At 45.6% G+C, this 142,044-nt stretch overlaps 7 protein-coding genes and 1 long non-coding RNA gene across 20 annotated transcripts; 4 read left to right on the top strand and 4 right to left on the bottom strand.

Moving 5' to 3' along the window:
• Positions 1–11,190: 11,190 nt before the first annotated feature.
• On the bottom strand, positions 11,191–22,030 carry LOC111834108 (CD276 antigen homolog). 5 transcript variants are annotated; one of them, XM_023793057.2, is made up of 11 exons: positions 21,561–22,030; positions 21,410–21,467; positions 20,924–21,011; positions 20,743–20,821; positions 20,520–20,572; positions 16,265–16,654; positions 15,047–15,337; positions 13,902–14,000; positions 13,729–13,764; positions 13,552–13,626; positions 11,191–12,935 (listed from the first exon to the last, which is right to left on the bottom strand). In XM_023793057.2, the coding sequence occupies exons 5-10, from the start codon at positions 20,554–20,556 to the stop codon at positions 13,553–13,555; spliced, it is 927 nt and encodes a 308-aa protein (XP_023648825.1). In that variant the 5' UTR covers positions 20,557–20,572; positions 20,743–20,821; positions 20,924–21,011; positions 21,410–21,467; positions 21,561–22,030; the 3' UTR covers positions 11,191–12,935; position 13,552. The 5 variants fall into 5 exon arrangements, with proteins under 5 accessions (XP_023648825.1, XP_023648828.1, XP_023648827.1 ...); XM_023793060.2 differs by lacking the exon at positions 20,924–21,011; XM_023793059.2 differs by lacking the exons at positions 20,924–21,011; positions 21,410–21,467 and having other exon boundaries at positions 20,743–20,878.
• Positions 22,031–29,140: 7,110 nt separating this feature from the next.
• On the top strand, positions 29,141–35,803 carry LOC111834107 (exosomal polycystin-1-interacting protein). Of its 3 annotated transcripts, none has more exons than XM_023793055.2 (2): positions 29,141–29,310; positions 32,092–35,803. In XM_023793055.2, the coding sequence occupies exon 2, from the start codon at positions 32,141–32,143 to the stop codon at positions 32,861–32,863; it is 723 nt and encodes a 240-aa protein (XP_023648823.2). In that variant the 5' UTR covers positions 29,141–29,310; positions 32,092–32,140; the 3' UTR covers positions 32,864–35,803. The 3 variants fall into 3 exon arrangements, with proteins under 3 accessions (XP_023648823.2, XP_023648822.2, XP_023648824.2); XM_023793054.2 differs by having other exon boundaries at positions 29,141–29,333; XM_023793056.2 differs by lacking the exon at positions 29,141–29,310 and adding an exon at positions 29,358–31,578.
• An 11,188-nt stretch (positions 35,804–46,991) lies between these two features.
• On the top strand, positions 46,992–54,949 carry LOC111834132 (interleukin-10 receptor subunit beta-like). The gene is made up of 7 exons (XM_023793086.2): positions 46,992–47,128; positions 49,364–49,487; positions 50,178–50,347; positions 50,906–51,057; positions 51,749–51,902; positions 52,264–52,418; positions 53,698–54,949. The coding sequence occupies exons 1-7, from the start codon at positions 47,071–47,073 to the stop codon at positions 53,902–53,904; spliced, it is 1,020 nt and encodes a 339-aa protein (XP_023648854.1). The 5' UTR covers positions 46,992–47,070; the 3' UTR covers positions 53,905–54,949.
• A 3,339-nt stretch (positions 54,950–58,288) lies between these two features.
• LOC111834154 (uncharacterized) lies at positions 58,289–85,039 on the top strand. Its single transcript, XM_072700500.1, has 15 exons — positions 58,289–58,458; positions 62,609–62,738; positions 62,830–63,014; positions 64,381–64,541; positions 66,316–66,463; positions 66,750–66,907; positions 69,155–69,502; positions 72,177–72,324; positions 76,417–76,543; positions 77,213–77,382; positions 77,471–77,631; positions 79,013–79,189; positions 81,562–81,697; positions 82,485–82,615; positions 82,933–85,039. Exons 1-15 carry the CDS (start codon positions 58,401–58,403, stop codon positions 83,110–83,112), a joined length of 2,418 nt encoding a protein of 805 aa, XP_072556601.1. The 5' UTR covers positions 58,289–58,400; the 3' UTR covers positions 83,113–85,039.
• Positions 85,040–85,846: 807 nt separating this feature from the next.
• LOC140578649 (uncharacterized) lies at positions 85,847–88,671 on the bottom strand. Its single transcript, XR_011982918.1, has 2 exons — positions 88,544–88,671; positions 85,847–86,195 (listed from the first exon to the last, which is right to left on the bottom strand). It is a non-coding gene; the product is annotated as an uncharacterized lncRNA (long non-coding RNA).
• Positions 88,672–88,708: 37 nt separating this feature from the next.
• On the top strand, positions 88,709–94,144 carry LOC111834133 (uncharacterized). 2 transcript variants are annotated; one of them, XM_023793087.2, is made up of 6 exons: positions 88,709–88,917; positions 89,490–89,721; positions 91,529–91,746; positions 91,920–92,070; positions 92,291–92,448; positions 93,183–94,144. In XM_023793087.2, exons 2-6 carry the CDS (start codon positions 89,613–89,615, stop codon positions 93,447–93,449), a joined length of 903 nt encoding a protein of 300 aa, XP_023648855.1. In that variant the 5' UTR covers positions 88,709–88,917; positions 89,490–89,612; the 3' UTR covers positions 93,450–94,144. The 2 variants fall into 2 exon arrangements, with proteins under 2 accessions (XP_023648855.1, XP_072556436.1); XM_072700335.1 differs by lacking the exon at positions 89,490–89,721.
• LOC111834134 (transmembrane protein 50B) lies at positions 94,133–102,278 on the bottom strand. Of its 6 annotated transcripts, none has more exons than XR_011982917.1 (8): positions 102,127–102,278; positions 100,922–101,113; positions 98,275–98,387; positions 98,074–98,141; positions 97,863–97,955; positions 97,223–97,378; positions 96,027–96,084; positions 94,133–95,764 (listed from the first exon to the last, which is right to left on the bottom strand). XR_011982917.1 is itself a non-coding variant. In XM_072700336.1 (8 exons), exons 2-7 carry the CDS (start codon positions 101,018–101,020, stop codon positions 95,719–95,721), a joined length of 477 nt encoding a protein of 158 aa, XP_072556437.1. In that variant the 5' UTR covers positions 101,021–101,113; positions 102,127–102,278; the 3' UTR covers positions 94,133–95,622; positions 95,703–95,718. The 6 variants fall into 6 exon arrangements, 4 of the variants coding, with proteins under 4 accessions (XP_072556437.1, XP_023648857.1, XP_023648856.1 ...); XR_002835924.2 differs by lacking the exon at positions 97,223–97,378 and having other exon boundaries at positions 94,133–95,538; positions 95,623–95,764; XM_072700336.1 differs by lacking the exon at positions 97,223–97,378 and having other exon boundaries at positions 94,133–95,622; positions 95,703–95,764.
• A 2,620-nt stretch (positions 102,279–104,898) lies between these two features.
• Positions 104,899–117,901, bottom strand: kpnb3 (karyopherin (importin) beta 3). Its single transcript, XM_023793119.2, has 26 exons — positions 117,694–117,901; positions 116,084–116,164; positions 115,115–115,307; positions 114,739–114,841; positions 114,395–114,491; positions 113,749–113,853; positions 113,490–113,612; positions 113,219–113,339; positions 111,940–112,027; positions 111,651–111,757; positions 111,381–111,505; positions 111,188–111,277; positions 110,940–111,113; positions 110,531–110,749; positions 108,786–108,869; positions 108,576–108,708; positions 108,309–108,430; positions 108,012–108,108; positions 107,630–107,802; positions 107,104–107,215; positions 106,974–107,029; positions 106,670–106,792; positions 106,338–106,557; positions 105,958–106,186; positions 105,728–105,869; positions 104,899–105,646 (listed from the first exon to the last, which is right to left on the bottom strand). The coding sequence occupies exons 1-26, from the start codon at positions 117,769–117,771 to the stop codon at positions 105,560–105,562; spliced, it is 3,282 nt and encodes a 1,093-aa protein (XP_023648887.2). The 5' UTR covers positions 117,772–117,901; the 3' UTR covers positions 104,899–105,559.
• Positions 117,902–142,044: the final 24,143 nt, after the last annotated feature.

Genomic DNA, 142,044 nt, shown 5'->3' with positions numbered 1-142,044 from the left:
ACATCGTCTCCATGTGGCCCCCACTGATCTATGCAGTATTTTCTTACTAAGCATCCGGGACGCTCTTTCGGCCCCCAACCACGTCAACTCTACCTGAGAGTCCCCAAGGAAGGACCCCTAACATCCTCATCGATGGACTGCAGCAAGTCATGGGGGGGGGGGGGGGTACCCCAGTGCGATGCGAGAAAGATCCAGGCGCATGGCCGTGCGGTGTGTTTATAAATCCTAAAAAAAGGCATCAGGAGAAGGATTTCTCAGGGAGGGGTGAGAGTTCACCCCCCGCAAACAAAACCGCCCTCTGAGAGGTCATCTGTATCGATCTCATCGGCCGCGACACCCCCCCAGGGAAGCGAGGGAGGACACTTCATTGACACTGTGGCCAGTTTAATCTGCTCCGCTGTTGTTTGCTTACAGGCCAGGGGGGTGGAGGGGGGGGGGGTTCCTTTATTCAAACAGATCTCCTGTTAGCCTCAGCCTCAGTTAATTCCGTGTTCATGAACTGCCTGTTCAGATGAAGCACGTCCATATCTTGAGGGACCCTGGGGCAGGGGAGCGGGGGGGGGGGGGGGGCTAGTCAGGGATAGAAATGAACAGAGAGCAAAGCTGAAAGAGCCCCATGGAAATCAATATAAGGGGAGGGGGCCGTCTTTGAAATGCAGAGACAAAACACTTCTCAGCATGGGCCGGGGGGGTCATGATCCACCGGCGAGACGCAGCTCTGTGACCTCACAGGCGATAAGGTGGACCTCAAGGTATTGTGGGTAATCTTCCCAAAAACGTTTTGCCCTTGACTAACAGTATGATCTCATGTAATTGCTGTTAGGGAACAGAGTCAGGGGCCTCTTTTCTTGTTGGACAATTTATCCCCCCCCCACCATCCTATAACCAATAACAAAGTAAAGGATGCTTGTCACCATTTATTCATGCCCCCCCCAGCCTCATTTTCCCACAGAATTCCCCACATCCTGTTCACTAATGGGTACCACACAATGCTATTGTGTACATAGGGCCTGAAATGGACCTTGTTTTAAAGCTCGACACACAATTGCGGCAGTGCATAGCTTTGGGGAGGGCGACAGGTGTGAAAGGCAAGCTCATATGTGTGTCGGGGGAGGGAACGCACACACACACACACACACCATGCAAGGAATTGCGTTGTGGATGACTTCATCACCCAGGCTCTTGTCTACACAAAGCTGAAATTAAATCAATATTCAGTTCAGGGCCATTTGATCCCAGTCCAAATTCCTTTAACGGCCTTAATTCCCCAACAGTTCCATTTTTTGAGCCGTGACCTTTAAATCTTAGGGCTTTACTATGGGATGCGAAAATAGGCCATAGAGGTGCTGCCCTCTACTGGTCAACATAATTATACCATCTCAATGACAGGTTTATTTCGAATCAGGCAGTTATATGGCCAGGCAAATAAACACATGGGGGGGGGGGTGACATTTTGAAACGATATGGAGTGGCACTAAAGTGGAGCAGGAAAACTGCAGAGCAAATGGCGAGGCACACTGACATACTGACACGCTGCAGATTGTTGATAAGCTGCGTGTGATTGTGTGCGTGTGACATACAGAGACACAGGGAGCAAAAGCCTCATTGTTCTGATACAAACAATGCAAAATAAAGGGAAGAGAATGAACCATATTCATTTTAACTGCTGGGGGGGGGGGAGCTTTATAGGCATCTGTCTCATTGCCCCCCCCCCACCCAGTGAGTTAACAGGAATCACCACTATTTCCCCCTGCAGCTGGGCCATGCAGCCTGGCCCTCGTCTTCATCGCCTTCATCCACCTCATGGTCTCGCTTGTCGCCTCTGTCCCCTCCATCCCCCTGGTGGTTTTGGCGTAGAGATCCAACCAAAGTTCAGGGTGATGAGCAACTGTAGCCAAGACACGGTAAGCTGACAAGCAGAGCATGCGGCCCATGACCCGTGATCCGGACTGTGAGCATTCTGCCGCATGTTCACTGTGCTGCCCCCTGGAGGGAGGAACAAACACTACAGAATCCATTTGAAAGAGCCAAGATTAACATAAACAAAGGAGTTTTTCATCCAGGGGGATTTGAAGTTAAAAGGCTTTATCTCTAAGAAAAAGTCAATTTGCTCCAGCTGAGGTAATAACTTAAGTACACATTTATACAAACAAATTTTTAGCTAGAAACTAATTAAACGATTAGTATTTCCAACCAGCGAGTCCTACACAATTTATGTGCACTTTGTTTTACTTATACATGTATTATGGATTTAACCTGTTTTATCAGCTTCGGAGGGATCGCTGGAATGGAAAGGGATTCATCGCAAATCACATTGTGGAAGCTGTTTGGAAGTCACCGTTTACGACGTTCATCCTCGTCTGGAGATAATAATTAATGGCCACGTTGCTGACGAGGAGCCCCCCCGATCGTTTAACGTGGGAGTTTCTCACATCGGCCCCCCCCCCCAGGCTTTGTGCTGGCACGGCTTCCTGGAATTGAAATAGGCGCGCACACCCCTCCCTCCCCACATCCCAGCCCCCCTTCCTGCACTCCTGGCCAGCCTCCTTGAGACTCCCGGGCGGGAGCCTTGACGCCTCAGGAGCCGCCCCCCCCCCCCCTCGGAACAATGGCGTCTCCTTCCCTGCGCTCGACTCGGCAGTGAGAAAGGGAGCGGGAGAGGATCCCACACAGGCTGCAGGAAGCTGACCTAAGCGATCCCTCCTGCTTCTTCACCTCCTTCTGTGTGGCCGTCACACAATCCACTCACGGACCTAAACTCTCCACCAGAAGCTCTCATTGCTGGTAACCGCCTCACGTAAAGTATCCACCAAGAAACGGCCCCAAATCGCGACAGTGACCTGGCTGACTTGGTGCCTCGCGGAGAAAAAGGCAGATTTTTTTGCCCGCAATCAGCGAGAAGAGCGGCCTGCCCTGATCGCCCCTCCTTTCCGGCAGACTCCGCCAGGTTGGCGGCCCCTCCTCTCCTCTGCCCCACCCTGACTGCTCCCAGCTGTCTGCACATTCCATCATACCTTGAACACTTTCCGCCGCGACCACGTTACGTCCCCCACGACGAGTGTGTACTTTAGAAATGAGTGCTTGTGTACTTTACGCCATAACAAGGTCTAAATGATAACGAGTCCGAATCAGAGCGCTGTCAGAACATCCAGGGGTCACATATACAAAACTCTGATTTTTAAGGACAGTAATGTTGGGTCGTCCAGGGGGCTTAAGCCCTCGTGGCTGTTAAGCATGTGATCAAAGAGGTCGGGGGTCTGGTCCTGTCAGGCTGCAGTCAGCAGCTCCTCGCTGTTTGGTATTATCACACCTGTGGTTCGGAGAGTAATCCCTGGGAATCATGGGAACAGGGAATGGGGGGGTAGCCCCTCCCCCATCCAAACAGCACCCCAGCTCAGCCTTCAGGTGTGTGTGTAAGGGGGCATTCCTGATCCCCTCCATCATTGGATAACCATCTCCCTAGGACCACAGAATGAGTGTTACATATGTATAGGGAAATATACATTAAATCAATGAAGGGATGAGCTACACACACACACAGACACACACACAGAGACACCCACACACACACATACGCACAGAGATACACTCACACAAAAGCACTGTCTCAAAACTGTGAATAGAAGAAACATTAAGTAAAAAAAGGGATTCTTCGTCACTGTGACAGTGGTGCCATCCCTGTCTGTCAGAAGCAGACCATCTCGGACCTGAGAGAGCGTAAATGGCTTCTGTTTAGGAAATAAGTAGCTTAGGAGAGAAGCAGTGAAGTGTAACCAGAGACCAGCGAGCCGGGCTGCCTGTGTGCCGTTCCGCATGTAAACTGACACATTCCCAGCAGCGGGGGGATTATTCCAAACGGCCGGGATCTGCTTCCTCTTCGTCTCTGTTTTCTTTTCTGTCTCCGTGGAGCCTGCTGCATCCTCCCTCTTAAAAAGTCCCAAAGGTTCCTCTCGAGAGGGTAATTTTCTGAGGCCCAGGGGGCTGGGGGCGACGGGGCAGGGCATGGGTGCGCGACTGGGGGGGTTTGGCACCTGTCACTCAGGCTTACCCCCGGCGCCAACACACCGGGAAGCAGGCTGCATGCCTGAGGGCGGGGCATGTCCAAGCGGCGCGTCGCACAGACGCACCTGTGAGAAGCGACATCCCACCCCAGCGCGGGCGGCTTGCTCTAAAGGCAAAATAACCCCCCCCCCACCCCCAGGTTTTATCCCATTGCGGACCTTTGTGCCCCCCCTTTATTGCTAGAAGCCAGACGACGGAGCAAACAGGTCCTCTGGCTAACCCACCCCCACACAACCTGCTTTTAACCTGACAGCCCCTGGTTCGGGTGTGGGAGGGGGGTGTTTGAGCTCGCCGGCCCGCTGCTGTGCCTCTGACGGCCGACGTGGCGACGGTGGTGTGTTATAATGGCCAGCAGGTGCTGCGCCTGTGTGACGGGCGGCACTGCTGTTGGACCGATGTACCCTTAGAGGCCATTACATTTCTGCCTTCATCATGATGATGATGATGATGAAAACCTTTATTGCTGTTGTAATACACCATGTCACTAGTCACAAGTACCAGCGAAAAACTGGCCATCAACCCGACCAAACATATACAAACATCACATTATAGGGGGTAGACAGGTCAGGAAGGCGGGGGCATAGGAAGAACAGAGAAAACAGAATTACATGAGGAGAGAGGAGGAGAATAAAGAAACAGCCCCCAGACTGTACTCCAGTAGGGAGTACAATGTAGGAACAGAAAAAACACCTCAGCAACATAAGCACATAGTCACTACACCTTACAACATAAAAAGTCGTGACTTGCAACAGGGGAGGGGAATGGGGAGGTGGAGGTAGTCCAGCATAGACAAACAGCCATCCAGTCCTGCAGCCAGAGGCGCTGGTCACAGACCCGCCTGGTCACAGACCCGCCTGTTCACAGACCCGCCTGGTCACAGACCCGCCTGGTCACAGACCCGCCTGGTCACAGACCCGCCTGTTCACAGACCCGCCTGGTCACAGACCCGCCTGGTCACAGACCCGCCTGTTCACAGACCCGCCTGGTCACAGACCCGCCTGGTCACAGACCCGCCTGTTCACAGACCCGCCTGGTCACAGACCCGCCTGTTCACAGACCCGCCTGGTCACAGACCCGCCTGTTCACAGACCCACCTGTTCACGCTGGGGGTATGAAGCGGTGAAGGCCATGTTTGCGGGATGCGGTGAGTCACACCCATAATCTAAGAAATAAGTGCAGAATTGCAGTCTCTTTATTTCTGGGTCAAACTATCTGGTAAAACATCACAAGAATTATCGCAAATTATAACTGGGGGAGGGACCAAGTCCTAATGGGGGCTTTGTCCAGCTTAATCAGCTCTGCATTCCTGAGGAGTGGGGGGGGGGTGGGGGGTAGCATGGGTGACCTTACAGTATCTGAGGCTCCTAGGCCCACCTTGACCGCAGGCTGGCAGCCCCTGGGGGGGTGGAGGTGGCTGAGGGTCAGGGGTCAGCATGGGAGGGGGGCATTCCTCCTCTGTACACACTTCCGTGTCCCCATAGACCCTTTCCTGGTTGTTAACTGCGCTCTCCGTCACTCTCATTTTCTCTCTCTCTCTCCCCGTCAGACTGTCCCCCCCCCACAACGAAGCCACCACAGGTCAATCTGCAGGTGTGTTGACACTAACTTCCCCCCTTGCTTTGAGTCTCATTCCTGGCTCCTGACTTTTCAATAACGAATGGAGATAACATGCATTAGCATAAGATAACCGTCACCTCACCTGTGCCAAGCATCGATTTTCCTGAAGTTTGCCTTTCCGTCGGTGTCTGCCAGGGGAGCGGCCAAGCACACTACTGTCTGACTAGACAAGAGACGGAAAACACCTGATCTGTCATTAACCAGGAGCCAAACCCACAAAGTCTGAGAGAAGAAAGAGGCAAATCTGCTGCCTCACCATGTGGCTGGTGGTCAAAGGTCAGAATGGACTGGGTCTCTAACCTTGTTCTCTGATGGGATGGAATCCACCTTCCAGCAGTGGCAAACAGAGGGACTGGACATGACCACTGAGTAACATTTAATTTATTTAGCAGACGCTTTTATTCAAAGCACCATTCAGTTGTGAAAGCAGAGTGAGACCATTTCTATAGCGACTGGCCCTTGTTCTGCGACTCAACACCTAAATCACTTTTTCAGCAACCTTCCGATCAGAGTTATAGCCTCCTAACCTGTCAGAAATGAGCATTAACCTGTAAAATACAGACATACACTCTCCCTGCTCACTGGGTTTTGGGTTTTCCCAGCAGGCTACTGGGAGCCTCCACATGACGCCGGGTTCTGCCTGCCTTTGTGATTAACTAGGAGAAGCCTTCACATTGACATTTAAGATTAAGGTGGGGGGGATGTTACTAGTGTCTCTGATTGTACTCTGTAAGATCCACCTTAAAATAATGTTGGTGTTGCGTTAGGCAGAGCAAATACATTTCTTATGTGCATCCAGCAGAGGGCACCACCAAAACCAGATAAATGCATTTCTTATGTGCATCCAGCAGAGGGCACCACCAAAACCAGATAAATGCAAGGTGGGTAGAGGGAACTCATTTGCTGTTGAACACCAAGGCGTCTGGGCTGGCAGGACGTCCCAAACAGCCCTTTACGTGGTACCAGCTGGGGTCCGGTCTTGCTTTATTTTTTTGCTTATAAAATCATATTGCAGAAAAAATCGGGAAAGAATAAACTTAGAGACCTACAGTAACTATGACAAGTATTCCATCTAGCCCCAATCAGCAATGTGACATTTGCATGTACAATGAGTATAGATAAGAATCCTCTCCCCCTTTAAAATATTCACATTTTGTTGCTTCGCAGCTTGAAATGAAGACACACACACAAAAAAATATTTTTCCAGCTGTATTTATGTAATGCAACTTATAACAGGTGGAAGATCTAACATTAACAGTTCAGGAAAAAATGAACTTTTCAGAACCCCCTGTGATTACAGCCATGGGTGTGTTAGGATACTTCTCTACTAACTTTGCACACCTAGTCTGTGTAATATTTGCCTGCTCTCCTTTAAGAACTGCTCAACCGCAGTCAAATCGGACGGTGACCATGGTGTTAATTTAATCTATTGACATTATCGTCATAGATCAGCGTTTACTTATGGAGAAAAATTTACCGCAAGTGCCAGAAAACATATAAATCTTTCTCCTGTGTGGGGTCTCTACAGTAGGGGCAGGTGGGGTCAGGCCCCACTAGATGTCGCTGTTGAGCTAATAGTGTGCGTTTGTTACCAATGGTAGCGTTGTCTTGCATTCCAAAATGTCTTGTTATATCTGTTGCATCTATGTCAGGACTGCCCCTAACAGTCTGCCTTTGGTGCCCATGGGGCTGTCCTGTCAGCGTCTGTTTAAGCAAGTGAGCAGCTGAAATCAGTGCGAGCATGTTCAATGCGCTTTCAGTTATGAGCTGTAGGGCATAATCAGGATGGACCGTGCTGACGGCAGCCAATGAAATGTAACGCTAATCGATTTGACATCCGCCCGGTCGTTGTCATTGGTCTTTTCAACCAACAACTAGTAGTTATGTTAGCCACCAGTATCGGGTTAATAAACTCTGAAAAGGTTTTAGACATTTATACGCAACACCACGGGAGAGTTGTAGTTAAATGCACTTGCCGTGCTATCAACTGAAAACGAATTCATTCAAAGGATTGATGCAGAATGAATGACAGAAAAATGAATGACAAGTTTGCCCAGATGAAAGATCTTCGTGCTTCTTTTCTTTTCATACAGTCAACGTCACAGGTGAGTCTATTTTGCATTATTGCAAGGTTGTTTTGACTGTACGTTAAGGATTTTAATGCAGTGGGTTTCCCTACTCTGAAATGTTGCTTTGGATGTGTTATAACAGTGATCATTTACTGCTTTAAGTTTGTATTTGTAATTTGATGCAGTATAACAGGGTAATTTTTATACCAGTTCTGTGAGCTGAAATGCTGTTATTGACAAAGCCACTCATATCTCTGTCTCCACCTCCATTTACTCCTGCCCCTGTTACATTAATGCAGGCTTGTGATTTAATCGATGAGGTGCATTTGTATTAGGATTCACTGAGCCAGTACTTTGCATGTTAGCATTTCTTGTGTCCCACCAGGCTGTCTGTGCCAGAGTCACCACTGCCCCTGTGACTGTCTGTGCCAGAGTCACCACTGCTCCTGCGACTGACTGTGCCAGAGACGCCACTGCTCCTGCGACTGTCTGTGCCAGAGACACCACTGCCCCTGTGACTGACTGTGCCAGAGACACCACTGCTCCTGTGACTGTCTGTGCCAGAGACACCACTGCCCCTGTGACTGTCTGTGCCAGAGTCACCACTGCCCCTGCGACTGTCTGTGCCAGAGACACCACTGCCCCTGTGACTGTCTGTGCCAGAGACACCACTGCCCCTGTGACTGTCTGTGCCAGAGTCACCACTGCTCCTGTGACTGTCTGTGCCAGAGACACCACTGCCCCTGTGACTGTCTGTGCCAGAGACACCACTGCCCCTGTGACTGACTGTGCCAGAGACACCACTGCTCCTGCGACTGTCTGTGCCAGAGACACCACTGCTCCTGTGACTGTCTGTGCCAGAGAAACCACTGCCCCTGTGACTGACTGTGCCAGAGTCACCACTGCTCCTGTGACTGTCTGTGCCAGAGTCACCACTGCCCCTGTGACTGTCTGTGCCAGAGACACCACTGCCCCTGTGACTGTCTGTGCCAGAGACACCACTGCTCCTGTGACTGACTGTGCCAGAGTCACCACTGCCCCTGTGACTGTCTGTGCCAGAGTCACCACTGCTCCTGCGACTGTCTGTGCCAGAGTCACCACTGCTCCTGCGACTGTCTGTGCCAGAGACACCACTGCTCCTGCGACTTACTGTACCAGAGACTCCACTGCTCCTGCGACTGTCTGTGCCAGAGACACCACTGCTTCTGTGACTGTCTGTGCCAGAGACACCACTGCTCCTGTGACTGTCTGTGCCAGAGACACCACTGCCCCTGCGACTGTCTGTGCCAGAGTCACCACTGCTCCTGCGACTGTCTGTGCCAGAGTCACCACTGCTCCTGCGACTGTCTGTGCCAGAGACACCACTGCTCCTGCGACTGACTGTGCCAGAGACACCACTGCTCCTGCGACTGTCTGTGCCAGAGACACCACTGCTCCTGTGACTGTCTGTGCCAGAGACACCACTGCTCCTGTGACTGTCTGTGCCAGAGACACCACTGCCCCTGTGACTGACTGTGCCAGAGTCACCACTGCTCCTGTGACTGTCTGTGCCAGAGTCACCACTGCCCCTGTGACTGTCTGTGCCAGAGTCACCACTGCTCCTGTGACTGTCTGTGCCAGAGTCACCACTGCCCCTGTGACTGTCTGTGCCAGAGACACCACTGCCCCTGTGACTGTCTGTGCCAGAGTCACCACTGCTCCTGCGACTGTCTGTGCCAGAGACGACACTGCTCCTGCGACTGTCTGTGCCAGAGTCACCACTGCCCCTGTGACTGTCTGTGCCAGAGACACCACTGCCCCTGCGACTGTCTGTGCCAGAGTCACCACCGCCCCTGCGACTGTCTGTGCCAGAGACACCACTGCCCCTGTGACTGACTGTGCCAGAGACACCACCGCCCCTGTGACTGTCTGTGCCAGAGTCACCACTGCTCCTGCAACTGTCTGTGCCAGAGACGACACTGCTCCTGTGACTGACTGTGTCAGAGACACCACTGCCCCTGTGACTGACTGTGCCAGAGACATCACTGCCCCTGTGACTGTCTGTGCCAGAGTCACCACTGCTCCTGTGACTGTCTGTGCCAGAGTCACCACTGCCCCTGTGACTGTCTGTGCCAGAGTCACCACTGCCCCTGTGACTGTCTGTGCCAGAGTCACCACTGCTCCTGCAACTGTCTGTGCCAGAGACGACACTGCTCCTGTGACTGTCTGTGCCAGAGTCACCACTGCCCCTGTGACTGACTGTGCCAGAGACATCACTGCCCCTGTGACTGACATTGACATTGACTGACATTGTTGCCTAGATGGCAGCACCTCCTGGATTGGATCATTACTCTGTAAATTTCGATGTTTTCCATCGTGTTCCAGCTAAGCCCACCCTCACCTCATATAACCCCAGCAGCAGCAACAGCCCACATGAGCTCAATTTGGCTAAATGCGCATTTTGCATGCTTGCAGTTGCATATTTGTGTAACTCAGCACCTTTGGGATCTTTGGCCCTTGTCCAGAAGGTTGTGTGTTTGAGTCCTAAACCCTGTAGAGCCCCCAGCCACTTCAGGGATGCTGGTTGACCTTGTTCTCTGTCCCTAGACTCTCCTTGCTTTTTTTGTTCGACTGCAAATGTCACTATAGTTCATTCAAGTGTTAAATGTGTCTGTATCTACTGACATTAAAACTCTGAAAATATGAAACATCCATAGAGGGGCGCTGCACCTCTAGGACCAGGGTTTGAGTCTCTGCGCTGGCACAGCATATGTGGAGTTTGCATGTTCTCCCCGTGTCATCGCGGGGTTGACTCTGGGTTCCATCCACAGCCCAAAAACGGGCTCAAATTGAGAACTGAGGTGCCACAGTCCCTGAGTATGAACGCTGCGATGGGTTAGTGCTCCATCTTGGGTTTTTGCCCTTGCATCCATAGCTTCCGGGATAGGCTCCGGACCCCCCACAACCATGCATAGGACAGGGAAATATTGAAAATGGATGGAATATTTTTTTGTCTTTCTTATCTTTTTTTTGTTTTATTTCAAGAACTGTACTGTCACCCCGCCTACTGTTGCAAAACCGATGAACCAGTTGCATTTCCTGTATTTCATAGCAACAGACAAAAAATAGAAGCTCTAAACAAATGTCTTCCAGGAAGAGTACAGCTTGATGTCTATTGACGCCTATTCCTGTTATTTAAAAATTGCTATTTTTAACTTCTTTTTAATTTTGGTGCACAAACAACAGGTCTTGTCTTAATATTTTATTGGCAAACAATATTTGCCCGTCTTTGTCGTGGCTGCACGTGTTAGCATTTCCCCTACAGCTTATTACTGCTGTCAGGAATCTTCTTCTGTGGCACAGCGCGCGAAAGCCGCACACTGAACTACGTGTAGAAAATTTTAACAAGCTGACGTGCATCATTTTCATTTGACATTTCATAACTGTCCGATAGAGGGCGATGTTAGACAACAAAACTCATTTATTGTAAATAACACATTTGACATCCCATGATTGCGAGTACTTGATGTATATAGTTTATATATGTCTTGCTTCATATTTACAGCTTTAGTTGCTGGCAAGATATAGCTATAATTCACGGTGGTATACAAATTGCTTGTACGATATTTATAACACGTCTTTACATGTTGTCTGATAAGTGACATCCATATATAAATGCAAAAATATATATCAAAAGAGTTATTTTAAATTCCGTTCATTTCGTGCAGAAAGTGAGGCATTACATCAGATCGCTACGTCAGCATCTTTAAATAATATAACGTTTATTTTTTCGTTTCCTCTTTACATAAAGTTAAATACGAATGTTTCAATCTACTGACATGTTATAAAATACATTTGTTCCTGGGAAATTGCAGGAACGCAAGCCCAGCAGAATCAGGCTGCGGTTTAGCAGCAGACAGGCGACGCATAAATCATTGCAGCTGTGTGCAGTGAGTAGGACTCATTTCTCAGACATCAGTGCATGTAGATATAACACCCATGTAGGTATCTTCCTTCTGGGAAGTATGGCATGAAACGCACCCTGACAAAGTCATGATGCAGATACGTCCGTCCGTCACAACACAGCATTGTCTGTACGTACAAGAAACAGCAGTTTCTCGCGTGTTTTAATCGTTTCATTCATTGCAAATAAAATTGCTTTTTTATGTCACCCTGAATGTTTAATAAGTCCAACTCGTACAGTCAAGTTTAGAATGGACTCTGTAAATACAGAACACAACGGTAGTTAAAATTAACAATATAATTCCTACTCTAAGGATACAAGAGAACATTATATTTTAAAAGTGCCATGTGTCTCTCTGTTAGCTGATTTTCAGTATTTTAAAGCAGAGTCACCCAGTGAGTACCGTTCACATTCTCGTCGTGTTGGCTGGTCTCATTTTACAGCGATTAGACTGATTGAGATGGATGTAATTGTCACTTAACAAAATGACAAATATGCTTCGATCTTCCATCCACCCGCCTATCCACGTTGTAAGCCCTTGGCAGTCGTGGATTCCCCGAGAAAGAGTAAACCAGTCAACTTGTGTCTCCCATCGCTGTGTTTAGGACTGACATGTCTAAAAAAAAAGGGTTACCTTTACTTTCACCTTTTTAAACAAAATGCCTCCTTTGGATCACTTTAAAAATGAGAAATTCTGAGATGTTTTCAGTAGCAGCGAGAGTTCAGTAACACCTCGACGTCATTAAGATCCAGCACAAAAAAAAATCGGCCGTAAAGCACTCAATGCCCGCATCAGGAGGGAAATAATACAATATGCTGAGGCCAAAAGGACAACACGGATTAGTAGGGTTAGGTATAACAGTGTAAGAGACAGTAATAAATTATACACATGAAGAGGTAGTTGGTGAACAGCGTCACAGTAAGTCACAATGAGACCAGACCATGGTGATCTTCAGTGCTCGCTGCTTCATGAAGAAGCAGCACAAAGTGATCTCCCTGTCGCCGGCCTGAGTGCTCATTCCTCCAGGAAGACCATGTCAATACAATCCAGCTGCCATTTCAGTGACAATGCCTCCCCCTCCTCAGTGTGGAAACTCGCCGACTTTCCTTGGGATGTCCCTGACCTTTTAGAAGATCAGTGGTTCATCGGTGGCTGTGATGGAGGTACCAAAGTCACCCTAGCTGTGTCTGGGGGATCCACTCGATCTGTGGGCAGAGCAAGGAAGCTTCCATACAGCTGCATTCTGGGACAGAAGAAGAGAATACAGAGAGATTGTATGATGCAACGTATTATGGTTTATTCTTAGCATTGTTCGTTATTTTCCAAAACTCCCAGTATGACTCAAACGCCTGAAGCATTAAACTTCATGACTTTTCAGGCAGAGGTTTCTGCTGAAAAACACCAAGCACCTTCTGGATGTAAAGTTCTGAACAACTACCCACTGTGGGATGTACTTTTAATCATATATTCTAACCAGTATGTCGTTGCGCTACTTGTACGTGTTCGGCGCCCTGCTCTCCTTCCTCGTGGGGACGCTTTGTGCCCTTTCCCTGGGACTGACAGGGACTGAGTTTTTTTTAATGTGGTGCCATCAGGTTTGTTAGACTGATTTTTTCAGGAGAAACATGGGTGCGTGTCCTCGCCTGTAGGAGCTGAGGGGTCCTAATCTTTGTGGAGGCCTCACATGGGCTGCGACACACACACACACACACACACACATTTCTCACAGATCCAAGCACATGCATATTCTCATTTCCTTTTGTTTCAGAGTTGTACTGTTTCATCTATCGTGCATTAAACCACAGATCTGAACCAGCAAAATCCCACACCATGCAACCCGCCCCCCCCAAATATCTTACCTTACTCTAAGAGATGTATGGTAACATTAGCGTTGTCCTGTGATCCCTGCCCACCAGGGGGTGCAGTAGTGCTCTCTGCGGGACAAAAAAGGGATCTCAGATCAGGGCTGTGGAAAAGTGTCAGATCGGAGCTTTAAATAAAGACGAGCGGCTATACAGACACATGCTGCTCCGCACCTTCTGCTTGCTCCTGGGTCGATCGACAGGCAGATTCTAAAACAGGGAAGAAGAAGCAGTGAGGTAAACCAACATCAGACTGTGTGGGGTCAGCATAATTTACAAAAGCAAGAGAAAAGCAAGTTCGTCAATTTAGCCAAAAGAAAAATGTATAAGAAAATAGCTATATGTACTTTTTTTGGAGAAGCAAAAGAGATAAACAAGAATCGGCTGGATGAGCAGAATCGGCACCAGAACCAGGAGTCCGTACAAATTGACAGCAGGATCCTCACCTGCAGAAGAGGAGAGAGGATAGCATAGATTGAGCTGCTGTGACGTTGTGGTAGAAAAATTATCAACCTCTCTGATAATAAGACCCTGAGTAGTTGGTGAGTAAAGTGATCTCTTTTATTTGGGCAATCCAGCAAAGCGCTCCCCTCACACTCTGGCACTCAGTACCAAGTCACCCCGAGCACAAAGAGCAACCAGTTGATAGCTGATGGTGGTCACAAAACACCAACAAACCGAGCTTAAACGAATAACAAACACAATTCTCCTGCTCTATTGGTTCACCTTGGTAGCAAGGTAAAATCCACCCATCTTGTTCAATTTACCGGAATCTGTCTCGACTTCTAGACTCTACTTGAGATATGTATATAGATATTGATTATATGACATTGAATCACTGTTAATGTTTGGGTGTTCCATTGATTAATGATTAACACATTGACGTATTGTCATCGAGTCACTGCAAATACATGGTAAACATATGATTAGTATGATTAATATAACTATTACGTATACATTTGCACTACCGGGTAACATATTGTATATTGTCTACTGCGACTATTCTATAACTATAACTATAACTCTTTGTGCACCAGTTGGGGCAGCTTCGAGTCTCCCCCCCTGCTCCGCTGTCTGCCTCTCTAAGGTCCGATCTCTCTTCAGGGTCTGCGGAACTAACCGCAGGCAGCTATCATGAAGTGAGGTCACACAGTATTCAGAACAATCTCTTCTTGCCTAAGGCCTAAGACATAACAGACCCAATATGCCTCCCCTCCCACGCCTACCAATGTCCAATTTTCCTTCCACAACGTGTATTTCCACAGGCTGAGAAATGGCCAGCAGGTGGCCTAGCAGTGGGGGCACTGGGTTTGCATAAAACCACTTTTCAGACCACATTTTGGGCAAAAAATGGTACAAAATAACAAAGTGAGTACACAGATTTGGGAAAAAAACTCTGGCTTCATAGTATTTATTTTAATAACACATGTATTTATTTAAGTATTTCTTTGCTGCGTGCTGTTTTATAATAAGGGAAAAAGGACATGCTTACAGTGATGGATTGTCTGTGTGCTGCTTTCATTTGTGCGTAGAATTGGGTTTTCCACAATGCAGGTAACCGGAATTTCTTCCTGAGACCAGAGGTGCAGTATGCTCGTCACAGAGATGCTTCCGTTGGTGGTGCTGCTATTGGTCTTCACTTGGTCTGAGTCGATTGCCTGAGTCCCCACAATCCAGTGGATGAGAGGCTCTGGGAATCCGCCCCAAGTCTCGCAGCGGATCTCCGAGGGCCACGTGGACTCCGTACAGACTTCCACGGTCACTCGAGGCTTGCTGAAGGGGGCTGAAAGACCAGCAGACAGGCAGTGGAAATCAGTGGGGGGGGGGGGGGGGGGGCTATGCATAAAATGTTCCAGGAAACTGTCTGGAGATTTCGCTAGAATACACTTTCAGCTAATAAGTTCACATAAGCCGTCTAAAGGTGTTTTCCAGGGAAGGAACTACAGAAAAGGCCAACAGTCTTCCTATCAGGGGAGGAATTAAATAAACAAAAATTTGGGAAGGAACCGTAACCTAATTCTGGTTCATTACCCCACTGATCTGATTTCTCAGGGAGAGGTTAAACCCAAATGAGAAGCGTGGGATGGCTTAGATGCTGATGATTATGGAACAACAGATATGTAGCTGAAGTCGTGTCCTTAAGGGTTTCCTGAATAACATAAATTTTGCAGAAAAAAAATGTACATTTCTATAACCAAAGTGAAAGATCATTATGTGTACATTCCTAGTGCTGAAACCGAAACTGCTGTCTTTCGGTCCCTGATCTGTGTCGGCCCACGTTGTTCCTTAATCCCATCAGCCATGTTGCATGGTTACTTCCGTGGCCTGACTTAAAAGTGCAGCTACTTTTCTGATGCCAAACGCATCGCAAATCCCCCCAGGACCGACTGCTCTGGAAAGTACATTTCCAGCCATATTAAGGCTGTGAGATATGCAAGAAATTTCCATGTATGTAGTGGACCTATATTTTTAAATGCACTTTGCATTTTAAATATGATTTTATTGTCGTTTATAATTTGCTATCAGTGTTCGGAATGCGCAGTGGTGCTCCTCTGACAGCAGGCTAATGAACGCAGATTTTGTATCATTTGAATGTAAGAAAATTTTACAGTCAGAGTTTGAATTGAAAGAATTCTATTGGCTTTGACAGCACAGGGATCTATGTGGTTCTCGCTTATGCACAAAGCGGTAGCAATTCTGCTGATCTCACCTCCAACATTGAGCTGAGTCCTGCAGCGAGGTCTGTTGCTGTTTTTTTCAGGCACGATAATTGTTTCGTACTGGCCGACGTCCGCAGGCCGCACCGATTTCAGTAACAGACTGAAGTTCCCCCTGGTCAGTTCATTGGGAAAGACTTCTACTCGACCACGGAAGCTGTCCTTTTGGTTCATTTCAGTGATTATGCCCTGTTTGAAAGTCAACACCACGTCTGAAGAGGACCTTCCTTGTGACTGCTCTCGCTGCCAGAAGACGCGCAGGTCCTTCTCCTGATAGGTGGCTGAGGTAGAGCAGGCCAACATGATGTTGTCACCGACTTGCACAGTGACCGTTGCATTGTAAATGTAGTTTTCTTCACTTTGGACCAGCAGAATCATGCATCCTGCATGTGATCAAGAGACAGGTGGTGAGGACCCAAAAAAGAGGAATGCAAAAACACTGTTTTACCTTATTCAGCTGCTCAACAGCATTTGGTTGGTTGATGGTTAGTAATGAAGGAAAGAAAAAAACTTTTTTTTTGTTTTGTTTTTTTGATCCCACTAGATGGCGCCCTTGGTTTGCTTTGGGGCATGCTTTGTGCCCGTTTTTGAACATAGAGCACCACCTAGTGGAGTAAAAAATATACAGCAAATGGTTTACGAAGCATCATTTTGTCCATCACTAAAGGTTAGATATAGCTGACCTTGTTGAATTATAGAATATAACTGAAGGCAGACCACTGTCTAACAGGGACAATTGGGAGGGCCAGGTGAGGACCCAGGTAGGAGGGGTTGCATGTTATGGAGGCCCGAATTATAGTTATGGCCTGATTGAAGGTATAACATATGCAACAAAATGCATGTTATGTACAGCTGGTGTGTGCATGAAAAAGCTTTGTTCTGTCTTCTGTCTGTTCTGTTCTTTCTGGCAACATGAGGATGTTGTTTTGCATCTACATATAAAGTAAGAGCCCTAAAAAATCAGAAGCCCGAACTCCAACAAGAACAAACATCCTTAGCCCAATCCGTAAACATTACCAAACAAGTCAACAAAAGGCTGGGGTACACCCTGGACGGGATGCCAGTCTATCGCAGGGCACAGGGCTGGGGTACACCCTGGACGGGATGCCAGTCTATCGCAGGGCACAGGGCTGGGGTACACCCTGGACGGGATGCCAGTCCATCACAGGACACAGCCAGTTGATCATTTTGGTTTTTGTTTTTTACTTTTTTCTGGATAGATTTTGGCACTGACACGGATAGTTTAATTCCTTCATAAATTAAGGGATTTTCCTGAGATTTCTTGTTCTGCTTGGCATTTCAAAAAAGGGTTTTCCTAAACTGAATGTTTTTCTGGTGCTAAAACTTACACTTAAATGTCGAAGGATAAAAAATACCAGTCTTTCGGAAATGAGTCACTGGAAAATCAGGGGCCCTTCCAACTGAAAAAAAAAATCAGTCTTATACATTCTGACCGTTGTTCAGCCGCCCACACAAGTGTCCAGAGAGACACACTGGGGCTTAAAGGCTCTGATCGGGGTAAAAGCAGAAGTCCATGCGGAGCTTGACGCAAGTAAAAACAAGAACAGAGAGTGACGGGCTTCTGTCACTGTAATGATGACACGCAGAAGGCGGCCACACCGCACCCAATGAGTTCCATGACGCCCACTGTCGCTATTCCTATCTGCTCGAAAGAGGCGTCAAGAGGCTACAATGGAAGCGGCCCACGGGGTGTTCCGGGCATGTGTTTCAGATCCCGTTTTGCTGAAAAAAAAGGCTTTATTTTGCTTACGATCATGGGAGATAGGCTGCTCGGAGTTGCCAGTCAAGATGGCAACCTGAAAACAAACAGCCGATTGTTTGCATTGCTCCTATCATTTGAGGCATTTCCCTAGTTAATTTGTAGTTATTTAATTATGTCCATTTAGTTCATTCATTTATAGTTTTCATATTTCTTATTATTATATTTCTTTCTGTCCTTGCTACTCGCTCATCGTGTTCTTTGCCTCTCATACAACTTACTCTCCCCAAGGCCGTCTGACCCCCCTGGCTCCGGGAGTCTGTATGAAGACCATAGATAAAGGGCCTGCTTCCCTCAGGGGGGGGCAGAGACAGAGACAGATGCAGACAGACACTGAACCGGCCGTGTGAATCATCTTTCTGTAACACCTTCATTCTGTCTTAATAAACTGCTTAAGCTTAAGGAACCTGCCTCACCATTCGACTAAAAGAACTGGACGTTTCACTGAAGAAATCTGCCACCCTGCAGAGACTGACACACTTCTGCACTTTAAAACTTCACACTTGGGGTGTCGAGATGGGGGCTCAGTGGTGCTGCTTACTCCATGCGCCAAAAAGTACATGATTTCCCAGCGAAAAGCCCCCAGCTGTCCAGTCTATGGGCCACACCGGCATCCCTGAATCCCGACACCTTTGTCGACTGGCTGTTCTTGGTCGTCTCTGATGGCTACCCAACTCACGGGCTACTATTACATTTGCACCCACATCAGTTAATCCTAAATTTCAGTAACCGCTTTGCAACTAGAGATCATTCAACAAGAAAAGGGAATAATAATAATAATAATAACAATAATAATAATACGTTTCATTTGAATAATGCTTTTCAGGGACCCAAAGAAGCTTACGACTGTCACGTAGCAACAAAAAAAAAAGGAAAGACTAAGAATGTCGAACACAGCTAGAAAGTAATAAACATAATAATATATATAGACAAGAGTTCAAACTTATGTACGGTTACATTTATTTTGCAGATTAAAAGAGGCCTTTGTCTAAAGTGGCATCCAAGTAAGGATCATCAGAAAACTTTTGTTATTCCTGGGGAAATTGTTGGTGATTACAGACTGCAGTAAACAACAGCACTGAAAGGCAAAAACAGAGGATGCACAGCACTGCATACAACAATTGCTGTATCAAATCAAAGTAAGTATAATATATAGAATATGTAACAGGTGGTGCTCATTGAGCAGGGTCAGGTATTGTAGCTCACAGAAATGGGTATATCACCAGGGTACGCATCGGAATTCCCCCAGCATGAGTCATCTTAGTCACATTTTACCTTATGATAAGAACTATTTATTTTGGCCTAGGTCACAGTCCACCCATGTCGTCACACCCCCCCCCCCATTCTCGGAATTGTCTGGGGGACAGAATCTTCCCAGGTTACTTTGCCTGATAATAGGGGGGTACAGGGGTAGCTGGGGGTGCCGGAGCGCTTTCCCTTTTTGATGTTTACTGGGGGAGACCCCCCCCCCCCCCAAGGTCAGTAAATTTGATCACAGATGATCATGCAAATTTTACAGCCTACTTTCCTGCCCCTACTGCAGAGACACAGGGGGCCTTCACACTTGGTCTGCATTTATCCCTGGTAGCCCGTCCAGCTTTACATATTACTGGTAATAGCCACACTAAACATTACACTCAAGTAGTAATCTTGCAGATATTTCGGAGACGTGCAGTTGATTCATAGTTAACATCTCCGGGTCCCACATGGAGGCCGTAACGAGCTTGTAGACAACTTAAAGTAAGAGCCTAAACCAGCAGTAGTGGACTATATTACTGACTCTGTTGCTCTGATAAAAACACACGATTCAGTGGCGTGACTCGGTTCATTAACACTTTTGCTGTAAAAACTCATCAAAAATGATATAGCTATGAAATCGCACACAGACAAACACATGTGCCGTCCTTACAAGTTAACAAGTGAAACATGTATTTGGTTACTATGGGAAGTGTTAAGAGTGGGCCAGTCATATATGAAGCTCAGAGAGTCACAGCACTTAATGAAATGAATGATAGGTGCTTTTTGATATGTCACTATTCTGCTGCGGCTGGGGCTCAAACCAGCAACCTTCCGATCACAGGGACAGAGCCACTGCCCCAAATAAAGCTCATTAACAAAATCAATACAGACGCTCCTCTACCTACGACCTTTCAACTTACGAACACACGAAAGAAGAGGACTGTAAGTCCAAATTGTGTTCGTCAGGCTCCCGTTTCCTGTCCGCAACATAATTTTTTTTCTTTTCTGTGCGCCAGTTCCGCCTAGTACGACATCTGGCCGCTACTCCCGCCGTGCAGCAGCGTAGCGTCCGTACTCACAGCATCCTAGTTCTTTGTACTTACGTATACCCTTAAAATGATGTTGAATAACAACTTACAAACATTTCGAGTTACGAGCGGCCGTTCGGAACGTATCTCAGTCGTAAGTAGAGAAGCGTCTGTACTAACCGTAATAAAAAAAAGACTTACCAATTAGTTGAATCCATCTCCATTTTACCCAGGCCATGGTGAAGAGAATTTTTCTTTACGTGAAATAAAAAAATAAGGGTTAAAACACAAATCTATACAATAAGTTATTTCTTCGTAATATGTCTCTAAATCAAGCAGAATAAATAAATGGGAGTGTGAGGTGGAAGATTCCGCGCCTGTGGCAGTGCCCTCCGTACCGCTTATGTGCGCCTAGACCACTGACCTGTCAAAATAATCTAGTGCTGTTATTTCCGGAGCGTGTCATTCGGCGTATGGGTGACTGGCAGCCCTCAAGCTGCGGTCTGAAACGGAGAAAAGCGTTTTTCTCAGTTATCGACTTACTTTGTACGCGTGCTTTTCTGAAAAGAGAAAAAGAGAGACAGCTGTTGGTGGCTGAGACGTACCGCAGTGTCCTTTCAGTCTCTGTTTTCTGTGGTGTCTTTAATAAAGCTATTTATATGCCGAATACACCCAGATGTTCGGACTTGAATCCTCCGGGACAGATAAACTTAACTACAACACTCATACCAGCACGACGGGCACTTATTTAAACAAGGAAGCAAAACCTCAGCGTTTAGCCTATCCGCAAGACAGACACTTTGTAAAAACCTAGAAAATCAGGACTCCAGATATGCACTGCACATATCCCGCCGTTATTTTGATTATTCGTGATCGCGGCGCTATCGGAGCCCGCAGCCGCTCTGCAGGCGCAACTACATGGTCCTGAAAGTGCGGCTCTAATGCGCGCTGGAGCCGCTCCGGAGAACCTCTGCCCGGTATAAGAACAGAAGAAGCGAAATTCTCCTAATATAAACGCTTCGTGTTAATATGTAAGCAGCGCATGGCAGACGCAAGAACTTATAAACTGAAAGAGGAAGAACGATAAGTACTGTACACGATGCGAGGTAAATGACCGGGAATCTGGTGGCTTTCGAGTAGATGGCATTCCTGCATAGAAAACAGAAACTAACACTTAGATTGCTGTAAAAAGCTCAACTGAGGTAGGCCTATTTAAGTCGGGGAAAAGGCAGTACATCTTACCTTAGTGTTACATTCTTCTCCTATTAGACCACTAAGCGGAGTAAAGTACTTCAGACATCCACTGGCCGAAATGTGCTGGAAGTTCTAGCGGCTTACCGTTTTTCTGTCTGGTTTCCTTTTTGCGGGGATTTTACCCTGGAACTTCCCCGCTATGTCCAGCATGTCCCTCGGACATGGTACGGCATTACCAATGCCAGTCAGTTATCATGGTAGATCGCACAAATCTGGTCACATTACAAATATCGCAATCGGATTTTATTATAGCCAAAGCTAAATAATTACGTGCAATCATCTCTTCATATTGAAACAAGCCATACGATTAATTCCGACAAACTTAAGCATTTCCACGCAAGATTTCATTTCTGTTTGGGCTCCATATTCGGGAATATGTGGGGGGGGTAGGGAAATTTTAAAATCCCTGCCGTTAATTAAGTACCGGAGTTTTACTTGAGGTATTTCCCAGAATTCCCTGAATCTCTTGTTAGGGCTTCCCGCCTTTCTACTCATATTTCAGTTTGGTGGTGCGATGTACTGGCAAATCTTTCATTGGGAACATATGACTTCTGGCCGTTTCCTGTCTGGTCTATCATCGATCCATCCATTCATGTAGGATTTGTGACTAGAGTATAGCGTATAAAGAGTATAGCGTCTCCATACGTTTGTAAGGCATCAAACATTTGATTTTATGGCCACGCACATCACAATAGTCTAATAAAAATTAAATATGAATAATTTTATTTTCTAAGTGGAGCCGTAGAATAGATAAAGTTCAGTGAAGTCACCCTCAAAAATATTACTGGCCCCTGATGACTACCGCAATCAAAATTTTCTGCTGACACCCCTAGACGGCCGTTGTTCATTTGCACTTCTGTGATTCAACAACGAAAATCTTGAGACATGAAATGGCTTCATTAAAATGACAAAAAAATATTTTTTGTCATTATTGTTTTTCAAATTAGCTTACCCATTTGGGACACCTATTACCTTGACCTGGGGGGTGGTAATTACTTTAATGCTGCATAGAATTAATTTGCTCCACGTTAGCTGTGGAGTCCGTTTTGAAGTAACCCGGTAAAGGTTTGTGGTGCTGAGCTCCTTCATTCATGAAATCGGTCCATCCAGTCTGTAGCACCTTCCCGGTCAGGGCTGCCTGGATCCTCTTCCAGACAGCATAGGATACCAGACACCAGTTAGCAGAATGTATTGTAAATTTGTATGTGTGTCACAAATACAAATGGACCCAGTGGAGGTTGTGAGTGACAGGAGAATGGTGGCTAAGCTGTCATCCCTGTTGGATAACATCTACCACCCCATGCAGGAGACTCTGACAGCACTGGGCAGCTCCTTCAGTGGCAGGCTTCTGCATCTATGATGTGGGAAGAAGAGATTCAGAAGGTCTTTCCTTCCATACGCTGTCAGACTCTATATAAGTCCTTGCAGCTGACCACACACACAGACACACACACATCGACTAACAAAACACACACATACAATACACCAGGATGTTTTTCTTATGTGCAATATTTCTTGAGTGCAATTCCACTGTGTTGTACATATATTTATATTTATATATTTCCACTTGTACATATATATAGTTTTTATCCTGTTATTTTTTTAATTTGTGCTGCTCTGTTTTTTGCCGTTGCATTGCCGTGACAATGCAAATTTCCCACTCGTGGGACTAATAAAGGATTATCTTATCTTAAATAGAACACACTTGAGATTTGATTCTTTAGAATGCCATAATTAAACAGTTATAATAATAATAATAATAATACATTTTATTTATAAAGCGCTTTTCAAGACACTCAAAGACGCTTCACAACACAATAGAATAAAATAGCACACAATTTATAACATAAAATCAAACATTAAAAGCAATTTTAAACAGGTGAGTTTTGAGTTCTTTCTTAAAAGTAGGGAGATCAGAGCAGTCGCGGAGGGATTTGGGCAGTGAGTTCCAAAGGGTGGGGGCAGCGATGGAGAAGGCTCTGTCCCCCCAGGTTCGGAGCTTGGTCCTGGGACAGGAGGTTCAAGCTGGATGAGCGTAGGGAGCGAGATGGAGTGTGGTGATGGAGCAGGTCTGTGAGGTAAGAAGGGGCCAGGTTGTGGAGTGCTTTGAATGTGATGAGAAGTTACACCCAATGTTTTTATCCATCATCCATTTTCTGAAACCGCTTGTCCTATTCAGGGTCACAGGGGGGTCTGGAGCCTAAGGGTGTAAGGCAGGGGTGGGGTGCCCAGGATGGGGCACCAATCCATCACAAGGCGCACTCACACACCTATGAGCAATATGGTAACTCCAATTAGCGTTAGCATGTTTTTGGGACTGTGGGGGGAAACCAGAGTACCTGGAGGAAACCACACGACAGCACAGAAAGAACATACAAACTCCACACACATGGAACCCTGGCGGAGACTCAAACCCGGGTTCCAGAGATGGGAGGTGACAGTGCTGACCACTGCACCACACTGCCGCCCCCAGTGTTTTTGTTTGGCGTTACTGGACTTGGACTGACTTAGCAAGTTGATTTTAAACTGAAAGTAACATAACATAACAACATGTCCTGCAGGGCGGGCAGTTCTCTCCTGGTGATTCACGCTGCACTCCGTATCGCCCTCTACAGGGCGGGTAGTTCTGTTCAGGTGATTCATTCTGCACTCCGTATCGCCCTCTGCAGGGCGGGTAGTTCTGATCTGGTGGTTCATTCTGCACTCCGTATCGCCCTCTGCAGGGTGGGCAGTTCTGTCCTAGTGAATCATTCTGTGCTCCATATCGCCCTCTGCAGGGCGGGTAGTTCTGTTCTGGTGATTCACTCTGCAAGGCTCTGCGGTCCTTGGAGATGCAGCTGCCATACCAGACAGTGATGCTCCCAGATCCCACAGCAACACTGCAGAAGGTTGTTTTTTTTTTTTTTTTGCAGCACAGAAGAGACCCTGAATTTCCTCAGCTGCCTCAGGCGATACAGTCACTGCCTAGCTATCTGTACCAGGATGGACATCTGGGTTGTCCCTGTCACATCCTCGGGAACATGTACTCCGAGGTACAAGTAGCTGCTGACCCTCTCCATTGGGTCACGTGCTCTGCTGCTCCTTCCTGACGTCCATGACCATCTCCTTCATTTGTGCTGGCCAACTGTCCCCAGAGCTGGGGGCGTATGACAGGGTGGCCCAAAACATAGCCAATCTATGCCAAAAAGCGTAGTATTCACTGCACACCTTAGAGTATGCACTGGGGCCTGTTTTTTCTTGGTGTACCTTTTACATCGGTATGGTGTGTTGGCAGGCAGACATGCAGCTCTTTATCCCTTTCAGCCAGTAGATGGCGTAACACAGGACAGCTGGGTAAGTCTGCAGGGACACATGACGAGAGTGACTGTGAGGAGTGACACCTTTGTCATTCTCTTGCGAATAGATACATTTTTTATCTCTCTGGGGAAACTGGGAATTTTTCTTCCATCTTGGTGTCCTTGACAAACACAGACACACAGGGTTACGACGAGGTTACATTCCGACAAACCTGTCGTGAGGCAAAAATGCATTTTAATACAGTACAACTAACCCTAACAAACCTCATAGCCTAGCCTAGCCTACCTTAAACATGCTTAGAACACTTACATTAGCCGACAGATGGGCAAACACATTAACACGAAGCCTATTTTATAATAAAGTGTCGAATATCTCATGTAATTTACTGAATAATGTAATGAAAGTGAAAAACTGGAACTGGAATCCCCGTCGTAAAGTCGAAATATCATAACATGGACCATCGCAACCTGTGGAGCATCTGTACAGGTGAGAGCAAGTTTTTTGGGATAAGAGCAGAGTCTCAGCCAGCCTCCAGCTGCCCTTCCCCAAGGGCCCAAAGGCGAGATTGTTACCCAGCCAGCAAATGGATTTGTACCCTGGCTAGTTAGCAAACAGCTAACCTAAACCTGATGTAATACACACCATCAAACCACATTTGGCTTTCATTTTAAATGGTACAGTGACTCATTAAAATTGTTCTTATATAGGCCCCATGTCTTACTATTGCAGTGACTCAACAGAATTCGAATATACTAGGAGCTTTATTGTGGGAAAAATCTCTTCAGTCTCTTCTCATGGAGATGTCACACAGAAAGTGAGGTTTGGAACAAAGCGCTCTGTTAGTGCCGAATCACAAGGGCACAGATGAGTCAGAGTACCAATGCTCATTCTCTGTGAATACCGTTGTTGAAGCAGCACAGGAGGGCCGTGAATTGAAGCAGCATTTCACTGTAACACTGCCATTCTCAAGAATCACGATGATTACAGCATTAGGTATTTCACATAGGCGGACATTCCAGAGCAGGACAAAGTCAGTTGACCTTTCGTGATTCTGTTTGTTTCTCAGACCCCAAGATTAAGCTTCTGGAGGTGAATGTTTGATCCCACACCCCCCTGAAGACCAAATAACAGGCTTGTTTTCATGCCTGCTTATCTCCTGTTGATTCCCTTATTTTCATTCCTCTTCATCCCTGGCTAATAATCCCCCCCCCCCCCCCCCCCCCCACCACCCAATTTTATCTCCCTGTGCCTGCATCACGTGGATCTGTTCAGCATCATGGCAACAAAAATCTTAAGGAATGGAAGTTGGGAACAGGCTCACTTATAGAAACACAGAAACCCCCAGAACATTCGCTAGAAAGAAGATGGGCGTTTGATGTGACTCCCTATTATTACAACATTGAAGATCCCCGAATTTCCACTGAAAGATTTCTTGCACACAACTGCGGATGTGACAGTGAAGGTTACCATTTAGGACTTGAGCCTGGAAGTACCAGGGACGGAGGTTGTATTGTGACAGTGGTGGCCTTTGCTATGTTGTGTTTTGTGTGTCCCATGGTTGGCTACCCTGTATAACTTATGTGAATCTTCCTTTAATCAATCAATCAATCAAATTTTAGGTTCTTTTTTCCTGTTTTTAATGTGTGTGTCTCTCTCCTAGTTCCTGGTTCTCCAGAGTCCCATCTCCTGGACAGTTTCAGCATCTTTTTATCTATCAGTTATGTCTCCAGTGCCTGTTTCCTGGTACCAGTCTCATTGTCCCCATCGTTCTGGCCAGTCCCCCCCCCCCCCTTTCTGGAACTGTCACCCCCAATGCCTGGCAGTTGGCTCATCAGTTCAGATCAGATACCTGTCTGGTGTGTGCTTAATGTTGGATATTTCATCTGTTCTCTTCTTCCTATCACCTTTCCTGGTGAAGATTACAGTGACAGCATGCTAAGCAGGTCAGGCTAGATGCCTTTCTCCATGGATAAGGAGTCTGGCTCCTTCTGGTGTGGGGATCCCTAGAATTTCCAAAGCCAGCTGGCAGATATAATCCCTCCTGCATGTCCTGTGTCGTCCCTGAAGCCTCAGTCCAGTATCCCATGTCCTACAGGCCAGTCACCAGGCTTCACGGCCAGAACAATTGCCTTGGGAGCACAGGGGATTCTGCAGGCAGTGAGATTCCACCCCCATTGGTCTGATTTTTGAACATTAAGATTAAGATTTACTTAATTGTTCCCAGAAGGAAATTTTGGTGCCCAGACAAACATAGTGTCAGTCAGACTAGGTGCAAAGACAATACACATAGTGTGAACAAAGTAAATGTAGTGTAAACAGATTTAAAAAGTACATTACACTGATAAAATATCCTGAAAAAGTATTGTGACACTAGAAATAAATACAGACGCTCCTCTACTTACAAACTTTCAACTTACGAACTTTCAGACATATGAACAAATTGTGTTTATTGGACTCCCGTTTCCTGTCTGCAACATCAAAGTTTTTTCTCTGCGCGCCAATTCCTAGTACGACTTCGGGCTGCTACTCCCGCCGTGCAGCAGCGCAGCGTCCGTACTCCCAGCATCCTAGTTCTTTGTACATGCGTCTACCCTTAAAATGATGCTGAATAACGGCTAACGAACATTTCGAGTTACGAACGGCCGTTTGGAACGTATCTCGTTCGCAAGTAGAGGAGCGTCTGTATTTCAAGAATCAAGAGAGAGACTCGAACCCAGATCCGAGGTGTGAGGCAAGTGCTAATCACTGCACCAACGCATTTGAAAATGTGGCTTGTGTTAGTCATATCAACATGTACAAATTATTTATTGTAGATGTATTTACATTTTTATATGTAGCTCAATGTTGCCTAATGTGACCTGTAATGACCACCTGACCCCCTGGGAGAAAAGCCTATGGTCGCCTTTGCTTAGGGGTCGTCCAGGTGGCATCCTTAGAAGACGGCCGCACCCCCACGGCTGACTCCTCCTGATCTGAAGGAGCATCGGCTCGATTTTGAGGTCCCTCTCCATCTCTGAACTCTGACTCCGGCACAGAGAGGAAGAGACGCTGTGGAGGAACCTCAGTTTGGCGCTGGGATTGAGCAAAAATGTGGACTGTCTGAGGATCCCCGAGGGCCGGCTTGGGAAACACCGGCATAGATCAGCCAAGTGATATGTGTCCGTCAGTGGCAGACAGCGAGCTACACCTGCTTTTAGAATAGTCCAAAGCCAGACCCATTCCTCTGACATTTCATTTTGTGGAAAGTATGATCAAAGCAACTTAATGCAAAGTGGAAGATGTTCTTCTCAAACACCCATAAAAAAGCTAAATCGGCATATTCTGATTCATATTCGCCTCAGTGAAAAACCACCCTCCTCTATCCCCGGGGAGACCTAATGAGAAACAAAATGAATAGACCCGTCTTATCGGTGTAACTGACACAGGCACACTCTCTCTTCCTTGAAAAATAGTGCTTCTTGAAGGTTGATTTACAAGAGCTGTTGCCCCCTGACCTCATTGCTATGGAGGAGTATATAAATCTTTTGTGAAACTGCCGGCCCCCGAAAAAGGAATTCGCCAAGAGCAAACACGATAGATCACCTGCTGGAGCGTTTAATACGGTAAGCTAAACATGCCTGTGAAAAGCCGCCTCTAGCTTCAGCCGGGCTCGGCCAAGGGGCTCCTCACAGGTCGAAGTGCCCGATTTGGCTGTGAGGTGACCCCCCCACCTCCCCCCGCCCCACTAGGCATTCCCAGAGGAGAAAAATACTCCCCAGTGCATTTTTGCTCCAGTAAACCGTAACGTTTCGTGGCTGAATTTACAGCCAAATAATAAACTTAGCAATTTGGTTTAGAAACCCAACAGGTTCTATATATAATTGCATTTGATGCAATCGATGCAGGGGGCATCTGCAGAACTTATATAACACACATTTGGAGAACCTCTCCATACTCGCATCATTTTATATGATGATAAATATTCAGTCCAAGTGGAGCTTTGTGTTTGTTTAAATGAGACAGATCGTCGTGGGCTCCAGCGCCCTCGCTGCCCCCTGTTTGAGGGATGGGGGCGATTTACAGTTTCACCTCACGGTCACCAGTTAGCTGCGCTTTGCTGGGCGCTCTCACGCACTTCACACGTACGCTGGAAAAAGCTGCGGCAAATCTAATTACCGCTTTCTGCAGGGGAGTGAGTGCACAAAGACCCCTTGTCCCGCGGCGTTAATAATGAACCCGGCAGCTGTTGCTATGGATACCACCCCCCCCCCCCCCGGATGGGGGGCTGGAAGTTGGAGGGAGGAGATGTGTGTGTGTGTGTAGTGGGGAGTAAGGCTAGTTACGGGAACACTGGAATAAAAAACAGGAGTGGAACCAACGACTGGACCTCGGCGTCCCCGCATTTGCAGCCGGAGTCCTGCCGAGTCGGACGCAGCGTGAACGCGCCTGACGGACCGCGCAGGTAAAGCAGACGGAGGCGAGCAGGTGGGCAGGGCGCGCGCACACGCACTTTCTGCAGCGTTTCACTGCTGCGGCGGAGATTCCTTAATTTGTTCTCTGGGTTATTTTCGGAATGCTTTTTTTTCCCCTTCTAATCTTCTAACCAAAAGCTGGCCGATGTGACATTCCCGTCACGCATGAAGTCCTTTAACCGGCCATTTTCGGGAGCAGATTCTTCTCGAAGCCACTTGACTGTATCACGTTTCACCGATTTAAATGCCTCGCTCGTTTGAAAACGGTTGAGAAACAGGGAAACAAAAAAGAGAAGGTGTATGTTTCCTCTTGCTTACTAGCTAGACTAATGACACGAAATCAAGGCAGGCTGATTTAATCTGAATGAGTCTTTCCGGATTTCTCAGGTAGCGAAAACCTTTATGCGCTTTGACGTCTTTACTGTACTTCCCGGTGCGCCTTTATCAGATCTGGACCTGATGTATCGCTGGACTTCTTGGTTTGGCATGGCTTGTGTCTGGACCTGGCACTTTCCACGGAAGAGTACAATGAGCATGTCTGTCCTTTGTGAATTCCCTAGTGTCTGTGGGTGTCTGAGAAAGTAAACATTTTAGGAATACAATGACTGGAAGTGACAAGTAACCAATATGTGACTTAGTAAACATGTAATCTCAATCGCCTGCCATATCAGGTGCTATGAGGCAGACACATGGGTCAAATTTGTAAAGGTGACTAAGACACTTGCTCAACATTTTCCTCAGAAGCACAGGAATAATGCGTGGGAGCTGGGGGTGTGTGTAGATCCCCCATCCCGCTCTGGGGGAGATAGACGGAGAGCATAAAGGGAGGGGGCAGCGTGGCAGAAGCAGCCTTCATCTTTATTCATGCACTTTGTTTGAGTGTCTTAAGAAACAAGGACCCAAGGGGGTCGGCAGTAGGCTGTGTGTGGAGAGTCCAGTGTTTGCGGGCTGAGTTCAGAGCTACTGCTGTGTTAGCGCACATGCGTCACTCCCCCGACACAGACAATAGTAGGGTGGAGATTCTGTACCCCATGTCCCATACACGCCGCCCCCTGTGTGGGAGGACGTGTCATCACAACAATGGCTTTGTCAGGAATTTTTACTCTCTTGCCACCTGTTTTGCCATCGTCCTGTGTTCAGGTCTTCGGCAGGACTTGATGAAGTGTCTCACACACACTGAGAAGCACTCTATCACACACACTGAGAAGCACTCTATCACACACTGAGAAGCACTGTATCACACACACATTACGCATCTGCTGTGGCAGGAATGATCAGCCAAAGACAGATTCAGTGACAGAGGGTCTAGATCTCTTATGCTGGATTTCTGCTGCTCTGCAATACCACCTGGGGACATGTGGAGGCAGTACAGAGGCAACACTTTCTGGCTGCAAGAATGCCAGAGAGGGAGGGAGGAAGAGAGAGAAAGAGGGAAAGGGAGAGACTGACGGGTAAAAAATAGCGTGTCTGGGCTTCGGGTGCCTGCACTGAAACGTCGCAAGGAGAGATGCAGCGAGGTGGAGAAAGGGGTGAGGCAGCACTCTGCGTCTGCAGCTTGGTTCTCACTCTTGAGCAGATGCAGGAGGAGCAGGGGGTGTCCGCCGGGTAGCGGGAAGAATGACAACGGCGTGGCTCAGTGCAGAGGCAGTAAAAAGTGAATCCGGGGGCGTTTGGGGAGCCTGCCGCTGGGCCAGCCTGGCCCTGCCCCGTATATGGATGCGTTGTTTTTTCCACGCGCCGGGTGGGGAGCCTGCTGCCGCTGGCTGTGATGTCAGAGGAATGCCACTCCGTCGGACCTGATCCCCGGTAGCCGGGACCATAAATCGGGAACCAGACGGTGCGACGGACGTGTGGGGGAGGCACGGCCGAGCCCGAGCTCAAGGAGCAGAACCAGGAGCCGAGGAGGGGCAGGGAGCAGCGCCTGGGAGTCAGGGAGGGACTGAAAAGAGACTGAGGCCGCTAGACGCAGAGAGGATTCTAAGAGGACAGACTGGCTGCCACAGCTGAGCTGGTTCCTAAGCAGCCGGTCTCAGAGCACAAGACAGCCGGCGTGACAGTAACCGAGGAGTTAAAGCATCGTTTGGACGAGGACGGCACATCACATCAACGCCACATCAACGCCACATCACAGCTCAGCCTGTCATGTGAAAAGGAAGCAGAAAGGATTCTTTGTTACCAAGTTTTTTTTTTCTTTTTCCAGACACGGTCTTAGACGACCGGGTCCATTACATCCGACGTCAGTGCCAATTACAACAACGGCAAGTTTTCCAACGCCGCGGTGCTGCTGGGCGCCGGGACCACAGGCTGCTGTTGCTATCCTGATTTTTCCTAAATCGGAAAGCGGGGCTGTGAGGTTTTCTTCCCCCCCCCCCTTTCTTTCCTCCCTCTTTCTTTCCTCCCTCTTTCTTTCCTCCCTCCTTCCCAGCCGGCCTGCCAGCGGAACCGCAGAACTGAGCGGGTTTTATGGATGCCCACGTGCCATCTGCGGAAAAGCTTTTTCCACCAGGAAAAAAATGTTATATAAATATATAGTTTAAAACTCTGTCTGTGAGAAATGAGTAGGAAGGTCTGGAAGTTACAGAGCCAGCCTGGGGGGGGGTCAGCTGGGTGTCGTGGTGGTGGCGATGGCTGGCAGGGGCATAAGTCTGAGGAGCGGAGGTGGCACCTCAACTCCGTTCCTGCAGTACTCGCCACACCCATCTGGGCACCCAGGCAGGGGGCTCCATCCCTGACGATAGCCTAAGCTCTCTGTATTCTCTCCTCCTGGTCAGGTCTCTGGGGAAGGCGGGTTGGTGATGTAGACGCAGTACTGCCTTGGAGATGTGTCGGCCCAGGAACACGTCGCTGATCCACACCAGTGTCCTCTTCCTGGCCCTCGTCGCCATGGTGGGAATGACCCCACCACCTCCCCGCCCCCTCCCCCCCACCCCCCCCAACAGCACGCTGCTCTTCGACAGCGCGCTCCATGGCAACAGCCTGCGCAACTGCAGCTGCGCCTCGGAGATCCAAGACTGCAGCGACACGCTGGCCAACCTGCTGTGCAGCTGCCGCACAGTGCCGCGCTCCTCGCTGCCCCCTGCTGGCCTCCGTATGCAGGGCGGCCTGACAGTGTGGGTGCACGATGGCTGGCTGCTGCGCGAGCTGCTGAACGGCAGCACGGTGCAGGACCTGCGGCTGTCAGCCTGCGGCCGAGCCGCCCTGTCTCCTCCGTTCCCGCCCCGATACCTTGCACTGTTCGGCCTACGCAGCCTACGCGTGTTCAGCTCTGCCCCCGGCGCCGCTCACCCTGAACAGGCCCTCACCATCTCTCCAGGCCCAACTTGGGACGTGTCTGGGGCACAGGTCGGGATGCCCCCAGCGCCCTTCCACGTCTCCTTCCTGGATGTATCCGTCCTCAATGGCCGCTCGTCCCTGAAGGCCTACAGCGTGAACAGCTCCTCCGCAGCCAACCTCACCCAGCATTTCCCCCACCTGCCCCTGCCGCACGCACCCCCTCAGCACGGCCACCCCCAGCAGGCCTGCCTCCTCACCTTTATCTACTAGACCTGGAGTGTGGGGGGGTTCCTGGAATAAATTAACAAAGGTGTTTGCATTTACAGCACTAAAGCTTAATACTGTCTGTTGAGAAGAAGGAATGGACACACCAAGCAGGACTACAGCACAGGCGAGTCACGGGTCGAGCTAAGAGGATCCAGCTGAGCTCTGTGTTTTCATGCACTGGATCTCCACTGGATCTCTACTGGTCACTGACATGCTAAGAGTGAATGCTGGGGAAATTCCGATGGACCCCCCCCTAGGGAAGGACATTTTCAAGCTGGGGTGTTTGACGTGCACTACATGGTTGTCAGTTATGACAATCACCAACTGTTAATCAGGTTAACTCACCATGAGAAGAGAGGAAGAGAGATCCAGACACAGTGGGGGTCACTGGGTGGGAATCCAGATCATCGTTTTGGTGAATCGTGCAGTGAGATAAGTCTCACCGCATGTGTTGGGCATAGCCCACGCTGCTGCAGTCCACACTGTGTGTATGTATAGATGCATGTCTGAGAAAAGGCAGCGTGTTCTTGAGTAACCGAGAGCACGTTTGGTTGCGTGTGTCTGCAAGCTTGCCGCATCTTACTGACCTTTAGCTTCATCCCTGCTGGGTACTCTAACGTTACTCCGCAGTTACAACGACACATCTGCTCATGACTGTTGAATTATGGGACCTAATACACGCCTCGTGTAGCTTGTAAGAGCACAGGAGGAATCGGCTTGCAGCGGCGACTTCGGCTGCTCGTTTTGGCAGGTTAAGAAGCTACAGTAAGCTAATCTTTTCAGTAGTTCTAATGCCGCTCAGCCCATTACCATGGAGCCACATCTCCTCTTGGAATATGCCTCAAATTGGTTTGATTATGTAGCTAAACCAATGTTGGCTACATCTGCTGTTGCTTTTACAGGGTTGTATGATGGCCTGGTGGTTTTTCAGCAAGGCTTCAGTTAAAAGTACAAATGTGGTTTTTACTAAATCAAATCAGTTAAATCCATTTATCCATCTTGTTACCCATTTTTCCAACAGCTTATTGAGTTTAGTGGTGCTGCTGTCTTTAAATGCGACATAAAATCTGTGTAGAAGATGAGAAAGATAAAGGGTTGGACAAAATTACTGTGAGCTGTCAGTCAGGCTGTAATATAAGCAGCGGTGGACTTACCATAAGGCAAGTGTAGGCAGCCGTCTGGGACCCAGAAACTAGGGACCCCATGAAGACAGAATTTCCAGAAGTTACATTTAAGGATATAACATAATATTATCAATTAAATTATAGAAACGTCTGTTATTTACATCTTTAACGACAGTTTTCCAGATAGACAAAGTTGCCTCCCATCCAGTGGTAAACTTTGTTGTTTCACTGCCAAGCAAACCGCCACGAAGTAGCCTAACAGGAGAAGGAAACAGCACAAAGAAACCTGACTAACATGACATCATCTCCTGTGTCTTTGAAACTGTTCCACTTGCGTGGTAGACAAACTGAGGTCAGACGTGGAGGGAAAATAATTAAATGAACTTATGCAGATATTTAAGAGTAACCGGAGTACGGCATAGGCTAGCCTAGGCTACAGCCAAGGGCCCCAGCCAGAGAAGAAAGGGTTAAGCTTCTTAAATTTGGCAGATCGATCTGCCGGCTCGATACCCCCCCCCCCGATCTGTGAATTTTGCTGACAGCACTCCTGCCCCCACCCTGATCGGTAAGCTTTACCACTGACATCTTGTACTTTGATTAACATATTATTTATGCCCCATCGTTTTTAATTCCCTGTTGTTTCTTTTTGGCTCCAAATGCCCCACTTGGGGGCCCCTCACTTATGTCAGCCTAGGGCCCCCAGAGAAATTGTTGGCTCAGGGCTGGACAGGGCCCTAAAGAAACCATTAAAACAACCAGCACTGCTGCATATAAACTGCTTTTCCCTATATGTTATTAAACCAGGAACATGAGAACTATTAGGCAAGCCTAAGTATTCGTTTCACAAAGCGAAATACAAATGAATAACAGTCGTTATAAATTGCGCTTGAATAACGTGGTTAAGACACAGGTGCATGGAATTTAGAGTTAGAAAATGCTCTATGCGGCTGGGATTTAGAACTAATCGACCTTCTATCTTGCATGAGGCGACATAACGGAGAGTGTCAAAGGAGGTGTCTGTTCCGACCCCATCAGGTACGGCCAGTCTAGGTTCTCTCTCGCTTTAAGGTGGTCATAACCGTGTTTGGACAAAATGAAATGTTTTCGATTAATAAATACACACATTGTGGCGAGTGTTTAATAACAGAAGTGGCAGAGACAGAAAGCCAATGATTTACACAACCACAACTCTCAAGGGTAGAGTCATTCCATGGCAATGATTACACGGCAATGACATTTACTATTTACAGAAATATAATCATACTGTTGAAAGTTCGGCACAATGGAAAGCAGTCCTGCTGACTAACTCCGCGATGTCACATTTATGTCAACCAATCGTGGACAGGGGGCGGGACCAGAGCAAGCGAGAAAGTCCCCCGCAAGGGGCAGTGTGCCAAAACGGTGATTACCGCAGTGACTGTGCATCGTGTTGCCAGAATGACGTCGATTCGTCTGAAGTACAAGGCTAAAGGTCCCCAGGTTCCCAGGTCCCCCAAAACTAAGGATTGTTTCTAAACACCCAACGGGCATTAAACGTGGCATGAATCGTAAGGGAATTAAAGATGCTTAATAATGAATGATGTGCTGTGTAGTTAAGGTGCATTGACTGGTAAGAGTGAGCTGTGTTTTGCGTGTGCTCAATGATGAAACCGGATAGAAATGCTTTCCAGTGCTATTTGTATATAATTGTGCTGTACTTACCTTAAGAATTATATTGAACGTCAGAATAATATTCAAACATTTTTTACTTTTTATATATTAACGTTTAATTCTAATGTCTGTATCGATGTGATTAAAAATAAATGATGATTCAAAAACACGATTTTGTCTGTTGGAAGGTTTCTCGCACATGAAGGGCTTGCTGTCATAATGCCTGGCCACAGCCGAAACATCAGGCGCTTCTTGTAGTTGAATAAAAGCTTAAGTTTAGTCAGATGTTTATGTAGGCTTATACTTAACCTAAAGTTTATCATGTGATTGTTGGTGGGAATTAAAAGTACTTTTCAAAGAATGTTATTTTAAAAGTTAAAAGTTAATTTTGATTTAGTTTCTTAGAAATAAGCTATAAGTGACATTTTTAATTGGGGGAATTTTCTGCCTTTTTGTGAGGGTGTACCCCACTGGGGAACAGATCCATGTTCTGCTAAGTATGGGGGACTTTACTGTGAACTGAAGTCAAAACAACAGGAAACAAACTGAATACAAAGTGTCTAAGACAACCAAAAGTCTAGAAGTAACGCAAAAGGAAAAGCAGGGGAGTTTCAGGGGTTAGAAAGAGGATAAAGAGCAGGGCCGGTATGCATAAAACTTCCTAAGAATGGTCTTAAGAATGGTCGTACACTTGGACTTAAAAGTTAAAGAAATCTTAGCAAAAAGTAGGACCTAAGAGCATTGTATAAAGCTGCTAAAACTAACTTTCAGCAAAGTGTAAGCCCAATTCCTAAGTGCTGACGGAGCCAGCATTTAAGTGTCGTGAAATGAGGACTACAAATAAAATCCCGCCCCAAATACTGAGTTCAACCAATAGAGGAGCTGCACGGTGAATATATTAGTGACATTAAACCGTTAATGTAGAGCAGGGGTCTCCAACTCCGGTCCTGGAGAGCTACCATCCAGTAGGTTTTCTATCCTACCTGGCTTCTGGTGAGCCACACTTGGCCCTGGTATTTACCTGAGAACAGGTGTGGCTCATCAGAAGCCAGATAGGATAGAAAACCTACTGGACGGTAGCTCTCCAGGACTGGAGTTGGAGACCCCTGATGTAGAGCTTTATACAACATACCTTTCTGTGATCATACCTTTAATTTGTTGTACGAAAATCTACCTAGCACATCACCAATCAATTTCCACCAATAGATGCACATGTTGTATAAATTATGGGTCAAACGCAAAACTCATAGGAAGACATTGGATTCTAAAAGAAAACCAAACTGGAAAACAAACAAAACGGTTCTTTTGGCACAGTTGGTGCTTAAATGGAAGGAGGTAGTGCGAGGAAAGTTTGGCCCAGCTGTTACAAGCAAGGACAAAAAAAGCTTAGGAGCTAGCTATTGCAAGCTCCGTAAATGCTGCGTCACCTCGGACAAGGCATTCAGCAGAGGAATGTGAAAAAAGGTGGTATAATGTTTTATCGACCTAGCGAAAGGAAATCAGAGTTTATAAAGCAATCATGCAAGCTACAGGTTTGTGTCATTACTTATATTGCTCTTATGACCCTCGTTATAATAGATGATGATGATTATTATTATTATATTTTTCCAGTTGCCAAAAACGTAGCATCATTATCACCTTCAGTTCAACTGTAAGTGCATTTTAGGTGACGTAGGAGATTGTATCCGGTTCCTAATTAGGTCGGTAACAAAAAGAATGCCGTCATGATCGAGCCTGTACCTTTTTATCGATTCATTATTGTCGTACGTCTGCAGGACGTCCTTTCTTTGACGGAAAGAGCGCGGTCTCCGTCTGGGTGCGCGTGGTGCAGCTGCCATCATTCAACTCCTAACTGGCTTAAGAGTCCTCTCCAGCTCTCTTAAATAATTTAGGAGCTGAGACCAAGTCTTAACACTTAAGAATGTTTATGCATGCCACTTATTCTTAAGTCTGGGAGCAGGAGCAAAATCACGTCACTCTTAGAATTGTGACGCATTTAAGAGTGAAACTTTACTCTGAGAAGTTTTACTATTTTGATCCCTATGAGGAAATTCTCGACCAACTCCCCAAAGTTGCTCTTTGTAAGTGAGAGCAAGATGGTCATGAAGGGCAGCCACTTGTTGCGGCCCCCCAGGGAGCTGGGGGTTAACGGCCTTGCTCAAGGACCCATAGATGTGTCAAGGCCGGACTTGAACTGGTGACCTTCTGACCACAGGCACAGAGGCTTAGCCCACTAAACTACAAGCCCATGCTTGCATTGACACCACTTTGGACCTGAGGTCCAGTGACCATGCAGCTGGCAAATGCAAATTCAGTGCTTGGAATCAACTCCAGATCATCTAAGTGCTTAATTTGTCATGGAGTAATGAAGAAACAGGCCACGCCTGGCCATGAAACTCACTTATCTAATAACTCTTGGGCCTATAAAAATGGAAGGACTACATGTAAATTCTACAGCTCCATCACATCTTGATTGCTTCATTTCAAAGCCATTGTAGTGGTGTGCAGAGGCATGCAACTTATGGACTTAGCTGTACGACAAGGGCTAGACGAGAGATGGGCGAAGACCATGCCGATAAGCCAAACACTGGGGATAACAGGCAGGGGTGTAGGAACCAGGCGGATGGGGGACACCCCCCCCCATGCCATTGAGAACAGGTGAGGGTAATTAGCATGCAATCACAAAACATTAAGGATTCAATCACCTGGATAATAGGAACACAGGAGATACAAGAAGTAGAAGACAACGACAAAAGTGGACAAAGGCAGGGAAAACCAGGAACTAACACAAAACAGGAACCAATACTAAAATGTATAAACGTAATAAATGTGGCACTTGCAAAAATGTCACAAGTTGGTGAGGATGCCCTCCAACAAGCCTCAAACTCACGATGGTATGGGATGCACAGTAGTAGCTGTAAGTACGGTGACCACCTAATCCATGTCAGGAGGGACACTATGAGCTACTTCAGCTTTTACGAACTACTTTAAAGCTGAAAGGGTTCTGTGCTCTGCTAAAATGTTTGGTTAGTTCCTAGATTGAAAGACTCATCCAGCTGTTTCGCATTAACATTACTGACACACATGCATGATTATAGGAGACTGACCAATCAGCACACGGCAAGAACCCAGTGCTTAAGTGAAATCCTGCTCCTTTTAATTGAAATGTATGAAATGGTGGTTTACAAATCCTGTTGTAGCTCATAGTGTCCCTCCTGACATGGATTAGGTGGTCACCCTAGCTGTACGCTCAGCCCATTCAGTCATGCAGCAGTACATGGAACCAGGGAAACAGTGGGGGACACATAGAGAAGAACGCGATGGCCAGCGTCACCTGCTGGCCAAATGGGGAAATGATGGACTGAATAGTTCAAGGCAGGGGCCAAGCAGGAAGGGGTGACTGTAATGATCTGTCAGCCCCGGAATAACATCATAGTTAAATCATGGGTGTGTTCCTCTAAATGTCTCTTGTCTCATTTCTCATAATGTTACCAAATCCAATTTTCACATACTGTACGTGATTTGATGTATTCTTCTCATTTTTTCCTGGAACCATTAAGCAAAATTTTACAAAAATAAGTCGTAGCCATGTCGTTGCAGTTATAATTAATCATTTTTAATTTGTTAGAAATTGAGTCATTTTTGTGCCATTGGTGCTACATTAATGTTATTTGTACCTTGGGGAACCAAAGCTGTACCAGCTCTGTGCCATTTTTTCTGTCAGCCCAGTAAACGTTCCTTATGGAAAGCACAGGTCGACTTTACTTAAAAACTTGATGTACTAATCCGCATCTATTTTCTTATCATTTGAACCGCAAGTCTACAACGCAAAAAGGAAGTGATGATCGCTCATGCACCCACAAGTATGCATAATTTTTCACAATTGGATTCTTGGTACTGTAACAAGTTGACCCATAATCAACATTGCTCACACAAAACCACAAAGCTATCGGGAAGAAACATCTCGTAAAAACAGCCTCAACGGGAAGTATTATACTAAATGCCATAACTGCACCTTCCCTATTCCTCTGTCTTACCGCATTGGTTTGAGAAGATTCAACAAAAACTGCGTTTCCCTAAATGAGGTGCGATGCATCCTTGTGAGGCTAACATGTGAGACGTAGATCTTTCGCGCCCTCTGCTGTACAGAGATATACTATGACTCCAGATAGCTAATGCATCCGGGCGTGGTATGCCAACTATGATTAACTCCTAAAATTCCGTTGAAAAATTAATTTACGCAAATTATTTTCCGTGAAAGCAATTGGAAATCGTATGAACATTGCCTTTACACGAATGAATCACATTGTCCGTTTTCTTGTGTGGGCTCTGCATACCAGATGTTTTGCCGAAACTTGCCAAGTTTGCGTGGCCCTCACCTGTTTCCTCCTCAATCATACTATGGAATTTTGTTTTGTTCGTTGATTTCTGGCTTTTATTCATCACTGATTTTACCGTTGTTAGGACGACTCGGTGTGTCCAAATTTATTATTTGTTGTATTATTGTGTTTTTGAGTGACTATATGTCTGTATTTTAGAAAAGAAACATTTTGCAAAATACTGACTTTCAATATATGCTAGAATAATATAAAAAAAAATAAGTAACTTGTCAATATCCAGCACACTTTGAAACAGAGCATTGTCGGCATAAAGCTTAGCGATGTATGTATTAAAGTCATCCACAAATTAAGTTCAGGTTAATAAATAGAGAGCTATTACTTCAATTATTCTAAACTGTCTTTCGTTGAGCGATCGTTTTTCATAAATATACTGCAGAAAGTCGTCTTTATACTGGCCGGAGTGTTATTTCGTATGCTTTTATGCTGATATATGGTGAGTTCAACAAAAGTGGGATATCGGGTAAAGTGGAACATTTAAGCTTTTCCCTACACTATATTAAAACAAATCAACAACCAGTGACAACCAGCAGCGCTACAATCATGCTACTGCAGGGCTTGGTCTTTATACCAGCTGTCATTGGTGTGACATGTTTATGGCGGGTGTTTTCAGAATTTCCAAGGAATGTTTCATGGAAATTTAAAGACAAGTCATGAAGTGAAAAAGAAAACAATTACTCATTTGAAGTAGTTGGATCTTGTGAACAAAATATTACAATGGATTTATTTATGGTTTGTTTTCTTGGTCAATAAAATGTTGCTTTGCCTATATACAAAAAAACGCTGTCTTTACCCGAACAAGCTCATCAAGAAAGGAGAGGGGCCTCTCTATGTTTTATCTCATTTAACTCTTAAATATTACATTGGTTGTTTAAATGTCCACGCAATTTTTTAAAGAGACATGCAGCTAATATAAAATATATTAGTTTGAGCAAATGGCTTTTGTGAGATTTTTCTAAATCATTTACCAAAAAGTGTCCCACTTTTGCATAGTTCACCCTAATTATACTATATTTTGAAAACAGTGGCAGGGAACCACCAACGGCAAAACAATGTTATTTGCATTGCAAACTGTAATCCGGTAGTTTCCAAATCAGATTGTGATTTAAATCAAATGAGCTCTTATACAGTATGTAGATGCTCCCTCAAATAAACGGCTGTTCACTTTGGTATAATAAGTTGTCATAGGTGTTTTGGCAGGTATGAAAAGCCGTAGGCAAATTGCACCCCTCCGCCATCAATCATTAAAGGAAAATAGGTACTTTTTTTTTAAAATTGAGCAACACCAAAGGGGCTCCACCTCTGCAATATCACTGTCATATTCATTTTTTCCAGCATTCAATACTGAAAATGGGATTACACTTCGAACAATGTAATAAAATAAAAATACAGAAATGAGTGCAACTCTTTCTTTGCGATTTTCATATTGATTCACTTATTTCAAGTTGTGCACTTTTCAAGATACACATGTCCCTGCATATATTTAAACATGGGTAGCTAAGTGGCCAGGCTGGTGGTTCAAATGTTGCCCCCCCCCCCCCCCCCTTCCATTTCAAAGACACGCAGTTAGGCTAATCGTTGTCTCTGTATTGTACTGTGTGTGTGTGTGCGTGTGTGTATGTGGCCGGCGATAGACTGACATCCCATCCTGCGTGCACCCCCGACCTATGCTGCTTAAGATAAACACCAGCCCCCACCGCACACCTAACCAAAATGAATGGTTGGAAGTTGGATGGATGTGTTTAAACATTCCTTCTATATGTCTTTAATCTTGCTTTTAAATTACTTCACAAATTAGTACAGCTTGTTTGAGGTTACTTATGTCAGTTGTTATAATGTGTATGGCATAATATGGGCGTCATTAGGTCCGATCACTCGGGGCTGGTTCCCCGAGTATTTTAAGCCTAACCTTGAGTATTTTAGTCCCGATGCCAATCTTCCTTTAAGAAAAAAAGTCAAGACCCAGGTAAATTTCTCTTAGCCCCCAATCTTTTCAGTAGCTAGTAACTCTTCTTTGTGCACATGTACTGTATGCCAGGGTCAGCACCTGTTTTGTCCCAGTCTTTTGTCTTCTCCTTGTTTGGCCAGCAGGTGTCGCTGGCCATCCTGTCCTCCCTATTGTTAGTCTTTAGTGTTTCCCCTATTTCCTTCACCACTGCATAGCTGAATGAGCTGAGCATGTGGCTACCTATCAACCCCTCATTCTCTTGTTCAAATCCTGTCTCCTCTGTTTTTTTTATTGTAGATTTTTTTCCCCCTAGTGTTTCATTTGTGTCAGTTTTCTAGTTCCTGTGATTTGTATTCAGTTTTGGTTTCTTGCTTTGTGCCTTGGTTGTGTTTTACCTGTCTTTGTTACGGTGGCCCCTAGAGACAAAACACACACAAAAGAAAAAGCAGAAACAAAATGAAAATGCGCAGCAAATTAAAAAAACACACGCAAAAGAAAAAGCAGAAACAAAATGAAAACGCGCAGCAAATTAAAAAAACACACACAAAAGAAAAAGCAGAAACAAAATGAAAATGCGCAGCAAATTAAAAAAACACACGCAAAAGAAAAAGCAGAAACAAAATGAAAATGCGCAGCAAGTTAAAAAAACACACGCAAAAGAAAAAGCAGAAACAAAATGAAAATGCGCTGCAAATTAAAAAACACACACAAAAGAAAAAGCAGAAACAAAATGAAAATGCGCAGCAAGTTAAAAAAAACACACGCAAAAGAAAAAGCAGAAACAAAATGAAAATGCGCAGCAAGTTAAAAAAACACACGCAAAAGAAAAAGCAGAAACAAAATGAAAATGCGCAGCAAGTAGACAATCCCAAACCGGAAGTGCTCCACCACGCTAGGGGGCGCGGTGAGCTCATGTGGCACAGTCGCTACACAGTAGTGATGGGAAGTTCGACTGAATTAACTGATTTGATTCTTTCGAGCTGTCCGTTGTAATGAATCGATTCTAAAATCGATTCTGTGATTCACTTTTTTTTCCGTCTTTTTTGCGCCTGACCGTATGAGTCAACGAATCATGGGATCGGATAATAAATCAAACGGTGTCTCAAGGTTACGTTATTTGACTGAAAGATGGGGCTGGTGTTCAACAAAAATGTTTAGCTTGACTATTCACAATAAAAAAAACAATATATAAAAAGCAGAAAGGGTGTCGATGCTGAATAAACACGCGTGTATATATAGTTCTTATTTTCTTGACTTTAGCCAAATTCATGTGCATGAGTATCAAGGACTACATCACAGTTAACAACTGCAATATTACCAATACAATCACACACACATACAATGAGCATGAGTAAACTTGCATACGTTGTTGTGTAAACGTCAAAGTTAATAAATATCTTTGGTTTTTGATGAAAGACATGGTTTTATTATGCAGAAATGCAATAATTTACTGTTGTGAACGCCGCAATGGCTCTTGGGATCGGTTCGCAAACCATCCGTTTGAGTCGCCGACGGAGTGTCCGAGAGTCCGTTCGATGAACAAATCGAACTTACGGTTTTCGGACACTCGGTCGGTGACTAAAACGAATGGTTTGCGAACCGAACCCAAGAGCCCTCGCCGCCTCGCGGCATTTGCTGCGGAAATGCAGTTACGCTGTTGAAAGGAATAAAATTAACGCAGCTGTTCACAGGGCTGTCAACTTTGGTCAGCCGGTTGGCCAGAGATTTTCCATTTCAGACAAGTCCGCACACGCATTTACACCTTTGTGACAGTTTTATTCCCTTGTAAATGGTCTGTAGGGTTTGCAAACTACCCCAACGCTTTTGCTGCAGCTAATTTTAGGTTTATAATGTAATAATATAAATTTGCAGTAAGATTTCTTGCACGAGCGTGAGAATCCGAAAGCGTGAGTGTCACGCCAGATGCGTGAGAGTTGGCAGCCCTGTGTTCATTTATCACAACAGTAAATTATTGCATTTCTGCATAATAAAACCATATGTCTTTCATCAAAAACCAAAGATATTTATTAACTTTGACGTTTACACAACAACGTATGCAAGTTTACTCATGCTCATTGTATGTGTGTGTGATTGTATTGGTAATATTGCAGTTGTTAACTGTGATGTAGTCCTTGATACTCATGCACATGAATTTGGCTAAAGTCAAGAAAATAAGAACTATATATACACGCGTGTTTATTCAGCATCGACACCCTTTCTGCTTTTTATATATTGTTTTTTTTATTGTGAATAGTCAAGCTAAACATTTTTGTTGAACACCAGCCCCATCTTTCAGTCAAATAACGTAACCTTGAGACACCGTTTGATTTATTATCCGATCCCATGATTCGTTGACTCATACGGTCAGGCGCAAAAAAGACGGAAAAAAAAGTGAATCACAGAATCGATTTTAGAATCGATTCATTACAACCGACAGCTCGAAAGAATCAAATCAGTTAATTCAGTCGAACTTCCCATCACTACTGTGTAGCGACTGTGCCACATGAGCTCACCGCGCCCCCTAGCGTGGTGGAGCACTTCCGGTTTGGGATTGTCTACTTGCTGCGCATTTTCATTTTGTTTCTGCTTTTTCTTTTGCGTGTGTTTTTTTAACTTGCTGCGCATTTTCATTTTGTTTCTGCTTTTTCTTTTGCGTGTGTTTTTTTTAACTTGCTGCGCATTTTCATTTTGTTTCTGCTTTTTCTTTTGCGTGTGTTTTTTTAATTTGCTGCGCATTTTCATTTTGTTTCTGCTTTTTCTTTTGTGTGTGTTTTTTAATTTGCAGCGCATTTTCATTTTGTTTCTGCTTTTTCTTTTGCGTGTGTTTTTTTAACTTGCTGCGCATTTTCATTTTGTTTCTGCTTTTTCTTTTGCGTGTGTTTTTTTAATTTGCTGCGCATTTTCATTTTGTTTCTGCTTTTTCTTTTGCGTGTGTTTTTTTAATTTGCTGCGCATTTTCATTTTGTTTCTGCTTTTTCTTTTGTGTGTGTTTTTTTAATTTGCTGCGCATTTTCATTTTGTTTCTGCTTTTTCTTTTGCGTGTGTTTTTTAATTTGCTGCGCATTTTCATTTTGTTTCTGCTTTTTCTTTTGCGTGTGTTTTTTTAATTTGCTGCGCATTTTCATTTTGTTTCTGCTTTTTCTTTTGTGTGTTTTTTTAATTTGCTGCGCATTTTCATTTTGTTTCTGCTTTTTCTTTTGTGTGTGTTTTGTCTCTAGGGGCCACCGTACTTTGTTATTCCCCAGCGTTAGATTCTGTTTTCCGTGTTTCTTTGTCAGTTCTTAGCTTCCCTGTTTAGTTTCTGAGTTCCTTGAGTTTAATTATTAGTTTCAATTGCTTCCCGTTTTCTTGTGCCAGGCCTTGTGTCCCACCCCCTTCCTGATTGGTTAATTGTTTCATGTCTCACTCCTCCTGTGTTGTTACCTGGTTCAATTGTGTATTTAGGTTCCTTCCTTAGTTCAGTTCCTGAGTGGGTCATTGTTGTTGCATGTCAGTTGTGCAGCTCTATTGTGTATTCCAGAGTGTTGTGTATTTTGTACGTTGCCTGCCAACCTGCTCCTTGTTGCCATAACCCTTTTGTAGTTTGTCTTTGTTATCCCCTTTTTAGTTTTGACCCCTCTTGGTCCGTTTTTGTTCAGTAGTGTTTCTAGTGTTTTCAGCTTTGATAATAAATCCCTGTCGTGTCCTGTGAGCCCCCAGTTGGTCGTCCAACTTCCTGCCTGCACCACACCTCGCCCCCGTGCCAGAACCTCCCGAGTCCTTGACAATGTATCATTATTGGTGCGATAACAGGAATCTTGAATCTAGTAATAATAAAAATCGACGAAATGTTTACGACATGAAATGTTCGCATGTAATAGCTAGTTAAATGGTGTACCTTTCAGAGTACAATTACGTGCCAATAACCTTAAGGGTCTGCCAAGTGTACCCTATAACTTTAGGGAAATGTACCTTTTAAGGTACAGAAATTAACTACCATTGGTGGTACATTAATGTTGTTTGTAAATTTGGGAACAGAACTGCAGCAGGGTTGTTCCCTTTTGTCCCAGTCGCCTGTACCCATATCTGCGTCATTGTGTCATAGCAACCCGATCTCACGAATTTTCGTGCAGCCATCACGACATAAAATCTATTTAAACGTGCTGTGATCACGTTTTTTACGTGCTGGGGTAACGTTTCCCCTCCCTATGTGTTTTAATGGGCAGTGCCTAACACCGCCACTATGAGCCCTAACTGGTGACTAAGGGACGGGAAAGTCATGCATGCCCAGAATCATATTTTGTTTTTTGTGATCTGATAACGCTTTCCATAACGTGTGACGCGACCTTGCAAAACAGCGCTTGGATTTTACTTCTGTTAATAATTGCTTTTGAATAATGTCCGGGATTTCCCTCCATACACTAACTCATTCATGCAACAGAAGTAAAATCCAAGCGCTGTTTTGCAAGGTCGCGTCACACGTTATGGAAATACGAAACTACAATAAAATCCTTCCCTACCCATTAACTAAGCTATTTGTAGGTTACCCATTTCCAGTATGGCTTTTGCATCTGTCTCTATGTAAGCAAGGTATTAAACAAATCGTTAGATGGTTTGATCGTTTCCTTTTAATGTTGTTTTTTTGTCATTAAATGTGGGCGTTTAAGTTTGTAGCCGCAACGAGAAAATCATTATAAACACCGATTTCTTTGAATCTCCATAAATAATTGACTGATGTTTAGCGGTAATTACGGGAATAACTGAACTGTGTATGCAAGTTAAGACTGAGTAACTAGCGAACCCTAAGTGATGGAGAACTGGTATTCGGTAGGCTATAATGTAAATCAAGAAATAACCCTAGTAATTATCAATCTGCGTATGTGTAACATCTGAACTATAAGTTATCATTATCCTGTCATAGCTATATATAGACCTGCTAATATAAAGTGCCGGGTCTTTTTATTGAGCAGGAGATGAACAGTAAATCGGTTTCGTTTTCTCCTGTAAACCCCGCCTATATACCGCCTCAGCGTCGCTCCACCAACTCGACGAGGAAATAAGTTAGTTTCTGACTATCGCAGCGAACCCCAGCGCCTTCAGTATAGGGGCAAAATGCGCTCGATCCTTTCCTCTCAAGGCTGCTTTTTCTCAGTCCTGTACATTTTTTCAGGTCGGTGTATATTTATACTTTTTCCAATAAAATACCTGATGTAATCGTACTGTGCTATTATACAGGATGTATTAAGAAGTCGACATTTACCTTAAGTTTCGACATGCGATTTATAGATGACTTGGTTTTGTATAGCTATACTACATAGGACAGCCCTACAATTTTAATGTAAATGTTAAATCGGATACTGGAAACAAATCTAATGAAATCTACAAGTTACACATATACCTATATGGCCAAATTCGCATATAGGCCTATACATATATCTGTTTTATATACGTCGTGTATGTGCGTGTGTGTAAGTATGTATAACGAAACGAAAGCTGTCACAACTGGGAAATTCAGATGTATTCTCGTAATAGTGTCACTTTGAATCTCAGAATGGTGTCGTGGTAAATGAATATTACGGGGAAGTGAACAGTTTAAACGCGTTTTTTCCTTCTCTCCCCGCAAGTTTCTCTCGCCCGGTTTGAGACGTGAAAACCCCGACATTTGGTTTAAATTAATTGCCTTAGTGCGGAGGCTGACCGGCGCGCGGGGTCTGCGCTCGACTTACGGCAGATCTCAGCCTCCAATTTAGGCTGTTCTATTAATGTTGAATAATACGGTCAAAAATAATACCATGTCTGGATACGGTATGGTAAGGAAATGTATTTCAGTGTGCACTAGTATTTCTCTGCCTTTCATTTAGTTCTTGTGAACTGAAAGCCTATATTACAGTCCTTGTTCAAATCTGTTCAAATGTAAATTGGCATTGATTGATGCCATGGGGAATTGGTCAGTTCTTCTACAGTTAGTAATAATTGTGGTTCTTCTGTAGTCTTTATTTCTAATCGAAGCAAGTCACGGTTTTGTCAGAAATTAGCCGTTTGTTTGTGCTGCACGGGTATTTCCCAGAGGAACATCTTTCAAATCTGAAAACCTGATTAACCAATTTAGGACAAACTGAGCGTAACTGTCATGATTGTCCTTTAAATACACATTTGCCATCGAAAGCAGCGTTGGTAGCCGTCTGGTTTTGATGTTGCTTAAGACGCATTTCTCTGTAAGGTGAGTTTTTATAGGCAGGGAATGACAACTGGTATGCAAGTATAAGCCAAGCATTCGCGGTATGTATGTTAAAATGTGTCGCAATATCTTGTCATCACAACACAATGTGCATAAAATAACTTTTAACCAACAGTACCAGTCAAAAGTTTGGACAAACCTACGCATAGAAAGCTTTATTTGTACTATTCTCTACATTTTACCATAATTATAAAGAGATCACAACTATAAAATAACATATGTGGAATTATACACTGACCAAAAAAAAGTAATAATCTGCTTGGGGTGGAGGCAGCTCTGTGAGTTGGGACTCACAGAAGGTTGCTGGTTCACATCCCTGGGTCAGTAGAGTGATCCCACCATTGGGCCCCAAAATAAGGCCCTTAACCCCAGTTGCTCCAGGGACTGGCTGACCCTGCCGTCTCCTCTACACCAGTGCCATGAGGTGGCCTCCTGGGATGCTTTTCCAGCTCTCCTGAAGGAGGTCCCACATAAATGCTGAGCACTGATTGGCCGCTTTCCCTTCACTCTCTGGTCAAACTTCTTCAAAGCCATTTGTCCTGTGTTTAGTTCAGGTGGCCAGGTCATGTGATGTGACACTGTCGCTCTCCTTTATAGGCAGCTTGGCGTGTCCAAACTTTTGACGGGTGTACTTGGCTGCCAGTTAGGTCAAACCCTGCTTATAGGAGTTTTTTTAAATGATGCTTTAATAATGGTACAGTGGAATATTTTATTGAAGTAATTCAAGTTTATTACATTGCTAAAGCAGAAGACCATTACGGTTCTCCCTGGTTCCGTGAAGCTCTATGCTATCAGATGCGGTGTGCAAAGATACCAGCTGTATTATGGACAGATTAGATCAGGGCTGCTCGTTCCTGCTCCTGGAGATCTGCCACCTCACAGAGTTTAGATGCAGTGAAAACACACACCTGATAGAGGTAACCAGGCCCTTAAGTAGCATCTCAGTATTAGTCAGCTTAGCTTCAACATTGCTGATTCTATTCATTCCTTATTGGTCATGGCTTAGAACATGTAATAAATGTAAATAAGTAAAACGTAAACACAAGACATGAGAAAAGAATACAGTCAAACACACGATTAGGTGGGAAGGACTGTAAAAATGAACAATGGAATGAACAGAAGGGACATATATATATATATAAATCAGAATGCACCTGTGTTCCACAGTGGCTCTGGCTGCAGTTCCCGAACCTGAGAATGTGACGGTGGTGTCATACAACATGGGTGCCGTTCTGGAGTGGGACTACCCTCACAACGCATCAGAGGGAGTCCGGTACACAGCTCAGTTCAGGTAAGTCATGGATGCCCGTGCAGATATATCCCCTGGTGGAGGAGACACTTCAACCTTCACAGTAGTCTTAGCTGCAACTTATGCAAACTGTTCAGTAGTTTAAATTTACTTTAAGGTGCAGCCACAGGTCTGTCACCGTAGGCGCCGTACGAAGGTTTTTTTTTGTTTGTTTTTTTTTTTTTGCTTTTGCGACAAGGATTTAAAAACACTTTTCTTTTTTTTAAGTGAGTGTTTATTTTGACATTTTCCATTCCCATTAAATGTCAGCCAGCCAGTTGTCATCGCCTTGTCTCGCAATGATTAAGTGGGGACGGGGGCCGGAGGGGGCGGAACAGAAAGGAAAGAAAAAGACAATAAGAGGGTTGGTCTCCATGCTGGGAAACAACAGGAAGTTTCTTCTGCACTAGCAGCATGAAGATCCAACCACAAAGTACATACACACAGGTGCAGATAGAACAGATAAAAACACACTCATGGAACGAGTTGCTATAGCTACGATGCAGCACTGTTCTTCATCTAGTAGGCAGGTGACTTCCTTTGTTTTAAAACTGTCTTTCTCATGGCATTTCCTCAGTGTGGAATCACTGGTGGTGTTTAACCTCTTTGTTGCACACAGGGTCCATCTATGGCTTCAGTCATTCATTGACCCCCCTCCCCCCAATCAACCCACTGTCCTGTTGTGATTCGCAGAAGTCATACTCCGAAATATGATCCAGTCTGCCAGAGTCAGCAGGACAGGAAGTGTGATTTCACCTATAAGATTCATCATTTTGGAGTTTACACTTTTCGAGTGCAAGCAGAGCTCCAGGGCAACGTGTCCGCCTGGGTAAACACCACGGAATTCACCCCTGATCGACAGAGTAAGCACACCATCATTCTGATCAGTACTAGTTTTTTTTTTATTATTATTACTGAAGAAATTTTACATTTAAAATTTAAGGAATAACTGGAATCCTCCTGGGGTTCCTCTTTTCCCACAATGCCCCCTGCTGCCCATGGAATAAGCTGACACTAGTGATGGCCAATTGAAGCTTCACAAACCGTTTCGTGTATTTTCTGACCCCACTAGATGGTGCTCTCTGTTCAAAAAAGGGGCTCGGAGCATGCCCCAAAATTACCAAGAGCACCATCTAGTGGAGCCGAAAAATACATCAAATAGTTCATGAAGCACCATTTGGCCATCACTAGCTGACGCATGTGACTGTTCCCTGGAGGGGCCACAGGGGATGGTGCTTGGGTGTAATCAATGTAGTCAGCCCCCCTCCATGAAGTTGAGCCTAATGTCAATATAGTCTGCTTCTCCAAATGGGTCACAGAATTAGCTGAGTAAAGGGGTGGAACCTGAAAAGCAGTGGCAAATTGAATCCTTTATTGACTCTTAACCCCCTGCCCATTGGCCAAACTGTTTTTCTCTTCAGCCATCATTGGTCCACCTGCCGTGAGCCTGCACTCTAAGGCAGGGGACATGGAAGTCAGTCTCCAGGACCCTGTGCTGATGGGATCCATGTTAAAGGACGTGTACACCAACATCATTTACAATCTCTCTTACTGGAAGGAAGGTCAGGAGAAGGTACGGCAAATGTCGTAATCATCAGCATCTTTTTATAGAGGCAGGAAAGACCATTTAGCGTAGCAAACGTGAATTCTGCTCTTCATCCTTTTCAACCACTTATAACATGAAAAAGCATTACTGCATCCTTTTACGTTTCCAACAAATTAACATTTTACCACAAATGTACTGAGTCCCTCCTGTTCTCCAAAGGGAAGTCCCGATCCATTATACTTTTTTGGTACCCCGACCCCAATCCACTTTGCTATAATACCATATATTAGCAATTTAGTAGCGAGGAAATTTCACGAATGGACTTGCACAGGCAGCATCCTATCACGGTACCACACTTGAATCCACTGAGCTCCTGAGAGCGACCCATTCTTTCCCAAATGTTTGTATAAGCAGTCTGCATGGCTAGCTGCTTGATTTTATACACATGTGACTATGGAAGTGATTGGAACACCTGAAATCAATGATTTGGAGGGGTGCCCCAATACTTTTGGCAATATAGTGTACATATACAATAGCAATTGAAATATAAAAAAATTAAACAGCTTAGGGAGAAAATTCAGTCTTCCATGGTCAACATACAGACAAACAGAACACCACATTCACAGGCCAATCACCAGAACAATACCTGTGGATGGTGTCCTGTCTGCTATGAAGCTCTTTATACCACAACCTCAACAAGCCTCTCTCCCCCAAACAGACAAAGAAACAGAAGCAAACAAAGCAGAAGCTGCTGTTGCTGAGCGACCTGCTGCCCTGGACGCGGTACTGCGTGCAGGCGAACATCGACTTCCAGGTCTCCAACAAACCCAGTCAGCAGAGCGCGCCGGTGTGCGAAACAACCACATCAAATGGTGAGCTCCCGTTCAGAGAGACCGGGGCTTTTTCAGTGTCACATATTTGTAATCTTCCCCGTTAAGGAAAACGTTTTATCCAAGGGCACTAGCCTTGGGCCTCGAATTTGAATCTCCTCAGTTCATTCTGTTCGATTTCATTTTATTTACGTAGCGGCTGATTTTGATGGTACTGAGAATATTATGTACCCCAGCTTTGTGCACTGTGTAGCCTGGGATATACTGCAGGCTTGGAGAGACAGAAGAAGATATTTTAATGGCTTAATATGTCGTTACATTTTTCACAGAACTGTTTGCATTGCTTACTGAGTGCTTTACAAAAGTGTCAGATAGATGAATGTGTGTGCGTGTGTCACGGCAGGGACAGTGGAGCCTTGGGTGGTGGCCGTGGCGCTTATATCAAGCTTCCTGGTGGTCATTGTGTCTCTGCCGCTCTTGTTCCTGCTGGGCTGGTATTGCTATAAGGGCCTGAGGTTCCTCTATCCCAGCGCCAAACTCCCAGAGCATTTCAAGCAGGTGGGTACTAGAGCTAATTCATCCTGACCTCGGTGATCTGCGTGAATTTATACCTTGCAATATGTCATATGGCCACTACGTGTCGCAAAGGATCTTCCAGCAAAATGGACATTTATGAATGACAATGCTTGCGGTGCTTTCAAACACTGTTGGACCGGTGTTCTGACAAAACGTCCTACTTTATCAAAACATCCTACCGAAGTGCTAATCTAAAGCCCTAACCATAACTCTTACCCTAACCCTAACCCCTAAAACCTAATCCCAAGACGGTGGAACTGCACATGCGCAGAAAGGCTCGATAGCACATCTCGATAGGTAGGATGTTTTCTCAGAACGCCGGCTGCTTAAAAATGTGCTAAGCTAAGCTACTAGTTATTCTAAATACAAAATATAAATATATACAAAATATAGCTGAGCTGCATGAAAGTTATACATCAGAGAAATGTAGCAAGTTACACTACAAACACCTATAAACACCTCCAATATTATGAGCACCAGCTCCAAACAGTATTTAAATTGTTTGTATGTGAATAAGTCTCTGTAACAATGTAGGCAAGCAGCGTCCTGAATGTCCTGAATGAAAAACGGAAAAAACTCCAGCAACATAAATGATTCAGTCTGCTCGTTTGCGCAGCAGTACACAGTGACTGTTTTGAATGCATACACATTTCAGTTGTGTTAATTTCATAATCTTAACCAGGCATGACCACCGTTGCTTCCTCAGAAAATAGGAATGGCGATTTATTGAGAATGGTGTTTCTAAAAATAGAGCTTGCTTTGTGCAGGTTGTGGGTGTGGCGTTACATCGTAATCGGGGTGGAGATATCCATTGAACTAGCACCAGTACAACATAGACGATTTGGGTCAGTGTGGGGAGATGTAATGCTGTCAGAGCTACCAGCTACCTCACTAAATAGAGAGCTTCGCTAGACAGCTATTTGGTTTCAAAAGTAACAAATTACGACCTCACTACTGGAAAATGTACTTTTTTCCCTTTAGTACATTGGAAAATGTACTTAATCTAATAGTTTAACTATTTGTAGTGACACTACTGCCCAACATTGCTTATAAAGGAAATTGTACAGAACTATCCTTGTACATACATCAAATAATAATTGAGTGTAAAGATTAAATATACTGAGAAAATATATAAATGCAACACTTTGGGATTTGCTCCGAAGTTTGATCTGATCGAGGAGAGATGTCACGCTGTCAGGCGAAAATGGGGTTCGAGCCGGTGTGATCTCATCACTGTTCTTTTGACTCTCTCCCTCCACAGTACTTGATAGAGCCATACCGGTCCTATATCTTCCTGGCTATGCAGAACAGCGGCGAGGAGAATGAGCCATACCACGCCGTGGTCATCGTTTCAGATAGCTCAGACGAGCAGGCCGACCCCCCCTCAGAGCCCTCAGAGAAGCTGCAGGTCCACAGCAAAGAGGACGAAGATGAGAAGGACAAGGATCAATTTCTGCAGCCATTATAAAGACATAATGAGATTTCAATGAGAAAACTGAGAAAAAGACTCAGGCTGCTGCTTTATACCTTCTGTTGTTATTCAGATGGACCATTGATGTGGGACAAAACTGACAGCAGGGGTCAGTTGTAACTGTACTTTTTGTTATAATATTTATCTGTTCAAGTCTCTTCCTATTGGGGAGGGAACTTCATTGCTTCTATTTAAATCTATCCCCTGCTGCTTAGAGCCGTACGGGGGTCGCTCTGTGTCTCCGTCAGAGACATGCCGTCCCGCATTACCCATGTGCGACTCTAGGCTTTTCTCCCCAGGGGGGCAAGATGAGAGCCCAGCCTAATGAATACATTTGTAAACAAAAAAATGAAAACAGATGCATCTACCATAATTTATTTTTTACACATTGATAATCCCTTGTGTTTGTGTGAACATCATTTATAAGGGAATATCTTAAGGATAAATTTCTATGCATTAATAGGTCTGTAAAATGGTACATAGAAGCAACTGACTGAAGGTTTCTTGTAAAAGAAAAGAAATATGGTCCATCCGTCCATCATCCATCCATCCATCTATCTATCTATCTGTTTCACCTGGTCTCTGTGAAACTGATGGGGCCACATCTTCCTTGCCCTATAATATCATGACTCAATGGTTCCCTTATGAATGATGTTCACACAAACACAAAAGATTAAGCAGGGACCCATTCTTGGGTTCTAGTTTTTAATAGGTTGGGGAAATGGAAGTGAAATGTGAATGGGCTCCAGCTGAGGTTATGCTCTGTCATAGGGTTTGTTTTCTGGCAGCAACTTGAGTTTCATACAGTGAAACGACAGCCCTGGAAGAACCACTTCTGCAGTAGAGTGTGACTCAAGCGTTATTGGATAATGGCATACGAATTGCTTAGAATATGAAGCAGAAAAAAGCTGAAAAATGTGAAATGTCACATTGAATGCTTTAAAAATCATAATATAGCGCATTTTAAAAAAGTATTCATAGTGCTTTCATTTCCATGTTTTGTTTTGTAGCAGCTGAACTCTAATAAAATAATTGAATTAAATCATCTTTATAATCATAAATCTATACAAAACGCACCATAATGAAAGTCACAGACCCTTTATGCTTTGTTGAAGCTCCCTTGGCAGCAATTCCAGCCACAAAGTCACTCGGATCTGATGTGACAAGTTTAGCAAACATGGACACGTTGATGGCAGAGGTCAGAGAAAAATGGCCAGGCTGCTTCAAGCTGACAGAAAGGCAACAGTAACTCAAATAACTACTCATAACCAAGGTATGGAGAAGACCATCTCTGAACACACAACATGTCGAACCTTGAAGCAGATGGGCTACAGCTGCAGAAGATGACACCCGCTGCAACTTCTATTGTTGTGCTTTTTTCTTACCTGCCAATCAGGAGTCAGGAGCCGCCTGTGTAGGTCTTCAGATTCAGTCTTTATTGTAACAGCGAGGTTACAGCCAAGGCTGGAAACCCTGCAGGAGTCTGTCCAACACTGTTTTACACTAATTGTTATACATTTTCTTATCGCGTAACAATATCTCAGACAGAGATGGTCTTCTCCATACCTTGGTTATGAGTAGTTATTTGAGTTACTGTTGCCTTTCTGTCAGCTTGAAGTAGGGTCACCCAAGGCAAACAGGTCCTGGGTGAGGAACCAGACAAAGTGCGGCTCATTAGACCCCTTATGATGCATAAAATAATGGAGCCACGATTTCCCTTGCCCGGACGCGGGTCACCGGGGACCCCCCCTGGAGCCAGGCCTGGCAGTGGGGCTCAATGGCGAGCGCCTGGTGGCCAGGCCTGCACCCATAGGGCATGGTCGGGTACAGCCCAAAGGAGGCAAGTGGGTCCCCCCTCCAATGGGCTCACCACCCATAGGAGGAGCCATAGGGGTCGGGTGCAGTGTGAGTTGGGCAGTGGCCGAAGGTGGGGACCTTTGCGGTCCGATCCTCAGCTGCAGAAGCTAGCTCTAGGGACATCGAATGTCACATCTCTGATGGGGAAGGAGCCTGAGCTGGTGCGCAAGGTGGTGAAGTTCTGGCTAGACATAGTCGGGCTCACCTCGACGCATGGCTTGGGCTCTGGAATCAGTCTCCTCCAGGGGGGTTGGACCCTGTTACATTCTGTAGTTGCTCGCGGGGAGAGGCACTGGGCAGGGGTGGGCATACTTATTGCCCCCTGGCTGGGTGCCTGTACATTGGGGTTTACCGCAGTGGATGAGAGGGTAGCCTCCCTTCACCTTCGGGTGGGGGAACGGGTCCTGACTGTTGTTTGCGCTTATGCGCCAAGCGGCAGTTCAGAATAACTAATAACTATCTTGTTCTACTGGGGGACTTCAATGCCCACATGGGCAATGACAGTGAGACCTGGAGTGGCGTGATTGGGAGGAACGCCCCCCCCCGATCTGAACCCGAGCAGTGTTTTGTTGTTGGACTTCTGTGCTCGTCACGGATTGTCCATAATGAACACCATGTTCAGGCATAAGGGTGTCCATATGTGCACTTGGCACCAGGACACCCTAGGCCGCAGTTCGATGATTGACTTTGTAGTCGTGTCATCAGACTTGCGGCCGCATGTCTTGGACACTCTGGTGAAGAGAGGGGCGGAGCTGTCAACTGATCACTACCTGGTGGTGGGTTGGCTCCGCTGGTCCAAGGTCACACTCTACATGGTTTACATCAGCTTCTTTACGAATGTATCTTTACCATATTTAATTTTATTAAATATGTTCAATAGCAGTTTCATCTGACCAGTAGGGGGTGCTAATGATTACATTCTGTGTGCGTTCTGAAGTGCAAAATAATATTCCGCATTGTCAGCTAAGAACAGGAAACTGAGGCTACAGTAGCACAGGCTCACCAAAATCAGACAATGGAAGATTAGAAAAACGTTGCCTGGTCAAATGAGTCTCAATTTCTGCTGTGACATTCAGAGGGTTAGGGTCAGAATTTGATGTAAACAACATGAAAGCATGGGTCCATCCTGCCTTGTATCAGTAATTCAGACTGCAGGTGGTAATGTAATGAAATTTTGTTGGCACACTTTGGGCCCCTTAGTGCCAATTGAGCATCATTTAAATGCCACGGCCTACCTGAGTTTTATTTTTCACCATGTCCATATCTTTATGACCACAGTGCACCCAGCATCTAATGGTTACTTCCAAGAGGATAACGCACCATGTCACAAAGCTCATATCATCTCAGACTGCTTCCTTGAACACGACAATGAGTTGCCTCCACAGTCACCAGATCTCAATCCAACAGAGCATCTATGGAATCTGCCAGAACAGGAAATTTGACAAATCTGCAGCAACTGCGTGACGCTCTCATGACAACATGGACCAAAGGTCTCTGAGGAATGTTTCATGCACCTTGTTGAATCTGTACCATGAATAGGGAGTCCAACCCACTACTACCAAAGTTTACACAATAAAGTAGCCACTGAGTGCATTTAGAATAGTAGGAGCAAAGATTTCAAATCAGAACCTAATAAATACTATTACATTCTGTTCTCCCACTTTGGATGTATGCATTAACATGACAAATTTCCCAGCCACTCTGTTGGCTGAAATCCTTGAAGACGTGGCCACGTTATGAAAAATGATGCCTAAATGTGGTCATTTTTATCATGTCTAGAGGGGAAAAAATGTCATGCTGTGACATATTTTGTCTCACGTTTCCCTCTGGGACGACCTTCCATATGTCATCTACCTGTATCTGCTACATAAGTATTCTTGCCCTTGCTTGGTACTTTGGTGACAATGAAACAAATCGTTGATTAACTTCTCAAAAGAAAAGGGGCGATGAAGGTGAAGGGTGTGTGTGTGTGGGGGGGGCATATAAGAGGCAGGTCCTTGTTTACTTGTTTCGTTGTGGTTGTTGTGCTGTAATGACAGCAATATACTGACCGCATAGGCCTACCTTATGCTTACCATTGTAAATTTATTTTGTGGTGTTCATGGTTAAAAAACCACCATATAATATTTTTTCTCTTAAAGCACTACTTCACTTCGACACTTTTTCTTTTAAAATAAAACATCACATTGTTATTTCCGTAAATTGTATACTTGTTACTAAAGCATGTAGCAGTAATATAGTTAAGATTTTCGATATGAATGTATTGTGTTGTTGTGGTGCACTTAAATTTTGCCCTGTTGCTCCCAAAGTTAGGCTGGAGCTCTGTATGTAATTTTATTTATTTTTCTAATTAACTTATTCAAACTACTTTACATTTGCAGCAAAGGTTAATATCTAATATCGTATGGAAAGACAGAAATACTTCTCCGCTGACAAGTAATTCAACAAGTGGTTGTGCCTGAAATGTCCATCCCATTCCTAACCCTACCCGTCTGCTCACGAACGGCCCCGAGCTGCGCAGCGCCTGCGCTCGCGCCTGCGCAGAAGCCTTCGGTGCGCCTTAGGCGTTCTCGTTCTCGAGGGGTCACAAGGAAAATGCTGTAATCAAACAACACTGGAAGTCCGCAAGGATTACAATGAAGTCCGTATACTGTGCCGTCGCCCTTTTGTTGTTATTTTGTGGCGTATTGAAAGGTGAGGTTTTTCCTGAATTACTGACAAAATGGATGGGATTTGGTCACGGTAGTCATGCTCCTGCGGTCACGTTTCTGTGTCAGATATCTTTAGAGTAAAGAGAATTATGTAAATATTGGAGAGGCTGAGAAGGACAACATGTGTCCTGTATTATATATTCCGTATTAGACGTGTTTCAGGCTCTCGGGAAAAATGTGGAATCGACGTTGTTTTGGGAAGAACCGAGGAGTATCTAAAGCCGGAGACCTTTCTTACCAGAAAATGGGCATTAGTTACACATTACACCAGCTACATTGATTTATTGTATCTCGTTTGAATAACTGTGTTTTTCTTAACACCCTTAATAAACATCATCGGTCCACAGGCAGCTTTAGGCAGTTGGCGTCATTAAATGTAAAAAAGCAGGTAAATAGGGTCGGGAAGCTGTTTTTTGTTTTGGTTTCGGTAAAACATTTTAGATCGCGATCACAGTCTCAGTGCAATATATATATATATATATATATAGCTACAGATATATTTGAGGCTGATTTAAATTGATGTCGTTCGCTACGAAGTGTGTCCGTTGACAATTTCAGCTGACCGAATGAACCGCGTGTATGTCTGCGATTTTCGGCCCTTTCACCCAGTGTTACGGTGGCAGTGGCGCTGAATTTATTGATAGGGGGTTGTATTCTGCCGCAGGTGTGGGAGCGTAAAGCTACTGTAACGATGGCACGACTCGGCATAATAAATGTAACATAGCCAACTTGCAATAGTCATGAATCAAGGAGGCAAATGAGGTCAGATCACCGGGGCAGAAGGCATTTTGTGAGGCAGGTGGCATTTAGCAGGAAGGACCCCCCTGTATATGTGGAACAATTGATAGCAACACTAACAGTAATAGCAAAATAAGACTTTGTGTAGATGTATAATATAAAATTGTCTGTAGACGTTTTTCTGAAGAGATACTAATTCAAAAATGCTGAACGGTGTATCTTGCATTATGAAACGAAACGTCAATATTTAGCGCACCAGGAAAAAAATAAAAGTGAAAAGTTGGTTTATGACAAAATGAGATATTCAGAGTTGCCAGATTTGGTCAGCTGGTGAAGTTTTGATTGGCATAAGTCTGCACAAATTTACATGTTTATTTACATTGTAAATAGTTTGTAGGGTTTGCAAACTGCCCCAACGCTTTGAATGTGGCTAATTTTAGGTTTATAAAAATATAGGGTGTTTCTCAATATACGTACGTCACTGTACTTCTCTGTTCACTGTTCTCGTGGTTGCCTCATGTTCCATTTGTGAATACTGGGTCCAATACTAAGAACAGAAGTACAGAGGACGGTAAAAATCCCCAGAAGTCGTTCTTGCCCCGCCCCAGATATCAAGGATACATCGGTTGCATCCCACCTCGGGTTGCCACCCGTCCCTTACAAAACGAGATCCCGTGTAATAGGAGACGCAGTGGTGTAATATAAGAGACGGGAGGCAGCTCTAATCCCAGCTGCGTCTGGCCGTAGACTTCAGCTCTCAGTCCATCTCCAAACTGAAACCCACCTCCATCCCGAGTCCGGGAAACGACACCATATTGTACTGAAATCACATGTCTGAATGGGGACAAAGTTAGCGACTTGTTGCGGTGCTTATTCAGATCGATACACGGCGATTCGGAGCGCTGTCTGTTTCGTATTTCCGTATGTGAAGAACACAATAAGAAACCATATTCAACTCACGTTGCTACCTAGGCTGTGCTTGAAAATCTGTAGTTCGCTAAATGATGACAGAGCCCTACAAATGACACGCATATAGACAAGGTTTTTAAGTGATGGGTTTAAGTCAGTGAGGTGGTCAGTTTGTCTAAACCGCTGCTTCACCAACATTGTAAGAAAGAGACAATGTCTCAGTGTACCAGGCCTTTGTCTTTATGCAAATCTGACACTGTGATGCTCAGTTCTTTAATGCATAGTAAACTCGATTCATGTTAATTCTTTATTAATTAATATAGAGCTTGAATAAGAAACTTATTAATATTTTTGTAAGATCCTCATGCTTCACCACAAATACTATATATTTGGTCAATGTATGAATATCATGCGTCATAATTTAATCTCAGCAATAATAATAGTAGTAGTAATAATAATAATAATAAGGATAACTTCATTTGCATATTAAATATATCGGTGTCCAATCCCCAAGTGGTCGGGAACCCATAATGTTGGGAACCAAAACGGTCAACTCAGTTTGTCTAAATGTCCATTTGTAGCAAGTGTTCGTGAAGGCAGTACTGGCAGTGAAGATGCGTCGATTTGTTGCTACAGGTTGCAAAATGACGTGTTGATGTTTTTTTTTAAATAATAATCAAGACGAAAAATAATATGGACCCATCAGCTCTCACTGCTTGGACCCCTAATAAATAAATAAATGATAATAATAGATTTCATTTGTTATTTTCTTCATTAACATTCAGATTTCAATTATCCAATGATCACATGGTTCAAAAAAACTCATTCTGCTGAAACCCTCCAGGTTCCTCAGTAGAAGGATGGTGATCTCGTATAAAGACAGAAGAAAGAGAATAATAATTGAAAATAAAGAAATAGAGAATAATCACCTTGGACATCCCAGTGTCAATTTCTTGATGCGTGTGAGATTTTTCTTGCAGTACCACCCCAGTACAGTAGAAAGCGGTAATGGTTACAATGTCACATCTTCCCTGGCTTCTCAACCAGGTGTCACAGGAGAGGTAGCCTCACAGACGAGATCTGTGCCCAGACACTTCTCCTGCATCCTCGCCAAATGAGAACAATCCCATGATTCATTGTGCTCCAAGTTCATTCTTGGGAGGCAAGTTAGAAAGACGGGTCTTAACAAGACTATGAGTACTATCTTTGCGCTCTTGGTTTTGAGAAATACGCATAGATTTGCCATAAGATTTCTTGCGTGAGCATTAGAGCCTGAAAGCGTGACTGTCACGCCAGATGCGTGAGCGTTGGCAACCCTGGATGTTAGTGGAAATAGCGTGTGCAAAATAACAAGTATCGTAATGTCAGTGTTTCTGGTAACACCTGGGGCAGTGGTTACCCTGAGTATTTCTGCTGGTGGGAATAAACTTTCCCCTAGAGTTGACTTTCTCTTTATTCGAAACAAATTCATATATGTCAAAACTTGTTGTTTTGCTGTTCTCAGACCAGTAAGACGACATCTACACTCACCTGTGGGGAAATAGTTCCCATTTTGTGTGTAACCACTAAACCGTACATAGTGGTCGGGTTTTCCTGTGGCCCAAATCTGATTCCCTTTTATAGTTTCATGGTCCTTTTCTGTCAGCCACCTGCACACTAGTAAGTAATCTGGGTCCTATTTACAATGAGTACTGTTAAGTCTATAAAAGAGGAAAATGAGATACTCGGTGATGAAATGATATATTGAATAAATAAGCATAAAAACATGTGATATGCAAACGTGTAGCAGCCTCTGAAACTAGAGCCCAGCACCCTGGTGCCTTAAACAGGGGAAGTTAAAGTGACTCCAACCCAGGGGCCCAAAAAATTTGGAACATAATTGGATTAGTCTGGGTTGGGGCCCCAATATGATATGCATTATAGGGCCCAAAATCCTTAGCGGCGCCCCTGACCAACACCTTGCTCATCTGTAGAAGGCCTGGGTATTCTGGCTACGATTCAGAATTGCTGCAATGTAAAGGGTTATCAACAAAGCACATCGAGAATCCACTTTTTCAACCGGTCGACACTGATTTGTTCATATCCACTGCATGTTCCAGGTGTTGTACATTCTGAGCAATTCTGTGTGTCCGGCTTCCTCCTGGGGGCCACGGGGGAATAAGCCTAACTTGGTACTAAACCAAGTGCTGCGTTATTGTTATGGACATGCTCCTGGCACTGGTGGTGTGTCGGGCAGCATTCATGGACAACTGAACACCCCAGCTAAGGGTCCTCGACTTTGCTACTTTGCTGCAGGACTCTGCTGGGGGACAAAGTGCTTGGAGTTGGGTCCTATGTGGGGCATTAAGTGCGTGTCAAGTATCATATATATAATGTACATATGTATGCATACACACATACACACACATACACACATGTGTGTGTGCCCACAGGAACATCGCTTGGATGCTTGGGGTGAACTTTCTTTCTGTCTTTTTTCTTTTCAGTGACTGCAGTGCTGCCTAGTCCCGCGAACCTCACCCTCGACACTCTGAACACACAGTATGTCTTGAGGTGGACCTGTCCCCACGATACCTTGGAGAACTGGAGTGTCACGTTCACGGCTCAGTACATCTCGTAAGAGGCCGATGTTTCTGCCTGTAGGACGCTCGCTCACTGTCTTTCATCATGTACTCTACTCCTTTCGTAATTCCCTCCTCCTCCACAGGAAATATAAATTGCCCCAGAAGTCTCCCACCTGGCTCACGGCATGTGAGAATACCACAGACACTTGGTGTGACTTCACCGGCCGTAACCTGCATTACCATGGGATGTATGTGCTCCGGGTCAGAACCAACAGCGGCACAGAGAGATCCCAGTGGGAAGTGAAGGATTTCTGCCCTGATAAAGATGGTAAGAGAGAGGTCACACGTGGACCCCACACCCATATGCATTTAGGGGTCGAATCTCCAATGCACTTAAGTCCAAAAAGCACGTAGCTGAGATTACATCAAAGAAATTACATACTTGTAACATACCTAATAAGTTAAACTAATGTCAGTTGCTCAGCACGAAATTGTATTTCATTGTGACGTTTTGTTTTTTGTTGACGGATTCTCATGTTCATGACAATGACCGAATATAAGTACAGTACGCTACCTCCATGCTTTCATAATAAAATAAAAGGGTTTCTGCAGATTTCAACTGGGTTCAAAATATAAATGAAACAGTCCATGTTCCATGTTTTGCTTGTTGACTGAATCATCGGGGGCGTAACTCCCTTTTCTGTCTTGATTAATTAATTATACGTCTTATATGGCCACGCCTTCTTTTCCGTTAGGTGGGGTTGGCATATCAACGCTGATAAGGGGAGAATACGCTTAACTTAAACACGCATAACTTTTGAAGTGCTTTTTTTTTTTAACTTACGCGCTTGTTGTGAGAATCGACCTCTCACCCAGTAGCACAGAAAATTCGAACACAGACCTTTGTCTCATCGCCCGTACTTCCCTCTGCTTGGAACATGAGTAAATGTAATTAACATTCTTGATGAGCCCTAGTCTTCTGAGCTGCATTTTGTTCTGTCCTCTAATCCAGGTGTTAATACACTCAAAAGGCACCGGCAGTTAAGGATCATGTTACACAGTGTGTTCGTTTCTGTCATGTGAAACTGAATTTGTCAAGAAAAACTTGCAGCAGTCAATGGTTTGGAAAGCGGATAGAGTTGTGCAAGACTGGGTTCAAATGTCATCGTTTATGAAAGTTGGAGACTGTGATCCATGGAGGGTCGGTGGGGGTTTTTGAGATGACCTTCGCAATCAGTGAATAATGAAGCATTGGTTCTCAATTCCAGTGCTAGGGACCCACTGTTATTGGCTGATTGAGAGGTCATCGCAAAAACCTACACCCCCCCCCAGCCCTCTATGGAACAGGGGCCCACGCCTGGTTTAGACTACACTTCACTCAGAATGTCATAGTTGAACGTGTTTGCTAATTATTCATCCACAATAGTATAATCTTTTTATGATTACATTAAGCCTATTTCCAGGTTACAAAAAAAAATTCACAATCGTACATCCTCCAGCAATGCAGTCAAATTCACCTGATCTGTCATGTAATTTGTCGTGTTTGCATCTAAACTGCTTTAGAGCTGAGATGTGGCTCTGAACCAGCATGCCTCTAAAATGTGACTTTTAACAGAAAGAAAGTGCTGGACCCCGTCCTAGAGAAGGGTGCTGTGCCCCGCGATAAGAGTCTGACGCTAACTGCTTCCCTTCAGCTGCCTTGGGCCCACCCTCCAGAGTGGAGTTGGCGGTGGAGAGCTCTGTCCTGACAGTGATGATCTATGACCCCATGACGAGCAGGAACGCTTCAATGAAGGATGATGTCTACGGCCTGTACTTCAGCATACAGTACTGGAAAGACTCTGACCAGAAAAAGGTGGGTCCTCGTTCTCCTCGGGCTACAGTTAACTACGTTCTATGCTGTCAGGGTTCCCCTTTTGCCTGTTTTTGGAACAGGATTGAAAACCAGGAATAGGATTGAGAGCTACAGGCATAAACTAATATTATCAGTCAAATGCTGTAGAAACTCCAGCTTTATTTCTCATACTGCCTAGGTTGCTGTTTGTTGGACTTTGCTTAGGTGCCAGCGTGTTTTATGTAATGGAGCTTTACATTTCCTCCCCGATTGATGTGATTTGGTTTTGCAACCTCTTGAATTCTGACATAGTTATAGATGTAGTGCAGCATTTCATTGTCACTTTGATCTCGAAGAACGGAAGAATCGCGGGCTTGGTGAGTCTTTGCGTGCAAAGCAATCTGCCAAGCTCGCCTCACTTCCTCCGGAGACGTTTGCACCTGGCAGCCCCTATCATCGTGTTTCCGCTGCAGTGCCCGGTTTGGCGAGCTCCTCCAGACGCCGTCACTGCCGTTTCCGCTCTGTCGCACGCATGCCGATCAGCAGCGCTGTTCTTGCTGAAATATCACCATGTGCGTGTTTGAACGGCTTAATGACAAGACCATGGTACAGGGGGAACTGCTTCGGAATACAATGATGCCTGCGGTTCACGAACACAATCCGTTCCAAGAAAGTGGTCACAAACCAATTTGTACGCTAATCAAGGCAATTTTTCCCATAAGCATTGAAATTCCCTTAATTCATTTACAAGCCTACCAAATAATAATTTTTGGTAGTTAATTTTCTGGTTTTTATAGTAAAAACTTTAAAGAAAAACACAATATAGTGTGGTGACGGGCAGCGAGAGAGGCAGCGAGAGAGGCAGAGAGAGAGGCAGAGAGAGAGGCAGAGAGAGACATGGAGACTTGCTTGCCGGGGAAAACATGCTCTTTATTAACAGTCCTTAAAGCCCTTGTATTGTTGTTGTTGTTGTTGTTAATGTTAATAGTTGCATTTCCCTATTGTTGCGCGTGTGGTTGCCCGTGTCTTGTGTGTAGTACCCGGTCCGATCCTCATGTGTATTTAGTGTGTGTAAATCTTCCACCATGTGTGCATCTTGCAGTTCAATGTCTGACAGTCTTGTTTCTCCCATCTGTGTATTTGGGTTCGGTGGTCGTTGAGTGCCTGTTGTGGTCCTTCTATTTACAATTGCACACGTGGCATGCTGGGACATGTGCCCCGCCAGTGCTACGCTGGTATAAAAAAAAGAAATCTGGTCGAGGAATCTGTTCGTCACTGTAGCTAGATTAACACACGGTCAGCAGTGGGCTGGCACACTGGAACCTATACCCACAGCCGGAAAAGTCCTCAGCAGCTGACCAATCAGTGTTAATGTAACATAACATACTGTGTTTTTGACATCACATTTCCCATTGATGCAGTGGCATGTCTTTGGCAGAAATGAAGAATGTTATAAAATGTTGTGTGTGTGTGTTTGTAATTATTTAATGGTAGGGACCAGATTTCCCCATAAAAACCTTATGGGGTCATTTTTTCAGGCCCCACATGGAGAACCTCACTTTCATAGAAGTCTTTGGATGCAATCAAAACAAACGAAACAAACAAAAAAATAAAAGTGCCAAAAGTCTTGTTTTGCTTGGTTATTTATGGTTAAAGTTGAGGCTGGGTAGGGGTTAGGGTTGTCATTTTTTGGATTAGGCTTTTGCCCATAGAAATGAGTAGAGAATCCCCACAAACACGTGAATATTAATACTTTATGTGTGTCTGTGTTTGTTCCTCACATGGCGCATTGCAGGACTACAAATACCAAAATGCAACGCTGAACTTGGTGTCCCTCTCAGACCTGGAGCCCTGGACCATGTATTGTTTGAGAGTTCAGTCACGTGAGGGCTACAGCAACAAAGCCAGCGTCTTCAGCGCCACCCAGTGCCGGCAAACCAGCGGTAGGGGGTGTCAGAACTGACCTCCAGCTTGCTTCCACCTCTTTCTTTCCTTCGCCAGCAAATGTGCCACATTTTTCCATGGTCTCAGCGTTTTATTATTCAGAATAATAAGAATTTAACATGGAAAAACACACCTTTAATTTCCCTGCTCATTCTCTGAGGAGATGCATGTCAATGACATACAGCTGCACTGCAGTTCCCAGAATTCAGTTTCTGTTGACATGACAGCCCAACCCCAGCTGACCCACGATCACCTGACTCTTCATGTTTGTGCCTTTGTGTCCAGGTCAGTCGACAGTCTGGCACTTCATGCTGCCTTTCCTGGTCTCCATGCTGGTCTGCTTTCTCACTGTGCTGCTGATTGCCTTTGTAATCCTGAAGTCCTACTGGGTGGTGAAGAGGACATTCTTCCCCTCCTGCCAGGTCCCATCCAGCCTACTAGAGGTACAGAGCAGTTGCAGCACCAAACAGGGATGTGTTGCCATGCTAGCCTCATGGCTGGTGATCTAGCATTACCTAATCATCTACATGAAATTCTAGGTGCTACTGACAGGGACAGAAGTAAAGCAACACAACACTGATGTTTATTCTTGCTGCAAACAAATTTGACCAGAATTTAAACTGCAGTGACTTTATGGTTCATCTGACTTTAAAACTGCCCCATTATGCTTTTCCGGTTTTTCCCTTTCCTTTAGTGCATGGGTGTCAAACTCCAGTCCTGGGGGGCCGGAGCCTTGTGTAGCTTAGTTCTTTCCCTGTTCCACCATAAATTAGGGTGACCAGATAATCCATGTCATCCCGGACACCTTGAGCTACTTCAGGTTTTACAAACTACCTTAAAACCGAAAGGCTCCTGTGCTTGGTTAAATAGTTCGGTTCTTCTTGTGCTTTGACTGGTTTGTTTCTTTGACTGAAAGACTCATCCAGCTGTTTCACATTAACATTAGTGACACGTGCATGATTATAGGAGACTGACCAATCAGCACACAGCAAGAACTCGGTACTTAAGTGAAATCCAGGTCCTTTTAATTGAAATGGTAGGTTACAAATCCTGTCCTAGCTCAAAGTGTCCGGGATGACATGGATTATCTGGTCACCCTACCATAAATGATTCAGCTCAAGAGCTGTGTGGTAATTAGCACAAGAAGTTGAATCAGGTGTGTTAAATGAGGGTAAACCAAAAACTGTGCAGGGCTCCGGCCCCCCAGGACTGGAGTCTGACACCTGTGATGTAAACAGTCTGTGCATAGGGAGTAACTCTCACCACAGAAACCACTCTTCTCTCACCTACCTGAAACGCCTCGTTAGAATTCCAGCCCTTACTTCCGAGGCATGGTGAGGTCACCTCGTAACACAATCTTTGGGGGCAGCATGTGGTTCAGTGGGCTAAGCCTCTGTGCCTGTGATCGGAAAGTCATTGGTTCTAGCCTGGCCTCGGCACATCTTAAGCCCCAGCTCCCTGGGTGCTGCTATGGGTGGCTGCCCTTCACAGCCAATGTATTCTAACCTACCGAGAAAAATTTGACGAAGTTGGGGGAGGCGTAAAGAGAATTTCCCCACAGGGATCAATACAGGATTGTATTATTATTATTATTATTATTATTATTATTATTATTATTATTATTTTATTATTATTATTATTATTATTGGTCACCTACCTGCAAGGATCTGTCTACAGACTGCAAGACAGGAGTGGAACATGTAGGACAAACTGACCAATCAGAGCACACTGGGTTCATTGGAGGTGGGACTTAAAGGTCTTACTGAGCATTTCAGAGTTATAAACAGAATAAATAGAGATGTACAATATGAGAAAAATTATGTTTTTGGAACATCAAAGCATGTAAATATTTTCTAGTAGACCCCAAAAATAAAATTATGATCAGTTGATAGGGCCCCTTTAAAATATGGAAACTTAAAATAGCATTATTCAAATTAGTAGGTGATCAAAGGAATCATTACCTGCATAGTTGTGCTATTGTTTTTCTAGTTGTTCCTAGTTTAAGTGTTACTAGGAAGGGCAGTTAGGATTAGGCACTTTGACGTCTGAGAAGCCAGAGAGTGAATGGCGGAGTTCCTGTCTATGTTCCTGTCCATGTTCCGAGAGGTAAAGCCTGACCTCTGCGGGGCACAAACACAAATGAATGAGTTAGCTTAGCTGCATGCCTTTGGACTGCTGGAGGAACCCAGCAAAACCCCATGTGACATGGGGAGATCATGCAGCCGCCACACAGAGTCCAGGCATAAATCGAACCCCTAACCTGGAGGTGTAAGAGAACAGGGATTCCGCTTTTCAGCTTTCACTGAAAATAAAATTCAAGTTATATTGGATAAGAACTGTGCTGAACACACACCTGTTCTACAAAGAGATTTTATCTGAGCCGTCCGCTGATCTTCCTGTAAAACGAAACACACTGCAGGTAATTCAGGTATAATATGTTATAAATTAACCAGTGATACTGAAGTCGTGTGGTTTACTGAGCCACTGAGTCGCCTATGCTGAACTTATCTAAATAAAATTAGGGCTGGGTGCACAGTAGGGGATGAGGGTGGTGACTCATCTTTGCTGGTTGAGAAGTTGATCCCACATGAACCTCCTGCAATCTCAGGGAACACACTGAGGGACAGAATTCGGCAACAGGTGCCTGTCTGTTAATTCTCTCCTTCCTTCTCCCTGTTTTCTTCACATAGTACCTGCACGACTCCCCCTCCAGCTCCGGGCAGCCCTCCCTGCTGACTTTAGAATCTGAAGAGATCTGCCTGAGAAAGCTGGAGGTATCTCCAGTGATGGCATCTTTGGAGGTCCACGCCGACATGGAGCCCACCACTTTGCAGGCCGACGTGTCTTGGCATGGACGTCAGGACAGCGGGGACAGCGGCCTTTACTCCGTAGAAGAGCATCTGGCCATGCTGCCGGAGGCACAGGAAGCTGGGATGATGGTGAACATGGGGGCAGACTTGGAGGATGAGATGTCAGCGGCGCCCCCTGGAATACAATGTTGGAACACCACTGGAACACTGGATTCACTGGATAAAAGCTGAAGGATATTAGAAGTAGGCATTTAAATTGTCAGATACCTTCTACGTACCTTCAATATCTTTTAAATGAAGTTTCCCATAAGAGACAATGAATCTAAAAAGTTCACTGAGAGAGCCAGTATTAGTATATGATGTGCATTATGGCAAAAGGTGCCATAAGTGCAGAAGAGTTTAAACTAGTGTGTGACTCTGGGCCAGGACACCTGCCTATTATCAGAAGTTCACCAGTTCAAATCCCATAATAAGCAGAGTGATCTTACCATTGGGCTCTTGGGCGAGGCCCTTAAGCCCCAGCGTGCTCCAGAGACTAGCTGACCTTGCCTTCTCAAAAATGTACGTCACTTTGGATAACGCTTTTGCTAAATGTAATGTAAAATGACAACCTCAGTGAAGTTTTGTATGTGTGGCATTGTATGTACAGGTACAGTGAGATTCAGATTGTATGTACAGGTACAGTGAGATTCAGATTGTATGTACAGGTACAGTGAGATTCAGATTGTATGTACAGGTACAGTGAGATTCAGTAGGACAACACAGAGGCCTTTAGCCTTTCTTAAAGTGAATTTCATTGTTATATCTATGATACTTGTCAGTATTAGAAAAAAACGGTGCAAAGTGTTTTACCCTCTTCCCCCCCCCCCCCCGATAGTTGCTTGCATGCTTTACCAATCATCTCGTGTGTGTGTGTGTATACACATTGTCACACACACACACACTTAAGATTATTGGTAAAATATCTAAGTATCCTGTGTGTGTGTGTATGTATGTATGTATGTATGTATGTATGTATATATATATATATATATATATATATATATATATATAAAATGTATGTTTGTTCTTTGCTGGACAGTGTTTGTGTTTGGCTGAATTTGATTCTTATAGAATCCTGAAATGTTTTTTTTCTTTCAAATTTGTTCACACAGCAGGGAAAATAAGTATTGAACCCATCGACATTTTTGACGTGTGTATGTGTACACACACACACACGCACACACACACACACACACATTTATATATATATATTGTAAAATAAGATTTTGCCAAAATTCCAAGCAAGGAATATTTTGTAAATCAGTTTTGTACAGAAGGGGCTAACCTACACTTTTTGCTTCAGTAAATGTGCAGTTAAGCAGTAAGGACAAATCTACTGAAATAAAATTTACGGAAATGAAAATGACGTAGCGAGTACTGGTAAATCATGATTTCGTAATTTTGGCAGCATGCTGACGGGACGGGGTGGGGCTTGGCAGATGTCTCCAGGATACTATGGTTACTGCGATGCCTGGGTGTGCGGAAAGCGGAATTGGCCATCCTTGCTATTACGCTTTTAGTCTCAGGATACCATAATCTAGCACCCTATTATTAAAATCACGGTCCTTGAGGTCCAAGCACTGCTGGTTTTCCACCTTCCTTTACCTGTGAGCCAGATGTGAAGCCTCTGACCAATCAGAATCAGAAATTATTAAACTAACTACCTGGGAGAACTGAAAACAAGGCCTGGATTTGGAATCAAGGTCCAGATTTGAAGAGCCCTGACCCTCCCAGCTCACAGCCAATCAGGAACACCGAATACCTGGTACAGGCGCACAAGGAGCTGAGTGGAAGCAAAAACGTGGACCGGCCGGGGTTCCCTGAGGACTGAGTTGGGAAACACAGGCGTAAGATACACCGCTAAAAGGACTTGCAGCTCATGTACAGTGTACATTGCTATTTAAGGGTTGCTCTCTATGTCTGCCATTGTGTAGAAGGAACAATTTCAAGCATAACACATTCACTTAATGGAATAACTCGCAAAGATTCAGACTGTTTCAATGCACACCTTAAGTAACACTCTCCATTAGCGACACACTATATGTGTATCGTTCCTTATGTATCCTTTAAATGAGGGGGCACAAATACTTAACTCACTAATTAAGTAAAAATCATTAACTAATACGTATAGGCATTGTTTGGGATAAATGATGCACGGACGTGAGGTAAGTGTGTAACTAAGTTTGTGGTTAATTTATACATAAGCAATAGCATAATACTAAATTATTTGTGCCCCCTCCAGTAGTGTTACCTATCCTTGTAATTATTTAGAGACAATTATGCCATTATCTCGAGAAAACGACACTTGTTATCATGGGCGTAAATTTCGGGGGGGTACGGGGGGTTGTAGCCCCCCCAATAAATCAAAACCAGCTAACACAACCCCCCAAATAACCATGTTTCCCTCGTAATGGGTGGAGACCTCAACCCCCCCAATGTTCCACCCAAAGTTACGCCCTTGCTTGTTATATCGAGACAACGAGGAAATAATTTCTTATCCTGAAGACAATTGCAGTAAATAAATAATTGCAAGCGCTGCCGTTGTGGGATTCCGGTTGGGCGGGTATTATTACAGTATTACGGCATGTTATAAACGGGATGGTTCCGGGAAGCGGAATCCGGTTAGTTGTTAAATGCCATTGCCGACGGCGGTATAAGCGCGGATTAGGGCTATGGCGAGACGGAAACTTACTGATAGGCATCCAAATTATTTCATTCGATCAAACTTACGCATGTTATAATACATTTTCTGTTGTTGATTTGTTTGTCTTTTAAAAGCACATCGCTAACCGTACGGGACCGGAAGTCGCAAAATGAAAGCAAAAACACTTCTACTCTTCCATTGCCTCTAAATGCTTAACTGGTCAGATACATTTTGGAGATAAGACGATGGTGGCGGCAGTCATGGCTAATAAAAATGAATGAAAAGAAAAACAAGTTTCTTGGCAGGAATGTCGACATGCTGGCAAACCTCCTCCTTTGTCCGGTTTTCTTCTCCGCCTGCACCGGTGAGTCGTGATTTAAATTCTGAAGATATTTAATTAGTCTGATCGCGTTTTAATTTTAGTGCATATGTAAATGTACGGTTTACGATTTGAAGAATACAACGGCTGGGCGGTACGGTGGCGTACTGGTTGCCTCACACCTCTGGGACCAGGGTTCGAATGTCCGCCGTGGCTCCGCGTGTGGAGTTTGCATGTTCTCCTTGTGCTGTCATGGTGTTTCCTCCGGGTGGATGGGATGGATGAGGACAGGGGCCGGTGTTATGCAGAACTCGGCATAACAACGGCCCTAATTGTACTCATGTCTGCTGAGAAGTGCATGCACCCCCCAGTATGTATCATAATTACGGCCTTGGTCCCCCCCCCCGTGTTGACTCCATGGCTACAGCCTTTTTTGCATTTATGGACTCATACAGATTTTATAGACAGGGTATATATCGTTCCCCTATTTCTTGAGTTTAGAATTGGCAATCCTACGGGGACTAGGGTCAACAGATAATCCATGTCAGAGAGGACACTTTGAGCTAGGGAAGGATTTGTAACTATTTCAATTGGACCTGGATTTCACATAAGCATCAAGTTCTTGCTGTGTGTTGATTGGTCTCCTATAATCATGCATGTGTCATTAATGTTAATATGAAACAGCTGGATGAGTCTTTCAATCAAGGAAACAAACCAGTCAAAGCACATGAAGGACTGAACTATTTAGCCAAACACAGGAGCCTTTCAGTTTGAAAGTAGTCTGTAAAACCTGAAGTGGCTCCAGTGTCCTTGATATGGATTATCTGGTCACCCTAACTGGTACCGGTAAGGTATGGTGGCCTTAGATCCTCTTTTTTTGGGGACCTAAAATCAAATGTCCAAGATTTTCCTCTGTTTTGTGTTTAATTTGCTTTCTACCATCAGAATACTTTGAATGTGAATATTTGCATTGCTTTAAAGGCTGTCTTTACGTCTGGAGCCCAGTGTCCTCTATTCTGAAAGCTAAAATATTGGCACCTTAACTAAGGCTTCATTCACATTAAATATCACATTAAATTCACATTCTCATTGTCCAATTCAGATTTTTTGCTCAGATCGGATATCTTGCCTATCTTTATACCTAACTCTGATGTGAATGCATCTGTGCTCTGAAACGATTCGCATATGCACGTTGATATGTTTTTTCATGAGTTATCTGCTTCACCAACAACAAAGAAATGCTCAGCGTATGTGTATAGGCAAAAAAAAAATTATATGAATTGTGATCTGATTGTTCACATTCATGTCACAAGGCCACAAATCAGATACGTACCTGATCTAGGACCATATGTGAAAGTGACTCAAATCTGATTTGAAAATATCAGACGTGTGTCCACACAGCCCTGAAAAAATCAGGTCTGTGTCACATTCAGGCAAAAAATCGTATTTGAGTCCCTTCAGCTTGGTGTTGTGAACGTAGTCAAAAAGGGTCAAATCCTGGAATCTCCCCTTGTATGTGGTCGTACCTCAGTCATATTGAAGCCAAAACTTAATTCCTCAGCACCCAACGCCCTGCTGCGGACCTCCATACTGGTAAACAACATGATGGATTCACCACCAATAAAAAGCATGCACTTGATTTACATCCGAATATGGATCCTGGGGATTCTGATTATGTTTAATGTCTGAATTGATTGGCTAAATCAGGCGGTGGGTCGATGTGTGACACATCTTGACATTTCTGTCACTGAATTTAACACAAGCATAGTTTCAGTGTTGGATTGCTTACAACTTTTTTTGATATTCATTAATAGACACCATTCTGAGCTTCAACTGTCCCAAACAGCCCTGGAAGATTAGCTAACTGATTAAGTATTGGGTATCCCGCTGGAAGATAAATGGATGTATGTATGTAGAGAGTTTACTTTCATTTCCGAATAAAGATGCTTCTGTCACAATCAAAAGATATGAAGTGTTCAGCTAGCCTTTGTTCAGTGACCAAATGGCGCCTGTGTAAAATGTATGACTGTGTAAACAGATGAGTTTGTGCGACAGAAACCAAGATGGAGAAAATGAGCAAATTCCAAAGAGACCGAAATGAAGCTGAATTAAAACCCACTTTCAGTGCTACCCTGCTTGGTGCTGCCACATAAAGGCCAAATAAAGCCAAGACTGGGCACAGAAAAGCTAAGGGAGATCAGCACTGATTAGCTCAGCGACAGCTCTATGGACAAGAGGCGTCCTTTAAGAAGTACCTTTCACTGCAGGCCAGGCCTAGAGACGAATGTCTGTTCATGAGCAAGCAGATTATGGCATGAATTCCGACCTCCATATGACAGAGAGCTCTGCTCCCTTTTCCACTTTGATCAAGCAGGATAAGCATCTTTTGTTGTAAGTACAAGGACTTTAATGCAAGGGTGGAGTAGACCCTTGAAATACAATAGGGAAAGTTAATAAAGGTCTTTCAATGGTGAGAAGTAGTGTTTTACATTATAGTGTGAACTGAACAGGTACATAGCTAAGTACCCAGCTCATATGCTACTTATAGTGCAAAGCTGCAGAACAATGCAATCTGACCCAGGTGGGATTTCATAGATTAAAGTCAGTTTTCTGCAAATTTTCTGCATAAACATTTTAAGTCTTCTGGTACTTTTTGGCGGCTTCTAATTTTTCCTACCATCATCCTGTGCAACACGATACTGTGGAATATGATATTTTCAAAAGTAACGCTGTACTGGTATTTTAAACCCAGTGACTAATGTCAAGATTTGTTATGCATCGACTTTGATTGCTACTTTCAATGATGAGGAAATAAGGGATGTCCCCCCCTCCCTTATGAGGAATTTTGTTGAAGATTTCAAAGTATATCCTACTGCTTTAATACCACCCAAACTCAGCTCCTGACCCCTACGGGAACATGTGACCCTGGACTTCTTTGGTCACGTCTCGTCTGATTTCAAGGTAAACTGTTAAATTGGACTCCCACGTTCATTCTGGCATATCTGTCAGACCGACCCAGTGCAGCCCCCATTGACCTGATAAGTGCCTCCCCAGGCTGCAATTCTATCCTCCTTCCCTCCTAGACCCAGGTCACATACTCGTAATGCTTTGATATGGGAAACATTGTTAAATGTGACTGTTAGTGGCACACAAACTTGTATGTTGTCCCATTTGATTTGTATCTTGCTTAAAAGTGTATCATTTAAAAAAATATAGAAAGTTAAGGAAATTTGAATGCCTTTGTCCCGTGCAGTGCAAAATACTTAATGTGACCTAACTACCCCTCATTTAATCTTCCAACTGGCTGCCCGGCTGCTTATAAGCAAGGAGCAGCTGGATTCTACAGCTCTGCTGCCATATCACTTACAAATTTTGGTAGTACTTTACTTGATGGGGCACAAACACGTAGGAGAAACTCACTCACTACTGAAGTACAAATCATGAACAAATATTGTAGCTACTTGAGATTAAAAGATGCATCATGATTCATTAATGACGCACAAACAAGAGAACAGTATTTGTCGTGTTATTCATTACTTCTTCCTTCAGTAGTTCACTAAGACGTAACACATTAACAGATATAGTAACTGTTTGGGATAAAATGTGTCACAATTAATGTATTTTGCATGTTTTTCGTTATTTGTTCCTTCAGTAGTTCAAAGAGGGTTACAGAATTAACAGATATAATAAGAAATATAGTAATTGCTTGAGATAAAAGATGCCTCATGATTCATTAATGTGAATGAACATTAGATCCGTATGTAACTAAGACTAAGTTTGTGATTAATATGTAAGTAACAGCATAATACTACTCATGAACGCGATGGCATTTTTTGTAAATAAATAAAATAATAAGGATAAAAATTGTTTAATTCCTGGAAAAGGTCACTGGATCACTATGCCCCTGCATGCGACACAACACTGCAGATTTATTTTTGCCAGTTTTCCCCAGAAAATCAAAAGTTTTTCCTTGTGACTCTATTAGTCTGTCTGACAGTAAAATGCTTCAATGACTAACCAGTGCAGAACTTGTTATGGAAAGTCAGCTCTGCCAGTGGTTGCCACCCTCAAAACAACTGACCACTAGATGCAAACTGCACTGTCTCTCCCCCCCCCCCCCCCCCCCCCCCACCCCAGTTGCGATGGCAGTCCCCATGCCCCAGAATGTGAGGGTGGAGGCTGTGAATGACCGCTACATGCTTAAGTGGGAGTGGGACGACATGTGGACCAGAGGCTCCTCCAAGTTCACCACAGATTACTCCCTGTAAGTGACTGCCCCCGTCCCTGCCGTGTGATTGGCTGTGTGGATGCTTCTGAACTCTCAATGTTGTGCCCAGACAATAGCTGATGTCTTCAGGATTGTGGCCTCAGAGCAGCTGAAGAATAAGGAGTAACATCACCAATAGACACTCTCGTATTTTTGCATCACATGATTAATTGAGGTTGTTTATCACCAAGAAGGCAAAGATCATACTTGTGGTCTGGGTGAGACCAGTCTTACTAACTTGCCTCCCAAGAACGAACTTGGGGTGCAATAAATCATGGGATTGGTCCCGTTCGGTGAGGATGCAACCGGTGTATCCTTGATATTTGAGGCGGGACAAGAACGACATCCGGGGATTGTTACCGTCCTTCGTACTTTTACTGTTGAGTATTGGAACTGGTCTTCGGCAACGGAAGATGTAGAATGGAGAATGTAGCCTTTTATTTACACTACAACGTTTACATATGATGAGAATATTGCAATATACTGTGTCATCCATAGCAGTGGAAAATAACTATTTTATTGGAGCTAAATGCTGGATGTTAGCTAAAGTTTTTTTTTTTTAAAGCAGCAGCAAGTTTTCATATTTGAGTGTTGGATACCATGGACTGTACGGCTTTGTCACCTAAATGTCACCTGGTGTCATCTCCCTGCTTCCTGGGCCCCCAGCTCCACCAAATCAGACTACACTGTGGTGTGCAACCAGACCACAGAGCACCTCTGTGACTACACCCCCATCAAGCTGCATTACTTTGCGTATTACTTGCTACGGGTACGCGCAGAGGGACCAGCAGGGATCTCCAACTGGTCCCAGTGTCTCTTCAGCCCCGAAGAGAACGGTGAGTGACCGTCGTTGCCGTCAGAGTGCCTCTGGCGGAGGGCCGGTGCTGGTCTGGGGGGGCTGAGGAGAGTGATGCTGTGTTGCAGCCTCATTGGGACCCCCCTCCCGCGTGGACGTCATAAGTGGCAACTCCAGCCTGACGGTTCAAATCACGGAGTCACTGACCACCCAGAATAAATCCATGAGCTCCATTCTACAGGCCATATGCTTTGAAGTTAAGTACTGGGAAGAACAGGCACCAAAGCAGGTGAGTAAGAGATTAAATTGTTTGCTTAATTCAGTAAAAAATATTGCAAGTTTATAGGATTTTACAACAAAAATCATTACTTCATTCATTCATTTACAAAACATATTTGTCACATTAGAAACATCAGTAATTTTAGTAAAACATTAATTTCAAGTAGTGATAAATTGAAACCCAAATTATAGTTTTACAGGAGCTATTCTAAGTTAAAAAGTTCATTGACAAGCAGTCTCATTGGGTGCATTTTAATTAGTAACACCTTTGCAATAAAATAAAACACCAAACATTTGTGTTTAGTATCACTTAGGGAGCCAGTGACTACAATTGCAATTAATAGCAAAATGGCAAGAACAGAACTGAATGACATTATGACACATACTGTATGTACAGATATGTTAGGCATTGTGTAAAACAGGTAAACGGTGTATGCAGGTATGCAGTGCCAATGGATATTGCACACATTTCTGTATTATAATAATCGTCTTTACAATTCTAGGTGCAAAGTGGTCAGTGCATTAGCAGCAGTTTGTGGGGGGGGGGAGGAAGGTGTGTGTGTGTGTGTGAGTGAGAGAGAGAGGTCTTCCACTGTCTGATGCCTGTCAGCGATTCTACGGATTCTTGCACTGGAACAACTGCAATATCTGACTTTGGGAATGCAGTAAGGAGAGTAGTCAGGCATTGCAAGGGTCCTCACAGCTGGACAGGTGTGGAAGGAAAAGTGGACATTGGTAGGCCTGGGAGGGGAGGCATATTGGGTCTGTTATGTCTTAGGCTTTATAGCTACCTGCAGTTAATTGTGTAGACCCTGAAGAAAGATCAGACCTTGGAGAGACAGACAGCGGAGCAGGGGGGGGGGACCACCTGCAGGAAGAGACTCTAGGCTGCCCCTACTGGTGCACAATGACTTATAGTTATAAAATAGTCGCAGTAGACAATATACAATATGTTATACACACAAGTGATTGAATCACAAATGATTCAATGTCATATAATCAATATCTATATACATATCTCAAGTAGAGTCTAGATGTCGAGACAGATTCCGGTAAATTGAGCGAGATGGGTGGATTTTTCCTCGCTACCAAGGTGAATCAATGGAGCAGGAGAATTGTGTTTGTTATACGTTTAAGCTTGGTTTGTTGGTGTTTTGTGACCAATCAGGACTTAGAAGTCCTTTATAGGGAATTGGGAATTATGGTTTATCAACTGGTTACTCTTTGTGCTCGGGGTACGTGGTACCTGGTGTCAGAGTATGAGGGGAGCGCTTTGCTGGATTGCTCGAATAAAAGAGATCACTCACCAAACTGAGAGGTCCAGAGTTTTATTCTATGTGGCTCAACTAGAATTATCAGAGAGGGTGATGTATAATTTCTCTACCACACAGGGAGTGGGGCGAGGGTCCTCGCAGATGGGGGAGACCGGGAGTGCGGTGAGGATCCCTGCGGCTGGGGGAGACGGGGAGTGCGGCAAGGATCCCTGCGGCTGTAGGAGTGCAGTGAGGGTCCCCGCGGCTGGGGGAGACGGGGAGTGCGGCCAGGATCCCTGCGGCTGGGAGAGCACAGTAAGGGTCCCCGCGGCTGGGGGAGACCGGGAGCGTGGCGAAGATTCTGGAATATGGGGTTGTTTCAGGCAGTAATTGCTGATGCAGATGGTTGAGGCCTGGGAAGTTTCCAAGAGAAGTCCTTCTCGCGAGAGCGTAACCTTGTGGTAGATGCATTCTGTTAATATCATTTACCTCTTCAGACTGGAAACGTGTCAATTGGAGATGCTCATATTCATCGGTCATTAAGAGGAGACCGTTCCTGCCCATTAAAGTGATTGGCTGGTGTTATCGGAGAACTGAGAAACCCATCTGTGAGTGACCAGCAAGCAGACTCAGGGGCACAGAATTTGTTACTAACCAAAACTTTACTGAAAATCCAAAAATCATCTAAATACAAAAGAATATCCAACAAAGGAAAATCCAGGGCCCAATAAAATGAGGTCAACCAAACAGAATGAAACCAAAATTAAAGCAAAGCATAACCCAACCTACACTGAACATAACTGACCTAACAAATAACACACTGGGGAAACATATATACTGGGTGATCAATCCAGCAACACACACAAGGGGGGAACACTACCATAACATTTATACCTACATGCCAATAACGCCATAAACCCCATAACATATTGAGCCCATAAGATTATACAAACAATTTTATAAAGAAAAACCTAAATCAAAAAATGTTAACAAAAATATAACAAACAACTATGCCACAACCCAGCTCCTCATCCCCCTACTGTGGGCACCTGTTGGTACTGCCAATGGAAATTAAAAGGGAACCATGACCATCCAGGCCGTTTGCCCGTCGGACCAAAAAAATGTATGCACCACTTCCAGTTTCACTCCAGATAACTGCAACATGTTGTGGCCATCACACCATCCTTGCTCACCAGTTACTCCCGGAAGTACAGTGTCCATTAGATGTTGCCAACATGTCACACATTTCTAAGCCTTTTTTGAAATGAAGCCAAAATTGTGCCCAACACAGGACCAAACACTACATGGCTAGAGCACACCATTTCCTGTACCCACAATTCTCTGCTTTTTCAGTTACCCAATCACGGCCCTTCATACTGTATATGTGCCATGTGTGGCCCTCCATATTGGTGATGTGAGTGGGTTGTGCTTATGAAGCCATTTTAAGTGTAATGGGGAAGTGGGCTCTTGTGACCTATGCTCCCTATTTCTTTGTGTGAATCGTGGGCGGTTTGGCGAAGCAGCATCTGTCAAGCTGGCCGTATCCACGGTGACAGCGGGCTGAGCCTCCGCAGAGCCTGGGCTATTCAAAGGTCACCAGCCCAAAGAGGCGTCTGCATTCTCCCAGTTGCCATTATGCCTGATGTAATGCAGGGCTCCTCTTCCCAAATAGTGCCTGGATGCTCATTAATTTTTTTGTACTGATCTGTAAACTTCCCACACAGACGTCCGGGACACTTTAAACCATAAGGGTGGAATTTATCAGGTCATTCCTACTGTTAAAACTACTGCACTGCACTAGTTTAGTATATCTTCCTTTTCATTTTTAGTTGAATTATCATTTTGCTATTCTTGTAAGTTTAATGGTTGGGATTTTGATAATGGAATGACCATTATCTTCACAAACACTGCCCAGTCACACCTTCCGTGAAGATGTCATATTGTGTTGCACTTTACAGTTTGTCTGGGCCAAGTCCACTGCAGAGGCATTTTGATTTTGAGGTCTGGCAGTTCATGTATAGTATTCAGTTCATTTACAGTAATGCCGGTAATTTCCCTTGTTTTCTGTGGACTTTTTTTAACGGCTTTGTTCTGTGATTAGATGTGTTTAGATAATGGGTGTGACTGATTCACACAAAAATCCCAAAGATTCAAAAGCTGAATACAATACCGCAAAAATATACAAATGGAAAATGAAATATCCGGTACATTTTGAATGCTGTTATTGTGCTGGTGGCGTGCTGTCTCAAGCAATAACAGGAAGCGGAGACATCTGTGAGTTTCTTCACAGTGTTTGAAGAACAGCTTTTGTCTTTTGCCGTCTTCTCATCCTTCTGTCGACCACCAGGCAGAGAATAATATCTGATAATATTAGAGCAATCACACAATGTGATAGTGATATGACACTAAGCATTTAAATCCAGTTCCACTAAAACAGAACTGGTTTTGTACATGTTTATATGCAGAGCTAGAAAGTTCAGGTCCAGAAAGTACAAATCTAGACCAAGGTTTTGTTTCAACCAACCAGCTGAGTTCTATGTGACTGTGACTAATTATACTCAACTGGTTGACTGAAATAAAACTTGTCTATATACCTACCTTTGGGTACAGTTCCAGCATGGCTCATTATTTCCTTCCTTCTAAGCTCTGCGCTGCTACTCTGCTGTCATCTGCTGTCTCCCTGGCAGGTTTACAGCAAGCATCCTATTATTCTGCTGTCTCCGCTGAAACCCTGGACGATGTACTGCTTGCAGGTCCGTGCATTCAACGATCGTTTTGTGAAGACCAGTCCCTTAACGGCTACACAGTGTGTGCTCACTCAAGGTAAGGCTCAGGAATATGTATACTGTGAAATGCCATACCAAGGACTATAAAAGTAGAACAGGGTCATGAGGTCTATTCCAGGAAACGCAGGGCACCCGGGATGGGATGCCAGTCCAGGACAGGGCACAGACTACTGGAAATTTAGAGATGCTAAATCTGAATTGCAAATCTGAAATCATATTTGCAAATCTAACTTGACCTAGTGGTTCGTAAATGTAGTGATTAGTAAATGTAGCACAAGTCGTAGATGCAAAGACTGTAATTCGTAATCACAACCTGAGCATTGTGAAGTCGTAACCAAGGATTCGTAATGGTAGTATCGAAGTTGTAAATGCATAAGCTGCAATTGGTTCGTAATTGTAAAATGAGGATTGTACTTCTGAAACGTAGGCACAGGTACAGACTCACAGCTGGGAATGTGGTTTTGCATTTCATCAAATTGCAATTATCGTTGTGACATTTAAGTACAATTACTTTACTTTAGATGTAAATTTGTCTCCATATAAATCATGTAATTGCTAGGAAGAATGTGTGAACTGCATATGCCCAGTACGGGGGACAGCATTTGAACTCCTACCGTGGAGGTGTCAGGTATTCAGGCACAGGAGTGGAGACGGGTTGAAATAAGAGCCATCGGGAGTAATGGAGAAAAAGATGCCCGTTTCCACATTCGTACCTGCTTTACACTCACTCCAGTGACATATCTGCAGTTCAGTTTCACTTGCTGCTTAAGGTTAGCGGTATAGTCGTGATCTTGAGTGATGGGTGTACTGTTTGTCCCTTCCAGGCCACAGTCGTCTCTGGCTTGTCTTTCTCATCCTCATTATCTGTGTCCTGCTGCTCATGGCGCTGCTCTACTGGAACCGAAGAGATTTGAAAGAACTTTGTTCAGGCTATTATATTCCCATGAGCTTGCAGGTGAGGCTGGAAGACACAGAGAAAAGAGACAGTCATCCATTTTCTTTGCATGCCTGAAATATGGAAAAATGTCCAGTGTTACAGTATTGTATTAGGCCTGTTGTTTTGGTCCAATCAGGCAGTTTTCTAGGTTATCTGGCTATTCTAATGGCTCCCTCTGCCACTGGTCCCCGTCTAAGAGCCCCTTTCGCTTTCTGTGGACCTGATGCTTTGTACCCAGTGCTTTTTGAGACCTGTGGCTGATCAAGATGAGGAAGCATGCCTTCCTGTTTCTTGTTTCATGTCTACAATGTGCCATTTCTCATGTTCGTTCCCAGGGTCCCCATCTGCCCCCCCTACCCATTTTACAGCTGTCCAATGAGAGCTGCGGCACCCTGGACTCGGTGGAGACGGTCTGCCTGTGCCACCCAGAAGAGGAGTCCCAGGAATCGCATTCTCTCATCTGGCAGCAGAGCGGGAGGAACGATTCGGGCATCTCCTCAATGGCGTCCACCTGAAGGAGTAGCAGGGAGACCGGCTAGGGGCAGCCAGTTCCCCCAGGCAGACTGTCCCATGGATCTTTATTTATAGTGAGGAGCAGCACAATCCCATCTTGACTGCACTGCCAGCTGATTGGCCAGAGCGGTCCACAGCACCGTGATGTCACCACACTCTGCAGTCATGTCAGGCCGCTCACCCCTGCCAGATTTCTGCAGAACTGGTCTCTGACCGTCTAGAAAGTTCTTCCACATTACTGTAATTGTTTTTCAAGGCCGTCCCAACTTGCTATGATCAGGTTCAGATGACAGTGCAGTAGACTTGGTGAGTCCTGAATGCCAAAAAAACAGCTTGTAGCCGGCGGCAGGTGGCAGTCAAGAGGCGAACCTGAGATACTTGAGGATAGAAAGTGTTGTGAACTGAGTAAATGACTCCATCCATCCATCTTCCAATCACTTTTCCAGGATAGGGTTCCAGTGATTCCTGAACCTATCCCAGGTGCCATAGTGAACAAATTAGGGGACATCAGGGGGCAGGATGCCGCTCCAAACGGCAGAGCACACACACGTGCGTCAGTCACAAACTATAGACGATCTGGAGAAAACATTCCCACCTCTGTTATAGGCTCCAGCCCCACCTGTGGTTGGGATATGAATGAAAGCTGAACTGACAATAGGTTAACAAAGTTTGATTTTTATCCTTTTTAACAAGCCATTAATATTTTGAGGAGGTAAAGCGTCCCAAGTCGCTGTCGTTATACTAACCACTGTTTTCTTATTTCTGCGCTATATTCGTCTTTCCAGCATTCTCCTTTTTCGTACACTGTAACGTGACTCACGGGCCCCAGCGCGACTTCAAAGATCCCGTGTGACCACAGAGGTGAAAGGAGTCACGGTAACGCAGCTGCATGTGCAGAGGACATGCGGGAAGCTTACTCCCGCAACGCCCCGCGTGTTAGCTTAAAAACAGAAGGATAGCATTTTCAAAAATAAAAAAATCAAGCTGTGAAGCTTGATTCTCATTCTAGAAAACAGCTGTCAAAGACAGCAGAGTCACATCACTGAGGGGCCCTTGGTCAAGGCCCTTAACCCCAAAAATGGCTTTGGGAGGCCAGTACAGTATTCAGTCTTTCAGTCTCACCTGTGAAAATTGAGCATTTCAGTTTGTACAAATAAAGTCTCATCATACTGTGATGCATAACTGTTGTGCTATCATCTGATTGGCTGGTTGCACATCCATTATTTTACATGTGTGGCCTGCATTGTGTTCTGTGTGTTTCACTTGTGTGTGTCGGTATTTTATTCTCTTCCATAAACATGTCTAATGTAAAACTTTCCAAACGTGCTTTTACATCAATTACATTTCAATGGCAACATGTTCATAAATTAAAGCTGGTGTTTAGAACTGCATATTACATTTGCATGATTTTACAAGCTGAAAATTGATTTTCCATGTCAGCAGACGTGGTAGTATATGTAGTATACTGTTATGCACAGTGCCTATATTTCAAAATACAGCAGTATTTACGGTGCATTCAGAAAATATTCAGACCCCTTTTATGTTGCAGCATTATGCTAAAATTATTTAAATTTATTTGCATTTGTCAATCTACATTCTGCAATCTATACTGACAAGGAAAATAAGATTTTAGAATTTTTTGCAAATGTATTAATTAAAAAAACTGATACATCACACTGACATACTGTAGGTATTTAGACCTTTTACTCGGGACAGTTGAAGCACCTTTACAGTATTGCAGCCTTCTTGGGTATGACATGACAATTGGACTAGGCGATATGACCTGAAAACAATATCACGATTAACTGAACCTCGATTACGTTTAATGAACAATTGTTTTTGTTTGTTTTTTTGCCTTCATATTTCGTTGACAATGTTTGTACTGTAAATATGCTCATCTATTAAAGCTGGGATATTTTTCTAATGAAAGACTGTATATCTTTATGAATTAAAAATAATTGAAGGAAACACACACAGATGAACCATTTATAGTTACTCATTGAATATTTCAAGCAACTGAAATCAAAGCACAAATGAAAACATCTTCTAAAAAGGTCACATTTTAGCATTAATTTAAAAAGCAAGTTCCCCAAAAAAATATATATATTTTTTCATTTCTTGCAAACAAAATAAACCATTTATAGTGATCATGTTTGTCTGGGTGAATTTCATCACTATAAGCGGATAATCATTATAGCTGATTATTTTTCTTTTTATGTCTCAGGCAGGGGGCAGCGCGATGGGAACCGGGTTCGAGTCTCTGCCTGGATTAAATGTATGTGGAGTTTGCATATTCTCCCCATGTCGTCGTGGGGTTTCCTCCGGGTACTCCGGTTTCCCCCCACAGTCCAAAGACAAGCTGAGGCTCATTGGAGTTACTAAATTGCCCATAGGTGTGCATATGTGATTGCCCTGCGATGGGCTGGCCCCCAGTCCTGGGTTGTTCCCTGTCTTGTGCCCCTAGCTTCCGGCCATTGGAAAATAGATGGATGTCTTATAATTGACATTTGTGTATTTTTTGTGAGATCTCACATAAGTGCATGCTTTTTTTCAACCGCTGATTTTTTTTTCCCTCCATGTCCCTTCCAGGGCTCCATACTCAAGCTGCTCAGTGGGCTCGTGACTCCTCCTCCATGCTGCTTCCATGTCGTAGACTGGACGGCCGGGGCAGAGTCACATGACAGCACATGCGGTAGTATGTTTTTAAGGGGACAGTACATGAACACACACTGGGGAAAGTATTAACAGATGATTTTAAGTAGGAACAGAATTTTAAAAAGCCGAAGTAACCGATATGGGCAAGATTGCATCGATTAGAGATTCTGAATGTCAGTTTTGATTAATTTCAATTAATTCCCCAGCCCTACGTGACAAACTCTATTTGGGGAATTCCTGCTATTCTTTCAGCAGATCCTCTCAGGCTCTGTCTGGCTGCGTGGGACACGTCCGTGGACAGTTCCTTTCAGGTCTCTGGAGATGTTCCCTTGCGTCCAAGTCTGGGCTCTCGCTGGGCCACTCAAGGACATTCACAGAGTCGTCCTTCAGTCACTCCTGTGTTCTTTGTTTTGAGCTTAGGATCATTGTCCTGTTGAAAGGTGAACCGTCAGCCCAGTCTGTGGTCCAGAGCACTCTGGAGCAGGTTTTCATGTAGGATGCCTCTCTACTTTCACCCATTCAGCTCTCTCTCGGCTCTGAATAGTCTCCCAGTTCCTGCCACTGAACAGCATCCCCACAGCATGATGCTGACACCACAGCGCCTTATCAATCAGTCTCTCAAAATCAGTACTGAAGCTATCTAGCACCCTCTACAGTTCACCTATAGATCTGTCAGTGATCCCATCAACACCATCCTGCTCCACATCCTACAAAACCTGGACTTCCCTCAGACTTATACCTGGATTATACTAATGCATTTCAGAGGCTCTGCCTGCTATCTCACTATCAACCCTGATTTACTATTTGAGAAACTTATGCCTCTCAATGTCCAACCATCTCTCTGCTACTGGATTCATCACTTCCTGTGAAGATGGCAGGCAAGTTTCACATCCCATCTTCCTCAGGACTGATGCCCAACGAGGATGTGTGTTCTCCCTCTCCCTTGTTCACATCACGACACAACTCCCTGAAACTCTTCAGGTTTGAAGATGGCCTGCCATCTTTATAATCATGATAGATACTTTTATTGATTCCCGTGAGGAAATTGTCTTTATGTGTCCTTCAACTTGCTCTTTGTAGAGCAAGCTGTCTGCGAAGGGCCATCTGTTGGGGTGCAGAAGGAGCTGGGGGTTGCTCAAGGACCCACCAATATGCTGAGGTTCCGTTTGAACCAGCAACCTTCTGATTATAGGCACACAGGCCTAGCCCACTGAGCCACTTGTTTGCTGATGGTACAGGAAGTCATGGACCCAGTAGCACAGAGATGGTTGGAAAAGAAGGGCACATTCCTAGACCTATTTGAAGGAGCCTTCGAAATGGGACAGCCTTGTCGCATCACTGTGATGCATTCGACCTTTGAATGCAGCCTTCTAAGATTGCAGCCCCTAAATTCAGACACATCTATTGATTCTGTTACATGTTGGGACACAGAAGCTTTTTGTTGCAACCCAGAGTGACAGTTTATTTCATGCCACCAGTGTTTGTAAATATTCTAAATTCATAAAGTCATCATTCAGTTTTGAGCATAGCTGTCAAGTCTCCCGTTTTGGCCGGGAAACTACCGTATTTTACCCCTCTTTCCCGCCGTCCTACCGTATTAGTATTTTCCCGTAAACTGCCACCTGCAGTAGTCTGCAGGTCATTTACAACATTAACCAGGTCATAAATGCAGAGGTTAAAATGGCAATACTGTGTGCCAAAAACAACGTTACTTTCACCTTCTGTGACGACTTCAACAAGGATACAAAGTCTGCAACAAATCTGTATAATAAGTCATTAGTGAATGCCAGAGAGTCACATGAGTGAACATGAGAAATTAAAAGAAAATGTGTAATGAAAATAAAATGTAAATGACAAGTGGTTATTTTAGATTTCTTGTATACATGTCTTAAAATGTAAGGGATACTGGAGCTTGGTGGGGTGGTGGGGTGGCTCGCGGTGGGTGCCGGAAAATTTCCTTTATTTTCAAATCCAAAACTTGACAGGTATGGTTTGATCATTTGTTCAATTTTCAGTGAAAGCTCAGTGATTTTTTAGTAGACTGCTGCAGTGGATCCGTTGTAAGCTACTACTACTAGTTGCTAATTAAGATGTGTGTTCAAAATGGTCAAATCCCTTGTGAAGGTGCCATGCTTGTGTGCATGCAGGGAAACAGATCATGCTACAATATGTGGAACTTTACTGTGAAATATCATTTGAATCACATTCTGTGCATTCTGTAAAATGATATTTCGTAATCAGGGGCGCCGTAAGGGGGAGGAAAGCTAGGACGATTCCAAGCCCCTGAGCGACAGGGGCCCTAAAAAATTAGGAAAATAACTGGATTGGTTTGGACTGGGGGGCCTAATATGATATGCTTTCATGGGGCCCAAAATCTCTAGCAACGCCCCTGTTCGTAATACTGACTGTCATACAAATCACGTTATTGCGAAATACAATTTCATACGTAGAAGAAATTAAGAATTAAGTTAATTGTTATGAAATATACATTTTATACCTTGGATTATTTTAAAAAGTAAAAGATACATTTAATTATTGAAAGAGCAAATGTATTCATTTACTTTATTATTTAATTAATGAGTAACTATATAGCTATATATTAACTATATAGTAGAACTATATTGTATACGTTGTATTTTTAACGTCGTAAATTTGTGCGGCTGCTACATCGACCAGCTCCCTTCAGATTTTTAATCTGAATGGCACTTCCTGGTAAAATGAAGGTAAAATAATTATATGACATAATACTTATAATAATTAAAAACATGTGAACCATACCATCCATTTTCTGTAGGCGCATGTCTTATTCAGAGTCGTTTTTTGGTCTTGTATTAGCATGATAGAAGTTTGACGTTCTTGCGTTTGCACGTTATCTCTTCACCCGTATTAGAAAGAGATTATCTCCGTATTTAATCACTAGATATGAGTGTACCAGCTCACTCCGACTAGGGCGCCTTCGGCTTCCGCATGTCGGACCTGGACATATGAGAGGGGGTGGTGTTTTGTATATCAATCTGCTTCCTTGTTTGGTAGTGAGACCCGTGGAAAGGCGACAAACGCGCTGGAAAGACACCGAAAAAAAGCGAACAAGAGCTGGCGATTGCAACTAACTTAATGGCGAATGCTGCTGATCTGACACTCCAGGAATAATGGTAAGAAACCACTAACGGATAGTCTTGAATTCTTAAATCTAATTATTTAAGTCGGCACATGGGACCTGTTACGTTGTATTAATGGTGTAAGGCATGTTTTCCAAACGGACAGTTGATTGCGGCTTCTCCGTGTACGTCGACAGGGCATTTTGGTGTTTTCAGTGGCCGGCGAAAGGCTGTTTTTTCGGGTTTCAGATGTTTGGTTTTACGAGTGAAACTTTCAGCGTGTTTGCGTGAGCTAGGCGTCCCGGAAAGCGCGTCGCAATCGCGGAGACTCGGCACGGCTTATCAGTACGGATTTATACCGCACAGTAACTAACAGTCAGATTCTATGTCTGTTTAATTTGGCAGTGGCGTCCTATGAGCGGAATTAAAGGATTAACTGGCATGTGTCACACACGCATTATATTGTTGGATATTATGAGATCAAATATTGATTTTTAAGTGGTCTGTTAACACCGAAGACGAGTTGTCCAGTGCGTCCCCCATGTTAACTATAACCCGGAAAAACAAGAAGACTAGAGTGTATGTGTATGAAGTTATTTTTCTGAACCTAAATATGTGTTAAACAGGTATTTCCATGGAGGGAAGAGTGGCGGAACCCCCACGCCGTCTGGGCGATGAAACATCTGTATCAGTGTATGGAGCTCTTTCTAGTTGAGGTGCCTTGAAAGTGCGTATATTAATTAAAGTGGATGATTCCGCTGGATGGCGCGATGAAAGAAACACGGGGTGGCCCGCTGAAGACCATGATTTTTGGAGCTACTTTACATATTTTGTGCTTTATTTGCGCCATACACGGAGGTAAGAGGACGTCGACGTATGTGTGTGCGATTTTTTTTTTTTTTGTTAGCAAAAGTTGTGAGCTGCGGGTAGCGCTGCGGCCTCACACCTCGAGGTTTGCGGGATCGATCCACGCCCCCGGATTGATGCGCGTGCGTGTGACGTATGGGTATTCCGGGTACCTCCCACAGGTGTGTGTGCGCGAGCCCTATGCCTAACTACGGAGCGCCTTATTTCTTCTTGTCCTAATGATTAGCGCTGTTAACGAAGCCTATACGCCAGGGCATCCCAGCCAAACTGTTCTTGTGAAAATAGTACTGAGATTTAGGGCTGCGGCGATTATTCGACATCAGTAGGCCTATTTAAAATCGATGCATGTCTTTTTAATTTTAATGAAATTACCTTTTTGATTTCTGATTCATTATTATAACTATTGTTTTCCTTCAGCAGCACTATGTAATTATGGGAGTAGATAAAACTATCACAAAACAAGAAAGTAGTTTGTACACTGTGCAAGGTTTGATGGTATACCACAGCAGCACTAGCACTACGGATGAGCACCTGAAGAGAAAATATACATGCGGTATTATAGACCGCGAAACAGGCGAAAGTGTTGTCAGTTCATGTTTAATTGTCATTAATACGGAGAGCTTTTTAATTGTAGCTGCTAAATACACTTATTATTAAAGCCATAAACTTGTCTACCTGCCACTTTAGAATTTCAATTGAATTAGGCCTACTGTTTGAGAAAATGTTTAGGCTAAAATCTGGGCTTATTCTACGTTGATTGGCGGTGCCTGTGCCTGTGTGTCTTCGGGCGCGTTGGGTTTTCTATCACTAAATAAAAGGTTCGTGAACTCAAAAATGAAAACTATATTTACAAAAAAAACATGTAGGACTTTAAACTGCAAAAAGTATCGCCACACTACCTACGTCTTTTTAATCTTGTTTAACCACGATATCTTCTCTTTTAAAAGATGTCATTACTGCTAAGCTGTACATTTCACCGCGATTTGATCAGTGCTTATCGCTTCAGTGGTATAACAAAACAGTCGCAAGTGGCCCTCCACTAAAGTATAAAAAAGTATAAGGATACGTCAGATTGCTAACTTATGGACATCACAGTACGCCTCATCAGTATTTAAAATTTACTACTTATCGATTTGTGGGCGTAAGTAGCGTCAGTATAGCGCCGAAAAGCCGGTGTCCGTTATCGAAAGCCCTGCAATGACATACAGTTTGTTGTCCACAAAATACAATTAGCTAAAATATAGGTAAATTAATCATTTGGATGAATAGACCAATCTGTAAAATAGTTGATAGATTAATTAAAAATGGTCGTTAGTGGCAGCCTTGCTGAGATTATATGGAGTTTTTAGCGAGTTCTAAGGATTTTTTACTCTTGTTACACTGAAATAACTGCTGTACATGTTATTTCAGTAATGTTTCTTTAGCTATACATATGCCTCGCTAATTGTTCATTTTTGTGTCAATTTTCACGTTTGGTAAATCCACTGTTAATTATTTAACATTTAACCTAATTAAATATTCTCCTTCCTCAGATTTGAAAGACTGCAAAAACGAGTATTTAACGACATTAGCAGAGTCGCAGAACATTCGTGTTTAAATAAGTGCTTAACCATGTGAAATATGCTGAAACAAGATGTTTATGTTTAAAACAACTTCCATGAATTTTAATTGATACAATGTATATTTCATTTGCACAACAACTTCCTCGGGTTACTGGGTTAATACTGAAGAGCTCTGTATCACTGAAATACACCAGTTTGGTGGTGTTTCATTGGAATGTCTGTTTAACTGTTCACAGGCAAACAAATGCAAGGCGCTTATACAGGAAAGAAAGAAGAAGCCCATCTTCCTGACTACCTAGATCCAACTACCATCAAGCCCCCTATCATTTCAGTGGTGTCCCAGCCTCACACGCTTATAGTTGACGTGGTGCCTGACAGAAATCTTGGGAAGGAGATAGGTGGCCATTTAGAGTACAGAGTCATTTATAAGAAGGAAGAGGAGGAGATGTTCGAGGTAGGTCTCCATCTCCAGTGATGTGCAGGAAGTAGAGCCTTTGGTACTTTGCAGGCTAGGTATCGACCTGATACCCTATTAGTGTGGAGGCTGCTGTTTTGAATTCATTGCTGAAATTAATATATATATGCTTGTGAACACTGCAGCTATTTGTTCATATTATTTATTCACAGAAATATAGAGACTTCAATCACCTTTCCACCCATCTGACTATTGAAGGCCTGGATGCAGGGGTGAAATATTGTGTGCAGGTGATCTATTTAGCTTACAAAAGACTCCTCAATGAACCGAGCAACCTTGAGTGTGCCATCGTCACGGAGCCGGGTAAGAGTCCCACCCACAGATTGAATTGGCACATTGGTATGGATACTCTACCTTAAACATGTCTTGTACATTTAGAAATAATATACGATGTTCAACTGCACTCAGTCTCTCGAGTTAAGAATTATAAGTACGGGTCATTTGTCCGACTGTGCTGTTACGGAAATCAGCATTGCTTTGTTGAAGCTGTTCATCTGTGTTTGTGTTTTTCGGACTTTTGTAGAAGATGCCAAGCACACGCGAAACGCAGTGGGCATTGCGGTCGCTGTGATTCTGCTGTGCATCCTGGTTCCAAGTTGCTTGTGGATGGTTGGCAAAAACCAGAAGAGGTTGAAGCAGGCTTTGAAACCCCCACTCAGTGTGCCCCAGCACTTCCAAGAGGTATGCAGCAGTCCTGCCCCCCCCCCGTCCTCATCTAAAATAGGTACATAGTTAATTGGCACGTGGGACATGTTCTCTCTGTGCCATGTTGAAATGTTTTTAATTTTGGCTATAATGGAAACTACAGCCGAGACTTGAAAGGTTAAGGGGAGTCTCATGAAGGCAAGTCACTAAGGGGTTTAGACATGCTTTTAGTCATTCTGGTAAAATGTCAGTAAAAGTGTGAAGGGGAAAAAAACGGCCTTCAATTAAGACAAAATACCTCCTGAAAGTATGTTGTCAAGTAGAAAGAGAAAGTGTGATGACTGTATTTCCTGGCGTTGTTGAAGCTCTTGGAAATCCCCAGACTCCTCCCATTCCCTGTCGACCCCCCCCCCAAATGTACACTTCTGCAAAGTGAGAACATAAGTGTTTGTGTTCTGTCTTTTCCTGGTTTCGTGTTTTGGGAAGCATGTAGATTCCTTTCATCACCAACTTCTCTCTTGAGTAGAATAACCCTCCCCCCCACCCCCTTTGCTGCATACCTCATAAAAAGCAAATCACAGCTGCTGTTTTGCCCCACGATTCTGCTCTTTCTTCCTGAGAGATGCTCTGACCTTCGGCGGCTGTGTGTTTGCGACCAGCAGTCTGTCCGCACCACGCTCACAAACACATTACTGGCATCCCGTTAACGCCACACTTTTGCTGTCTGTTTGCTGGAGTCCTCTGACTCTCTTCTCCTCTTTGTGCCCCAGTTCCTCATGGAGGACTTTGACCTGTCCCAGCCGTCGGTTGACACCAAGCACTGTGGCTCCAGTGCTGAGGAAGTCTGGGACACTGTCTCGGTGGTCTGTCTACAGGCAACTGATGAGATCGAGGACTCTGCTCCTCCAAAGATTCACTTTGTTGTGGGTGGTGTGTTGTGGCCAGAAGGTCCAGGGGACCAGCAGCAACCCAAGCCCCTCAGAGTACCAGGCCAGGCCGGAGATGAAGAGACCAGTATGAACAATGGCTCCTCATGACCAGGACCTGCGTATGCAATCTGCCGTTTGCCGCTGTGTTGAGCCGGAAACATGCAACTTGCTGGTCTCTCCACTGAGTGGTCCAAAACTCAGGGACACGACTCCCGTCCCAAGCCTGACTGTCCAAGCCATGATGGAAACTCCTCGCCTGTGCATTTGTAGAAGGTGGTGCCAGCCTTGGCCTCACGTGCCACACCGAGCATCTGTTAATCACGGCCATGCAGCAGGCGTGGCATCCAGCGGCAGGCCCTGTCTTCCGGTCAACGCGTCCGTGTCCTCACTCCTGGCAACTCCATTTCGACGTCATGTCCGGAGATATCGCATCTGTGGCAGGAAGCCTCTTGGTGACGGAACACTTTGTTGAAGATATCAATTTCCAAGAAGTATTATATCTGGTGCTTTTGTTGGAACCATGTTACTACTGAGCAGAACTGTTTTCTATGCATCTTCCCTTACTGCAGCATTCGGGATGCCTATCTCTTCAGGTTTTTTTTTTTTTTTTTTAAAGCTCAGGGTACCTACAAGGATATAGAAACTTTTGGGCTGGAGGATGTTGTCCATCTCCTCTGCTCACATCCCTTTGCACAGAGAGAGCAGATGGAGGGCAGGCTGCCCAAACCAATACTAGTAACAAAGTGGGATGTAACTCTTCCAGGAACTGTGCAGGAAATAAAAGCCATCACTCATTTAGTTTATTTTTATTGATCTGATGTAATTTTCTAAAGCATTACACAGAGAGCTAGCTCATGCTGGCCTTTGTGTTGGGAGTTATGCCATCCACTTGTCATCTGTAATGCTATCAGGCTAACATCCACAGAATGTTACATCCCCCATTCAGGTCAATTCTAGGAAAAACCCAAGCTGAAGTGCAATACACAGAAACTTTGATTTGTAATCAATCAGCAGAGCTGCTAAATTAATGTGGGTTTAATAGTTGAAGACTGAGCTACTGTTGTCCTGCATTAACTGGAGACTGGACGATAAACAGCAGCAGCAGCCTTTGATTTTGCTACTGTGCTGAATTCTGCCCCCACCTACGCAGAAGCTGGGTCATTATGGTCATTATCAGTGAAAATTCCAGTCCCTTTGTGTGACCGTTTGTCTCACCCAAGGGGAACTACTGCTCATTGTGAATAATCAAATAAAAATGCGTATGTGTGCATCTTTGCCTGAGAAAGACAGAAAGAACTTACAGGAAGTGTTTTTTTTTTTTTTTTTTTAATGGAGTGCAAAGCAATTGGCTGTTTCTGCCAGATGATCAGATGTGCAGTGGCAGGCTTAACAAAGGGCTGTTTGTCCAATCTGGACATTGTTCTCACCATACAGATCAGGGGCCTGTTGCACGTGGCAGGATTTCTTGCTTGTTGGATTTAAGGCAAACGTACGTTTAGCCCCGACTACCTTAAATCCAACAACTTATCTGATTAAGCAGGAAATCCTGCTTCGTGATACAAGCCGCAGGCTACATATCAACATGGGAAGCAGTTTTGACTTTACAAAATTCTTATAACTTAACATTTTAAACACTAAGAGCACTGACTTTTTTCCCAGTGTATATTTGTGTTGAAGCACACAGACTAAGAACATAACCTGGTAAACCTTTCTAGCCAGGAAACATTGTTTTCCCTAAAAACAACAATAATGTTTATGGTCTGAACATAATGATACACACATTTAACCTAGAAAAACAATTACAGCCAAAACAAGGTCACTGTGGTTCACTGGCGGCCATGACACTTTGTGTAAAGAAGGGGTTGTGGCGATGAATGCACAGCAGCCACGACCTGTCAGGCTCAACCTAAAAGTTCAGGTGTCCCTTGCAACAGATTTCATCAACACAAGACGACGAGAAGAACAGCTAACTGCACGCGGCCATTAATATAAATCACCAGGGACAATCCGTGTCCCTGTCAGACCAACAAATGGCTGACAAAGTCCTCCTCAGGAAGCAGGGGTGGTTTCAGGGGTATCCTGCACGGCACCGATCCGAGGCCGTCGCCTAGACCCGCTCCACTGCTGCTTCTGCTTAAGGAAACGATGACCGGAGAGGGGGTGGCGTGGCGGACCGTCAGCTGACAGGGCACCAAGCCTGGGTGAGGTACCAGGGTGAAGAGAATGTCACTGTTTGTGGGGGGGGGCGGTCCGCGTTCATAGGGCCCCCAGCTGTGTCTACCTGGGCATGGATGCAGAAAGAAGCTGGGGATGGGTGGGGAGCTGAGGTGGGGGATGGGGAGTGCAGGGAGGTTGACCTACGTGGGCAAAAAGCCATCTAAGCCCACAGATCTTCCGTTCTGCCGAACTTGTAGATGAGAGTGCTGAAAAACACCGTGAGACAACACAAGTCACCGGCTTGCATCAAACCCAACAAGGTTTTTTGTTACAAAACTTGTACAATAATTGGTTGTTGGCTTCCTTCAGATTCAAGATAAGCAGAACAGCATTGGAGACAAATACTCAGCAAATGCACAGAAAAATGACATACTAGAGTCATTTGCGGGAATGAAAATAGTCATTCGGTACATAATTAACAGCAGCAGCTTAACTGGATTTCCACATGGTTAACAGCGTCAGGCTCACCTGAAAAATATCAGGGTATTCTGAAAGAACACAGCCAGTCCAGGGTACACTTCTTTCTCTGGAAGACAGAAAAGTCTCCGCTTACAGCAAGCTCAGTACATAGTGCGGATTCTTTTATTCAGACCCAGCCACCTCACCTGTTTCAGAATAACGAGATTATCGGCTGCTACTGACAAGAGACTAGAACGATAATTATATTTAGCTAGAAAATATTTTTGTTTTAAGTAATGAGTGAGGGTTAGCGATCAGGGTCAGTCAGTCTCAAGAGCAGTTGGAGATAAGGGCCCAATGGTGACATCACTACGGGATTTAAACCAGCAACCTTCTAAGCACATCCTTACTCTTAGAAACATAAACCACTCCTAATGTAGGATATGCCTGTAAAGTTGGGTAATGAAGCGACAGACAGGTCATCCTGTGCTCAAAACCCAGGTTCACGGTCTTGAGGACAGCGGCAGCTCATTGCCCATCGTGCCCTAAGCACCCATATCCTCTCATGTAATTAGTCACACACACTCCCACAATCTATCTCTCTCCCCCCACAGTGACATTTCAGGCCTGCGAGTATCATATCATGATTACATGACGCCTGTGCCACAATCACCAGGGCTTCAGATGACGGGCGTAGATACTACAAATAGCATGGACTCCAGTATTTGTCTGGATGCTGGCGTTTTGGTACCACACAGACATTTATTTACACCCACAATTTGGTAAGCAGATTAGCAGTACGCCTGAAATATTAATGAGAGGCTATTGTGACACCATAAAGTTTCAGCATATCCTTTTGGTGTAGGTGAAATTCGGTAAATAGTGGGTGGAGTGGTAGCTCTGAGGCTAGGGATGTGGTTCAGCAATTGGAAGGTTGCCGGTTTGAATCCCAGGAGAGATCCTACTCCATTGGGCCCTTGAGTAAGGCCCCTAACCTACATCCAGCCCTGCAAGCAGGAACGCCAACTTTCAGGGAAAATTTGAGGGTCAGTGGCAGGATTGGCACTCCAGCCACCAGAAAAAACTTGACTGTTCCTCCCATTCAAACTAATGTGGTGCCGAGGTATCATCTGCCCCAGGCTGCACTCAGGTTCTCCTCCCTGAGGTGGTTTGTGGTGTGGTGGGTGCAGCAACATGCTTACCTCCTCATTTGGTAAATAAACATGTTGGACATTAAACTGCAAAAAAAATAAAAAATACCACACCTCTCCACCAAGTGTGTGGCTCAGTGGGCTAAACCTCTGTGCCTGTAATCAGAAGGTCGCTGGTTCGAGCTTGACCTCGACACATCTGAGGGTCCTTGAGCAAGGCCTTTAACCCCCATCTCCCTGAGCACTGTTATGCAGCCAGCTTGCTCTCACCTATGGAGAGCAAGTTGGGGGGGGGGGGGGCATAAAGAAAATTTTCCCCAGGAGGATCAATAAAAGAATCAATTACTTTATATATATATATATATATATATATATATATATATATATATATATATATATATATATATATATATATATATATAACATTTTTAAATATATATATTTAAAAACCCCAGCCACCTGAAAGACAGTAGAAAAATACAAAGGTTTAATATTTTGAAGGCTTAATGAATCGTAGATGTTCTGAAAATGTTTTTCATGTTGTGATAATTCTAAAAACGGAACAGCCAGGGGTGACGAGTGGCCGTTACTGAATGTTAGCAAACTAGAGTATCGTTTTCCCACAACTACAAAATCACGCGGAAAAGGACTGGGCTAAATTCCAGCCCAACAGCGAAAATTTTTCAATCGGGGGCAGAAATGTGCCGGAATGGCCCAAACCCCGGCAGGGCCGGTGTGAGAGCTGGAGACTCACTGGGGACGACGTAGGCGCCGAACAGGATCCACATGGAGGCGATGAGGGAGCCAAACATCATCATGAAGCCAACAAAGAGCCAGAGTCGAGCCCCTGTGAGGACACACACACACACACACACACACACACACACACACCGAACAGTAAGGCTGACGGTAACCACACTGATCTCCAAACAGGCCATGTTTCAGTCGGCCCTGCTGCACCTCACCTGTTCGGCCTAAGCAGCCTTCCCCGTAGGTGTCACCCCTCACCTGGCCATTAGAGACGGCGTTGATCCTGAAACCAGAGAGAAAAATAAAATGGTCAAATGGTCAAAAATGGTTAAAGGGTCAACCGCCTGCAACAGGACCACACGGTTATTGACAAACTTCCCACCCATGTGCTAGGGATGTATCGGGACCGAACTCACATGAAGAAAGCCAGCGTAGAGAACACGCCACATGTGTGGAAGGCATGATTCAGCTTATCCTGGGTGGGGTACATCACCGCCGCGTCGATCATGATCCACCAGCCAGTGAAGAACTGATGGGTGTCACAGTGGGGGAAGGAATGGATTGTGGAAAGAATAAGTGTTAGGATGTACAGTTTACATGGTGTTTCGCAACTGACTGAAGCCACAACATAGAAATAATATCTAGATCAACTAGCCAGAGAGTGAGACTCCACATTAGTCACACAGCCTCGGCAGGTTCATTATGACAGCTAATCTGACCTGGCATTACCCGAGGGGACCTCCACCCCTCGCTATGGTACACAGGGTGTTAGTCACCGCTGGGAGTAGGGTGACAAGCGAAACCTCAATTCAAGAACAAGGATGGCATTGTTGAAATAGGTAGGAATGGGGTTCAAATCCAAGCCCAAATACTCAACAGCTGCAGGCTCAGAGTGGTGTACTTAGGGAATTTACAGCAATTGGTGCATCACAGCCCTGAGACAGAGACACAAAGGAGGACATACTGCCACGATAGGAAGTGGGGAAATGCCAACTTGCAGTTCACAAGTACGATGGCTGGGAAACAAGGAATTTCAAGCGGTAATACAGCAAGAGGCACAGAGCACGAGGCCAGGAGAGGGCCTGCCACACGTGTCACTATGGGCAGTTTGGAATCATTGATTTGCCTGACCTTCTTTTGGACTGGGCAAGGGTCCCGCAATACTCGGAGGAAGCCGGAACTGTATGCATACAGTACATGCAAACTCAAGGCAGGAACCAAAGCTGCTGACAAGGCAGAATGCCACCCCTGAATAAGTATTGCGATGGATTAATGATGCAAAACTTAATAACTAAAATTAGCGATGCACAGATAAAGAAATTTATACCATACTGATAGCCGATTATTTCAAAAACTGACATTGAGGATCTGTTGCGGAGGTTCTGCTTAAATAAGTTTAAAGGGAGACTCCACCCAAATAAATTAAAAAATAAACTGCATCCCAAAAATATGAAAAGTATTTATTTTTGGTAAGAAAGCATCAACTGTGGCATACAACAGTCCCAGAGCACAATATTTTATAGCTGTATTACACATTTAGAACATTTATAACAGAGAAGGACTGATCAAGTGTGATAAACTGTTTAATTTTCAGAGTAATATCTTTTGATTTTGCACTGTCTGCACTGAATTTTCTTTTGCTATCAAACGCTCGCGATACTGACAGACTAGTTTTATTCGGCAGCACTGCCGCCTTCGTTATTGCAACAGATTCGTTTTTCAGAAACAAATTATATATCAATAGTGTGTGAAATAAGTGCCGCTGCAGCAAGTTGTCAACAGACACTTGGCAGTGCTGACAGATGTGATGTGACCACTGTACATACGCACATAGCAGTTACCGCGCTGAAACAACATATCATGGAGCTTTACTCGTAACGATAACAGTGCAGCTACCCCGCCTAAGCGGAGTGACAAAGCGCAACATACTTCACATGCTTTTCCACAGGAGTGTGGATCAGTGATGTACTACGGGTGCTCTAGGAAAACAAGTCCACCATAGGCTACAGTTAAATGCCAGGCAGCCATGAGTCAGGGTTTAAAAACAGCAAGGGATGCCAAAGGACTCAAGTGTAATGTAGAAGAACCTGCTTAGAAATAAAAGGGGAGAATTTTGAGTCACACTATAACAAGAGCTATACCATAAATATAGTTTGTTACCTTGGTGAGTGTAATTGTTTCCATCCCCCCCTAGCCACAAAAAAGTATTCCCAAAGGCTTCAAATAGCATTCTGGCCAACAAAAATCCCACACCCTTAACATTAAGCAAATGTTTTCCTTTTTGTGTGGAAATTTGCAACTTCTCTTATCAGATGCGGAGGGAAAAGGCTACAGAAGTCCTTGGCAGAGTCGCGCTTCCTCTTACAGGCGAATGCCGCTGTCACTCGACATAACCAGCTGGGGCTCTGCTGCGTATAGAACTACACAGAAGAAATACCCAAGTTCCCACTTCTATGCTATGTTTTAACCAGAATCACCAGCACCTGACCAAACCTTGTTAATACAACAAAGTTTTTTCCACACAGTAATATTCATTAAAACCAAAAATGTAAAAAACAAAACTTTATGCCCCATTACAACCCAGTACAAGCTTTATGACTTTGTAGGATGGTTTCACTGGAAGACCATCTCCAGTATGGGACAGTATGAGCAGACGCAATGACTACTGCCAAACTATTAGTCTCCACTCATATTTTTGTCCACTTTGGGGTATTGTATGGCTCTGCAGGTTAGCAGGTGGCCTGTTGGTTTGTTATCACATGGAAGGCAGAAAAACTGTTGGCCCTTAAACCTATCTGCTCCAGGGGGCACCGGTCATGGGCAAACCCTGATCTGTCCGGAGGCTTTTCTTGTACGTCACTTTGGACAAATAAACGTACAAGCAAAATCAACAGCACTATAAACGGGTTTTTTTAAAACAGCTCTGGTTAGGTTATCGCATATCTCTCTTGCACTTTATCTTGCTGTTAATCCACCCAGTCTCTTGAGGTTAGCAGTTAGTTACAAGACAGCAACAAGGCAGCTGGTTTAACCCGGCTACTCTCGCAGCCCTCGGCCACTCACCAGCACTCCAGCGACGATCGAGGCCACGGTATTGCGTCTCTCCCCCCAGTCGATGCACTCACATTCGGGCCAGCGGAAGTTATCCAGGAACCCAGCCATCTTTCCTCCTTTGACTGGTGCTCGCTGGTCGCCCTCGCCACGCTTAAGCTGCTCACCGGGTTGTGCTCAACGCTTGCTGGCCCAGTGTCTTTACTGAAGCATAAAAGAAAAGGCTTCCATTAAGTACCATTGAGAGGCAGGTAGTGCGGTGTTTGCGATGACATCTTAACTGCTTTAATAAAGGCGGTTATTATATGTGGGAAAGGACATTCTGATTTTGTAAACTTATGAAAGGCACTTACAATTAATATCAGTCAAACAAGTTTTATAAGAACTGCACTAATCCCCAAAGGGAAAGTACTGATGAGAAAGTAAAAGCAAATATACTATGCGTGGTTGTAATGAGAGCTCTCCACCCTAAAGATGTAGGTCGATAATTAATTCATTGACTTTAATTCACATTTTTCCCCAAGGAATGACTTACTATCATATCTGACCATGTAAATGGTTAATACGGAGCGATTTGACAATGACCTTGTCATTACCAGGTAAGGGACTGCAGTGACGTGCTCATGTGTCACTGGGAAATAACTATAAATAACGCAATTCCCAGTTTAGAGTCGTCAGACTCGAAATATCGATTATTAAAAATGGCGTAGATAATGTGAAATGCGCAGATACGTTTATTAAATATCCCCCAGGATTTTAGCCTAAGGGAATCATTGATATTCCTCACTGATAAAATACCCATGTTCATACCTATCGTGTAAATAAGGAGGTTTATAAATAAAGAAACTAGAGTGACATTCGGGCAGCACTGCTCCTCCACAGAGGGGCCTCAAGCAGCTCCGCCACGGCACTGCGACGAGCGGCCGCGCCGGAATGAGAAGCAGGAGGACGGCAGTCTCTGAAACATATCAAGCTACAGCTCCTTTTGTTTTTCCTGACGATTTTTAGAAAACAGGAATATGCATATTTTCTTACTTTCATTTTAATCAGCCATTAGAACGCACACAAGCGGAGAGGGAAGTTCCATTACGGAAGCGTTTCTCGAAGTCCCGTATATTCATAACGTAACGACGTTAACGGCGGCACGCGCGATGTTCGGCGCACGCGGTAATCACGGCCAGAAGGCTCCCGAAATACCCGCATATAAACAGTCTCACCTCCGAAAGCATCCGTTTTAACCAATTTCCGATTTGCGCCACCGTTTGCGAGGGAGGGAGGAAGGGCGCTCCAGCAGCTGCCGGCATCCATTCAATCACAGAGGCCTGCTCCGGAAAGTGGCCAATCGCAGAGGCCGACTGCGGCAGCCAATCACAGAGGCTTGCTCCGGCCTGCGGCCAATCATAAAGGCTGGATTCTTGCAAGCGGCCAATGAAACGCTGCGGCGGCGATAGAGAGCACTAGCTGAAAATGCCACACTGACGCGTAGCGCATGGGAGGCTTAGGGACACGGACATCAATGCTGCACTTAATGGAAAGTTCGGCTTATTTTGCAGCATGCTACCAGCAATAAAAACGCGAACCGGCAACACATAACACCAAAATGCCCACTTGTTACTTATGTGACGCCAGTTTTCCCACCTCCGTAACACACACAGAAAAAATTATGCTTTTTAAATAACGGTTCAATCATACTTTTCTTTGTAAAAATTGTGCAAAAGCAACAAACCAACAGATCGTCTTAATTTTAATAATCGTATGTATTTATTGACGAAGTTTCAGACGGATGATACATTCAGGCTGATTTCGTAAAGCAGGGGATTTCAACATTTCATTAACCAGGAATCCCCCATCACATGTTCTGCAAATTTACGGAAAATCTTTGAACAGCGGTTTGTTGTAGAGAAATTTCATGTTTCGGTGGCCATGGGTCAAGTTGTCATTTTTCTGTACATTCCTCCAGACTACCGGAAGTAATTACAAAACTATTCCCTTTACCAAATTTAGACTTTAGCGCACTAGATAAGGTAAACGTGGATTATATAACTCGTGACACTGCAAAACAAAATATTCAATAACTACACTTCTTAAAGTTTATTTTTAAACTTATTTTTCTTCCAGAAGCACTCTCCGGAAACAAGGAGGAGAGTCTCAACGGGATGACAGTAACTGTACACGTATGTGTGTGTCATATATAACATAATGACCTAGTAAAGTGGGACATCTAGTGGCAAAAACAATTTTCAAATGACATTTTACTGGGCATTGACAAAGACTGGGGCAACTGCGCAACCTACCGAACTGCAGCCTAAAATCCCATTCGGGGTACAGTGGACCCTTGACTGACGAACTCAATTCGTTCGCGAGGGTTGGTCGTAAGTCAATACTATTTTTCCCATAAGAAATAATGGAAATACCCATAATGCGTTCTGAACCTCCCAAAGCACCCCTTACCTAACTTTTTCATAATAAAAAAAAATGGTTGTATAATGTGCGTAATTTACATATATTATGTATATGTAATATTCAGCAGCCCTTGTATCAGCACTGGCTGCTTCACCATGCCTAGCTACGCTATGAGACCTAGTTTCCCCTTCAAAATTACAAAAGCACCCCCTACTGGCACGAAATGTTTCACCATTATCACTTGTTGATGGCTTATCCTTTACGAGATCTGCATTTTATAGCCCTAGCTTTTTCACAAATTATAGACTCAGATAGTAGCAGGAGCTGCTGTACAGAGCCACCCGACCCTGCCTGCCCCACAACACCAGGGTCCTCCTAAGTGGGGTAGGAAGAAGGGTCGGGGGCAGGAGGGGGCTACTCCGCCAGAAGTCTCCAGCAGCCCCTTGCGCTGGCTGTGGACCCCCTGGAAGCTGGGCTAGGTCCCCTTAAAGTGCAGAAGAAGAAGGGTTGGTGCCGGTTGGGGGGGGACGGGACGGGACGGGACTAATCATAATCTCACACCTCATTATAATGTTCCAGCGCTCCAGAAGCAAGATCACAGGTTCATAATCCTTATCCTCGCGACCCCCTGTTCTGCACAGGTATTTCTAACCCCAGGTAGGAATTGCGTGTGTAGGGCAGGGGGGTCGCGAGGACCAGGAACGAGTACGGCTGGTCTAGATGTACCATATTCATTGTCAAAAACATGCTAACGACAGTCAAGTTAAACAACAGTAGTGGCCTCATGATGCGAACAGTATTCAACCAAAGTTCAGTAGTGGCACCGTAGGCAAATGAGAACTATTTATATTCATTGTCTCACATGAGAAAAAGGTTTTAATACATAAAAGCAAAGTACTAAGCCCCCAGCAACATTTAGTTCCCGGTGGGGGCTTTTGTATTAAAAGTAACGGCATATGAATCAATGAAAAGGATGGGGGGTGTTCCTATCGAGGGTGTTCCTGTTTTTATAGGAATGCCCCTCATTGGGATTCACCCCTTCTAACTATTGCTAGCGACTGTTTTCCCGGAAGCGACCAGAGCGTCAAATATAGAGTAGCAGCGGTCAGGTTACCACACGGGTTTCAGTCCATCCAAGAGAATGTGACAAGTAAGGTAAAGGGCAGCTTTGCTTGTAGGAGAATAATCACCAGGCATCCCTATTCAACTTCAGCCCACGGCCTCAGTCTGGACAATGAGCAAATACCATTATTGCGTTGGAAATATCAATCGCTGCAGTTGCTAGTTGAGGTATTATGGCAACACACAAGGGCCCAAGTGACCCGTCCAAAATTTCAATCATTGCTGCAACACCTGCACTTTTATGAAAGCTGAAGAGGAAGCTGCTCTTTGTTTTGCATTTACAAATAAGTTCACTCCGTAACTTTTCTGAAAATCAGGATCACAAGCTGCGTCTTTGTGTTGACGTTAGCCAATCAGCTATGAAACTACATGTAAATGTAAAGTCAACTCATACAGCCAAAACCAGCTGCCCCCCCCCCCCCAAAAAAGTTTTAGTTCAAGATCAAATCTCCAAACCAGCCAGCTGTTTTCCCATCACTGTTTATTTCAAGGAGGACTGAATGAGCTACTGTCACATGCCATTACATTTTACAATGCGTTAGAGGGCCAGCCACACAGCCTCTGCCGTCAGCAGCTGCTCATGAGGCATGAGGGGGGGGGGGGGGGGGGAGCCAATGTGACATAGGTGGTGGGTGTCCCCCCAAACCACACACGCGCACTTCTAGAAGGTCCTCAAACCAGTCCTGTGAAACCGGAGACAAGCAGCTCTCTACCGCAACGCAGTTTAGTACAGATTACACTAGGTGAACAGAAACGCATCAGGCTGTTACAATGCACACCTACATAACTGATCTGGAAGGAGAGAAATCCAAATACTAGAAATTCATTATACCTAACTGTAAAATGGATGACAGGTTCTTTCCCTTTCACCAAATGAGGGCGCCGCTCCAATACAAAAATACTCTAAAGTGTCAGTACTGCAGGGTGCTTGTGTCTTGGGGTCCTTTGTGGGACCTCAAAGCGACAAGCACAGACCCAGAGCCCACAGCAGGCTGGGGGGGAGCTCGCTGCACGGCAAATCCACGCATGCTACAGTTCATTGCTCGGGAAAGGAAGGAGCGCCATGGAGGAGTGGAGAGGATCGTCGGGAGCTAGGATGTCCATGTTTAGATGGCAGAGGATTTTTCAAGCAGCGTTGAGCAGGTCCTGAATAGCCTTCTGCTGCGTCTCATTCAGTGTCGATACACATTCCGTCCACAGTCCTCCGGACACCTAGGGGGCGAAAGAGCCACAGTTTACCATAGATGTCGTTACAGATTATGCGCTTTCAACACATCTAAGATTAGTGCTGACCTGTACTTGACGGACGACATTTGCCAGCCGTTTGCTACACCCATCTTCACGTTTGATTGACTCACTGACGACGCCGTCTGCGATGATAGAAAATATCTTGGGAAGATTCGAGTTGTCAGGTCCGAGGATGATCGGATTGTTGCTACGGAGAAACAAAGCAAGTTTGATCAGCAACCCCAAAGCTCAATCGTGTGGTTTAACGGGAAGGCGAAGCAAGAGGGACCACTGACCTTTCAATGAGGTCACACAGGAAGTTGAAGGTGTGCACAGCTTCCTCTTTGTCTTCGTTGAGTGGTAGCCAAGACAGCCAATGAGGCAGGATCTCATTGACGTTGACACACTCCGGTCTGTACTTCATCACCTTGCCAACAGCGGAGATACAGTTCTCTGTGGCATTGACGTTTTCTTTAGCCTTCGAGTTGGCTGCCTGAATCACACCCACCAGCAGAGGAATGGCCTCTGGTCAACAAGAGACAATCCAGTTAGCATTAGCCAAAGCATCAGTGTGAACCACAGCCGGTTCTAATATTGAGGGAATAAATGAAATGCCTACACAAAACATCCTCCCAACCACCACACTGAGCAACCCTAAAGAACCTGGGATCACTACCTGTGCAGAAGGTCCTGTAGCTCTCCCCGCCAAATTGTGCCATGACGCCCACCCCATAAGCGGCTGCCTGCCGCACCTCAGGACTGGGGTCACACAGCGACTGGAGCATGGGCTGCAGAAAGTACTCTGCGTACTTGAAGGACAAGGGACTGCAGTGCTCCACCACGTCATCGAATATGCAGAGCCCCCACTGCCGGTCGGCCCAGGGCCTGTGTGGACACTGTAGGACAGGAAGCGGATTGTCAAATTGCCGATAAACACCCCGCCAGGCCAGGCGTCGGTAATCATGTGAAGTCAACTGCAGGTTTTAATCCAATGGATCAAGTACTCACAATAAGGTTGACTATGAGCTGTAGGAGCTGCTCAAACCAGGGCAGAACCTTCTCTTTGTAACTGCTGAAGACCGAGTGCAGGATGTCGGACACCTTTGTTAGGATGTACACGTCATTTTCATCCTGGAGGGGAGATAAATCTACTTAACTAGGCCAAAACACAAATACATGCAGGAGTTTACAAAACCCGGCTCTTTACCCATAAAAGAAAGTAGACCAGCATACTTTAATTCGCAAGGTCCAACAAAGCTGGTACCCTACTTCGACAGAACTGCTCCCCAGTCTTGGCGGCAGCTACATTTACCTCATCCTGTAAGGTTTCTTCTACCTGTTCATCATAATCTTCATCCTGCCGCTTGGCTGAAGGAGACAGAAAACATCAGTGAATAGAGCATGAGCACAAGTATGATGGACCTTCACTGACCGAGGCTCACCTTGTCTAAGCTCCTGGTTCTTAAAGTGCTCCTCCAGCTTGCCCTTCAGGATGCCACCCAGCTCTTCAAAGTGCTCATTGTTAAGGCAGCCATCTCCCATCAATTCAATGCACTGGAGAGGCAATGGGATGGACATGGGTCAGCAGCCTTTACTGCAGTTCCATGAAATCCAAATTACTGCTTAGCGGAGCTGCCCCCTTTAAAGTAGCAATGGGTAATATCTATAGCTAGGATCAAAAGTACTTTAGCCAGGAGCATATGCTCTCAACCACTATAACACCAGCCAGAGGTGGGTAGTTCAGGTCCTTGAAGAACAAATCCAGACCAAGGTTTTGTTTCAACCAACCAGCAGAGTAAAGTCAACTTGTTGGCTGAAATAAAAACTTGGTCTGGTTTAGTACTTTCTGGACCTGAACTTGCCACGTCTGTTGCGACTTGACAGATATCAAATGGATTCTCAAGTACAGTAACTTCTAGAAGATGGGTCTACATGCAGTACTTCAATGAATGAGAGATCCCAACCTACCTTAGCAAAAGAATGCATGATCTCAGACAGGACGTCAGAGTCTGGTTCTGTGCCAATGGCCTTGATAAGGGCATCACACATGAAGTGCCACATCTGGGTGAGGTATTCAGGTCCCCTGACGCGTGCACACTCCAGTAACAGGGGCATGGACTCCGCCGCCGCTACTCGCACACGTGCCGTACGGTCAAGGAACTCAACCAGCTCCAGTTCATGGGCCACTAAGGACTGGAGACCTAACATCCAGTCTGGTACAGCTACACAGAACTAACAGTCAGGCATAATGGCTAGGAGTTCACCACAGTAAGTAGTTTCTCTCCTGGGCAGAGAGCTAAATATGGTCAAACAAAAATTACATAAAAAGGGGATGCTCTGGAAAGGATATCATCGTGGAAGTAGAACTTCAGCAGTGGGACCATCATTTTCACAACCTGCTCCGTGTATTCTACAAAACCTTCTTTCAGCTCTTTAGCATAACACACCTAGAAGAGAGCGAAAGTTGAGATTAGAAGCAGTACGCATAAGCAAACAGGCTAGATAAGGAGCAATGTCCAATTATGAAGACTGAAAGCAAAAGTGTGTGAGTTATTTATTAACCAAGTGTACCATGGTCCAGGAGGAAAGTCTTATTCCAGAAACTGAGCTGGAACCCAAAGCCTGAACGAAATCCCATAATGCTCACCAGCATCTGGCAGGCTGTGGCCTTCTCTTCCAATCCTGCAGTCTTTATGCCAAAGCTTTGCTGGTCACCAAGGTTGACAAACTCCCAACCATCATCCTCGCTCATGTTCTCCATATCCTGGGCTGAAATATGGATGAACCAAACAGCTCATACCAGCTGCGGCGTACACATTAAAACGTACGAGACAAATATCAAATTCACACACCCATTCCACAGGGATTAATAGTACAAAATATGCAGAGCGCAAGACAATTAATAGGCACATACTGTCTAGAAGGGCCACCTCAGGCTTGATGGAAGCAGTTTTCATGAGGGGCCCCATGACCACAGGGAGATACTGCTGGAACTCCTTCCCAAGGATCTTGCACATTCTGGCCCATGCTGAGATCATGTATGAAATCTGAGAACAGTAGAGAGGTGGTTAGGGGCAAGACGGCCTCAAAGAGCCCAACCTAGTAACTCCTAGGCATCCCTAACCTGTGGGTCGTCATCTTCCAAGTCGTTGAAGTCTGTCTGGGTCTTCAGAAGCAGCTGCATGACGGCTGCGGCATCAGGCATGAACTGCAGCCATTCGGGGAAGAGCAGTGCTCCATTAATAGCTCAAATGCACCCATTTCTCATTTTGGGTGGTTAGCATGCAGAATTAGCACAAAACACCTGCATTATACTAGTGAACAAAAACCAGTGCCAGACATCAGCACTAGGGATGGCACGGTTCATGAAAAAAAACCGAACCGTTCGGTTCGCTTGTCTCGGTTCGGAGCATGCATGCGTTGCACGGTTCGACGGTTCATGACATGCGCAATGTAGCCTCGTGCCCCGTATGTGACATCAGTGTGTTTCCCTTTCGCGCGAAAGAATAGGCTATATGCACAGAGCGGTATGACGTAGTTCCGGTAAAAGTTCAGCCAGCTAAGTAATTTCCGGTAGCCTTTCGTTTGCTGCGTTTAGCTCGTGTTTTCGGCGTTACCACCCAGTCTCTGAAGAAAACGTTTAAATTTCAGCCGACCGATAGCACAACATCTGAACACTGTTGTGCGCCTTTGTTGTGTGACTTTATTTAATGTGCGGTTAGGCACTTTGTTAAAGAAAATTAAGTTAAGTTATCTGTGACAAAGCACTCCAGTGAGTATCATGCCTCGATCGTCCGCTCTTTCCGTGTGCCACGCCCCCTCGTTAACCCTGTGTGGATTCCCCGTGTTTACCAGCTGTTCCTGATTGTTGTCAAATTTGTCATTACTCCATTGTATTTAGTCCGCGTTTCCGTTTCTTTCTCCAGTCCGGTCATTATATTGTAATTCTGCTTTACCGCTCGTCTGTGTTCCTTTTGCTCATTAAACCCCGCATTCCCCCGATCCTAGGTCTCCTCGCCTCTGCTTCCCCGGTCAGCGTTGTAACAGTGAGCCTGCTTCCATGCTGCAATGTGAACATTTGCCATGTTCCTAAAAATTCTGTTTATTGCACAGTGTCTGACCACACAGACCTACAGGCTATTGCCAGATGATCATACTAGACATATCAACTGGACATATTTTGCACTATTACAGATTGATGTCTTGTACATATACAGAAACTGATTTTATCGATTACTCAAGAACATTCAATATAATTAATACCAATTTTTTTATATATATATATATATTACGAACCGAATCAGGCTTAATCAAGATAGGTGATCTATCATTTTAACGATCCCCAATTAAATTAACCCCGTGGACCGGACAAATACAAAACGAATGATTAAACATTATATGCGTCTCTTTTTGTATGTTTTCTAAATAAGACCGCGTGCCCATACCCAACTGTAATGGCAATTAAAGCGATCTATTCTCTTAGCATTTATGTTAAGGCAAGACTTATTTTATTACTGTTCTGGGATTAATAATGTTTAATAATTTTAATAATGTGCTTTAAGTCAAGTCAAATTCAGTTTATGCATGATTACATGATATAACTTTTTTAATACTGTATCCTAAATTGTGGATAATTAAGCTATATATATATATCATATGCTGAAGTACATTTCTGGAGTGTTAAAGATTAAAAGAAAAAAATAACAAGAACCATACAGAACCGAAAACCGTGACCCTAAAACCGTGATACAAACCGAACCGTGGGTTTTGTGAACCGTGCCACCCCTAATCAGCACGTGTGGAATTTGTCAGAAACACAGCAAATCCCTAAAGAAGCCAGTGCAAGGCACCATGGGAAGGCGGAGGTACCTTCTCCTTGCCCACAGCCAGTCCGATGAGGCTGATGCACTCGATGGTCTTCCCTCTCAGCAGACGCAACTCTTTTTGCACGGCGTTCTCGACGATGTGCTTCAGCGAGGGCATGAAAAGGTCGTAGTACGGCACGAATTTCTCCTCCGCCGTGTCGGCCACGGATGCGATGGACGTCACCACTTGCTCCAGGACCAGCTTGGTGCCTTTCTGGATCAGCTAATGCAGTGGGGGATAAAAACCATGTTATGGTTCACAACGGAGCTTCAACATCAATTTTCACCAGATGAGATTCCCTGGACTACAACTCATTGTCACTACACACCTATTATGAAAATCGGAAGCCTGAAATAAAGGTATCTTTGGGTACTTAACATTCAACACGATTTTGACTCCAAAGGCAAAGTACCTCCTGCAGTTTGGCGACCATGATAGTATGAAGGTGCTGCACCAGGTTGTCTAGATAAGGAACAAGTAGGGACTTGGGGCAATCTTCTGTGAAGTTGATGAGAGCAGCTGCCGCGTGGGCCTGCACACGTGGGTTGGACTGGTCCTCCATGGTCTGAAGCAGGGCCGAGATGACCTGGGTGGGGAGAACGACGGTCAGGCAGACCGCTCGGTAGTAGGTCACTCCTCTGTAGATCTCCAGCAAGATACCTTATCGTGAAACTTCTTCTGGAAGGTTGGGGCAAAGTCTGTGGCCATCTGTCCGATTGCATTGCAGGCAGCATAACGGACCCGGGGATGCTGAAGAGAGAGAGGGGGGGAAAAAAAAAAAAGTAAGCGGCCATATCTTCTGGGCTTCCAGGAAACGTCACAGAAAATGATGGGACGACGACTAATGACTCACAGGATCTTGACAGAAGAGAAGCACAAAGCTGACGATCTCGTTAAGGATGGATTCCATCTGCTGGTGGCAGCCCTCCCCTATTGCCGAGAGGGCCATGAGGCCAGCGTGGCGGTACTTCCAGTCAGCTGTTCCAAGGGAACGCCGTGAGATCAACATCAGCACTTCCGGACCACTACTGACCTCAAACCAGGTCTGTAGCTAGGAAACACGTCACTGTGCGCTTTGTTCTGATCTTCTGATGCGGCCCAAGCCGCAGGGATGCAAACTTACGATTCTGCAGCATCTGCATGATGTGCTGCTTGATCATTGGGAGGACGATCTTCCCGCCCAGGCCGCAAGCGATGCGATCCAGGGCGCTCTCACCAGCCACGGCGTTGCTGCGCACAAGACAGCGCGTTTCATCTTAAGCAGCCGCAATTCGCGCTCAGTAATATACCCCCTGCATTCACACGCTATACACTGCTGCACTAAACAGCGGCTCCACACCATACTCCCATTTGCCACAGAGAGTACGATCCATACATTTAAAAGCCATGAGATACCAGTGAAGATTCTGTACCTGTCAAAATCATCATCCTCCAGTTCGTCTGCCATTGCCCATTCCTCATCATCCTCCAAATCCACCATCATGGCCAGCATCTGTGGGACTGGTGACATGTGCGCAAGGGGAAAAAAAAATTCAAGGAGGTGAGATTAACCAGCAGCTACTGTAGCCCACGAGACTGACACCATAAGGCCAAACACATTCAGAGGGATATTCCTACAGCAGGAAGGAGGAAGAAACCTTGGGAGGACCCAGATCCAAAGGTGGAGCCCATCCTCCAGGGGGCAGCAGAGGAAGCCCTAACCATACGCAGACCCAAAGGTGGAGCAGCAGAGGAAGTCAAATGAACAAGATCTAGTTTTGTGGCTACATGCTGCAGATGGACAGCGCAACTAGGCCACTCACGCTGAAAACAGAAGTGCGGCTGCCAGAGCTTCACCCGTTTCAACACAAAAGTCTGAAAATGCACAGCTTTGCTACTGTGACACCCACTGCCCCGAGTCAGGAATGTCAGATTAACATTCCAAATCGATGGTGCGCAGCTCCCACAGAAAACGCAGCAAAAATCATCTACAAGCAGCCTAACTGCCAACAGGCCATGAGGAGAAAAAAAAATGAAAAGGAAAGATTTGCTGCAGACCCACTAATGAAAACGATGCATTTAGAACTTCCCTGAAGATGTCGCAAAACAAAATACCATCCTTTATTTTTTTAGCACCAATGAGACAAGCAATCCTAAGGAGTCACACACCGATGTTTTGATGCACTAAATGCCCGTGTGACGTATTTTGGTGGCATCATGCCTATGAACAAATGCACAGGCAGCCGCACCCTCCATTATGCTGCACCCTAAACTGAAACACAGCTCGTTTACAAAAAGTACAACGAGCTTCAACGTATGCTCACTCTGAACAGGTTCAAGGGGGCGAGGTTTTTCCCCCATTAAAAGCCCTGTAATAAAACTATTAATAGCTGTAAATGACCATTGTAATAACCTGTACAGCTTAAATAAACCCTGAAGCCAGGAAACTGCATTCAGAGGAACAAAGCTGATCTGAGTCAACCTGAACTGGCAAAGCTGCCTGTCAATCACTATCACACTTACATAATTACTAACGCACCATTTATTGAAAGTTCCAAATTGAGTTTACATTCACTTCAATTCATTAAAGAATTTAAGATCCGCCCCTTTCAGAGCGAGAGGCTTATGCAGCGTACACGGCCATCATCGCGAGGTGCGGACCTCAGCCCAGCCCTTCACTAGTGACGGGCGTTTCGCAGAATGCCTCCTCACCGCTCTGAGCCACGATGCTGGTGTGCTTTCGGAGCATGGCGGCCGCCGTCTCCGAGAGCGTGACGATCACCTCCAGGGCCAGCTGCCTCTGCATGTTGCTCAGACTAGTGTCAGCGCAGAGCTGCAAAATAATAATAATAAAAAAAACATGTATAGATAGCAGAAGTTGAACAACATGCCCCTCAAAGGCAGCCGGTACGGACATCTTGACAATAATCCATCTACCATAAGCAGCTCGGTTGATGGGGGATCTGGGATCTGACCCTCTCACCTTCAGGCTGAGCTGCAGTGTGGCCTCCAAGTTGGGTCTCAGGTACTTGGGAGCCGTGTCCGCAATCTCCACTAAGGACTTGAGCACAGAGTCATCTCCCCGGTAGCACGACTCGTTCACTGCCTGCGGACGGAAAGGCAAACCACGTTTAAGCTGCAGACGCACCAGATGCCCCCAGACCAATCTATAAGGAACAAAATGGCCATGGATCAGAAACAATGTGTACAAGCAGACAGAAGAGAATCCAGCACGGTCACACCTGAAGGACGCCGGGGAGCAGGTCGGAGAAGTGCTTGAGTAAGGCTGTGTTATTCTCGTTGGAGAGGACGAAGGAGGCCGCGGCTCGGGCGGCCAGGGTGCGGATCTAAGGAGCACGGCAGATGGGTTACCAGAGCGATTCTGAACGGCACATATTAAATCCCGTATCACCACCTCCAGCAAAAAAAGGCCTCTGGGTTCCATGTTGAAATACGGCTCAGCCAGCCAGACATGGCCGAACTCGCAATACTCTCTGCAGCCCCCAGGGGAACCGTCATCCCACAGTGAATTCTCACATGCAGAGTGCAAAACGCACCAGCCATCAGGAATGCGATGCCGATGTCCTTCAAACAGGCAGAGTAGGATAAATGGCTGACATTTGAGACTGCGGCCAGTTCCCATACATTTCGAAAACAGACAATGATAAGACGTCTGTCCTTTTCCCCTCTAATGGAATTGGGGGGGGATTAGAGCGCTAGAGCCCCCAGGCTAGGCATGCTTGTAGTGCCCCAGAGTTAAAGTCCAGCACATAGGACGGCACAGTGGGATGCAAAGACCAGCACAATACCTAAACCAAGACCCCAGATGGCTCAAAGATCAAGCCTGGTGCAGTATGTGCGGTAGCCCAGTGCCAGGCAGGATCTCACCGTCGGGTTCTCCTGGTCCTGCATGCACTGCACCAGCATACGCTTGATCACCTCCAGGTAGTGCTGCTGCTGGTTGCCAAATATTCCTGGGAAGTTCCTATTGGGGGAAAAGGGAAAAAAAAAAAAAAAAAAAAGGAACCACATGAGTAAGCTGGGGGGGGCAGTGGCGAAGGGCACCCCCACACCACGGACAGCTGGCCGGCATGGAAGTGATGCACAGCACCTTTAATTCTGCCCACCACACTTCTGCAAATCTGCATGACGACACTCCATATTTTAACAGAATTCTTCTTCATCCGGCAAAGGCTGACATGAAAGGGCAGTAGAGCACGGACCAGGCTCACCAGAAGATGTGCAGAGCAGATTCTCGCAGGCCGACGTCCGGCGAGTTGACGGCGTCGAACAGGAACTTCAGAATCTCGGGCCACTGGTTGTTCCCATCGTCATCTGAAGCAGCAGAAGTTTTGAGCGTCTTACATAGTTGCTTGGGCAACAGGCGGTGACTAAGAGCGGATCCACTTCCGCAGCGGGAATCTGCTTACTGAACGAGCCAATTTAGGTACCCTTGAGCAAGACAGCACAGCAGGACTGTGCTGAGATTTCATGAAATCCAGGTTACTACCGACCAAGAACTTCACAGGATGAACAAAACAAAGGCGACGGATTCTGAGAAGGTAATGATGAGATGCAGTAAGGAGGTTCGCGTACGAGTGCTCTTACCGATGAGATTGCGAGAGAGCTCCGCTGCGATGTCGCACACCTTCTTGCGGATCGTGGGAGAGCCCTCAGCCTGGATGCCAACTAGCAGCTCACTCTTAATGGCCGTCTGCATGTCTGCCGGCAGGCCGGGATAGATCTCGTCAAATGATGACGACAGTAGCCTCCTCAACAGCACCGCTGCCATCTGCTTGACCTGAATGTTGGGGCAGACAGCGGCGGGGGAGGGGGGGGGGGGACGATGACACACGTTTCGCCATTAAAGCCACACGAAAAGGCAACAAACTCAGGTAACCGCAGGATGGCTGCCTCAAGTCAGAGGCAGGAAAATGAGAGCAGAGCACGCTAAAAATATCTGAAGTCACAGGGGCAACACAGGAGACTGTATAGAATCACTGAGCACAAGAAAGTGTAGCAGGTCAGCCACTGGGAGCAGAGACCTCCAGTGGAGGAAAGGCACAGGAGTCCCAGGCATCTTCTGCTGGATATGCTCACTGCCAGTGGGAGGAATGTGTCACTGGAAACTTCAGTGCAAAAGGACAACCAGCAATGCAGCAGTTCATGGGTTCAAAACCCAAGGTTGCCAACATAATGTCACTACTGGACCCTTAAGCTCCCACCTGCCTGTATGTCTGATGATCCTGCCATCTGACCTTAAGCTGTCCTCATTTGTACGTAGCTCTGGACAAAATTCACACCACCCTCTTACAGTAACTAACTGCCTTAGCCCACCTCCCGGGGGGGGGGGGGGACAGTAGGGTGAGGGAGGGCCACAGAAACAGCTGAAACGCCTGCTTAAACAGGCTGCTGGATGGAGGGCATGCTTCACCATGCGCAGCTCGCTCTTCACACAGCCGTGACAGATAACCAAACACTGCCAGGTGTCCCTAAACCAAGTGTCCGCAGAATCTGCCAAAATGCAGCACGGGGTTCAAAACCCTCCAACCTCAGAAGGGGACAGGAGTCACTTACCTCCTCTGTGGCAGATGCATCACGGATGGCCTGTAGCAGGAACGTGATCTTTGTCTGACCAGGTATGTTGTCGTACGTCTCCTGCACAAGAAAAGCCAGTTAAGCGGCACTGGTCTCAGTCATTCCTGTGAAAATGAGGGCTTCCGGCAACATGATGGGACGTTTTGCAAGAGTTTAAGCCTGTCACTCCTTGGGTTTCAACCAACATGTTACGGCTACGACTGCACTGGGGAGACACTGACAGCGGGATCTTCTGAACGACCTTTTACCTGCTAAGGTACCAGGCTTTTTTTTTTCTTCTCCTTTTACATCAGCGAGATGGAAGAGAACAGAATAAGACCTGCATCCTCGGAACATCTGCTACAAAGCCAACCTTTCCACCCCCTCCAAACTGCTCATATCTGGTCTTCTGACTCATTACACGCAAGATGTCAAGAATCTAAGATCTGTGGCAGGATGAGAGGCCTGGAATACTCTCAGCTGCTAGTCACATGGTCAATAAACACCAAACAGCAGCTTGCTTTCCATCTAAACTGGTCATACCCCCCCCCCACACACACACACACACACCTCTTATATGACCATATAACATACAGAGTGTACTACCCCCAGAATCTCCAAGTTCATCTAGCATTCTCTAGGGTGAGGCATAAATCTCATTCGAAAATCATCTTGAAGACGCAACCATTTCCCATCACTCAAGGTCAGCATTCCACACACCAGCAACAGAGCATGCATACAGAATTTCCATTAGGTGTAACAGGGACATTACTATTAGAATTATTAAATAAGGCATCCCAGCTCTTTTAAAAAACCTGCAGACTACCCGACTAGACAAATTGGGGGGGGGGGGGCGTGAAGTTCCTGACAGAGGAGGAACCCTCATCCGAGCCTGATGAGAGGATCTGGCCTGGCTTTATCTCTGCGGCCCGTTATTGTCTACAGCAGGGAATGTGCTGACCGTGGGGCAAGGGTCACCCCGGGCATCTGCTGACAGGTCTCCTGTGCAAACCACCCCGCAAAAAAAAAAATCATCATCAAGCAAGCCTTGCTAAATGTGCACGTTCACATCGCTTTATGAGTTCACACCCGAGCGCCGTGATGGCATTGAACTTTTACTAAAAGTTCCACAATATATTAAGTCACACGAGCGCGGACAGAGACGCAGTGGCTTTTCTGGGACGATCCAGCCGTGTGAATAAAGCGGCGGCCCGCTAAGTTAATCGGCGCTTTTTAACTTTGCGACTGCTGTCGATCACATCCGCCGATTAGCGGGGTAGCCAGGCGGCGCTAGCATGTTAGCGACAGCGCACTGAAAAGCCAGTGTGAGCTTCGGGGCGGAGGAGTTCTTAAAAAATAAAAGTACCGGGCGGTCATTTGCAGCAGCCCACGGCCATGCGGCCACCGCGGGTCTCCGTCGCGGAGTACGTTCCCGCGGAGCCCCCCGCGCGGTCACGCAGCCCCGGATCCGCCATCGGCTTCGCTTCACACGTGGGCTGGGCCGACTCGGGCCGCCGCCGTCCTGCTAGCGGCAGAAGCCCGCCGAATAACACTCCCCGCTTTCGCGCGCCCAGCGGCGGCCCCAAGGCGTCCCGCCGACAGCCACGTACCTCCGACTGCTTCCTGATGCCGTTGTCGGGGCTCATCAGGTTGCCCAGTAAGAGATGGAACTGCTGTTGCTCCGCCATTGCTGCGAGATCCGAAAGAGGGAACGGCGGCTGGCGGATGAGGGGAAGGTAAAAGCCGGTGGCCGTAGCGACCTTTCACACTACACGCAAGAGGACCCCTTCGCTCTGATTGGTAGACTCCCTAAACCAGCTATATATACATTGGATCCGCAACCAAGACGCAACTGTATGATTGGCCAGCAGCCACCGTGCTTAAAACGTTCATTTGCCATTGGGCAACTTAGAACTTCAGGACGGCCTATTTCGATTGGATGTCACGAACGACGGCTAAATCGCATTGTGCGCCTGCTGCGCGCGTAAAATGGTGTGGGCGGGTATTTGGAAAAGGAGATGACGTCATGTCAAAATATAGCGACAGAAAGCGCGGGAGATTGACACGTCGAAAGTTGTGGAATAGCGAGACGTCAGCGCTTCGCTCCAGCCCTGCAGTTTATCGTGCTGCAGACAAGCGCTTTGCATAGCGAATAAAATACTTGTTGCATTTTTTTGGCCGACAAGATACTGTGCAGTTTGTTAATCGATAAGGAGTACTAACGAATGCTTCATGCTTTTTATGTGGACCACTCACCCGAAATATAATCAATTCACAAAAACTTAATTGCAGTAAAAATGAATCATACTACAAGTAACCGATGGATTAAAAATGGAAGAAAGAATAGAGACAGTAGGTGTTGAAGATTATGTAGTCAGTGTTTTGTTTGTTTTCCGTCAGAAAATATGAATGCAGGTATTGTAAAATGCTGTGCAGTGGACAGTACCAGATTTGTGGCCAAATCATTGACTACCGGGATGTAAACTTCTGTTTTTATATTAAAAAAAATATAAAATTGTTTATACATTGAAACTCTTCGGAAGCTTGCTTAATAAAGAAAATATTGCAAATTTATTGGTTTTATAATAAAAATCATTAGTGTATTTGTTTACAAAAATCAGGGTCGCTAACTTTGGTCAGCTGACTGGCGTGAGATTTTCAGTTTGAGACAAGTCTGCACACACATGTTTATGTGTGTAAGTGTTATTACCTTGTAAATATTCTGTACGGTTTGCAAACTCCCCCAACGCTTTAAATGTAGCCAATTTTAGGTGACTGAAAGCGTATCAGACGCGTTAGAGTTGGTATTCCTGCAAAATATCTTAATTATTGCAGATAAAAATAGCTTTAAGTAAAACATTCATTTCAAGTAAGTAATAAGTTGAAATCCAAATTAAAATTCTAAAGGGGCTGTTCTGAGTTAAAAGGTTTACTCACAAGCAGTCTTATTGGTAACACCTTTGCATTTAACATTTGTCTTTAGTATCCCTTTGGGAGCCAATGACTACAACTGCAATTAATAGCAAAATGGAAAAAACAGAATTGAATGAGTCAAAAAATTATGACAATAAAAAGAAAATACCTGCGGAATATATGTGCATTTATGTTAAACATTGCTTGTAAATGGACTTTTGTTATGAAACCAATAAATCTGAAACATTTTTATAGAATTGAACAAGCATCCCAAGCACTCTGTGAGTGCTATATATAGCTGTAGAAGACACTTGGTTTTGTGAACATGGTGTCGCGTTATTCATTCTGGAATCATGAAATACATTTACCTCAGGACTGAAATAGTATTGAAGCAACATGATCATTTTATTCTTTTATTTTATTATTTTTTGCGCGTGGTGGTCCCAAGAATGGCGAATTGTTCCGTGCGTGAGTGAGCCTGAAGGGGCCTGAGATGGGCGGGGCCTGAGATGGGCGGGTGCAGCTGTATATTTTTGTAGCGGTATTGGGAGCCTGCAGCCATATATAATTGGCACATTATTGCCCAATGGCTGCATTGCCGCTGTTTTTTTTTCTACAGCTCCGGTTTGAGAGAAAGATACATCACATTTCACTACCTCCTGAGCGGACAAACAGCAATTATGGTGGTATTTTGTAGTCCACCTTTGATATCGTGGTGACGTATAGCAGGGCTATTCAACTCACGGTCCTCAAGGGCCGAGCCCTGTTGATTTTCCAGCCTTCCTTCACCTGTGAGCCAGGTGTGAAACCAATCAGAATCAGTAATTATTAAACTAACTAGCTGGGAGAACTGAAAACAAGGCCTGGATTTGGAATCGAGGGCCTGAGTTGAATAGCCCTGACGTATAGTTTTCTGATGTTGCATGAAAAATAGCTCCATCCATCAGTCTTCTGTAACTGCTTGTCCTATTCAGGGTTGCAGAGGTCCGGAGCCTATCCCGGAGGCTACGGGCGGAAGGCAGGGAACAACCCAGGGTGGGGTGCCAACCCATCACAGATGAAGAACAAAACCTAATGCTTTGATGCTCAAGACCTACTACTAGGCCTACTACTAATAATAAATCAATATATGTAGTACAAAGAATTCTGGAATTGCTTTTATTGAAAGATTTTACAGCTGAAAAACAAAATATAGAGCTAATTTCACTGTGGTGTCGGAGTTGAGGCTTACACCTGAACCCACTTTTGGGAATACCTGCCTGGTATTCTTGCCTGAAGATATATTTAGGGATTATTAATGATTATTAATAATTGCACCAGCTCCTTTCACTACCAGTGACTGTAAGCGAGCGACAGCTGGTTTTCCAGATTTTTGTATGGGAATTTTAATACATGGTTTGCATATCTTTATTAAGACACATATCTTTATTAAAGTACTCATTGGGCAATGTTCCCCAAACATATTGATTGTGCATTATTCAGAGCAAATTATCCAAACATTTTTATTCTGAAAAAGAAAATAATTTAGAGCTCTTCTGAAATGATTGGAAAAACTTTGCTTACATCTTTTCCATTTTTGAGAGCGGTGTGCATACATATAGTGGCGTGTTTCTCCTGTATATAGAGAGGGTTCGGCTGCCCTGTACAGCCCAGGCTACACTGTTACCAGTTGGTGCTGGAGTGAGAACATAATTTAACAGAACAATAGGGCTTATAATTAATATAGCAGATAGGCCTGTAAGAATATATATGCATACATGAGCAATTTCATTACCATCACCACAGTTTTACTTTGGGATAATTGTGCCACATTGTGTTGCCAGCCTTCGTATCAGAGGAATTTAAACTGGGGAGTGAAGGAAGTGCGGGCAGGCGGGGGAGGGGGGGGGGGGGGGGGTGCAGGTGAGGGGAAAGAATAAAACTGTGTATGTGTCTGTGTGGGGGGGCGGGGGGGTGCTTGAGGTGGGGACAGATCTATTTCAAAATAGCAACCTTGAGCAATATTAAAAATGATGTGAAGACATTGTTTGTACAGACTTTATGATGCTAACAAATTAAAATGATTAACTTGTGTGAAATAGACAGGCACCACATATTGGATACATTAAAATGTTATGACAAGTAGCCTAAGATAATAAAAGTCACGGTGTGGACGGCTGCTCAGTTGACGCCGACGTACTTGGAGGAGCCATGGAGACAGATCCAGCTGGCAGTGGCGTTACAAGAACATGCGACGGCACACATGCGACGGCACACATGCGACGGCAAAGCAACAGCTAAGCAGAAAAAATGACGACGCATTTCTGGAATAGCTTTTTGTTGGTGTGTTTTGGTGTGTGTATGTTGGGGGGGGGGGGGGGGGGTGATCTGGACAAATATGAGCCCTGGGGGGGGGGGCTGTCAAAAAAAGTTGGAATACTACTGCTGTAGATGGTTCTGCTGGAGGTGGCCGTCAGCAAAGCTGTATTATTACTGGAGCAGAAGAGTCACTGGACCTGACACAGTAATGCGTCAGTGATACGGATATGAAGGCAGGATTATACTGGGAAGAATTATGTGTATATTTCAGTAACTATAAACTGTAGAATACATTAATTTCGAGAGACAGGGATTCCAAATAAAACAGTTCATGGACGATTGATTGATGCAATGATGAAGCAGTTTGCGGCATTATAATCACTTATTGTTGGTTATTCAGTTTTCCTCTCTGCACTGTAATGATACTGCTGATTGGCAGTCAAACGATGCTGTGGAATTTTGAACAGACTGGCAAAAAAGTGACGCATATATTTTTATTTACTGAGAACACTATAAAAAAAAATCTGATTTGGTACTAAAAACACAAATTGTACAAGGCAAGTGTAACATTTGTAATATGGATAGTTTTAATAAAAGCAAATTCATGGTGTATTTTGTAAACATGCATTCTTCACAAATTTATGTTTTTTCATTAATTTCAGTAACAGTAGAAAAAGTTATGATGTTGGAAAAATGGGGTAATTTCATCACAGTAATGGAAGAAGGATGCGTGAGCAGAATGGGGATCAGGATGGTGGTCCGCTTTCGTTATTTTTATAAACACAATTTCAGCATGAATCCGACATTCTTACAGAGAACCTTCTTACATTGCAGATTGCAATTGGGCTGTATTTCCAAATTATGCACAAAATTCTTGAAAATATTTCATTTCTTGCACACAGAACATGTAGATAACTTCAGTTCCTATGGCCCAGGCTGCATGGTACTAGAGAAGTGGGTTTGGGAAAGTCTGCTTTTGCCTCTCCCTGTACTTACTCACCCTGCTCACAGGGGGTGCTGCAGCACTGCAGTGGGGTATGGGGAACAGCCCCAGAGGCCACTGGGGAAGTGGCACGAAACAGCTGCACATACATCCAGAGCAATGAAAAGAATTCAGGCAGATTTAACACCTGAAACACTGAGCCTAAACTATGAAAACCAAAATACCAAATTTAACAAAAGTATTAATCTTGAACTAATAGCAAAGACAAGGCAGAACAACATTGTGAATTAATTTGCGGCTGGTCGAGTCCAGCCACTGAGATTTCACTACTGTCCAGACTGTCGGTGTATGAGATGGGAGGCAAAGCGATGACAAGAAATGGGAAAATGTCATTTGGTATGCAGAGGAAGCCACAGTAATAGATGACAGATGAATAATAGATAGGATGCACAGGGATGAGCGTGATGGAGTTGGTGCTGGGAGCACCTACATGCTCTCTCCCCACAGACCACTGATCTACATACACAAGCGCCAAGAAAACTGTTCCTCAACTCATTCCACATCCTCTCCAGGCGTTCAGCCAGTCAGCTGGCCCAAAACTAAGAAGTATATGCTTCTAAGGATAGATGTGGTTTTTGCCTTGAACCATTTTCAGAAGCCACTTTTGCATTTAAGAGGTGCATTGGAGTCAGACTGGAGAAAACTGGAGAAAAGACAGGGAACTCCAGTCCATTAGAGGGCGCTGTCTCTCTCGATCTCACGGACCCACAGCTACACCAACAGCCAAAAGTCTACTTCAGCATACATGCATGGCAAATTTACATATTCCTTCTAAAGGAATTTTAACACATATTGATAATTGTGTCCTGCAATTATGTTATGACGTTGTGTAAATTTAATCTCTTGAGAACAGTTTGGATACAAATGTTCATAACGCCACAACTTACAGAAACATCTTGCCTGAATTTCATCAGTTATTTAATAATAATTACTCAGGTGATCAAGCAATCAGGATTATGTCTGAGAGGTTCATATAGTATTTTTATACTAACTATGCTTGATTTAAAGATGAGGCAATCTTTGTCTGCATCTGGACCACTTCACTTGCTCTCTCCTGATACTGAATGTATTTGTTGAGATTTGTGAAATGGCTGTTGTGCTTATATTGACAGCTAATTTGGCAAGTTTGGCTTGGACATTGAGGAGCTCAGCCGGAGCGGCTAACACAGTATGTGACTTACGTGAGAAATCTTGCAGCATTGCACTGAGCCACTAGAGGGCACCACAGCATGAGCAGAAGCGAAGTGAGAAGCAGCCGCGAAGCAGAGTTGGGATTCAGACATATTTCATCAGCTGATAAGGGGAAATCTCTGGGCTGCCTGGGTCTCTGCTCTGGGTCTCAGCAGAAACTCTGATATGACCTTTGATCAGAACCAAACTGCTGATTCCACAAAAACCTGAACATTATAGAGTTCTGCCTGGCTTTGATGATGCGTCCTCGATGATGGGGTGCTGACCCCTCCATAAGAGGAAGGCAGGAGAGTCTGACTGAAAGGGCAGGAATGGGTGTGTGAACTGGAGGAAATGAAGCAGAAATTCCAGAATTCTCACGTTACGAAAATCCGTGTGTCTGTCGGCTGAATGAGGGGGCAGATTTTAGTCAGTTAAAACACAAAGACAGGGAAATGTTTAAGTTCCATGTGTGTTTGTGATGTGTAACTGGGAGGGGGGGGGAAGCTGTTAGGAATGCTGCATTTCAGGGAGCTATACTTTTATAAGAAATGAAATGTGCACCCTGCCTTGGAATATGGGCTTGGGAGGTATGTCAAAGCGGGGAGGGGGGGGGGGTTGTTTGGGCTCCCCAGCAGCTGGGTGTCTGGAATCGCTCAGCCAGCCACTGGAGAGAGAAGAAACGCGCACACAGCATTCCTCAGCAGTGTGATCAGGCCGGCGAATGTGTCGAGTTTGCCAAAGTGTGTTTTATGGTTCCTGTGTGATCTCCAGCCGAACCATCCCAGAGTTTGGGGGGATGGGGGTGGGCAAGGAGTTTGGAGGCGGGGGGATTAAGCTAAGGTCTCTCAGAAAAGCTGCATTTACCATCAGGGCAAAACGCCGCCCTGGGATTTTGAGCTCTCAATGTGTGTTGCTAAGATGTTCCTGTTGTGAGAATCACCGGCACACTAGTGAAAGATGACTTACCTGCACTACTGAGGTGCTCAGCGCTGGGCTTACAGTATAAAAAAAAAAAAAAACCGTGTCACAGATGCAGCCGAGAGCATAACGAGCCCCAGTTAGCCTCCCGCTAGTGGCGAGGTGCTTGCAAGGGCCTGTTTCAGCGAGCGGTGCAGACGTGGCCCTGCAGTCGGTTCGGGGGAGGGGCTCAGCTGCTTGGAGACACTCACTCCAGTCCAGCTGTGTCTCTGCTCTCTGCTCCGATTCCAGCCCCTCCCATAACCTCTGCTCCCTCTGCTCCTCCCATAACCTCTGCTCCATCTGCTCCTCCCATAACCTCTGCTCTTCTTTCCACTGCATTTTTCACCAAAATAAAGACGTGACGGATGGCTGAAATGTTGCTCATTTGGGCCGTGACATATCCCCCCCCCCCCCCTCACATCTGCTGGACAGGGACCCCGGAGTCTCTCTTTGCCTGGTCTGGAAGCTGTTCTCCTTCTAGTCTATGATTTCCCATAATGCCCTCACCGAAACGGCCTATGGCTATCAGCATTGTCTCTATACCCAGCAGGAATTAACATTAAAAGTCCAGTACACCTATTAAAGATACATAGGGAACATTAGCATTCAGGCTAGAGAAACACATACACCCAAGCTCTGTCACCCAAACAATACACTTCAAAAGGCAGCATCACTAAGATGTGTAACAGATACTGTTGTCAAAAGCCGGGAAATCTGGAGTTGCTCAGCCCAGCTGCCCCTGCGAGTGCGTCTCCTTTTATCCCTCCCCTCCCCTCCCCGACCCACCCCTCCTCTCCTCACTGCCTGCTGGCACAGCGGGGCACACGCGCCTCGTAACAGTCGCCTTACATAAAGCCTTTTCTCTTTCCGGTGCTTTCTTAAGGTTTTGTGGCCGCATGTGCCTCTGGCAGGAACCCCAGCTGCATTCTGAGACCGCTGACACCCCCGGAAAGGCGTCGACCGAAGCCCCCCCCCCCCCCCCCCCGCTGGCCCATCCTGACCTTTCCACAGAACTGCGGGAATGCCGAAGTGGTGGACTTGGCGAGAACACCCCACTGATCTGAGAATGATCTCCACTGGAGGGAATGTGTCATGGAGGAGAATGATGCTAAAGGGAACTGGACAGCCCAGGGTGATGCGTTAGGGTGACAGCCCAGGGTGACGTGTTAGGGTGACAGCCCAGGGTGACCCATTAGGGTGACAGCCCAGGGTGACAGCCCAGGGTGACGCGTTAGGGTGACAGCCCAGGGTGACAACCCAGGTGACGCGTTAGGGTGACAGCCCAGGGTGACGCGTTAGGGTGACAGCCCAGGGTGACGCGTTAGGGTGACAGCCCAGGGTGACGCGTTAGGGTGACAGCCCAGGGTGACGCGTTAGGGTGACAGCCCAGGGTGACAGCCCAGGTGACGCGTTAGGGTGACAGGCCAGGTGACGAGTTAGGGTGACAGCCCAGGTGACGAGTTAGGGTGACAGCCCAGGTGACGCCTTAGGGTGACAGCCCAGGGTTACAGATCTGGGAGACAGGGTGATGCATTAGGGCCCTGTTATTCGAGGCCCGAGCACTGCTGGTTTTCCAGCCTTCCTTCACCTGTGAGCCAGGTGTGAAGCCTCTGACCAATCAGAATCAGAAATTATTAAACTAACTACCTGGGAGAACTGAAAACAAGGCCTGGATTTGGAATCGAGGTCCAGATTTGAAGAGCCCTGCATTAGGGTGACGGGCCAGGATTACAGGTCTGGGTGACAGGGCTGAGTGACTGGTCTTGGTGACAGGGAGATGAGCCAGGGTGACGTGTTAGAGTGACAGGGTGACAGGCCAGGGGCAGAGTGAGGCACATTTTGGTTTTGCTAATTACAGTTTTTGTGGCAAATAGTTCATTCCAAGCAGAGAGCAGTCAAAGGGTGGCGCAGGGGTGAGTGTGGTCAGGCTGAGCGTCCGCTGGATGGAGGGTGGGTGACACATGCAGGTTAGCATCGGAGTAGGAGCTACACAGGGTGTCACAGAGGAGCGCTGGCAGGCATTCTGATGATGGGATGTCTTCACTGTGCTGCTATGGCATTTTTAATAAAGGCTAATTAAACTCATTTCCTGTCAAGCTTACTGGAGCAGGGGCCTGTATCACCAAGCTGGATTTCCTGCTTAGCCGGACAATTTGTCAAATTTAAGGTAGTCTGGGCTAAATGGACTTCATCTTCATTCACCTACACTTAACTCAGATTACCTTAAATCCAACAAGCTATCCGGCTAAGCAAGAAATCCTCCTTCGTGAAATATCCAATTTTTTTGTTTTAACGAGTAATGCAATTAGCAGTTCTACGCTGGCTTTCCCAGTGTGTGAGTCACCTTCAGGCTGTCCATATTCTTGCAGCACTGATGGTTTATGGGAACCAGAGTTTCTGATGAGCTAGATCAGGACAGGGGGTCCGGGTGGGACACATTCAGGAATGATGCAACAAAAAAATGATTACATGGAGAGAGAAGGCAGCCAGGAACCAGCATGATGACTGCAAGCTCATGAAATATGATGAAATGTGGAATCCGATTTAAAAAAACGAATGTGCATATTTGGGGGGGGGGGGGGGGGGAGGGGTCAGGACAGCTCTGGGACGCGTAGCAAATGGAGCAGTGTAAGGTGCCTACATCAGGGCTGGAACCGCGCCTGCAGATCTGGACTGTCAGCAGCTTCAAAGTGTGTAGTACAGTCATTAAGAAAAGTGTCCGGGGTTAGCAGAGGGAGTCACTGCCCGCCCCCCCCCCCCCAGCCTGAACCCATGACGAAGCTCCATGGGCATATTTTTAGCTAGATATTTGTTTCTACAGACAAATCTTCTTTTTGTTCCTCAGACAACAACAAAATGTCTGTTTTGCTGAAACACGCTCACACGCATTCCACCGAGCGGGCGGCCATTAGACGGCCCTCGTCTGCTGAACAGGCTCCGCCTGAGAGAGCCTGCGACGGATAACAAGCCGGCTGCATGCAGTTTATTTCAGGGGGCTGGAGACAGAGACCCTGCTGCGGCTTCGAGAGAAATGTGAAAACAGGAAGAGGCCGGTCAGCCTTTGTTAGGGTTTCCTGCAGACACACATAGGCCAGGCGTGCTGTATGTGCAGGGGCTTATGGGTAAGCAGTGGATGCTGCAGCAGACCCTCAGAATGCTTGTCCCAACTGCCATTGGCAGCCAGGATCATAATGCAAGATGGCTAAGTGAAGATTCAAGTCAGTTTTTCTGAATGGCAAGTGGCCGTCAGGTACAGCTCAGGCTTCACCAGCGGGCACAGGGCTTCACAAGCGGGCACAGGGTGAGACAGGCCTGGGCCCCCTCACCCCCTTGGCTGGGTGGGTATCCAGAGGGTTGCTCCTGAGAGGGGCTCTCAGGAAGTCCCAATCAGGTGGAATCACACCCATTCGCCAGATCCCATCTACTTCTAACCTGACATCACCGTTGCTACCCCCCCTCACTCCTCCAGCCTTTTGTAGGTCCTTTGCTAGATCTTAAAATAACGCGCGATTACAGGGGGTGGGAATAAGAGGTTGTTGATGGGTCCCCCTGTTGTCTGGGAGTCTGTCCCTGAGTAATTCTCTCTTGATGAGTGGGCACTGAACTCGTGCCTCTGGTATGGGCTGCATTCCACCCCCCCATTTCTTTCTATCAGTGATGCAAATCCCAACCCTGCTCCCCACACCTCCAGCTGCTGGTTCTGCTACACTAGGCCATGAGCTGGCCCCAGCGTGCCGGGGAGGCTGGGCGTGTCGCTGCAGAAGTTGTTCCTCGACAGGCAGCCACACGCAGTCATCATATCAGTCTTACGTTTATATCCACAGTATCTGAGGAAAACGCCTTTTTGTCAGACTGCGAGATCAAAGCGGCTCAAAGCCAAGACTCAGAGGAGGAAAATATTCCTTTGGCTGCTGCCTCTTTAAAAGGAAGGAGCAGCGGGACACATGGCCGGCAGCAACGCCTTTACTGAAGAACCTGACCCCAAAACGCATTCTAAATCAACTGGGAGGCTACTATGCGGATCCTGTATGAAAAACAAGTTAAGCCCAGTGACCGAGCTAATGTGCTCATTTTCTTCTATAACCTGAGCACAGTGCCTCCTAGTGGATTGGAGGAACATCAAAACCCAAAGAAGCTTTTAAAAACTTGCTCACACCCCTTAAAAGAAACATAGACTTGTAAACAAAATTGACTGATTTATGAATTTGAATGAAATTAATTCTTAAGCTACATCCAGCAACATCGCTCCCCCATGCGAAGCCATATTGGTTTAACTGGTGCTCGTACTGGAAGGATCCTCTCCCCCTCTGAAGGCATCACCAACCATGCAGAGATATCTGAGTCACGTCGGGACCACCCACCTTCCAATGCCAAGGCGGGGATGGCTACGCTTCTGAGAGCAGTTATTTCAGAAGGATGAGGAGCTGCTGAAAGAGCTCAGATTGAGCCCCCCCCACTGCCACCACCCCCTCTCACCCAGGAGTACATCCCTGTATAAGCTGGTAAGAGGAGATGTCTTGGCAGGGAGACTGTTTTCCCTGCTCGGAATCTCACTGACACTCGCATTAGCAGTGAGGTGAAAATTCAAAGCAATATCCTCTTTACTCTCCAATGACAAGGACCCCCCCCCCACCCCCCACCTCCCCCCACTATGGAATTCAGCGATCAGCACCTTCCATCTGCATGTCTCCCTCACATGAAGCCAAAGGAATTTTACTGCAAGGTGAGACGAGGCTTTAATTCGCAGGATCCGATCTTTGTGGCGCGGGAGGTCGCGCCAATCTGCCCCAGCTACCTGTACGGGAACTCTGACGGAGGTGGACTGTTTTATGTGAATAAGGTCGCTGTGTAAAATTGCAGCTCTTTAGACAGTTGGGGTGTGGGGGGGATTTGGGAGAGGCGGCATCTCATTTGTGGGCCAAGAATCTGCAGAACACAGAACATTCAGAAACAGGCCTGCCATTCTAGAGCCATTGTACTGCCCGTTTCCACAGCTCAGATGTGGGGCAGGGAAATCTCTGCTCCTCTGTCATCAGTCAGGCACCTGGAACTGGATTAGCCACTGACATAAAAAGATAATGTATCGAGTAGAAGCTAATTAAGACATTTAGGATTAAACTGTCAAATGGACACCTAAATTACAATCATAATGAATAATTAATTCCCTTTTCTTCATCATATGTCTCGCAGCCTCGGTATCGGGATTAATTGCAGCAACGGGCCTAGATCCGAGGCTTCCCCGTCACTGTATGACCTGCCCCGCTGGGTAGCTGCACAAAAAGGCCGCGAAACACCAGCTCCTGTTCCTTAATCAGATCCCTGCTTCATGCAGATCCTGCCTTTGGTTCATTTACCGGCAGCTCAAGTGTGAAAAGAGCTATTTTCTGTGGCTCCATCCTTCCCCACATTCCATATTACGTCTGGTTATATGGGAGATGAATTCCTGGATGATATGAAGGATTCCTTAATTGGTTAACTATTATAAACATTATACTAAGTTCTAATTTCTACATTCGCAGAAAGCAGCATTTTTTTTTTAGAAAAAAATGGTCCATCAACCATTTGAGAAATGGACTTTTAAAAACAACACACTGTCCATTTTTTTAAAACATCCAATATTGATAAGTTCAGAATGCCCAATTTTTTTTTGCTCTTGGTGTGCGGATATTTCAGACCGTTTTTACTTACCAACTTGTTTTATATATAATGTGTATTTTTTTAAATAAACTTTCCTCCACACACACACACACACACACACACACACACACCAGGACACAAGTGACAATCCGACCTGCAGAAACCTGCTGGCGCCGCTGTGATTAACATCAGATGGGTATCCCAGTGTGTAAATGGGTCTCAGCTATGAAGCTATAGTGGATGTTTTTCAGTCACTGTTTTTCAGTGATAAGTCACTGGGAAGTTTTTCAGCCGTTAATCAGCAGTGACAAGCTTGTCCACGTTCCAGCAGCCTGCCAGCTAGAACCAGACTCAGACATATGTTAGCCTCCTGGACAGATTTGCATACAAAAAAATAGAATTCCTGGAAGATCCTTCAATAATCATCATACCGGGAGCATTACTACCTGCTTCCACCAGAGGGTGCCCTAATTGGACTGCCTCCTTGCCCCATAGCCTGTTTACATTGGTCTGCTAATCTGTACTGCTCATTACAGATTTAATTAATTTTTTATTACTCCTAGGTCCTGCAATGGATAAGCAGCTAGAAGATAGACAGGTGTTTAGTATTTTATCGCTAAAATAATTATTTTAACGAAACCCTGGCATAAACATCAGTATCTTTAAGCAAAGGCAGCTTCAGATCAATCCTTGACAGGCTTGAAGAGGCCCTGATTCACCTGACCGCACCTCCCTGGGACGGGAAACAACCACAGCTGATAAGTGTGATAACTATCAGGCTAAATGTATTGGGAGGTAAATGGAAAATAAAGGCTGAACAGCTCTGTGCAAGACGCCACGCTCGCTTATTTAGGAAATCTTAAAAAAAAAAAAAAAACAGCAGTAAGTGTTGATTTAGAAGGCCAAGAAGGATTCCTTTTAAACGGTCTGCATACCTTATACACCCATAAATTTGACCACTTTAACCACACCTAAAATCATCCAAACGAGAGGTAAAGTCTTAATACATCTAAATATTTAAACAATGTGAAACAGGACTTCCCCACATCTTTGACCATTCCGGATCTGCGTTGCTATGGATTCTACTTCTCGCTCTCCTGGTTGCTAAGAAACTGCTTTGTTGTGATAACTGCGATATGCAACGAAAGCTTTCAAATGCTAACACACAACAACAGTAACTTAATCACAAAGCAAGACAAAATAAAATATGGAAAAAAAAACACCACAAAGCAACAGTCTTGTCCTGATCTAAAGTAAAGAAATGCAGATTTTCCAGCAAGGTCAGCCATCATGCACAGGCTCATCTATTACATAACTGGGCCAGAGGAGCATCTGAAAATGCACTTGTGAGCACGGGGCCTTTTGGGGCCTCCAGCGATCGCTGCTATGTGGCTCACAGGCCGTTGTGAAAAAAGCACTCAGCTCCTATCTCCTGCTACGCGATGAGGCTCTCATCTGTGCATCTTAAATCAGCCTGCTGTGTATATATCGGCACTCCTCAAAATAGTGTTATAGTAATATTAGAAGCTCAGCTATTTGTCTATGAAGCAGTGAAACACCGGCAGACTGTGTGCTGCGCTCAATCCTATAGCTTTATCTTATCTCTGTACACTGAGCGCTACAACATCTGCTAAATTAAAGGAAAATGTCTAGTCTCACCACAGACAGATGTACAGCAGAGGCATCTTATATATGATGGACTCTGTAGGTCTGGGAAAAGGTGGAAAGGTTGGGATGAAATGAAAAAATGTGTGGATGAAGCCAGGATTATGGAACACACCTGAAAAGGCACATTTGGGCCAGATTAGCTCCTACCGCTTCTACAGGTTATAGAGCATTACTTTAGTGTCTTGGCGGATTCTCTTGCCCTAAAGCATCTGGCATAGTGGACAACAAATCAGCCAGGCTGACACTGTTATATCACTGCTCCCAGATGTTTCACTGACATGACGGTATGTTAGATGCACCACAGATGTCATCTTCCCAATGGGACGTGAGTCAAGCCCAAGCCCTTAACCACTAGCCACAGTTTCGAAAGGAATTTGCGCAATTAAAAAGACGAGCGGGTCTGAAAAGGGTCCATGTGATGAACGACCAGAAAACCTTTTCATGAAGGGAGCTCATTGTACAGCTTTGGAGTGTTTTGAAGGATTTATGGCTTTGGGAAGGGAAAGGAAGGGAATCATTAATGTTTATGATGAACCTTTACTTTCGGCCGGCTGTAGCTATGCAGCCCGGAGAGCAGCAGGACTCCGTCTTCTGTGTCACTACGTGGGCGAGCTGCTGCCCCCACTGCCCCCGCCAGCCCTAAGCGACAGGGCCGGCCAAGAGCGCCCCACTAATATCAGCACCACACGCCAGCCCACAGTTACAAGCCACCCCTCTGTTCAGGTTCCCAAGAGGGGGAGGTGATGAAGTGGCATATGAATGGGATGGGCTACAAGAGCCCAGCAATGTAAAGGAGGCAGATGGGATACGGCGCAGGAGAGGGGAGCACCCCCGATAGAAGCTGATGGACGGGATACGGCGCAGGAGGTGGGCGCACCCCCGATAGAAGCTGATGGACGGGATACGGCGCAGGAGGTGGGCGCACCCCCGATTGAAGCTGATGGACGGGATACGGCGCAGGAGGTGGGCGCACCTCCGATTGAAGCTGATGGACGGGATACGGCCCAGGAGGTGGGCGCACCCCCGATAGAAGCTGATGGACGGGATACGGCGCAGGAGGTGGGCGCACCCCCGATTGAAGCTGATGGACGGGATACGGCCCAGGAGGTGGGCGCACCCCCGATAGAAGCTGATGGACGGGATACGGCGCAGGAGGTGGGCGCACCCCCGATTGAAGCTGATGGACGGGATACGGCCCAGGAGGTGGGCGCACACCCGATAGAAGCTGATGGATGGGATACGGCTCCAGGAGGTGGGCGCACCCCCGATTGAAGCTGATGGACGGGATACGGCCCAGGAGGTGGGCGCACCCCCGATAGAAGCTGATGGATGGGATACGGCGCAGGAGGTGGGCGCACCCCCGATAGAAGCTGATGGACGGGATACGGCTCCAGGAGGTGGGCGCACCCCCGATAGAAGCTGATGGACGGGATACGGCTCCAGGAGGTGGGCGCACCCCCGATAGAAGCTGATGGACGGGATACGGCTCCAGGAGGTGGGCGCACCCCCGATTGAAGCTGATGGACGGGATACGGCCCAGGAGGTGGGTGCACCCCCGATAGAAGCTGATGGATGGGATACGGCGCAGGAGGTGGGCGCACCCCCGATAGAAGCTGATGGACGGGATACGGCTCCAGGAGGTGGGCGCACCCCCGATAGAAGCTGATGGACGGGATACGGCCCAGGAGGTGGCCGCACCCCCGATAGAAGCTGATGGACGGGATACGGCTCCAGGAGGTGGGCGCACCCCCGATAGAAGCTGATGGACGGGATACGGCCCAGGAGGTGGCCGCACCCCCGATAGAAGCTGATGGACGGGATACGGCTCCAGGAGGTGGGCGCACCCCCGATACAAGCTGATGGACGGGATACGGCTCCAGGAGGTGGGCGCACCCCCGATAGAAGCTGATGGACGGGATACGGCCCAGGAGGTGGCCGCACCCCCGATAGAAGCTGATGGACGGGATACGGCTCCAGGAGGTGGGCGCACCCCCGATAGAAGCTGATGGACGGGATACGGCCCAGGAGGTGGGCGCACCCCCGATACAAGCTGATGGACGGGATACGGCTCCAGGAGGTGGGCGCACCCCCGATAGAAGCTGATGGATGGGATACGGCTCCAGGAGGTGGATGCACCCCCGATTGAAGCTGATGGACGGGATACGGCCCAGGAGGTGGGCGCACCCCCGATTGAAGCTGATGGACGGGATACGGCTCCAGGAGGTGGGCACACCCCCGATAGAAGCTGATGGACGGGATACTGGATACCATAAGTGAGAGGGCAAGCTCTACGCTATTACATCACAAATGATATCAGTCGTGGGATGTTTCTCAATACCAAGAATGCAAAGACCGTACTTGTGGTCTTGGCAAGACAAGTCTTGCTAACTTTGCCTCCCAAGAATGAACCTGCGGCGCAACAAATCATGGGATCGGTGTTGTTTGGTGAGGATGCAACTGACACATGCTTGACATTTGGGGCAAGAAAGACTTTCACTGTCCTTGTGTCCTTAGTACTGGAATTAGTCTTTGGAAATGGAAGATGACGTGACAAGGGGCGTCATACACGAGAACAAGGTTCACGTGAACAGAGGACCCTGAGGACGGGCAACCTGATGCTGCTTAGATACTCCGGGTCTGGGACCATATGGAAGCTTCTTAGAAAAGTTCTTGTTAACAGAACAGAATCCATTTGAAAAATGAAGTCCAGATGTAACTGTGCTTCGGGGGTGAAGTTTTAAAGAGGGATCTAATTAAACCAAGTCAAAGAGCATAAAAATACCCCACAAATCATTTCAGTATTGTGTTGAATGTCCAACCCACCTTGCATCTCCCAGTGTCTGCTGAGGGACCCATCAACCTCGCCCATATGGCCTGACCGCGGTTTGTTTCAGTCGAAGGACGAGCGCCCAAGGAATTTACAAAAAACCCTGAGTACAAGTGTAACTAAAAACCTCAGAGTCTAAAAGCATCACCCTGCTAAATCATAATTAAAGGTTAAGCACAAAACGTCCGAAATAGCATTTCTGAACTGAAACAGGAAGTCTTATCAAATCAAACTCCTTTCCTCCCCCTTTGTCACGAATGTACGTCACGTTTCGGCAGGAGGGGATCAGCCAGAAGTTATAGCATTTCTGCTCCTATGTTACTATGTAGCTCTAAAGTGTAAAACGGGAAACATGAATATGTGTACTGACAACGTATTTTATGTGAAAATAGATCAATGTCTTGCCAATGGCTGGTGGTTTAGCCCTGTCACACTCACGGGACACACACAAATACTCCATTCCACAGCTGCAAATGAGACTGAAACTGACAGCTTGCGTGATGCGGCCTGGTTGCCACGACAGCCGGTCATTAGGGCCTTTAACAGTAGACTGCGGATTATTTGGCTGGCTTTGTTATATACAGTGTTTCAAAGGCTGAGGTGGGGGCGGGGGCAGAGGCGGGGGTGGGGGGTGTGTAGGTATAATGGGATCGGCCATCGATTCCCATCCAGGGGGGGGTGACCAGGAGTAGCTCGCAGTGCTCATTTGGCACTGAATTGCAGCTGGGCTCGGACAGCCAGCGTTTGGCTTGCGAGAGATGCAGCTTGCAGGTACAGACTCCGCCTACTGGCAGGGAGAGAAGTGGCCATCATCTGCAAACAACTGTTGTACCCGCAGACCGGGCCAGAACCGTTCTGCACAGCTCAGCAGTAGAATTGAACCCCGACTGTGCACTCAATATGGCATAGCCGTAGATTTAGGGGGGGGTGGGTTGAGAGATCATCGTCCCCCTCAATAACATCACATATTACAAAAAACACATACGATTAATATATCTTTTAATATATCTAATTATTACATAAATTAAAGTTTCTTTTCTAACAGTTTTTATTTGTAGAACCCCTACCCTCCCTTAAAATGGCTTATTCTCTTCCAGACAACATAGAGAGCAGTGGGAGCAGAAGCGTGGCATGGCTTTGTATGTAAACTCATTGAAAACCTTGTATCATTACCAACAGTTAATCAATTACAGGCTATGTGAAAGGCTGGAATTCAATCGTTTCCAGTCGATTCAGTTTCATAAAGGTTATATTGTTTGATTGCGCAGACTGCAACTAGCTTATTTAGTTAATAGCACAGCACAAATAGCAACGCTGGTAACACAGGGGTACATGCTTAGCATTTGTGTCAGTCACAGTTCTCATCCCACTGTGTTTGCTGTTATGGCATAAGAATGAGTAAGAAGCCGGTCAAAAGATGGGGCAAGATCTGATATTTATTTTGGAAACGCTATAAAGTAAGTTACTCAGTCACCAGAAACTCAGAGTCATTTAGTGCATAGTACTGGCAGAAATTCCTATTTATTACCAAGACGAGATTCCAATCTCCAATATTTACTTCTGTGGGTCTCTAGGAAAAGATCTTCTAGTTACTATTGTGTGTGTGTTGTGTTTCTTTCTGGAAAGTTAGGGTGGTTGTGAGAGAGACAGGGTGCAGGAGAGTGACAGGGGCGTCACAGTGGACCCTGGGATGAGGTCATTTTCCCAAAATGAACAGCCTGACATTCGTGGCGGAATCTTACAAATTACGCATGATTTTAATAATTTCAGCAAATTCACTGCACATAATGCGGTACTTAAAGCATTATTAGTGAAGATGAATAACAGTAAAATGGAAATAAATTTCACTTTATATATTGTAGCTATAACAGAAATAGTTTAGGAACTGTATACAACGTGACAGAAACGCCTTATAAGGCGACCGATATACCTGCCCCCCCCCCAATGTTAATATGAATCCTACGCCCTTGCTGTAAGGTACGCTCCGCCCCCTCACCCCCACAGAGGCCCCTACCATTATGCAGCCTGTATGGTATGCCCCAGCCCCTCACCTCAGAGAAGCCCCTCCCACTATGCAGTCTGCAGGGTATGCTCCTCCCCCTCACCCACAGAGGCCCCTCCTACTTTACAGTCTGTAGGGTAAGCCCCTCCTCCTCACCTGACAGAAGGCCCTCCCTCTATGCATCCTGCAGGGTAAGCCCCTCCCCCTCACCGACAGAAGCCCCTCCCATTATAAACCCAGTGAGGTACGCTCTACCCTTTCACCCCCGCAGAGGCCCCTCCCACTGAACATATTTCCCACCTTCCCTTCAGCTGTGAAGTGCCTGTGTCTGTCGACAGCCCAGAGGTGGGGCGGTTGTGGTGGTTACCTAGGCGATGAAGCTGAACTCATGGCAGCAGCCCGAGTGACTCATTCAGACGCCCCCACCCCCGGGCGGCCACCCCCCCGTTCTTGACAATGACAGCCCGGACAGGGCCCACACAGCCCGGCCCTGGGGGCCCAAGGGGGGGCGGCTGTTGGCTGTGCCTCAGCGCATTGCTCACCGCTAATTAGAACCCGCTCCTCTCTGAGCTTCCTCTAGGGGGCACTGGGGCCTGCAGAGGTAGGTGTGGGAGCAGGCTGGGCTCCGCTGTGATGAGCATTGTTTATTTATGAGGAAGCTGCTGATAAATCACAGACGGGGGCCTGCTCCTGATTGACGGGGGGGTCTTTGTCAGGCATTTGTTACCTGACTCAGATGAGGGGGCCATAGGAAGACAAAGGGAGAGCGCCGAAGCCACCAATGGGAGCCCGGGAATCCATTAAGTGGGCAGGTCCTGCACTCGGCCTCCTTAATTTAACACCTATTAGCATGCGGCTCCCTGCTGGCCACCTGACTCACAGCGGTCCCTCTCAGTCCCTGTCCTGTCTGGGTAGGGGGGGTGAGGAGAATCCTCCCATCGCTCATCACAATCCATATATTAATCCCATATCATGGATCCAGCCAGTGCTCCGGTGAGGGTCCATTGCAGAAAGGAATCCAACAGAGGGGACAGAATTCCCCGACAGGAATGTCCCACATCTACTGGTTAACTGGAAGGGACTGGAATGCCAAAAGTGACAAAAAAAAAAAATGTTTTTATCAAAAAACATACCAAAAAACAATAGTTGCTACATCAACTGATGAAACACTTTCAATGTCACACCACCAGACCCCCTGCTAAGTTGCACCAGCTTCTGGAATGATGGAATGACTCGTATCCATAGTGACAGGCCCTATGGGGCAGCTGGCTGGTAATGACAGGTTAAACTGGGAACTTGTAACCTATAACCAGGCAGTCCAATACCAGGCCCGGTCCTGCGCTGGGGCCCTTAGGGCATGCTAGTCCAATACCGGGCCCTTAGATCATGCCAGTCCAATGCTGGGCCTGGCCCCATGCCGGGGCCCTTGGAGCCTGCCAGTCCAGTACCGGGCCCTTGGAGCCTGCCAGTCCAATACCGGGCCCTTGGAGCCTGCCAGTCCAATACCGGGCCCTTAGATCATGCCAGTCCAATGCCGGGCCTAGCCCCACGCCGGGGCCCTTGGAGCCTGCCAGTCCAATACCGGACCCTTAGGACCTTGCAGTCCATTACCGGGCCCTAAGATCATGCCAGTCCAATGCCGGGCCTGGCCCCATGCCGGGGCCCTTGGAGCCTGCCAGTACAGTACCGGGCCCTTGGAGCCTGCCAGTCCAGTACCGGGCCCTTGGAGCCTGCCAGTCCAGTACCGGGCCCTTAGGGCCTGCCAGTCCAGTACCAGGCCCGGCCCCATGCCGAGTCCCTTGAGCAGCACAGTTAACCCGGAGTCACTCCACTAAATTATCCAGCTGTATAAATGGCCATAATTGCCGGCTTCTCAGAGGGCTTCCTGGGAGCGTTCCACCTTAATTGGGTACTTGGACTGAAGCACTTTAGACTGAAGCACTTCAGCATGTTGCCGTTTGAATGCGCCCGAGTATCCTGACGGGAGCTGGATCTCGCTGGCATGACACAGCACTAGAGCAGGCGAACGCTTACCCATAGCTATCAGAATGCGTTTGGGCAGTGATCTATACAACACATTCGGCGATTTCTGAGCCTTGTGTGGAGGAGCTACCAGCTCACACCGAGTGGGGAAGCAGTACTCTGTCCTGACACGGCACGAGTGGAGATCGGCGTCGCCAGGTTCATGCGCTACTCCATTAAGGCATTCCACTCACCAGCTGGTCCCTCGACTCTAACAAGCATTAATACCTCTCAAAAAAAATAAAATAAACAGAATTTAAAAAGAACAGCCCCCATTTTGAAGAGGCCCGATGAGGCCACATTGTTCCCGAGTATATTTCTCCTGCCATCAGTTCAGGAAGTACTGGGGGTCTTTAGCAGCCCTGCAATTGTCTGCGGAGGAATGCGCGTGAGTTTTGTGGTGATGGGGTGATTGATAATCATAGGAAGATGAGGGTATTAACAAGCCAGAGTGTGACCCCACACACAGAGCTCAGATCAAGATACAAGGGTTAGGGGACAGAGGCCAGAGATTGTCGCAAGACCTCACGCCTGGCTCGACCCCCGTGGGGGGCCGGTTCGAGCTGCGAAGGGCTGGCCACACAGCAGGCCTTCTAGTGTACAGGCCTCGGCACGTGTCACCCACGGGCAGATGTGTCACCGCATCACTCTCCTAACGATCGCCTTTCATTCTAATTCAGCTCTCAGTGAATTAGGCTCGATCAGCCTGTCGGATGCAAGTCATCCATCTACACAGACTTAATTCAGTACAGGATTATGGTGAGCCTGGAGTCTATCCCAGCATGCACCGGGGCAAAAGGCGGGAAAACACATCAACATAGTCAGTGTTTTGTACTCTTACTTAAATCTTCCCATAGCTTACTGCAGCACAGACCAATTAATGCTGGCATATTATTTTCATTGACATATTAATTTACTCAGTCGATAGTTACTAAGTAAAATTAAAATATACTGATGTAAATTAAATCAAATAATGTTTTTAAAAAAAAAAATACATTTAAAAAGATGGGAAATCGGTTTGCTGCCTCTTTTGCTTACCTGTTTTCTTTTAAACAGACTGACTTTATAAGAACTTGAGAATACATCAGATGCTTAGCTAATGCTTTTCCTTCCGCGTCACTTTCACGGTGTGATATAATCATGGCAGATCAAAGGAATGCTGAGCTGGGAGAGAGCAGCCCGGCCGGAACGCGGAGGATGAAAAGCAGCACCACCTCGAAGAGAAGCCAGCTCGGACCCCACACCCTGGGGTACACGAGGACCCCTACCGTACCGGTGACGGGAGCTACATCAAAGCGGATCGGGGAGGCCAGGGTTGGGCTCCCTTTAACCACAACATCCGGTCTCACGGGAAGAGAGCCCAAAAAGCTTACTTTTTTCCAGTAATTAGTTACAAAATATACTAGATACTGAAATCTTAATTATAGGGTGGGTTTCGATGTGTTTCTTAGATTTACACTGATTTTACTATGATTTTCGAAAGCAGACCGGCACTTGTAGGGCCCCTTTGCACCACAGAAGCGATGCATGTAACACACATCAGGCAGTCTGGGTGCGAGTGGGATAAGCTGCCAGTGATGGACCGGAACTACAAACACACGTTCACCCAGGAAAGAGTCCGACAAGAAACTAAGGGTGACATACAAAACAAAGAATCATCACATCACCACCGTCAACAAAACCCTCACCATTACCATCAACACCACCATTACCATCAACACCACCATCACCATCACCTTCATCACCAACACCACCATCACCTTCATCATCACTACCATCATCACCATCATCATCAGATGGTCAATCAGAAGCAGGCAGCCCACCTCCCCCATCTCCCCTCCCCCGAACCTCAGAGGAGCAGAGCCTCTGCTCGGTGACATTTCACTGACCTGCAGCTTCCACTGGGAGGAGGCCCTCGGTCTCAGTCTCGGTCCCCCGCCCTGACTGGGCGCCGGCGGAGGCCCAATTGAGGTAATGGTATGACCTGTGAATAGCTTCTGTTACGCTGGGGTGTTTCGCACCAAAAAGCAGGTGAACACAGCACTGAAGGGGAGTCCGAGGGGGAATTTCAGCACACTGTCCTGTAGGGCGGCAGTGTGGCTGGGGCCCCAAACTACTTTTAAAAAATTAACAACCTGTTTAGGAAGAGAGGCCCTGTTTAAATTTGTGCCGATTAGTTTAAACCGTCATGTTCTTGCTTGTTCAGCTGAAATAATATAGAAAAAAAAATTGTCTATGACAGTAACCTTCAGCCGTTAAGGTGGGGCAGCACCGGCCCTCTGCAGTTTACTACCATTTAATCATCCTCCTCGCAGACGTAGTTTTGCGACGCGCATCAGATTTCATAATGCGCCCGTTACCGTTTCACACAAATGCATATTTATGGATGCAATTTGTGCAAATTACCCAAAACAAGGCTTTTCCAGCTGGGAACGTGAAGATACAACTGCACGAGTCAAGCCCAATTTAGAACCATCTAGAACTACCAGGGTTGGGTTAGGGCATTCTTCAATGCATTCATAATTCATACAAAACAAAATACGAAAAAACTATTCAAAACAAAACCCTTATTAATTAACCAGTCCTCTTATCCACAGTTCATAGACTGCATTTACATTACACTGCCTGTTGAGAATAATTCGTCATTTCTCACCACAGAACAGACAGTGGCCTCCAGAGGCCAGTGAATCCTGTCAAATCAGAGAATGTTTAAAACAGTCGTGTTACTGAAGCCCTCCTCTGCGGTGCATTTTTTTTTTTTTTAACTCCACTCACCCCAACTTCGATTCCGTAGCTTTAAGGCAAGACAAACAAGCCCACACTTTGCCCTTCAGGAGATTAATGTGAAAACGGCCCGCGCGTCTGCGGCCTTTCATACGAAATCGGTGGGGACAGAGGCGAGGTAAACACAGCGCCACAGGCTGCGAGATGCCAAACAACAAAACAGTCACTCAAAGAAAACAAGCACAGTCAAGAAGAGAAAAATAAACTTTCATTAAAGCCACGAGGCTCCTGCGCTAAAGGAGATTAGCATAGACGGCAGGGGGTCGCTCAGCTGGCTGCTGTTTGGGGGCCTTTACGCAGAGGGGAACTGCTGATTGCAGGAGGGGAAAATAGCCTTCAAAGCGTTAGCTTGCAGAAAATAAGATCCGAACACAAAGGGCTCCAGAAAACGTGACTGATTCAGACCCTGCTTGGAAAACATGACAAAAGAGCAGAGCCCGGCCTCATCGGAAAGACGGATCCCCTTTAAAGCAATTATATCACGTCAACATATAATAAGCATCAACGAACAACAGGGCAAATGCTTTGCCGTCATTGAAGAGTCTCTGGAAGTGACATCTGAGGTCCCATAAAGTCCCTGAGTAAAGGAGGGCACGGCTAACGCGTCAGAAAACACCCCGGGTCTCCTGAGACACGCCAACGAGTGTCTCTGGAACATTCCTGGCGTGTCTTTG

This window comes from Paramormyrops kingsleyae, chromosome 16, assembly GCF_048594095.1.
Source record: "Paramormyrops kingsleyae isolate MSU_618 chromosome 16, PKINGS_0.4, whole genome shotgun sequence".
In the NCBI taxonomy this organism is placed as follows: Eukaryota; Metazoa; Chordata; class Actinopteri; order Osteoglossiformes; family Mormyridae; genus Paramormyrops; species Paramormyrops kingsleyae.
This window is presented reverse-complemented; position numbering and strand designations above follow the sequence as displayed.

Coding starts and splice junctions, on each gene's coding strand:
- LOC111834154 (XM_072700500.1), top strand. CDS start 58,401: ATGAAGTCCGTATACTGTGCCGTCGCCCTTTTGTTGTTATTTTGTGGC. Junction 66,464..66,749: donor CCAGTGCCGGCAAACCAGCG/GTAGGGGGTGTC, acceptor CTTTGTGTCCAG/GTCAGTCGACAGTCTGGCAC. Junction 76,544..77,212: donor TTCACCACAGATTACTCCCT/GTAAGTGACTGC, acceptor CTGGGCCCCCAG/CTCCACCAAATCAGACTACA.
- LOC111834132 (XM_023793086.2), top strand. CDS start 47,071: ATGCGCTCGATCCTTTCCTCTCAAGGCTGCTTTTTCTCAGTCCTGTAC. Junction 49,488..50,177: donor CGGTACACAGCTCAGTTCAG/GTAAGTCATGGA, acceptor TGTGATTCGCAG/AAGTCATACTCCGAAATATG. Junction 52,419..53,697: donor TCCCAGAGCATTTCAAGCAG/GTGGGTACTAGA, acceptor CTCCCTCCACAG/TACTTGATAGAGCCATACCG.
- LOC111834107 (XM_023793055.2), top strand. CDS start 32,141: ATGTGTCGGCCCAGGAACACGTCGCTGATCCACACCAGTGTCCTCTTC.
- LOC111834133 (XM_023793087.2), top strand. CDS start 89,613: ATGATTCCGCTGGATGGCGCGATGAAAGAAACACGGGGTGGCCCGCTG. Junction 89,722..91,528: donor TATTTGCGCCATACACGGAG/GTAAGAGGACGT, acceptor AACTGTTCACAG/GCAAACAAATGCAAGGCGCT. Junction 91,747..91,919: donor AAGAGGAGGAGATGTTCGAG/GTAGGTCTCCAT, acceptor ATTTATTCACAG/AAATATAGAGACTTCAATCA.
- LOC111834134 (XM_023793088.2), bottom strand. CDS start 101,020: ATGGCTGGGTTCCTGGATAACTTCCGCTGGCCCGAATGTGAGTGCATC. Junction 98,388..100,921: donor CGATCGTCGCTGGAGTGCTG/GTGAGTGGCCGA, acceptor GACACCCATCAG/TTCTTCACTGGCTGGTGGAT. Junction 95,765..96,026: donor AATACCCTGATATTTTTCAG/GTGAGCCTGACG, acceptor GGTGTTTTTCAG/CACTCTCATCTACAAGTTCG.
- kpnb3 (XM_023793119.2), bottom strand. CDS start 117,771: ATGGCGGAGCAACAGCAGTTCCATCTCTTACTGGGCAACCTGATGAGC. Junction 116,165..117,693: donor GCATCAGGAAGCAGTCGGAG/GTACGTGGCTGT, acceptor TTTCTTGTGCAG/GAGACGTACGACAACATACC. Junction 106,558..106,669: donor AGCTCATAGTCAACCTTATT/GTGAGTACTTGA, acceptor CCTGTCCTACAG/TGTCCACACAGGCCCTGGGC.
- LOC111834108 (XM_023793057.2), bottom strand. CDS start 20,556: ATGGCCTGGGTAAAATGGAGATGGATTCAACTAATTG. Junction 14,001..15,046: donor CACACAGACAATCCATCACT/GTAAGCATGTCC, acceptor CCTCTTCTGCAG/GTGAGGATCCTGCTGTCAAT. Junction 13,627..13,728: donor GACCCAGGAGCAAGCAGAAG/GTGCGGAGCAGC, acceptor TTTGTCCCGCAG/AGAGCACTACTGCACCCCCT.